Source organism: Meles meles, chromosome 1, assembly GCF_922984935.1.
Source record: "Meles meles chromosome 1, mMelMel3.1 paternal haplotype, whole genome shotgun sequence".
NCBI classification, from domain to species: Eukaryota; Metazoa; Chordata; class Mammalia; order Carnivora; family Mustelidae; genus Meles; species Meles meles.
Window position 1 is genome coordinate 204,903,950 of NC_060066.1, and position 119,545 is coordinate 205,023,494.

General features: G+C 53.6%; 3 protein-coding genes across 5 annotated transcripts; 1 reads left to right on the forward strand and 2 right to left on the reverse strand.

Annotated features, from left to right (window-relative positions):
• Positions 1 to 14,679: 14,679 nt before the first annotated feature.
• On the forward strand, positions 14,680 to 39,628 carry RCC2 (regulator of chromosome condensation 2). 3 transcript variants are annotated; one of them, XM_046007844.1, is made up of 13 exons: positions 14,680 to 14,752; positions 15,919 to 16,207; positions 21,323 to 21,416; positions 24,744 to 24,887; positions 27,604 to 27,735; positions 28,087 to 28,175; positions 29,393 to 29,507; positions 31,437 to 31,603; positions 33,487 to 33,667; positions 33,914 to 34,019; positions 34,850 to 34,922; positions 36,449 to 36,526; positions 37,240 to 39,628. In XM_046007844.1, exons 2-13 carry the CDS (start codon positions 15,926 to 15,928, stop codon positions 37,342 to 37,344), a joined length of 1,566 nt encoding a protein of 521 aa, XP_045863800.1. In that variant the 5' UTR covers positions 14,680 to 14,752; positions 15,919 to 15,925; the 3' UTR covers positions 37,345 to 39,628. The 3 variants fall into 3 exon arrangements, with proteins under 3 accessions (XP_045863800.1, XP_045863796.1, XP_045863804.1); XM_046007840.1 differs by having other exon boundaries at positions 14,713 to 14,869; XM_046007848.1 differs by lacking the exon at positions 14,680 to 14,752 and adding an exon at positions 15,215 to 15,361.
• A 1,437-nt stretch (positions 39,629 to 41,065) lies between these two features.
• On the reverse strand, positions 41,066 to 61,121 carry PADI6 (peptidyl arginine deiminase 6). Its single transcript, XM_046027077.1, has 16 exons — positions 61,012 to 61,121; positions 60,081 to 60,264; positions 58,756 to 58,828; positions 56,603 to 56,670; positions 55,607 to 55,721; positions 54,695 to 54,820; positions 50,712 to 50,890; positions 50,354 to 50,457; positions 47,160 to 47,271; positions 45,766 to 45,873; positions 45,400 to 45,554; positions 44,576 to 44,732; positions 44,342 to 44,465; positions 43,340 to 43,410; positions 42,124 to 42,285; positions 41,066 to 41,311 (listed from the first exon to the last, which is right to left on the reverse strand). The coding sequence occupies exons 1-16, from the start codon at positions 61,101 to 61,103 to the stop codon at positions 41,066 to 41,068; spliced, it is 2,076 nt and encodes a 691-aa protein (XP_045883033.1). The 5' UTR covers positions 61,104 to 61,121.
• A 4,872-nt stretch (positions 61,122 to 65,993) lies between these two features.
• Positions 65,994 to 102,903, reverse strand: PADI4 (peptidyl arginine deiminase 4). The gene is made up of 16 exons (XM_046015815.1): positions 102,810 to 102,903; positions 88,362 to 88,542; positions 86,162 to 86,228; positions 84,355 to 84,422; positions 83,049 to 83,166; positions 81,528 to 81,653; positions 79,802 to 79,980; positions 79,554 to 79,657; positions 78,497 to 78,608; positions 77,070 to 77,177; positions 71,739 to 71,893; positions 70,364 to 70,505; positions 70,036 to 70,138; positions 69,073 to 69,140; positions 68,316 to 68,456; positions 65,994 to 66,447 (listed from the first exon to the last, which is right to left on the reverse strand). Exons 1-16 carry the CDS (start codon positions 102,899 to 102,901, stop codon positions 66,214 to 66,216), a joined length of 1,998 nt encoding a protein of 665 aa, XP_045871771.1. The 5' UTR covers positions 102,902 to 102,903; the 3' UTR covers positions 65,994 to 66,213.
• Between the last annotated feature and the right edge of the window lie 16,642 nt (positions 102,904 to 119,545).

The following is a 119,545-nucleotide window of genomic DNA, read 5'->3' on the forward strand; positions in this document are numbered from 1 at the left end:
TTCTTTACTCAGTTTACCTACTCAAATGCTAATCTTCCCCAGAACTGTGCTCACAGAAATCTCTGGAAATAATGTTTTACCAGCCATCTGCATGCCTCCGCCCAGTTTAAGTGGACACATGAAATTAACCATTTTATGTTAGAGTTCTATGCAGTTTATGTAGACTTCTAGCTCCGTCTCCTACTGGCCGAGAGAACTTTCTCGGGCCTCAGTTTCTTCATGGGAAAGCAGGGTACAAACGACACTTGCATCGCCTGGCAGGTGTCTGTAGAAAGCCCCTGGCCTGTGGCGGGTGCTTTGTAAATGTCAGTCACCATGTACGGTCTTTGGGAATGTGGCAATGTCTTCCCTCCTGCCACTGCTGCCTACCTCCTCCTGGCCACGCCATCCTCCCCTGCCCAGGGACACAAGACCTGCCACCCGCGTCTTTACCGCTTTGTCCGGATGCCCTCCCGTCACCCCAACGCTTGCAGTGAGTTCCGATGTCCCTCCCTCTAGAGCTGGGGACCGCAAACCTCTGTGAAGGCCCAGACAGTAAATCTTCCAGGCGGGGCGAGCCAAGAGCCCCACTTGCAGGCACCATGTGGCTGCTTACATAACAAGGGATAAAATGAATTTTCATAAATGCTTCCATTTGTTGTCAAACCCTACATTTATCATCGAGGAGAATTTGTTTGTACCGCGAGTCTACGAGAAAGCAGAGTGAAGTTCCTCGGGGAGGGCATACCATTTTTGCTTAACTGAGGTTTTCAAGTATAAAAACCATCCTTTTTGTTTTTAAGATTATATTTATTTGAAAGAGAGAAAGAGACAGAATGAGTAGGGGGAGGGAGAAGCAAGCTCCCCACTGAGCAAGCAGCCAGACGCGAGGCACGACCTCCCTGGACTCCAGGATCATGACCTGAGCCAAGGCAGATGCTTAATGGACTGAGCCACCCAGGCATCCCTAAAGGTCATTCTTTTTTTTTTTTTTTAATATTTTATTTATTTGACAGAGAGAAACCACAACTAGGCAGAGAGGCAGGCAGAGAGAGAGGAGGAAGCAGGCTCCCCGCGGAGCAGAGAGCCCAATGTGGGGCTCGATCCCAGGACCCTGGGATCATGACCTGAGCCAAAGGCAGAGGCTTTAACCCACTGAGCCACCAAGGCGCCCCCCTAAAGTTCATTCTTAATTCACGGGTTAGATCTGGACTCTCAGTGCCTCTTTTTTTTCTTTTTTCTTTTTTTTCCCTAAGCTCTTGGTCCATTCATTGATCACACACTGCTTCCTGTCATTGCTGCGATTTAGATCTTGTTGCAAAAAAGAGAATTGCCAGGGCACCTGGGTGGCTCAGTGGGTTAAAGCCTCTGCCTGCGGCTCAGGTCATGATCCCAGGGTCCTGGGATTGAGCCCTCTTTGCTCCGCAGGGAGACTGCTTCCTCCTCTCTCTCTGCCTGCCTCTCTGCCTACTTGTGATCTCTGCCTGTCAAATAAATAAATAAAATCTTAAAAAAAAAAAAAAAGAGAGAGAGAGAGAGAGAACTGTCAGGAAGGTTTGCCTAAGCCCTGCGGCCGTTACTCTGTTTACCTGCAGAGCACTTACTGAGCAACTACTAGGTTCTGGAAGCTGTGCAGAGAGCTGGGGAGGCAGCGGTAAACAAGCCAAGCCTAGGGCATCCCTCTAAGCTTTCGGCCCTGGTGGAGAGAGACAGAAGAGTGAACAGGCGAGTCCTCGAATTTCCTGAGCCTCAGGCTTCCCTGATGTACTAGAGACATCATCATCGGTGACACCCCCCCACCCCCCCCCACCCCCCCCCCCCCCCCGGTGGCCTCAGCAGGTGGTTGGGAAGCCCAAGACAGAAACAAACATGCCTTGCTCACATAGAGCCCCACACTGAGGACAGAAGGGACCTCGGGCGTGCTACTATCTTTAGCTGCTTTTTCTTGTCTGAAACAGGAGATTTTGACAAGTGACCTTCAGGTCTCATTGCAGTGGGTGGGGATGGCAGACAGTGGAGCGGTGAGTTCATCACGGAGGCTGGGGGGGTCGTTGATGGGCGGTTGATCCTGGAGTGGAGACGCGCTGGGGGGTGGGGGTGCAGGAGGCGCGTTCCTTGTCCCCCCTGCAACCCTCCGCAGCTTCTCCTGCAGCATCTGGGGGAATTCTCTCCTGGCATCAGAGCATCCAGTGGGTAGAAGCAAGTATTTAAATTTGCCTGGTAAAGCTGCCCCCCAAGTCCTCAAGGCGGGTCTGCCCTTGTGTATTCTTCCCCCTGACATTCACCCCCTTATCCCCATTGCCAGCTCGTAATTGCTCCTCACAAGGGGGCTGCCTGCCTCCCCGCAGGCCCATGCTCCCTGGACAGGGATGTCATTTGTCCCACTAATGAGCCTCCAGACAGAGGATCACTCCTTCTGTGGTTAAGAGGCCCCATCTGGGGAGGAGAGCCCAGATGGTGAGAGCGGCCCAGCACCCGGGAGTCCCTTCTGGGGGGGGGGGGGGCTTTCCAGCCCGCTGCTGAGCTCCATGCCTCCCCCCAGGGTTTAGAACTAACAGGATATTAGAGCCTGGAAAGCGTCTGTATCTTCTCGTTCCACAGTTTTCAAACTATTTTAGCCACGACATTTTTTTCTTCCAACAAAATCCTGCAGGGAACACGATACAGAAAGCCTTGAGGTGGCCAAGTGTCCTGGTTACAAGTCCCTGTTTGAAAGAGGAAGGAAGATTGGATATCCACAGGCCTAGCGTGAACTTGACTTAAGCCTCCCAGCGTGAACTTGACTTAAGCCTCCCAGGTCACATAAAAATTAACTCCAAATGGATCAAAGACTTAAAGTAAAACACAAAACTATCAAACATTTAGAAGAAAATGGAGAAGAATGTCTTTGGGCCCCAGGGCTAGGGATGTTTTCTTCCCTCCCCCCCTTCTCTCCCCCTCCTCCTCCTTCTCCTTCCCCTCCCCTTTCTTCTTCCCCTCCTGCTCCTCCTCGCTTTCCTATTCTTCCTCTTCCTCTTCTCCTTCCCCTTTTCCTCCTCTCCCTCCTCCTGCTTCTTTTTTCTCTTCTTCCCAGATCTCTGGTTGATTATAAAAGGATAGAACTCAGGGGGGAAAAGGCCATAACTCAGAAACAGCCAGATGGAAGAGATACACAGGGCAGGGGATGTGAGCAGCACGGGGGCTTCCCCGCCCTTTCTAAGATCTCACATTCTCCCCAAATCTCCACGTTTTCACCCACCCCGGAGCTCCATCCAAAGCACAATCCACAAAAGAAAAAAAAAATCGATAAACTGGACTTCATCAAAATTAGGAAATTTCATCCTATGAAAAAACCCTGTTAGGATGGAAAGATGAGATACAAACCAGGAGAAAAGATTTACAACCCACACACCTGATGAAGGACTCGTATCTAAAATATATAAGGAGGGGCACCTGGGTGGCTCAGTGGGTTAAAGCCTCTGCCTTCCGCTCAGGTCATGATCTCAGGGTCCTGTGATGGAACCCTGCATTGGGCTCTCTGCTCAGCAGGGAGGCTGCTTCCCTCTCTCTCTCTCTCTCTGCCTGCCTCCCTGCCTACATGTGATCTTTGTCTGTCAAGTAAATAAATAAAGTCTTAAAAAAAAATAAAATATATAAGGAACTCTCCAACCTCAACAGAAAGAAAGAGAGAGAGAAAGAAAAAAAGAAAATGCAATTAGAAAAAATGGGTCAAAGACATGAGCCATTTCAGGGAAGAGGACCTACAGATGCCAGACAGGTACATGGAAAGATGGTCAGCATCACCAGTCATAAGGGAAATGCAAATCAAGACCCCAGTGAGACATCATGACATACCTGTTAGAACAGGTAATATAAAAAAGAAAAGGACAGTGGCCAGATGCCGGCGAGCGTGCGGAGAAACAGGCTGTCTTGTACACAGCTGGCGGGAATATAAACGCTACAGCCACTGTTGAAATAGTTTGGCAGTTTCTTTAACAAAACTAAATATACACTTACCCTTTGACCCAGCGATGACACACTTGGGCTTTTATCCCAGAGAAACAAAAACTTACATCCACACAAACACCGGTCTACGAATATTCATAGCAACTTTCCTTGTAATAGCCCAAACGTGGGAACAACCAGAATGTCTTCTCATCTGACGGACGAATGGTTGAGGGAGCTGTGACAGGTCACACTACATGAAACATGATGCAAGAAGAGGGAACAAACCACCAAACTTCTAAGGTTGACTTTTTCTATCCCCCCCTTTTTTTTAAGATTTTATTTATTTATTTGACAGAGAGAGAGAGAGCAAGCCAGAGAAGGAGCACAAAGCAGGGGGAGTGGGAGAGGGAGAAACAGGCTTCCTCCTGAGTAAGGAGCCTGATGCGGGGGTCTATCCCAGGACCCTGGGACCACGACCCAGACGCCTAACAACTGAGCCACCAGCCGCCCCTAAGGTTGACTTTTTCATTCAGCCTAATCCTTGTGATATCAGCACCCCACTTACTACATGCTGGGCACCATTCTAAGACCAGCCCCCTTGGGCCACAGAATGAAGCTGGCTCTAAGGTAGATTTTATTGTTAAAATTCCCACTTTCAGGGATGCCTGGGTGGTTCAGTCATTAAGCGTCTGCCTTCAGCTTGGGTCATGATCCCAGAGTCCTGGGATCGAGCCCCACATCAGGCTCCCTGCTCGGCGGGAAGCCTGCTTCTCCCTCTTCCACTCCTCCTGCTTGTGTTCCCTCTCTCACTATGTCTCTCTCTGTCAAATAAATAAATAAAATCTTTTAAAAAAATAAAATAAAATTCCCACTTTCAGAGGAGGGAAGTGAAGCCCAGAGAGGCTCTTTAACTGGTCTAAGATCACACAGCAAACAACAAAGCAGGCATCCAAACCTGGGCAGGCCAGTTCCAGAGTCTGTGCTCCCCAAATCCCTCCCTCACTGTCTCTCCCTGGGGTCCACCCTTTTCTGCCTCCCCAGAAGGGCCCTTCCTGCATTCCTGGGGTCACCTGTGTTTACCACTGCCCCATGAGTCATCTGGAAACTCCGTCCCTGTCAGACTGGTTGCCCAGAAAACCCTAGCACCCTGTTTTGGACACAGACCATTAGGGATGGTGTGGGAGGAGAACGCTTCTGGGTCCAGCCAAATTCCTTCCTTCCCTCCAAGGGAAGGAAGACACAGGCAATTTAATGAGGTTTGGTAATAAACACGCTCTTTTGAAGGAAAAAAAAATAGTGTGCATAATAATAGTTATTCAAACCATCCAGAAGATAAAAAATAATGAGTGGTTTAGTTGTCAAGGTGGGTCCTGGCCTCCTGGTGGGGAGGAGGGCCTTGCTTCTTTCGGCTCCGACCAGGAGACAGAGGACCTTCTCCTGCTTTCTGTTCTCTCGTCCCTCGAAGGAGGGGACTGGGTTCCAGCTAGAAAATGATACTTTCCAGAGCAACCTAATAGACATAGACATAGACATAGCGTCGCAGCGAGACGCTAGACACGACGTGCCAAGATCAGGTTCCCACCTGCAAGGCTCATCCTCCTCGGGGGGCCAGCTTCCTGCTGCCTAAGCCCCATAATCAGGCTGGTGTTTGATGACGGGTTGCACACCTGGTCACACATGCAAAGGCAAGAAGGCTCCCATGGATCAGGTCCAGACCTGCGTGATTCAGCGTGTGCCTTTAAATAGGCTTGCTTTCTCCACTATGAACCCATCTTTCCCGGCCCTCGGAGTCCGTGGTTCATCACAGATGGAAGAATCCCGGAGGTGGGAGAGAAAAGATTCCTGATCTCTCCGGACAAAGGTGTTTGTGGACCACTTGGCTCAAGATCTACACAGCACCTGCCTGAGTATCTCGCCTTAAATCAACACCTATTTTAAACTGAGATGGGTAATATTTAAAGGAGAACGGCGTAGCATTCATTATTGAAAGCATGGATTTAATTTCCCATTACCACACACATACAGGTAGTTTTAACTTGCACTGAAATAAATTTGTAGCAATTGGAATTTTAAAAATGTTCATCTGTGTACCAGTCCAAGCCACTCCAGGTACATTGCCACAGTGCCTGCCCATGAAGCCTGTATATAGTGTATATCCCCAGAGCACATCCATGAAGCTTGCCAGTGGTGCGTGTCCACAGTGCACAACCGTGGTACCCGTCTATGGCGTGCATCCACGGAACGTGCCCATGGGGCATGCCAACAGCGTGTGTCTCCAGAGCATACCTGCAGGGCCTGTCTCTGGTTGGCATCCACAGAGCACGTTCAAGGGCCTGTCTGAGGGGCACATCCGTGGAGTACAGACCCGTCCCCTTCATGTTGCAGTGAGGATGCCCAGGGTCCAAGCTTCCAGGCTCAGCCTGATGTCGTTGAGGCATATTCTGAGAAGGGATCCAGGTCTCAGGGTGGAGGAGCAGTGACGTGTGGCAAAAAGAGTGTGGGTTTCCAAATCACAGAGTCCCAGTCATCACCTTGGAACTTACCGGTTGAACAACCTTGACCCTCAGAACCTCTCCAAGCCACTGCTTCCCCCTGTTCATTACAAAATTAACTGCTCTACCCACACAGAACACAGCTCACTGGGCTGGCCCCTTCCCAGCACTTGGGTCTATAGTCATCCTCTTCCTCCTTCTCCACTTGGCCCAAAAGAACAGAAGGCATTCGCACCTCAGGGTCTTTGCACATGCTATTCCTAAGGCCTGATCTGCTGAACGAAGAGAGGAAGCTGAGGCTTGTCGACATTGTGCCTCTGTGTTGACTGGGTCAAGGGGCCTAATCTAAGGCCATGATATGGTGGTTGAAGGGCCTGGCCTTGGGGAGGGTTCTGCACACAGCGGGGGCTCAGCCCACAGCTCAGACTTACCCACCCACACGGTCCACACCCAGAATAGCACGGACATGGAGTAGATGCTGGACCCCGGCACTATCTGGCTCCACTCCCAGCACCGCCATGACCCATAGCAGAGGCTCTATTTTCAGGTGATGCTTCTTTTTGAGACTCCCAGCCTGAAGGACCACACGCACCATTGCTGCTGTCCACCTGCTGTTTCCAGCTGCGGAACTGAACTGAGACTCCAGCAGGGATAGTGACATAAGGTAGAAAAAAGAAGAGGAAGAGGGGGGATTTAAGAAAATTAAGGCATGTCTCCCCAGAGAGGGTCGAGCAGGAGACACATTGACTTAAAGCCACATTGTCCCCCCCCCCCCCGCCGCCCATTTCCAAGACTCTCCCTCTCTTGGGAACAGTGCTTTTTCACTGGAGAGGGCATTCAAGGTGGGGAGCTAAAATGAACCCCACTTGCATGCTTTATGCGCGGCCTGCTGGGCCACAGTCCCATGTGGAGCCCCCTTTCCTTCTGCCGGGTGGCTGTGCCCGCCTCCACACATTTGTGGGACCTTGGGTTCACAGAGGTTGCCCCTGCCTGAGGCCCCATGCTGGGTCTGTCCCACACACAAGAGGGAACAGGGTCAGCAGCTTAGGGGGAAATCTTGACTTCATCACATCCCCCTGTGAGACCTTGCCCAACTCCCTGAACCTCTTTTTGTCTGAGTTTCTCCATCTGTAAAATGGGACCATTGCAGGATGAACGGTATCTCCCCTCCCCTCCCAATCAAATTCTGTTGTCCTAACCCCAAGTGCCTCAGACTGCGTCTTTAGGGTCTTTGAGGAAAGAAGCAACTTAGAACGGGATCACGAAGCTGGACAATATCCAACAGGACCGTTGTCCCTAGTAAGAGATCAGCACACAGACACATACAGAGGGAAACCCAAGCAACAGCAAAGTGAGCAGACAGCCATCCGACAGCACCAACCTGAGGAAGAAACCAACCCTGCTGACACCTTGATTTTGGACTTCCAGCCTCCGGAACTGGGAGAAAATAAATGTATGCTTTTTTTTTTTTTAAGATTTTATTTGTTTACTTGACAGAGAGAGATCACAAATAGGCAGAGATGCAGGCAGAGAGAGACGGGGGGAGGGGGAAGCAGGCTCCCTGCCGAGCAGAGAGCCCGATGCGGGACTCGATTCCAGGACCCTGAGACCATGACCCGAGCCAAAGGCAGAGGCTTAACCCACTGAGCCACCCAGGCACCCAAATGTCTGTTTTTTAAGTCACACGCCCCCCACCCTCCGCCAGTCTGTGGTACCTTGTCACGCAGCCCCAAGCAGACTAAAGCCAGGACCAAGGACGGTATCCACGTTGTATGGTTGTTCTAAAGATTAAATCGGCGTTTCCGTGAGAGCATAGGGCCCGAGGCCCGGCACACAGTAAGTGTTCAGTAGACGCCAAAGCATCTTGGTTCAGTTTAAGAGTTCCTTTGCTTCCCGTGGCTGACTCTGTTCCTCGAGGGATGGTGACTCTCAGGAAGTCTGGGATTTGGGGCTACAGCTGCTCACGCCAGTTTGCTTTGTTCACGTTCCCAAGACTTGTAGTTTTGCACGACTCGATGTGGCCTGAAACGCAGGGGTCCCCAGCCACCAGTGCTGCCGGACCCACGGAACAAGCTCCTCTCCTTGCCTTCTCGCTAGCCACCTGGGCAAATGACCCATTCTGTCCCTGAGCCCAAAGCCAGGGCTTTTCTTGTCCGTTCAGACTCTGTTCAGAAAGCTCCCGGCTTCTTGGCTCTCTTACTCAGTTAATGCTGGCGAACGTCTCCAAGACCTGCCTTCATTTGTCCTTCTAGCTCTTTTTCTACCTCGAAACCGTACATCTGGACTGCCCACTGCCAGGCGGAATGGTATGTCTGCAGAATGTGGCTTTCCTTGGTAAGCTCGGACAAGGGACAGTCTTCAAAAAAAAAAAAAAAAAAAAAAAAGACTGGAGAGCTGTTGATTAGAGACCAGTTCTGTAAAGCGTGGTTCTATCATGAAGGCAAGCTCCCGGCTGGGGATGGAGGGACTGGTGGCTACAGACACACACGTAGACGTTCACAAAACCCATCTCTATCCTGTTTGTCCTGGATCTGAAAAGCCAAACTCCCAAGGCATGCCTGTTTCCATTTCTCATTTCTCCTGGACTCCTGTATGTAAGTAGGAACACGAACCCGTGGGGTGGGGAGGGGATGGTGAAGGGGCTGCTTTTTGCTTGATGTGCCGGTGACTGGGGCTACAAAGCATAAGCCCCTCAAACCCTCAGGAGGAAAAGCAGGGGCATCGGCTCCAGGTGCTGGGCAAAGCAGAGGTTCAGTAAACATTTGTTGAATTTCCGGAAATCTTGGTCTTCATCCGCCAGCACGTGGGGCTTGGGGTCCAGCATCTTATGTCTTCTCTCCCTGGAAAAGGGCTGAGAATAACTCCCACGGGGCACAGACAGTGAAGCTTCCCTTGAGAAAAGGGGTAGGACTTTTCATACTTTAAGACACATAAGGGGCGCCTGGGAGGCTCAGCCGGTGAAGCATCTGCCTTCGGCTCAGGTCATGCATGATCTTGGGATCCTGGGATGGAGACCGGCATCAGGCTTCCTGCTCAGCACTCTCTCTCTCTCTCTTTCTCTCATAAGTAAATAAATAAGTACAGGCATAAAAATAAGATACATGAAAATCACCTTTGGGATCTTGATAAAAATGCAGATTTCAGATTCAGTCTGCTCTGGGGCCCAGCCCGAGATTCTGTATTTTTAAAAATATTTTATTTATTTGACAGAGATCACAAGTAGGCAGAGAGGCAGGCAGAGAGGGGGAAGCAGGCTCCCCGCGAGAGCAGAGAGCCCGATGCGGGGCTCGATCCCAGGACCCTGAGATCATGACCTGAGCTAAAGGCAGAGGTTTTTGTTTTTTTTTTTTTAATATTTTTATTTATTTATTTGACAGAGAGAGAGGTCACAAGTAGGCAGAGAGGCAGGCAGAGAGAGAGGGAGAAACAGGCTCCCCACTGAGCAGAGAGCCTGATGCGGGGCTCGATCCCAGGACCCTGAGATCATGACCTGAGCTAAAGGCAGAGGTTTTTGTTTTTTTTGTTTTTTTTTTTTTAAATATTTTTATTTATTTATTTGACAGAGAGAGAGGTCACAAGTAGGCAGAGAGGCAGGCAGAGAGAGAGGGAGAAACAGGCTCCCCACTGAGCAGAGAGCCTGATGCGGGGCTCGATCCCAGGACCCTGGGATCATGACCTGAGCCGAAGGCAGAGGCTTAAACCACTGAGCCACCCAGGCGCCCCTAAAGGCAGAGGTTTAACCCACTGAGCCACCCAGGTGCCCTGAGATTCTGTATTTTTTTTTTTTAAGATTTTATTTATTTATTTGACACAGGTCACAAGTAGGCAGAGAGGCAAGCAGAGAGAGAGAGGGAAGCAGGCTCCCCACTGAGCAGAGAGCCCAATGTGGGGCTCAATCCCAGGACCCTGGGACCATGACCTGAGCCAAAAGCAGAGGCTTTAACCCACTGAGCCACCCACGCACCCCGAGATTCTGTATCTTTAACAAACACCAAAATGAAGCAGCTGCCCAGGGACCCAGGGACCACACCAAGGGTTTCGAGGAGGAGCTTATCTCACAGCCACTGTGTGGCCTTAGGTGGTCTCAGAGCCTCTCTGGGCTTCAATTCTTCACCGGGGTATTACATAGATCAACAAACACAAATTGACAGCATAGTCCTGTCAGGCTGCCCCTGGTACAAGCAGAGGAAAAGCAAAAGTGAATAAGACACAAGCCTGGCAGGGCCCGGCAGCCTGGGTGACTTGAAAGTCCAATGATGATATTTAAAGATCCTTAGGATTCTAGTATATGTGCTGCCGAAGCGAGTACGATCCTTAGGATTCTAAAGCTTCATGGCTCATGGGCAGAAAGAGAGTTTGAAGAATTTCCTCTCCCAGGAAACAGCTTTCCAGACACTATGGCAAGCATCCCTCCCCCCTCCAATTACTGTTCTCAGAATCAGGGAATATTCTTCCAGAAGGAACCCCAAAAGAAATTTAGTACAAACTCTATCTTGCCGTTTAACAGGTGGGAACGCTCGAGAACAGAGGCAGAAAGTGTTGGGTCCAGAGCAAATCCCCCATTTTCCACGTACACTTCCAAAGGCAGTGCCGTCTGATGGAAATAAAATGGGAACCACCAAACTTTAAGTTTTAAGTCATTTAAAATGTTGTGGTAATCACACTGGAAAGAGTAGAAAGAAGTAGGTGATGTTAATTTTAGTACTCCATTGACCTAATACCAAAAATATGATCATTTCAACATGTGATCAGGATGATAAAATGATTAACGAATATTTCAGATTCTTTTTTATGGTACTAAGATGTTGAAATTCGGTGTGGGCACGCCTTCAGCACAGCAGCACACCGCAGGATAGCCCATAGCCACCATGCTGGACAGGGAAGGTGGAGATCCAAGTTAGAGCACCCTAGCCTAACCCGACTCACAAATACAGACCATCGGGACTAATTTTGGTCATTAGCATCCTTCTCATGATCTGTAATCTTTTTTTTTTTTTTTTTTTTTTATAGACCGCGGAGTTGCTACTTTCTGTGGCCAAGGTGAATGGCATTCCACTTCTGGGAGGGACTTTCAAGGCTGCCTAATCTCACCTGACCTGTGACTTCACCAAACACCAGAGTAGCGGGTGGGGCTGGGTGACGGCAGGCTGGCGGCTGGAACCCACATTTCCACAGTTCCTCATTCGAAGTACTTGTAACACGGGGCCAGCCCCTAGGAAGTGCCCCAGAAATCCCGGCCACCTTCGTTTCTCCTCTTCCAGTTTTGCGGTGAAACGGTCTGTCCCGGAGACGCGTGGCTGCTCTGAGGCTGCTTGAGGAAAGCGAGGTACAATTCAGAGCGCGTTTCAGAGGAGGAAGTGTCATTTCCAGCCTGCCTGGTGGGTGCGCCTCCCTAGGTAACGGGGATTACATAAGCAGCTGTGGACGCGCCTATCTGATGAGTGTCTCCCGCACACCCCCTTTTAGCCAGGAAAGCCACACCGCCTTTCCCAAGGAGCACAGTGGTGGGGACCCCAGGCATGTACATGCAAAAAAATACCATCTGACGAGTAGGACCAGTTCTCGGGTGTTATCCCCAAAGTGCTTTTCTCCCGCAGCACCACCCCAAGAAAAACCAGTTTCAGGAGCACCACACCTAGGATCACATGATGCAATCTGATATTAGCGTCTCATTGCATCAGTGTTCCTGACGCATGTGTTTTCTGCGCTGGCAAAAAGCCTTATAATGGGGAAGGAGAAAAAAAAAAAAAAGGAAAAAGCTCACAGGCTGAAATCGAGAAGTACTACCAGTACTTCTCCTAATTGGCCACACAGGGTGTTCGGAGGATCAACACCCAACCAAACGCGGAGGCCCGGCAGGCATCAGCATGCTGCTTCCTGAAGGGGACTTGATGGCATATTTAAGAAAAATTCTTTTCTGTTTGGTTAGGTTTTATATGAAAGCATCAAGGTTTAATCTCCTAAACCTTTTTTAATGCAGGTCTATTAAGAAGAGGCTTTCAAAGTGTTTTTCTATTCTCTGTTTTGACCTATCTGAAAATCTCTGGAAAGTTCCAGTTGATTTCTCATTTCTAAAGTTCTCTTACATAAGCGCTCTTGACTCCCTGGACACAGACTTGGGACTGATCAAATACCTTTGAGTCAGGACCCCTGGTGTCTGTCTTCCTTTAGACATTTGTTGCCTCCTGAATTCTGCTTCTTGCCATACTGATTAAGGAATGAATGAATTGCAAAAAGCCTAGAACCCTACCCAACTTCGGAAAGTTGTCTAAAGAAGGAACACCCTCTGGCAGTCTAAGATAAAAGGGAGCAGGTAAAAATCTTTGGTAGGAGACCAGTAATTCATCTACCTCCCAGGATGAGCAAACAGATTTTCTAAGAAAAATCCATCTTTAATGTGGTTCACTAGGCACTACGTGATCTTGCTCTTGCCTGATTCCCCAGTTTAGGGTGCATTGTGCTTCTCCCTCAGCCCCATGGGACACTTTATCCTCAACATGGTATGTCTCTAAAGGACCTGGGACTTTTGTATGTACTGTCCCTCCATGTGCCCTGGAATAGTCTTATCACTCTTTTTTTTTTTTTTTTTAAGGATTTTATTTATTTATTTGACAGAGACCACAAGTAGGCAGGAAGGCAGGCAGAGAGAGCAGAAGGGAAGCAGGCTCCCTGCTGAGCAGAGAGCCCAACTCGACTTGATCCCAGGACTCAATCCCAGGACCCTGGGATCATGCATGACCTGAGCGGAAGGCAGAGGCTTTAACCCACTGAGCCACCCAGACGCCACTAGTCTTATCACTCTTCACCTGGTGGGTCTTATCCATCCTGAAAGTCACTGAGTTTAACTTTCCACAGGAGGCCTTCCCTGAACCCAGAACAGGATGAGTGCCATTGCCATAAAGGTCCCACACAGGTATTACTTGGCAACGTTTTTGCAGGACAGGAGAAAGCTTTCCTCCTCAATCCTCTTTAGGGTCCCTGGCTGAGTCTGAAAATCATCCTGTTACAACAGGATCTGAAAATCCTGTTACAAAGAGTAACAGGAGAAAAACATAGGAGTTTATTTTAATATAAGTTTTATGTGACATGGGAGCCCTCATAAGGGAATGGAGACCAAAAAGAACGTTCCCGTGTCTTTTTTGATTATGTTTGTTGGAGGGTGGAGGGTGCTTGAGTACTAACGTAGGCGAAAGAGTAAGAGGTAGGTATAGGACACTGGGGGCAGGTAGCAAAGTTCGTTTATTAGGATTCTTCTTGGTGTTCCTTTGTCTTCCGAGAGAAGGATGATCCTTACCTCCTGAGATTAGGCGGGCACCTCTCACCTGAGGGTTTTATGAGCTGTTTTAGGGAAGAAGGGTTGGAAGGGAAGGGGTGTAGGTAGGTGGTGTTGGGGGAGGTTAGGAGATGGCGGGGTGGGGGTGGGGTGGTGGTGGTGATCAATGACCTTAAACCCGTTTCTGTAGGTTTTCTGGAAACTCCTTCAGTTTATAATATTCAGTACACCAAGGTGCCATGTTTTGGGGTAGCATGTCCTGAACCCCATCACTTATCGCGCTTGTGATTACTTACTTGCTTAATGACCTGTCTACTGTTAGTGTGTTTCGCTAGGACAGGAATCTCATCCTCTAGCTTCGGATCCTCAGCCCATAGCAGCGTGCATCTCGCAGGTACTGGGGGCTCAGTAAATACTTATGAAAAGTTTCCATCAAAACTATCTTCGTGCATCCTAGGCCTGCATATCCATCGGTAGGCAGTTCACTAACCGAGCAAATCTTTATGTAACTCTACCATGTAACAGTACCTTGCTACATTCTGGGGACACAGAGGCAAATAAAAACGCTCCCTCGGCACAAGAGAAAATTTTATTCAAACTGTATTCATCTTTCATTCCAATCACTCAATTAGGGCACGTCCCTTGTTGGCGGATGCGTGAGCAAAGTAACTATTTTCCGACGAGTGTCCTCAGGTGACCTGTCTAGACGTGCCCGGGGAAAAACAATCCAACATTCTCCCAAACCCCAAAGAAATCCCTGGCGCGGGACGCGCTGCGCAGAGTACCCGGGGCGCGTGGCGCAGCGGGGGGACCGCGCAGGACCCGGACGCGTGGAGTCTGGCCGCGTGGCGCCCAGCGCTAGCTCGGGTGGGCCGGCGGTCCCGCGGGCTCCGGCGCGGGCGGGGGCGGGGTCGGGGCCGGGCCGCCGCGGGGTCCGCCAGCCGGAAGGGGGCGCGCGCTCCCCGGGCCCCCAGCCGCCCGCTCCGTCGCGCGCTCGCTTGCCGCCCGGCAGCACATGTGTTTCTGTTTTGTGTTGTAGCATTTGTTCTGGAAGCTCGTATTTACATTTTAAGTGTATCTGGTGAGTGGGCTGGAGCCCTGGTCTGGGCCGGGGGTGGGAGGGTGAAAAAAGCCCTCCGGTTCATCTCTTAGCTGCTCCTCTTCCGTTTTCTCTCCGGTTTCTCATCACTCCAACCAGGTAGGGACTGAAAATCAAAATCGACAATGTTCAGTTTGCGGGATCTGGGAAAGTTTTGTTTTTTTTTTTAACCCCCCCCTCTTTTTTTTTTTTTTTTAAAGCAGAAAAGGTAAAAAAAACACAAAACAACAACAACCTTAAGGAAGGGGGGTTGGGGGATTGAATGAATAAAAAGGGGAAGGAAGGCGGATCCACGTGGTTTAATCGGAGACAGACAGAGATCCCATTGTTCAAAATCAATAAAAAAAAAAAGACAGGGCGAAAAGCGCAGGGACGGTAGGGGAAAGTAGCGGCGGAGCGGGGCACTTCGCAGCCGGGATCCGAGGAGCTGGGCCACACGTTCGGAGAGGGGGCGGGGAGAGTTGGGCACCATTAAAGTTTTTATTTTTCGTGTCTGTGCGAGCAGGTGTTTGGGGCTGGGGGCCGGCTTCATTCGCCCCTCTTTCGACGGGGGCAGCCCACCCCGAGGGATTAGGCTAATTAGAGCCAGAGGTCGGAACCCCCAGGCTGGCGCGGAATTCGGGGCTCGGGGAGGGGAGGGGGGCGGATGAGAGAATTGCATTTAATTGAGGGGGCTCGGGGAGGGGGGCGCGGAGACAAAAGCAGCAGGTGGGGCGGCCGGGGCGGGGGGAGCCCTTTCAGAGGGCCATCTTTTAAATGTCCCGGAGCCTTCTCTAATTAGAAGCTAGGGGATCAGAGGCTCCTTTTTCTTTCCCTTTACTTTTTTGGGGAACAGGCTGCAATAGTGATGCGATGTAGGCAAACCTAACTTGAGGATGGGCCGGGAGGGGGGGGTCTCCATTTTTTTTATTTCCCTAAGCGGATTGCAGTCAGACGTGGGCTCCCGTGCGGGATTCCCCGGAGGAGGCGCGCCGAGGCCCGGGAGGGGCGCGATTTCCTCCCGGCTCGCCCCCTCTCCGCCCACCCCGCGGCCGCCACTTTGGGGAGGGCAGGGGAGGAAGTGGAGGCCGGTGGCTCGGCTGCGCTCCCCTCCCCCCGCGCAGTTTATAACCCGTCCATTGTGCGCCGCTGCCCCGTGTCTCCTCCAGCGCGACCATGCCCAGGAAGAAGGCGGCGGCGGCGGCCTGGGAGGAGCCGAGCTCGGGCAACGGCACGGCCCGCGCCGGGCCCAGGAAGCGCGGCGGCCCGGCCGGCAGGAAGCGCGAGCGGCCCGAGCGCTGCAGCAGCAGCAGCGGCGGCGGCAGCAGCGGCGATGAGGACGGCCTGGAGCTCGACGGGGCCCCCGGTGGGGGCAAGCGCGCGGCGCGGCCGGCGGCGGCCAAGGCGGGCGGCGCAGCAGTGATCATCACCGAGCCTGAGCACACCAAGGAGCGCGTCGTGAGTGCGGGGCCGGGTGGGGGGGTCGGGGAGGGGGGGGCCGGGGCTGCGGCGCGTCACTGCGCGTCCTGGCCGGGGGCGGCAGGGCCGGCGCAGGCCGCGGGCTGAATCATCGCAGCAGCCGCACAACAAAAGGGCGCGGGCCGGGGGCGGGGGCGGGCCGCGGCCTATCCGACCCCGTCGCCCCCGCCCGCGCGGCCGTTGGCCGTTGGGGCGCGCGCCCCGGGCCCCCCGCCGGAGGAGGGGCGGCCGGAGCCCGCGCCCGCCCGCCCGCGCGAGGGGGTCATGGCCCCGCCCCCGGCGCCGAGCGAGACGACTCCCTCCGCCTCCCCTCCCCCTCCCGCCCCGGGAAGGGAGACTTTTGCAAGTTGTCTCCGGCCGGAGGAGGGGACGCGCGCGCGCGCCGGGTGCTGGCCTCGTCGCCTGGTGCCTGCGCCGCCTCCGGGCCCTTTCTCCCTCCCCACGGCCATTGCGCCGCCCGGGCGCCGCCAGGGGAGGGGGCCGCCGGGGCGCTGCGGGGAGCGGCGGTTTGCGCCGAGGCTTTGAGGTTCCCGCCGCCTCGGCTCCGGCGCTCTGGGGGGGCGGGGCCTGGCGGCCGCCGCGCATGCCCCATGCGGCCCTGCGCAGTCTCGCGCCGCCGGGGAGGCGGGGGCGGCCGGCGCCGGGGCGGGGTGCGAGGGCGCATGCTCCGGAGAGCCCTCCCCCTGAGGTCGGGAAGCCCCCGGGGCGGCGAGGTGTTGGGGCTTTGTTCACCGCTGGCGGTGCGAGGGCGCGGGTGCTCCGTGCGGGCTCCGTGTACCCCTCTCCGCAACCCCCGCCGGGGAAGAAGCATCTCCTGTCCCCTGTGCGGGCTTCAGTTCACTCGTTAGAGTTAGGCCTGCAGAATTTAATTGAGGTCGTGACCATCTCAACTCCTGGTGTCTGCGGAACCCAGCGTAGAGCCAGACATCTGAGGCTGGGGTCCGTGATCCTCCAAACCCACGGGCTTTGTGTGAGACATGTGTCGAGGATAGATTTCAGATGGCCCCAAAAGAGTAAGAATGTCCATTTAGGGTGTAGGCTCTCCAGAGAGGCCCCTTTCTGTCCCCAAAGGGTGTGTGAGGCTCAGCAGTACCAGAGTGCTTTCCCCAAGAGGTGTTCAGTGTTTAAATGGTTAAAAAGAACGCGTTTCTTCATCCGCTTTACGGATGAGGAAACTGAGGCACGGAGCTTAAGGGCCTGTCTCCACATGACTTCCACATGGGCTCAGGTGTCTTCTGATGACGTCGGTAATCCCTGTGCAAAGCGTTCATGTGATGATGCTTCATAATTGCTCTCCTGTTGAAAGGGTCAGTGTGTCAGATGGTGGAGGAAAGCCCGTGTCACTGAAAAGGCTTAACCTAGGGTCTGAGAGCAGGACAGTGCCACGAACTGGCTGGAGTGGAGAAACTGGAGCACAGCAACAGTTCTCCTTCAACAGAGGTAATTCTCCGTGCGGGACTCCAGCCGGTTGCCCTGCCAGTCCTTCTCTGTTAGGAGGGAAGCTGAGCAGAGCGGCCAGTGGGGCTCTATTTACCTCTGCCGTGTTCTCCTGTGCATGCGCGCCTGTCCGCGGCAGGGCTCTCTCTCATCAGTGTATTGGAGCAGCACGTTTTCTTTCCCCGAAGTGAGGGAAGAGATCCTTACTCTCCCAAGCACGCAGTCCCAGAGAGAGGGAGGGACACCCGGCTCTCCAGCAGCACTGCCTGTGGCCGGCTTGTCTGATGGGAAGGCACTGTCTTAGTCTTTCCTAGAGATTTCTCTGCTTCCCAGGAGTAGACAGGCCCAGCCCTGCCTTTCAGTTTGCATTTGCCTTGTATTTATGACTCGTGTACTTTGTCCATTTTGGATACGCGTAGACAAATCTGTATGAACCTTCCTTAAAACACAAGCAGTAGCGTGGTTTCCTTTGGACTAGCGAGCACATCCAGGAGACTGAGCATCCAGATGCCTTGTGCCCAGTGCACAGTGCACAGCCGACGTTTTCAGTTCTTCATTAGCGTCTTTTGAGTTTGGTCCAGAGTCAAGACCAGACCCGTGCTGCCCCACTGCTTTCCCACAGGTCTGGGTCCCGGGTGGGTCCCCTGCCTGACCCCAGGTTCCCGGCTTCCGAGGGCAGCATCAGTCCTGCTCTTGCCAAGCAGGGCCGCCCCAGACAGCTGTCTGTCTCTAGCTTGTTTCTGGAGAGGCTTTTGAGGGAGGATTTTGCAAGACTCCTCTCCATGGAGGGCCGCCTGAAGGAGGTGCGTGTATGAGAGCAGCTGCCAGGAGCGGTCTGGAACTCTGAGCTGAAGTCGGGGCTTGTTAAAGGTGAACCCAGATACCTGAGGTTGAGGAGCAGGGTTGCCTTGAGTAAACGTGTATTTTTGTAGAACATTCTTGGGATTTCAGTCTTGGGAAATGCTCTCTCCCGGACTTGTGTGTGGTGGTGTCAGATGACCATTTTGCTGTTGTCTGGGGTGGGTGACGGACGAGCTCCGTGACCCCGGAGGTGACCACGGCTGCCTTGGCAGAATTCTGGAAAACTGGAGTGTCGCTGCCTGTGCGGGTCTTCGTGGTTTCTTCAGTGTTGGGGTGCCGAGGTCGTGTGGGCTCCAGACAAGTCTGTCCCATTTGCAAGGGCCAGACACATCGGACCCAAAAGCGAGCTTGAAGTCTGTTCGAGCTGATGATAGCCTGTGAAGGGATTTGTCGCTGACATTTCTCTGAGCGGCCTTCCCGCAGCGGAGAGTAGCGGTTTTCTGAAAGGGTATACGTTAAAAGGTGGGCTCACAGCCTCATTAACGTGCTCTTTGCACTTGGGCAATAATTCAGAAATTGCTTTGGACCAGAAAGCCTATTTTGTTGATTGAAGAAGCTCAGTGCATTTTTTTTGCTGCGGCCGTTCATCTGGGACCAGCTTTTGTGACCGGGGTGTCGGGAGCAGCAGGTGGAATGACATCACTCCTCCTCTTGGGGAGACTGTAGACCCTGCTTCCCCACCACAGAGCCTCCAGCCCTCAGCCCCGACAGCCGTCCTTGGGGGTTCCTCTGGGTGGAGGCAGCAGATGTCCGGGTGTTCGCACTTGGCAGGCCAGCTCAGGTCTGTGACCAAAAGGAGCACGGGCTGTCATTTAAGGGTGTTGGGAGTTCTGTTCCTTACTTAAATTTTTTTTTTCCTAGAAGGTAAAGGGAAGAATTCCACTAGGGAGAAATAGAGTAGGTGACCTAGGGCAAACAGCTGTGCAGATCACTGCAGAAGTCTAGTCCATTAGTTTCATCGGATGGGTGAGGACGTAAGGCCCAGGGCATGAAAACCTGAGAAAGAGAACAGTCTCTTTGGAGGAATCGGACCGCGGTGCCTGGAGGGACTCCATGCTCGAGGGCTCGCCACAAGCCTTGTATCAGGAAGGTTTTGGAGAAGTGCACAGCTGGCTTGGGAGCCAGTATCCACAGGCCCTCGCTGCCTCGGGTCACAGGGGACACCCGCTCCTGCCGGGGCCGTTGCAGAAGCTCTCGCAGTCCAAGGGACCTGCAGGCCTGCGAGCTGCTGGTCTGGCAGGTGCCCCTCCGTGTCCTGGTTTCATGGTCACCTCATGCCCCCAGGGGTCGTCTCCTGCACTCACCATGCAGACCGGAGGAGCCATGGAGGGCCGGCTGGGGGCCTGGGCGGATTCCCAGGGCCGCTGCTTCCTTGGGGAACTTGACAGAACCCACTGGCTGCTGTTTGTCCTCTGTGGTAGATCTGTAGAATGTTCCAGCCAGGCTGCCAGCTAAACAAAGAAGGGGAGATAACTGAGGGAAACTAGGCTCCCATTCAAGTAATCCGAGTCGGTGGGTGCCGTGGGGTGGGAACTGCCCTCCGATTAAGGTCTTTCTCTAAATAACTTATGCGTGGCGAGGTCCTTCTCCGTTCCTGGCTGTTGGCTTCCCCTTCACAGGCTGTCTGCAGGACGTGCCCTGTATAGGGACCGTCTTCCAGCCACGTAAACGTGGGTGCGTGTGGCGGGACCTGTTCCGTGGGGTGCTGGTGACCTCGGGTCTGGGTCATGCAGCGTCCCCCTGGAGATGTGTTCCTCTTCAGAACGCACGCACTGTGTCGCCGAGCATCCCGCCAGGGCAGGCACCGCCTAGACGTGGAAGGACGGGGGCCAGGTGGCTTTCTTTCATTGAGAGCAGTTCTGTAAGCAGAAGGAAACCATTCTTTTCCGTGTCCTGGGCTGGTGAGGTCAAGGCTGACAGAGGAGGTGGGTGCGTGGTTCAGAAGCGAGTCTCTGCCTGCTGGTCGACTTTACAAAGTGTGTTTGGACGTTTCAGAAACGCAGCACATGAGAATACCCTCATGAGTCCCAGCCCGAACGGGACAGTGACACGTCCTCCCTTGACTGGCCCGCGGTGTGTGGTCCTAGCGCTGCTCTGTGGAGAGGCTGAGGGGCTGGACTCCAGAGTCCTGGGGCTGTGAACACGGCCTCTCCCCCGGAGCCTCCCTGTCCCCACTCACCGCTGCTCCCCCGGCTCCCAGGCCGCAGCCAGGACAGGCCTGAGGACGGGCCCGGCTGGGGTCTCCCCTGTCACACGGCGCTCTGATGATGTGTTGTCACCCCTTCCCCGCCGCCCCGGACTGGAAAGGTGCCAGGCACAGTAGGCCCCACGCGGAGGAGGGATGGTCTGAAGTCGGGTGACGCAGGGCTCCTGAGGCTTGTAGTTCACGTGCAGCGCCCTGCTGGCCCCAGGGTCAGCTGCCTTAAGATCCCCTCTGCACCCCGCCAGGCCTCTTGGAAACAGCGCTATAGGCAGTTTGCAGGGTGGAGGGAAACATACGTGTAGCCGATTTTTTTTTAGTGTTTTGCAAAAGGTACTTCCAAGAGATCAGCGGGTAGAGAGATCAGCCTGGGCCTCAAAAATGAGCTGCGGCGGGCGGGTTTGGGGTTCCACACCCTGATGAGGTGGTGACCCCCTCGGGCCTCCATCCACCCTGCGGCACGCAGCAGGGGGGGCGCGAGTAATGAATGACGATCTTTCTTTTGTTTCTGGCTTTCGGGAGACGAGACCCCGCAGCTGGAAGCAGCATCGCGAGCTAATCTTTTCCTTCCTTCCCTCCCTGTCTTCTGTCTGTAGAGACTTGAAGGGCCTAAGTGCAAAGGCCAGCTTTTGATTTTTGGGGCGACCAACTGGGACCTGATCGGTCGGAAAGAAGTGCCTAAACAGCAAGGTATGAGACCCGGTTTCCACAACTGTGCGAAGCTGTCTGTCGGGTGCTTCCCTGTGTGCTAGGTGTCCCGCGTGGTTCCCGTGAGTCCTCACCAGGTAGGTGCGCTCCGCATTGGCAGTGTTCAGAGAGGCCAAGCCACTTGCCTAAGGCCACACAGCCCCTCTGGTGAGAGGGCAGGACTTGAACCCAGGTCTCATGCCAATGTCTCATTTCGCTGTTCTCTGGTGGTGGTGGTGTTTTAAGATTTTATTTGTTTGAGAGAGAGAGTGCGCGCACACGCAGGAGGGAGAGGGGGAGACTCCGAAGCAGACTCCATGCTGAGCACAGAGCTGGACACAAGTTTCAGTCCCACGACTGTGAGATCATGACCTGAGCGGAAACCAAGGGTCCGACACTGAACCGACTGAGCCACCCAGGCGCCCCTCCCAGTTCTGTGTTTTAAAAACCCAGTTCCGTTCAGGATTAAATGGGAAAAGTATAAACCGTCAAAAAGAACACGGACGCCTTCTTCCCATCCTCCTCCTCCTCACATCGGTTACTTTCATGATCACGAAGAGGCTGGTCCCGTGGGATGTCCGAGGTGTCCAAGACGTTCGGCACATGTCACACGTCCAGCTTGTTAGACGCCACGGAAGAGTCCACGGTCCTTCGCACACTGCCAGTTTGTTGCAGGAGCTGCTCAGACAGAGCAGATGGCAGTGTGTGGAGTGGAGAGAGCAGAGAAGCCCCAAGAAGTAGCTTTTGGTGCCCAGTAGCTTTTAGAAAACCGGTATCTCTCCTCAGGAGGATATGGGCCAACCAAGAGAAGTGAAGTTGGCCCGTTGCCACGTTTTATGGCTTCTTGATTTCATTTGGAAGGATTCCCAAAGTACTTTCCAACATTGCCCAGCGAACAAATATTTGCACATGGGCACTCCCTGGTGCCTCACGCCGGGCTGAGAACATCATCGTATTCCATGAAGGCAGCAGGACTTCCAGAAGCACCAGGGGTCCGGCTGGAGACGAACGGGGTCTGCCCCGGGGCTGGTGTCCGGGAAGCCCCTCCGGGGGTGTGACAGCTGCTGTCTCCCTGCCAGCCCCGTGTGGGCGCCGCATGGGGTCTCCGAGCTGCTTTTCCAGTGAGTGGCCTGCTCACAGTTACACTCGGGCCCGGAGCGGGGAAGTAAATTCCAGAGGAAAGCAAGCGGCAGAGTATTGGCCGTCTCCTGTGGACAGAGGGTGGGGTGCACTGAGGCCAGGCCGAGCTCCCCACACCCTAGGGAGGTCCAGAAGGAGGGAAACTGCCCTGTGGTTTAAAAAATCCACTCTCATGCCCTAGTTATAGGCGTGCTGGGTGCATTTCAAGAGTGCCTTTTTGTCTTCTCCCGTTCCGACCTTTGCTTCTTCCCTGGTTGGTCTCCCTTCAAGTGAAGTTTTACGCAATTAACAAACATTCTTCCTAAGTACTTTAAAGTATCTTTGGGTCCTCCCTGACCTTGCCAGGAGACTCTAGGGAGAGGGGGCGTATTTATTGTCCCACTGGTGCAAGCCGAGAGTCCTCCCGCGCTGGCCCTTTCCAGTCTCCTCATACTCTGGCCGGGGAGTCGGCCAGCCCCCCAGGGCCCACTGTGGCGAAGCCTCCAGTATCGGCATGATGGCCACGTCGTTGACTGTGACACGGTGGCTCGTGCTCTGTCCCCAGACGGCCAGGCTGGCCGAGGAGCCGCCGCTGCTGCTGGGCACTGGATTTGACTTGGATCACTCGAACGGGTCCTCGAAGGTGGGGACAAATCCTACCCCTTGGGCCCTCAGCATCTTGGGCATTGATCTTCCTGGAGCTGCCGTAGGGAAGAGGCTTCGGCAAACCAGGGCATCCAGCCACCTGTGAGACGGGTCCACTCCAAGCTGGGTCCGCCGTGGTACACCTGTTCCCTCCACGGTGTCCCCGTGTTGTGGTGCGTTGTTCCCAGAGATGACACGTGTCCGCCCTGCCACCGTCCTTTCACCTTCGTGATCAACAGACTACAGCAGATCCTGCGAAGGCTGTCATGTTGGGTGTGCCCTTTCCCAGGACGTGTCGGGTCATCTTCCACCTTTGGGGAGAGCTCGGGCTGGGGGCGTTGTCGCGGGTCTGGGATTCTGACTGCACTCGCTGTTCCCGGCCTGGGGGCCCCTGTAACTGAAGGAAGATGCGCCTGGCGCCCTCTGCTGGTGCGGCACGGGCAGGGCAGGACTGGCCTCGAGTCTCACCGGTGCTTTTCCCCTGGAGTCCGATTAAGCATCCTCTTCATCAGCTCTGATATCCACATTAACGTGACATGGCCGTTGTGGCAGCCACTAGCATTTCATAACGGTCACTACAGGCCTACACATGCGGCTCGTGTCTCTGTCCTCAAGAGCCCCAAGTTGAAAATACTACACGAAACGCTGGCCATGCCCTGTCCGTGAATGGGGAGGAGGGGGAGTTTTGAAGGCGGCAGCTCTGTTTTTCCTGCCCATACACACTCCATTGTTTTGATTGCGTCCTTGGGGGCCAGGCATTAGTGAGGCCCTGGGCTTGCTAGGCCCCGGAAGGCACATGAGTTCAGTAGGTTTGCATGCCGGGATCGGCCTCATAGTGAGCAGGGAGCCATGAGCTGGAAGAGGGGGATGGGGGCGTGGAGGGCTTCCCAGAGGAGGGGGTGCTTGTCATGAGATTTGAAGAACAAGGGTACAGGGAAGGGTGTTCTGTGGGAAGGAGTACATGACAGAGTACGGGGCCATGACTTGGCCACTACAGTGGGACCCCTGGGAAAGGAGGAAACTGCGTGGCAGGGGAGGGGTGTCAGCTGGGCCCCCTGCCCGGGACCTGGTAGATGTGCCAGGCAGGGCAGGTGGTTCTGGGGAGGATGGGGACCCTCAGACTCCACTTGGAAAGGAGCCTCTGGCTGCAAGGGCAAGGCCAAGGTCGGGGAAAGGCAGGCAGGGGAAGGTGGGAAGGGTGTGGGGAAGGAGATACTGAGCCCCCCGCCAGCTTTCCTGGGTTGGGCTCCCAGCAGGAGGGAGAGGGCCCTGCCTTTTCCGCTGCTTGCATGTGGGTGTGCTCAGCAGCCTGTGCCTGAGGGTCTGTGGTTCCCGTGGATTGGGGACAGAGATGGGCATGGGGGGGTGGAGGCAGTCATTCTATTGCAGTTGCAGACTTTCTCCTTGGGCAGCACCCCCGGCCGAGGCTAGGCTGATGCAGCACTCCAGGGGTCCTGTGGGGTCCTGTCGTAGGAGAGCGGACGCTTTGTGGCTAGAACCCTTTCTTGGGGTGCTTTCCGCCCCCCTGGTCACTGTGGGGTTTGATTTGCGTTCTTCCCTTTGCAGCTGCCTACCGCAATCTCGGTCAGAACTTGTGGGGGCCCCATCGATACGGCTGCCTGTCGGGGGTCCGGGTGCGGACCGTGGTCTCGGGTTCGTGCGCTGCCCACAGCCTCCTCATCACCACGGAAGGGAAGCTGTGGAGCTGGGGTAAGTCTGGGGTCCGGTGGGATGGGGTGCCTCATGGGGGTGGGGTGGGCTCCCGCTGGGGCTGACTTCCTCGAACTCTGTCTGCCTGGAAGGGCGGCTTTTTTGCAGCGGTATTTCTCCCTGATTTCCAGCTGGTCTCGCCTGTTCCTGAAAGTACGTCCCCTTCCTCCACCCTTCTGCCATTTGCTTGTACATAGCTACCGAACTTTCTGAATCCTATTTTGGGGGGGGGGAGATTTTTTTTATTATATTAGCGCACAAGAGGGGGCGGGGTGGAGGGAGAGGGAGAACCGTGCTCCCCCCCAAGCAGGGCTCGATCCCAGGATCCTGGGATCATGACCCGAGCTGAGGGCAGATGTTTAACTAACAGAGCCACCCCCCAGGCGCCCCTGAGTCTTCTCTTTTGGTCCTCCTTTTTCCTGAATGTTCCGACGGAATCTGGATCTTTGTGATCCCGAGGCACCTAGAATTGAATTCCTATTTTAGACACGCTGTCCCCAGGGCGGACAGTCCCCCCTTCTTGCTTCGTGGCACAGTGTTGACGTAAGACCTCTGTTCTTGCCACTTTAAATGCCACCGGCCACGTCATGGCATCAGCCGCCGTGTCACTGCGATCCTGTCCCTCTGATTCCGGGGATCTCACCCGTCTGCAGGTTTGGTTGCTTGGTTCCTCTTTCCTTTCAGATTTCTTGACAATTGAGTTTACTTTTCTGAGTGGAGTTGGTCTCCTACTGCTGGACCCCCTGGCCTGGGTCCCTGGGAGGCGGCGTCCTTGCCCGTGGTCACCTCCTGCTCCAGCATCCCCTTCTCGGGGCCCCCACGCACTGTTGCCTGTTTTTTTTTCCTTCCAGATTGTTGATGCAGGTCCTGGGTGAGGCTCAGTTTAGCCCCACGCCCTCTGGTAGCCCCTGGCCTCTTCCTCCAGCTGGCTGGGTTGGCAGTTGTCCCCGCCCTTTGTTTCTGGTCCTTTGGCTAGTTTTTAGTCCATATGACTGCTTTTTTATTTCCGTCTGTTTGAACCGTTTCTTGCGATTTCATGAGCTGCTGTACCAAAGTCCAAATATATTAACATCTGTTGTCTTCACTGCACTCTGCTAATTTTGTAACGCTGTTGGAAAAAAAAAAAAAAAACTAACAAGTGTGTCTGGCCCAAATTTAAACTTTATAGTCTCTTGATGACATGCTGACATTGCCACGGTTTTCATTCTCCCCGACTGGCGCGGAGGTGTGTCCTTCCCCCTAAGCACACCCCTCCTGCCTAGTGTTCCAGCGCCGAACACAGCAGTCTGTCAGAGCTCCCAACTTGAAATACCTTCTCTCTGATCTCTTTACTGAATTGCACTTACATGGTGCTTCTAAAAATGGGCCCTGTGCTGGCCCTGTGGGCAAGGAGTGGTGCAGGGGTCCGTGCCCTTGGCCGAGCGCCCGAGCCAAGACCTGTGCCCCGCCCCCAGCAGATGTGGGGGTGGGGCAGGGAGAGGACACGTCCCGGTGCCATGGCTAGCCGCTTGAAACGGGCTGGTGCTTGGAAGCTTTAGTGCTACAACATGTCACTCTCAAGGGGTCCACACCTGTCAGCCACTCCGGCCTCTCGAGGGCCCGAGAAACCATGCCTTTGCCGGTGAATTTGGACAGCTCCCGGTGGAAGCTGGTGTCTGCCTCTCCAGCCCTCAGGGTGCTTGGTCCTTGTCCTTGCGGCTCTGCCCTCCGTTTTTCTCCTGGTGGAAGGTTAGAAGGCCGTTGTCAGGGAGGGGTGGGAGCTGCTTCCTCCCCCTGCCCCCAGGTGCCATGACTTACTGGCCCTGTGAAAGCTCCCAGGTAAGTTTGCTTCCTGCTGTGTGGCGGTTCTCTTGGCTGGGGGGACCTGTGTGGGGCCCTTTGAGCTCTTTGGTTTGAGGACTGTGGTAGTGGGTGTTGAAAACCAGGGGGATGCAGGGGCTCCTCCCCGCACACCCTGCTTGCCCTGTCTGCTGTGGGGTGCAAGGGCCTTGCCAGAAGGCCTGGGTCTCGGCGGCTCACGGCCTGTGTGGCTCCACAAGGGCTGGTGGTCTGCGCCGTCCTGCCCTCTGTCCCTGGCTGCGGGTCCTGTTGGAGGTCAGTCCGCAGGCGGTGGGCTTGGCTCTGCTCTGTGGGCATCGTTTCCAGGGCAGGTAAAAGGAAAGAAATGACAAGTAGAAATAACCACGTGGTCCATGGAAGACACGCAGGGCACTGAGGTGACGAAACTGGGGCAGGTGTCGAAAATGGTTCCCCTTTTAAAGTCCATCTCGGGAGGGGAGCGAGGGAATTCTCGTCTGACAGGTGGAGTGAGAGCTGGGACTTTCCCCGTGCTCCCCTGCTCGTGCAGGACCCCCAGGGCCGACCGAGCCGCGTCCCTCTCTCCCTTGGGGGTAGAGCCACGGGTAGTGCTCCCGGCTGGGTTCCAGCTGCTGTCCCAGAAAAGCAGGTCGGAGCAGGTGAAGGAGGTGGCCGCGGCCTACAGAACCGTCTCTGGGGACGATACTGTGTACTTTGCCCTGGTCACCGGGCGCCTCTCCAGGTGCTCGGGATGTTGGCTGTGGACAGGGAACGGGGCGCTCTCCGCCGCCTCCTCGGCTGTTGCTTGTGGAGGGCGCCTTCAGGGGGACCCAGGTGTGTCGTCTGCCTTTCCCGGGACGCTGCTTTCCGGCCCGGCCACCCTCTCTCCTTCCTACTTTATCTTGCTCTTGATCTGCAGGTCGCAACGAGAAGGGGCAGCTGGGACACGGTGACACCAAGAGGGTAGAAGCCCCCAAACTCATTGAGGGTCTGAGCCATGAAGTGATCGTGTCTGCGGCATGTGGACGGAACCACACCTTGGCGTTGACGGGTGAGGAACGGCTGGTTTCTTCCGCATCTGGGCAGGCGGTCACACAGTCCACCTGGGCGAGGGGGTGGAGTCGCCTCTGTGGCCGTCGGTCAGAATGGGAACGGTGCCCGGAGAGCCCTGGTGGGTGCTTCTCAGAGCCGCTGATGGCCTCTCCCACCTGTTGGCATCCGACGGCGGGCCCAGGCCAGGGCCACGAGGGGCTTCTCCTCCGAGCTGCCGCCCCACGTCCACCGCCTGGTCTCTCTCGCGCTCTTCCTGCCACTTGTGATGGTCTGGGAGCCTTTGATCCCAAATCGGGTTTAGAGCCCTCAGTGTTCTTTTCCCTTTTGTGATACTGTTCTTTCCTTCCAGAGACGGGCTCCGTGCTTGCGTTTGGAGAGAACAAGATGGGGCAGCTCGGCCTCGGCAACCAGACAGACGCTGTCCCGAGCCCTGCGCAGGTGCTGCTCCCTCTCCTGACGCCAGGGCCTCTGTTTCTCTCTGCTTTTGCGCTTGACTGTCCAAGCGAGGACAAGCACCACTCCCTGCAGTTCAGTCATGCCTTGCGGAGATGGTCTAGATTCTCGGAGTGGAATTCACATGCTGTAGTCTTTAAAGCGCACCTTCTGGGTGCCCATGGTCAGAAAGCCTCCCGAAAACCGTTCTCCTTGAATGAATTAGCTCCAGGGGCCTTGTTTTAAGTTTCTGTTCCAAAGAAAGTGAGAACTGTTGGACGCATGTGATGCGTCTTTCTCTGCAAATACTCCCTTGAGTTCTGACCTCGTGTGGGGCTACCCGCCAGGGGCTTACAGCACCCAGACAGGAGTTGGGCGGTCTTTTATTCCTGAGGAACACGTGCTCCCGTCAGAGAGGTGGGGATCCCACCTAACAGTGACTGCTGATGTCGGGCAAGACCATGTGCTAGTGAGTGACGAGTGGTTGGAGGGTGAAGGCGGGGGTCCCATTCCCTGGTCTGAGAAAGAGACCGTGGGCAAGGCTACCTGTGGTTTGAAGGATTTTTGAAATGTCCCCATTGTATCTGTCATTTGCACTGAGGAAGTGACGGTTTCTAGAGGAAGGTGGGAACGAGGGGCTGGGCCCAGGGCTCAGGGCTTGTCGGGTGCGATAAGGCTTCCACGTCCTGTCTGACCTGTGTCTCCAGAGCCCACGCCGAGTTCCTTGGGGGCCTTGGCTGCCTTACTTCCTAGTTTTGAATGGTTTTATTTCTTGTCCACACCTTCTGTGAGGGCTAGTTGGGCTAGTGTTTCTAGAGGGCAAGGAGCACGGGAGAAAGCTGCCCTCTTCCAGGTTGAGGCTGAACTGCTTGCTAGTGACCGGGTAAGCTTTGGGGGTTATGTGTGGGCTAGTCTCTGCACCCCCGCCCCCCCAACCTTGGGCTGCTCAGCCAAGGTCCATGCTGCTTGGGCGCAGTGTTGGGCATTTTGGGGAACGCGGGGCTGGGCCCACCATGTGCCTACCTTGGGATTCGACTCTGCCAGGAAGGTGGGCGTCCCAAGAGTATTTATTCATGGACGCTCTGGGTTTTAGCCTTCAGAATTCCTAGGTTCCTTCAGTTTCCTTGGCAATCTGATTGTTTCACACCGACCTGCAGAGAGGGGGAAGCTTTTTTCCTGTCTTTTAAAACAAAGTCTGAGAGTCTGCTGTCTTGTCTTTTCAGATCATGTACAACGGTCAACCAATTACCAAAATGGCCTGTGGGGCCGAATTCAGTATGATAATGGACTGCAAAGGGAACCTCTATTCCTTTGGGTGCCCTGAATATGGTCAGCTGGGTATGGAAACGTTTTTTAAAAGCTCTGTAATCTAACTGCCTATCTGGAACCAGAAGTCAGTGTGGGCCTGCACACACATGTTGGAAATGTGGGTAATTGATCGCAGATAATAGCCTTGATCCGTTAAGTGGGTCTCGTTTACTGGGACGGCCCGTCCTAAGTCACAGGGTGGTGGAGCGTCTCCAACGGCTTGGCCTTAATGAGCAAATCGGGCTGGGATTCTGACAAAGGATTCTTTTTTCTGGGAGGGGGAATTCATTTATATGTAGAAGGATCTCAGAGTTTTTAAGAAAGAAAAATCAAACCACTGTTTAAGAGTTCGCCTTTCTTGGAAGCGAGAATGTTACACGAGGTGAAGGTTGTCCTGTGGATGCGGGGCTGGGCGACTACCCCCCGCCCACCTGAGTCCCCTTCCCCATGTCCGTCCCTGAACAGAGCCTACGCCTTCAGAAAAACATTCATGTCTGTCTCGTTGAGTAGAAAGAGAAAGCTCAGAAAGCAGTTCCTAGTAAGTAGAAAACGTCTCTCGATCCTGATTTTACAAGGTCTCCATTTTCTTTCCCATCTGACACCAAAGTGTGTTTTTTTTTTTGTTGTTGTTTCCCCGCTCCCCCCTTCTGGCGTCTTCCCACAGCCCAGCCCCTGGCGAGTAGGAGGTGAGGAGTGGGCGCCCTCTGCTGGCGCCTCAGCTGCATGCCACTCCGGATCCCCGCGGCCCCCGTATCTGGGTTGCCGGGTCCCCACGTCATTAAGAGCAGGCAGATGGAAGATGGTATAAATAGAACAAGGAGCATCGCGCTGGCCTTAGACTTCAGGGAACAGTGACTTTGTGAAACTAAATATACCTCGAGTCAGAAGTGAATAAGAACGAACAGCCCCTTACGCACATGCGGTGCTGGTTGCCAGGGAGCTGCCAGAGACTGTTGGAGAAACCGTTTCCATGGCCACAGGCCCTGGTGCCATCCCTAAGCCCGGGCAGAACACCGGAAGCGTGTTTCCGGTCTCCTTCTGGAAGTGCGTGTGGCTCCCCTGCGGCCTCTGGCTGCCCCGGATTTGCAGACGGGCAAGTGGATTTTCCTAGGGGGAAAACTCCGTGACCTTGGCAGTGATGACCGTGGCTGGTCCTGGAGCAGGGACTGTGTGCCACGCACTCCCAAGTGCTGAATCCAGACTTTGGGGTGCCCGGTCTATGCTTTCTTAACAGTAGTTTGAGATACGGGCTTTACGTGTGTCTGTGGAATCAGCCCTACTTGTCAGCCTTCTTTGAAACCCACTTTGAATCTCATTGTCCAAATCCAAAGAGGTTCCCTTCCTTTTAGAATTAGAACATACAAACGTAACCTTGGAGAAGTGCGTCCGCAGCCCACGTGCCTGCGTCTGCCTCCCCTCCCTGCCATGACGCGTTTTACTGGGTCAGGCAAGGCAGAGATGGGCGTATGCCATTAACTGTATTTTAACAACCCCGTAATGATATATTTAGGTTATTAGGAAGTCCCAAAAACTCAAGTCTAGGGATCGTGTGTTGAACTTTTTCTGTTCGTTCTTGGAGTATGCAGGGGCCGAGTGAGACCACACTTGGTAGGCCATTCCTTTGCATCTGTGGTCTCTGGCTTCTCTGACCACGGCTGGTGGGTAGACGTGTGGTCGGTGTTACGGACTGATGCAAACGCTAGAGGCGCATTTGATGACATCTTAACAAAGCAACATCCTTTTTGGGGAGAGTATCCTTGGGTGTTTGCTGTTCTGTCCCGTTCATTTCTTAAAAACAAGTGGCTTCAGCGCCCACAGTCGATTTCATGGTGCTGATTGGGTTGTGCCCCAGGTGGGAAGGCATCACGTTGGTTGACAGAAATGTCCTGTGAGGCCCTAATGGGCCAGGCTGGGGCCCGTGCTCTCGGCCGTCGCTGACTGCCGGCTCTGTCGCCCCAGGACACAACTCGGACGGCAAGTTCATCGCCAGGGCGCAGCGGATAGAGTATGACTGCGAGCTGGTACCCCGGCGAGTGGCCATCTTCATCGAGAAGACGAAAGACGGGCAGATTTTGCCAGTCCCCAATGTGGTCGTACGGGATGTGGCCTGTGGCGCTAACCACACGGTGAGGCTTGAGGGTTTCTGGCTTTTCCTCTGCTTCCCGACTGCCACCTTTGCGGGGAAGGATGTGTGTATGTTCCAGTGTCCCAACACTCGGCTCTAGCCAGGAACTGATCCCGGAGGCCCACGACGGCCCGTCCTACTTCCACGGCTCCGTGCCACTCACTCGGCCGCAGGTTGTGATACTTGGGTTCGTAGTTTCTCTAACAGTTTCTGGAGATGCAGTTGAAACACAGACGTTTGGGGTCAGAATCCTCTTGCAAGTGTCTCTCCGGGGTGGCTTTTGTCTACCAGAGCACCACAAGACCTCTCTCTAGGTCTGTAGTCGATCTAAATGGCTTGTAGCTGTGAAGGCTGTTTCCTTAAAGATCACTTTGGACAGATGGCCGTCCTGTTTTCTGTGTGTGTCCTGTCTCGTTTTGTTTTGTTTTTAAGATTTTATTTATTTGACAGACAGTGAGAGACAAGAACTCAGGCAGGGGGAATAGATGAGGGAGAAGCAGGCTTCCCGCTGAGCAGGGAGCCCGGTGCTGGGCTCGATCGCAGAACCCTGGGATCATGACCCGAGCCGAAGGCAGAGGCTCAGTGACTGAGCCACCCAGGCGCCCCTGATATTTGTTGTTGTTGTTGTTGTTTTTAAAGATTTTATTTATTTATTTGACAGGCAGAGATCACAAGTAGGCAGAGAGGCAGGCAGAGAGAGAGAGAGGAGGAAGCAGGCTTTCTGCTGAGCAGAGAGCCCGATGCGGGGCTCGATCCCAGGACCCTGAGATCATGACCCGAGCCGAAGGCAGAGGCTTTAACCCACTGAGCCACCCAGGTGCCCCCTGATTTTGTTTTTATAAGATTTTATTTTGAAGTTGTCTCCACACCCAACATGGGGCTTGAACTCGCCACTCCAAGATCAAGAGTCACATGCTCCACAGACTGACCCAACTGGGCGCCCCCGTATTTGTGTCTGTTTATCTTTATTGCCTTTTTGCAGTTACTCTGCCCAAGCATGCCTGTGAGTCAAAGTTGGCTTTCTTCCCTTGAAAGAGCACTGGGCTGGGAGTCCAGAGACCACGCTGGTCTGCTGGGGTACAGCTGACTCACGAGTGACCTCAGACACGGCTTCATGCCTGGAATCCTCCCCGTCTAGCGCTCAGTGATGTGGGTGAGGAGGTTTTGGTCCTCTGGAGTCTGAAATCTGTGGTTCTCTTCTGTCCAGTGCGGTCTTGGGAAGCAAAGGTCGATCTTGTACGGGCCTCCTGACGTCACGTGGTTGTACTTGGTTGTACAGTCACACCGTTCAAACGCTGGACAGTGAAGAGGCTGTCATGGACAAGTTTGTTTTGTTTTGTTTTGTTCTATTTAAATAGGGCTCCACACCCAGCGTGGGGCTTGAACTCAGAACCCTGAGATCCAGACCTGAGCTGAGACCAAGAGTCTGATGCTCACCTGAGCCACGCGGGTGCCCCGAAGATCAGTTTGAAATTGTTTTCGGTCCTCGTGGCCAGACGGAGGTCCCCTGTGCATGGGTGGGTTGGGGGGGTGTCTGCGGAGAAGGCCCAGGCAGGCCTTCTGTCCGTCCTTCCTGCGGCGCCGTCTGCGCTGTGATGGGGGGACCAGAGCACTGTCCTGCCCTCTGGGGACTCAGGCTCTTGCTTCTGATGAGGAACCAGGGGGACTTGTGACTTCAGGGAGTACTTGGGGACAGAAAGTAGGGCCCGCAGCAGAGGAAAAGAGGAAGCGCCCTTTCGTCCCCTGCCCTGGGGAGGCTCAGCTTAGCTGCAGCATTTCTGCCTTTTACGTTGTCCTCTGCTGTCCTCTGCAACAGCGCGATGGCGCCTCCTGTCCCCTCCTGTGGGGGCCCCGTCCCACACTTTGTGTTCTCTCCGCCCGCAGCTGGTCTTGGACTCTCAGAAGCGCGTCTTCTCCTGGGGCTTTGGTGGCTACGGCCGCCTGGGCCATGCCGAGCAGAAGGACGAGATGGTCCCTCGCTTGGTGAAGCTGTTCGACTTCCCCGGGCGCGGGGCGTCCCAGATCTACGCTGGCTACACCTGCTCCTTTGCCGTCAGTGAAGTGGGTTAGTGACTTCCCCATCGGAGCCTCAGGCCAGGGGGGGGGCGGCGTGAGCCTCCCCAGCAGACGCGTACTCCGTGGGTGGGGAGCCACGGAGTCCTTCCGCGTTCCCAGACCGAAACCCCAGCGTTCTGTCGGACAGAATGTTCCTCTGCTGTCCCCAGCGTGCGGCATCTTGCCTTTCCTGTTGAGGAGAATTCAGATCTTGGCACGTGTGGTCACAGTGGGAATGTGTTTGTCTTTCCCCCAGGTGGGCTGTTCTTCTGGGGGGCCACCAACACGTCCCGCGAATCCACCATGTACCCAAAGGCTGTGCAGGACCTCTGTGGCTGGCGAATCCGGAGCCTGGCTTGTGGGTATGTGGCCAAGGCTGCTGGGGAGCGGGACATCTGTCCCCTTCCTGGGCCCAGTGGACACCCCGGAGAGGGCGCCTCTTCCCTTGAGAGGCTTTTCTCTTCCACCTGCCCCTGCTCCCTCCTTCGGGGCATCGGAAGCAGCAGAATTCAGTAGGGGAGGTGCTGTTCGGGGCAAGAGGAGTTGGTAGGTCCTGGGACAGATGGCTGCTTATCTTCCTGCCTTCGCAGAAAGAACGGCGTCTTGACAGTTTCCGTTCTCCAGAGGCTTGGTGGGCTCTGCTCATCTTGCAGGTTAAAATGATTTTAACTCCACATGATGGTAGGATTTTAGTAACTCTGATTCGCTGGGAAGGAGAGATTGTCCTGAAACCGGTGCTTTTCACTTTATTTTAAGGACACCTGTTGAGCTTTCTAGCATGTCTTGGTGAGGAGTTTGTTAATGTTAATCAGCTGCCAGGTTGCTGGGAGGGGGTGGAGCAGGATGGGGTCGTTGGGGGAGGGGAGCTGTGGCTTTAATCCCCCAAACGTCCAGGCCCGAACATGTTATTTTTTTGTTGCATTCCACCCTCTTTGGAATGAGCTCTCCGTCCTGACTTGACCTCTCCTCTTGCTGGGAAGGTCTGGGGGTCGGGGGCTTGCACAGGACACGGGTGAGGGGTTCAGAGAAGCCCGTTGGCCAGGCGCGTGTTGTGGCAAGTGCGTCCCGCGCAGGGTTCAGAGTGGGATGGACTTGATCTTGGTGCTGGCAAGTCCCAGCCTATAGGAGGTGTCGGCGGGGGCTGGGGCTGTGGCTGCGCTTTTGACGCCCCCCCTCCCACCTCCGCTTGCAGGAAGAGCAGCATCATCGTGGCCGCCGACGAGAGCACCATCAGCTGGGGCCCATCGCCCACCTTTGGGGAGCTGGTAAGCGGGGGGCCTGTGTGGCCGGGGCGGGACCCAGTCCGGGATCTCTGCGGCTGCCTCCTGAAAACGGGCAGGAGGAAAACGGGAGTCTGCCGGAAGGGGAGACGCTCCCTAGTCTTTGGGTCTCGTTGGCTTTCAGGGGTGTGTGCCCGTGTGGTCACGGTGACAGGGAGGTTGCAGATCGCCGTTCGCCGTGGTCTTGTCAGCACAGCTGAGGTGTGCCGGGGCACGGAAGGGGGTGCTTTCCCGGCTCCCCTCCAGGAGGGGTCATGTCCGCGGGGGGCGGTGGGCACTGAGTAGTTACGTCTGCTGCTGCCCAGAGCAGAGCGTCACGGGGCTGGTCTCTTGGGTCACTTGGGGACACGGTGCCCTCGCTCTTCCTAACTGAAAGTCTGCGTTGCCTGCTTTGCATCTCCGGTGCCTGACTGATGAGAACCCGTGGCCCTCGATTTCTCACCCATACTTGGCCTTCCCCAACCAACCGTCTGATTCTTCAGTTCTGGTGCCTGATGAGTCTTTAACTTTCAGTTTCTTCGTCGGGAACAGCTTGGTCGCGGAGCCCGGCTGGCGCTCTGCCCGTTCTAGCTGCGATGATCCTCAGCCTCTTTGTTACTTCCTGTGGGGAAGGCGGTCTGTTTCCCTTCCCGCCTCGCTCGTGGGTGGGAGCTGAGGGGCGATGGAGAGGAGGGGAGGGAGGGCGTCTTGGTCCCTTGAGCCATCTCCGGCACTTGGTGGCCTTGTCCTCAGTGTTCTGTGCAGACTTGGGGGGTCCACGGGGACCCCGGGGCAGCAGACATTCCAGCCCTCCGAGGTGGCCCTGGCTGCATCCTTGAAATCAGGAGACAGAACCTGGCCCGGATTTTATGGATCCTTCTCAGAGAGAGGAAGGTGTTTCTAGGGCCTGTCAGAGATTCCAAATACCAATTTAGAAACGAGGGGAGCGAGGGGGACTTCGGGGCAGCGTCCCAGGGGCAAGGAGGAGGTGGCAGGGCGTCTGGGAGGAAGCACTCCCTGCACGGGAAGGGGTGAGGAGGCATCTGGTGGCAGATGGAGCTGGGAAGGGTGGGGTCTGCCAGCTGGAAAAGCCCCCATCCCCACCCTGTCAGCGCCAGGCTCGGGGAGCAGTCTTCGAGCCGGGCCCGCTGGCTCTGGTGTCCTGGAGTCTGGGGCTGGGGCCCAGAGGGGGGGGGCTCTTCGGAGTCTGGCCTGCCAGGGAGTGTGGGGACCACCAGTGTTTCTTCGTGATGACGCTGTCTCCCCAGTCCCCCCCGCCAGAAGGTGCCCGTTACCGCACAGACCCCCACAGGTGACAGCTCAGCATCAGTCCCCCGTTGGCAGCACTTGTGTGGGTCGGTGTCGCTCGCCAGGCCAGCCGTGGTGTCAGGCGCAGCGGGCCTCTGGCTCCAGGCCAGCCAGCGTTGGCTCAGGCTCCCGGACAGCGGGGTCGCCGCACACGTCGCCGTGGTTCCCTTTCCTGGACCGTACTGCAGTGACCCCCAGTTGTGCATCTCTGTTCGCTTTGCCAGGGCTACGGGGACCACAAGCCCAAGTCCTCCACCGCGGCTCAGGAGGTGAAGACGCTGGATGGCATTTTCACCGAGCAGGTGAGCGGGGGCCTCCAGGCCGGCGAGAAGCCGAGGGCGCCGGCAGCCGGGCGAAGCGAGGCCGTGCCACACCAGGCCTCGCTTGGGCGGCTCCTGGGCTTGTGCACCTGTTCGAGGCTGGTCTCGGCTCCCTGAGCAACTTCTCAGCTGCCTTGTGCTAGCTAGAGGATTTGGTGGGTAACGGGCATCCGTAGGACGTGGCACGGGCAGGCCGGCCAGGCTCGGTAGCCGCTCTCACCCCAATCACACCGGCCACAGTCCAGCCACGGTGGATTTGTTCTGGGGACAAGGGTACCACTCACATCTGCTTTGTACTTTGAGCTGAGACTACACATGTTTGGCCGTGGGGCAGATGGTGGCGGGAGGGGCTTCCTTTTTTGTCCACCAGGCCGCCCTGCCCGCCCTTACCCATCAACCCACAGGCAGGGCGTGTGACCCCCACAGTGTGGGATTGTGGTCCAGGGAGGCAGAGGGAATGGGGCAGGACCCCCACGGTCCTGCTGGTGTGTGCTGACGGCATCAAAGCCCTTCTTGGTGGCAGCCCAGAATGGGGCATTGGTAACGGGTCAGCTCCTGTGGACGCTGGTGTCGTGGAGCCAGGGGCATGGAGGCGGTCCCGGCCCAGGCCGTCAGGCCAGCTGAGCGGTGGCCCGTTGTCTGCTCTGCTCTCCACGACGGGCCCACGCACATCCAACCAAGATTTGTTCCCCCAGGTGGCCATGGGCTACGCACACTCCCTGGTGATCGCTCGAGACGAAAGCGAGACCGAGAAAGAGAAGATCAAAAAACTGCCAGAGTACAACCCCCGGACCCTCTGATTCTCCCAGAGCCCCCGCAGCCCCACACCTCCCGCGGCAGCTGTCAGTTCCACGTGCACTGGGACCGGACGTCGAACGAGGAATTGAAAGAAAGCAAGAGTTGACCGAAGGTGCATTTTTGTTAGACTCCCTGAGGTTCCGTTTTATAACTGATTTCAACGTCAACTACCTTTTCTGTATGCTTTCCAAAGTGTTTTTTTTTTCTTTTAATGTTTAATTAAAATATTTGCTCATAGTTGACTTACCATTCCTACAAAAGAGGCAGAAACTCTGAGCAACCTAGGTTTTTTGCCTTTTTTTTTTTTTTTTTTCTCCAAGTGGTTTTTCTTTTTCTTCCTGCTCCTAAACACACTTCTCAGAATGCCCCTTTCCAGTCGTAACTAGCTTGTGATCCGAGCGGGTGCTCCCTGGGAGAGGAGTCCCCGTTGACGCAGAAAGAAAGGTCCCTTCCGGGAGGCAGCAGCGGCTGGACGGAGACCGTGCTGGTGGTGGCCCTCCATTCCCAAATCACGCCCGCCTGCTTCGGAAGCATCTGGGTCACTTTCCCGCTTTTTCCTGTAGACCAGCCGAGGCTGGCCTTCTGTTTCTCTCCTTGGCTGCTTGTAAGCCCCAGCGCCTTTCGGCTGCAACATTACCAGAATCTGCCATTTCCCCCCTGGTGGGGGCTCTGGGGTCTGTGTTTAGCCATTTTTTATCTACTTTAGCTGTAAAAGAAGTCCAGATGAAAATCAGGTGATTGTGGACCCAGTGGGGACTTGGGGGGTGGGCAGACAAAGGGACAGCGTGTCTAGTTCACGGGCGGCTCTGAGGTTTCTCCGGACGAGCTGGAGCCGTCTGGCCAGCACTCGCCGTTAAAGATTGATCAGCCAGCAGTTTAAAAAAAAAGTGCATTCAGGAGTCCTTGCAAGGAAGGATCAGCCCTTTCTGTACCAGCCTTGATCACCTCTGTGCTTCTGTCTCTATCCTCCGCCGGATCCTGCTGGAACGGGCCCTGTCTCAGACGTGGGGTCCTGTTCTGCTAACCCAGCTCTCTGGTCGCCTTGCTTGGCTGTGGTACCAAATAGTTGGGATTCCTGAAAAGTCCCCCTTCCCCGCGTGTCAGCGCAGATCTGTGACTGCCACCCCGCTTCCCGCCACGCGCCCTCTGCCCGAGCTCGTCACCGGCGGTGCGCTGCTCTGCGTGAGTTACGAGGTGCCTTTCCCGGACCCCTCCGCTCACTTGGACCCAGGAGAGGCGACAGCTCTGGCTGGGGCTCTTGGTTTCGAGAGGGTCTGGACGGGTTTGGGTGCTTTAAAATAGATTTTTTAGTTCCGTGGTGCTTCTGGGGGAGAGGGGGTTAGGACTGCGGTGGGACACGTGGGTGGATGGGAGAGTTGAATATGGGTCTTTTTATTCTTTGCTTTGCTGTTGTTACCACTTGTCATTGTCTTGATGTTAAAATGCCAAAAATGATCGAGTCTCGTTGCTTTCTTCCCCTGCCCATCCCCCTGTGGCGCCTCACGGCGTCTGCCTTTCCAGGGCATGTGACAGGACAGGATCTGCCCCGCCAGTCCCGAGGCCTTGTGCCAGGAGAGCGGGTCTGCGTCTTCCTAAGGTTTAGTCTGACTTCACGCTCATCTTTGCTGTCCTGTGTCAGTCCGTAGTCCAGGGGAGAAGCTTCTGCTAAACTAACCTAATTTGTCCAAATCACCCTTAGAGCCACCATCTCGGGCTCTCACTTCCGTGCGGGGCACCTGCCCTTTTTCCTGGACACGAGTCTGTCTCCTGGAGTGGGGCTTCGGCACATGTGCCCCTTGGACCCGCACAGCCGCCCCAGGGTCCCCTCTGCGGGAGCTGCCCTGGGGCAGGCAGGGCTCTGATCTTCTGGGGGACCAGTCTGAAACCCGCCACCAGCCTATTTTAGGGCCCCTTGCCAGGGACCAGAGCAGCATAGGCCTGGAACTTCCAGGTGAAGACGGCCCTGTTCTCCGCCACAATCACTCCTTTTGGCTTAGAATTTTAAGATGAACTTCCTAAGGGGGGGGGGGGGGGAATCCTTCATGACAAGGAATTAGGGGGTTGTCCTGCACTCCAAGAGAAAGAGTGGCCTTGCGCCGACCCCCCGGGCCTCTGACCCGCCTCCCATCTCTGGAGGGTGGGTTCAGGGCTAAGGGGAGAGAACACCTGAAGAAGTTGTGATTTGGTCGAAGGTGCCTGGTTTAGTGCTGTATTTGTCTTATCTTTTTTTATATATATATTTCTTGGAGTAAACATTTTAAATAAACGACATCATTGTTTACTCTGTTTTGGCTTTTGTGCTTCTTTTTCAGTAGAACCAGCATAAGACCTTAAGAACGCAGAGCCACTGGGTTTCCCTCTGCTCCCCGCAGGGGCCCCTGCCTGCTGCCCATGCCGAGGCTCCCCCGAGAAAGATAGGCTTTCGGGGGAGCTCTGTTCAGTGTCTAGGCTTAAACCTGGGGTTGAAGGTGAGTGGAGCTCCCAACTCTCCCTGGAAGCCTGTGACCCTCAGGGAGGTGTCCCCCTTCACTGGCCCAACTAAAAAAGGGGGTTTGGGTTTGCCCACTGGGGCTCTGAGGGCAGACTTGGTTCAGGCACGGAAAAGCACGGGAACAATGGTAGGTCTTGTGTGCCCAGAAAGGTCTGTCCTCATTCCCCACCAACACTTCCAAGGGGATCCCTGAGCCGTCCTGTCACTTAAGCACTGGTCGCAAAGATGCTCCAGGTCAGGGCCACCCCCCTGCCGGTTGTGCAGCGCACTGTCCACCAGGTGGCACCAAGGAGCCAGTCGGGTGCTCAGAAGCCCCAGGCACGCACTTAGCTGTGTCCACCTTGACAGCCTTTGCCTTTGCTCCCAGGCTGCTCCTCCCCCGCTGAGTTCTTACCCTGCGGCTACTGGCCACCTGCACTCCCCAGTCTCCCAACACCCATCACTGCGGAACCTCTGAGATGCTGGCTGCTCTCAGTCCTCACACTGGCCTCCTCTCCCCGCCTCCCAGTCTTTGCCCCTGCCCCCCCGCCCCCCACCAGCAGGAGGGGCAGAATGGGAGCGGCCCCTCAGAAGCACTTAATAGCATCTTCGTGCCATCTGCTCGGGCTGGCAGACAGGTGGAAAGAAGCAGCTTTGGGTCGCAGGGTGGGCGTTTCTTCTCTCCTGGACACTTGAGGTTAACAAGGTACCCCTCCCCCACCCTGGCCCGCCCCGCGCCTGCTGTATCTTGTCCCTCTGACCCCAGAGGAGGCCAGTTGCCTACAGGGGGTGATTTCTTGCTCCCCCTTCCTCAAGCCTGGAGGCTGTCCCCGTGCTCAAGCGTGTAGACCCGGCACATCAGAAGGGCTTAAACTAGAAAAGAATTGAAGGAATCTGAGTCCGGCCTTGTCCCTGCCCAGGTGGGGCAGCCTGACCCCAGGAGTCCCAGGGGCTCCACTTTCCATTCTCAGCTGTCCTCCCCGTCCTCAAAACAAGGCAGCTGCGAGCAAAATGCATTCGGAACATCTAGGACTTTAATGGATACTTAGTAACCACTTCTCAGCTGAGGACCATTTTCCAAGGAGGGTTCCAGAGCAATTGAGCCACTTTTGTCTGCCGCCCCCTCGGAATACCTTGAGGGACGAGCATGGCTTGAGGGAGGGACGAGCATGGCTTGAGGGAGGGACAGGCAGGCCATCGGAGTGCTGCAGAATGTGATGATGCCTGTTCGCGCTGGGCCAGGGCTGGCGGGGCTAGGCTTGGGGCTCGGGCACCATGCTCCACCATTTGAAGGCAAAGGGCACCCGGCGTATGTTGGCACAGGCGCAGAAGTCCCCGATTTCGGTCAGGTAGCCGTCGAAGTCGTTGATGAAGGTGCACTGGAAGCCCAGGGGCTCTAGCAGCTGGCGGATCTTTTCTTCCAGGCAGCAGATGCCCTTGATCAGGGGCCCAAAAGGCTTGGGGATGCCCAGATTCTTGTCCATCACGATCATCTGCAGCTGCCAGAGAGGACGGGCCAGGCCAGGCCGGGGTGGGGTCAGAGCCGTGGAAGAAAGCCCCTCGGTGGTCAGGCTCGACCACACGCAGCAAACACAAGGCAGCTTCTCGAGCTCTGCCCCCTTGTGGACACCAGCCGACCTCAGCAAAATCCAACTCACTTTTCCTCAACCTTCCCTGACGCGCTTCAGCAAAACCGAAATCCCGTATGGCCACGGTCTGGCTCTGCAGATCTCCCCAGTTCCTTCCCCTACTGCGTTCCTCTTGCTCTGGACAGGAAGCTAACTTCACACTGTAATCCAGGCACCTCTTCTGGAACGCCTTCCCCCCCCCAGCTCTGGCAGTTGACTTGTGGCCATTTCTCATTTCTTAATTCTAGCCTCTCTCTTCCTCAAACACACTCTCCCCCCGCCGCTGCTCCCCACCCCTGCTCCCAGGGCCACGTCTCTGCAGAGGGGCCCCTGGGTCTTCTAGAATTAAAAGCTACCCCTGTGTGACTAATGAATGCAGGGCCTGTGTCCCTGGGACTCAGAAGAGGGTAAAGTGACCCCATCGGTGAGGGGGACATGTAGCATCGCTCCCTCAGGGTTGAGGCTGAGCCCAGGGGCTCGTCTGTGGCCACTGCTTGGCCTGGGACTGGCTGGTCTCCTCCCCGAGGCAGTGGTCCCTGAGGGGGGAAGGGAGGACTTCTACCTCCCTTCCGCAGCCACTGCTGTCTGCTGTGCCTGAGGCTCTAGTCCAGCATCAGGGAGGTCAGGAGAGCACAGAGTGAGCAGGACAGCTCCCCTCCCAGCCCAGCCCTTGCGTGCCTCACCAGATTAGGGAAGTAGGGCCTTGCGAACAATTTCGCGGTCTGCTCGTTGGAGGGGACATTGGTCAGCTGCTCCAAGCAGAAGAGCTGCGGGATGTCGATGATGTCCTTCTCCACCAGACCCAGCTCCTTCTTCAGGATGTCACGGTTCAGGTTAATGCACTTCTGTGGGGCAGGAAGGAGACGGGAGTTGGTGGGGAGTGGAGAAGCCCAGGGTCATGGCCTGAATGGCCCCCCATCTTCATTCCGCTGGCAGGCATGCCCTCTCATAGGGGGCACACAGGTCCCTTTGGGGTTGGGGAAGCAGGGAGGGGAGGGCTCAGAGAAACGGCCAGGATCCCACAGCTGGCCTGATTCTACTGTAGCATGGGGCGTTTGTGTGGCCCTCAGTCCTGGCCAGAGTGGAGGAGCCGGGCTGGGCCAGGCCAAGGCAAGAGGAAGTCCTCCGTGGGCGCACTACTGCCTTCCTTAGGAAGGGACCTGAGCAGCTGCCCCCACACTTACAGCACGTTCTTGCCCTGACCACCTGTTTCCTGGATCTTGATAATAAGGCTCATGACCTCCACCCCCAGGACAGGAGTCATTGGAGCCGAGATGCTGTTTGACCCCATACCTGGCCAGTACCACCCTGCTGTCCCCGGAGGCATTCCCTGTTCAGCGAAGGTCAGCACCGCTGCCCAGAATGCCCCTGGGTGGGCATACGCTGGGAGCCACAAGGCTCCAGGGAGTGAAGTGGTTTGTGCCATGTGACATTGGACAGGTCCTTGCCCTTTTCCAGACTTGTGTTCCCCGCTGGAATCTGGATAAACTCTTTCTGGGAACTCCTAGCCAGTGATTCACACCGAGGCCTGAGGTGCTGAGTGGCCTAGAACACAGCTCCCGGGCCACTCCCGGAAGCATGGAGAGGACCCTGGTCCAAGTCTCTGGAACTTAGAGCTTCCTAGGGGAGTTGGCGGGAGGGGGTATCCAATATTTTCTGGTCAGACGCCAGACAACTTGAGTGGCCCAGAGCCTGTCTTTGGGGGTCAGACTTGGAATCAGACCTGGTTCCCCCACCTGGGCTCTAAGGCTTGGTATCCCCCTATGCTTCAGGGGGTGATCGAGGATTATAGTCCCTTTCATGATGCTTGGGCTAAGTAGCTGCTCATTTAGGGCCTTCTGAATTATCCATCCCTCCCCCCACTTTTTGGAGATGATCCCTCACGCTGTTGGCCCGTACCTCTACATAGTTGTTCTGCTTCCTCAGGTTTCCGTCAGCTAGAAGTTGGTCGATGGTGTTGGCCTCCCGTCCTGTAGGCAGAAGGCAAGCACCGGGCCTCCTGGTGTATTGTTGCCCCTGGTGACCCTGACAGGTGACCTGGCCAGTCTCCAGAGACTACCTAGGTTACCTATCACCTCTGGGAACTGACGTCAGGGTCATTAAAGCCCAGGGAGGACCTTTGCTGCCCCCCAGTCTCTCTGGCCCTGGCAGGAGGGAAGGCAGCTTGGAACAGGTTAGCGGGCGACTCCAGCCGGCACTCCCCTCACCCTGGGCGGCTCTGTAAACCACGTGACCCGGACCCCCCCGGACCCTCCTACCTGGGGCCTTCACTAGATTATTTAACTGTGTGCCTCAGTTGCTTTTTCTTTAAGACAGGGATGGCCCACTCAGGCCCCAGCTAAGGTAACAGGGTCTTTGGCTTGTGGGGGGTGAAACGTGGCTCGTGCTGTCTCCTTCTAGAAGAGCTCCTAGAACCCCGTGACTCACCAAGTCCAGCATGGGTCACCCGGTGACCGTGAAGCTGCCTTGTAGGCTAGAGAGCTTCCCAGCCACCCCTCCCTGGCTTCCCACACTTTCGAACAGGACGAGTGTGCCCCAGACACACCGTCTCTGCCTATCCCTGTAGGTTTTCTGCAACATGCCCAGGGCACCCGGGAAGTCCCAAAGGGCAGGTACTTGACTCCACGTTCCCCAAGTAGGTAGACGTGAGTGTTGGTGACACCTGGCTTTGCCGCCTCATCCCCCCAGAGTCCCCTTCTCATACACTTGGCCACCTCCCCCCTCCGGAACCCCTAGCATCTCCAGAATAGCTCTGGAACAAGATGGTCTCAGGGGCTCCGCATTAGGCTTTCGTGCTGCCCTGGGACCCTGCACCAGGAGGAACAATGGCCAACCGGCGCTCTAGAAGGGACATCTGGGAAAGGAGCTGGTGTCTGCTCTGGTGCTGGGGGCTTTGCTCACCGTTAGAAAGGAGCTGGTCCTCCCCGACCTCTTCTAACAGAGTCATGTCTCCGTAGCCCTCCTTCTTTTTCTCCTCAAACAGTCTGTAGCAGGAGCTGGGGCTGGCCAGGAGCAGCCGGAAGCCCTGAGAAACAACTAGGGTCAGATGCTCGCTTTCCTTCCAGAAGCTGCTAAGGGGCTTTAAAAGGGAGGGGAGACCCCTCACTCTCTAGGCTACCCCCCGCCCCCACCAACCTTGTCTCCCTCACTCTTCTCCTGTGTGGGGATGAAGCACAGGAACTCATCCACGTGGCCGGCCATCAGCCAGTCTGAGAAGAGCTCCACCGGGGCCTGGACTCTCTGGGCATAGAGAAAGTCCCGCAGAGCCTTCCCCATGTCTCGGCCCTCCTTGCTAAGGGAGACATGGAATGACCAGCCCTTGAGTTAGCATGGTGTGGGTTGGCCAGCTCAAGATCGGTCTCCCTTGAGCTAACTGGCTGTTCTAACCACTGGGCTCAAGGGACTGGTCCATAAAGGATGGGCTGGCTAAGAATCCCTTCCTCTGGCCCAACTCCAAATGGAGCCAAGGGATTCCAGCTAGATCAGTTCTGAACCCTTGGGCACAAGTAGCTCTTGGATTTAGGTGAACTAATTGAGCATCCTTCCAAATCTGAAGCCAGGAGTCACCACTCGAAAGGATGAATAGTTCATCTGCTTTTTCTACCTGTCGTCTCCTGTGACAGTCCAAGACTTAAAAGTCCCTTCTTGCCAATTTAAATAGTCCAGAGCAGGGGCGCCTGGGTGGCTCAGTGGGTTAAAGCCTCTGCTTTCAGCTCAGGTCATGATCCTAGGCTCATCCCAGGATGGAGCCCTGCATCGGGTTCTCCGCTCAGCGGGGAGCCTGCCCCTCCCCCCTCCCCCACCTCTCTGCCTACTTGTGATCTCCATCTGTCAAATAAATAAAATCTTAAAAAATAAATAGTCCAGTACAGATGACCTGCAGAGTCACGCGGGAGTCGGGGAGGGGACAGTCCTTTCGGTTTGAAGGCAGCTGGCCCCCGCCTGGCCTCTTGCCTCACCTGGGGTAAAAGGAGCTGCCGATGAGGATCCTGCCTAGGGGGTACTCTTTGCCTTTCACCTTCAAAGGTGGGGATACCATCAGGTTCCCAATGGAGTCCATGCTGGCCACCCTGTGGTCCTTGGTGCATTGGATCATGTAGCCAACCCCTGGGCTCTAGAAGGAGACCCAGTGGGGCAGGGCTGTTAGGAAGGATGGGCTTTAAGCCCCAGCCTTAGCCCTGATCCAGACCGCCCGGTAGATCCCCACACCCCCTGCCCCCGGAGGCCACTGGGGCCCTCTCCCCCTTGGCACCCCATCCCTCCTGGGCAGCCGCGGGGCCTGACAGGTTGGATGGGGTTTAGATCAGCCAAACCGAGCCCCACACCAGGGAGTATTTCATGGGGAAGTCGTCCAGCGTGAGGACCCGAGGGGTGTCGAGGACCAAGGAAACCGTCTTGTGGGGAGCCTGGGTATAACAGAAGGCCATCTCGTCCTGGAGGGGATAGGAAAAGGAGTCGAGTCACCTGGCACCATCATCTGCTTTCCTGTGTCTGGCTTGCCGGTCACACTTTGCACACAGGCCACCTCCAAGGGGCGGGGCGGGGGGACTAGGCAACAGGAACCCCCTTCTGCCAACTCCTGCTCAGCCCATGAAACTCCTCTGCTCAGGCATCCCCTTCTTTGGGGCTTTTCCAGACCCGTTCTATGTGTTGTGCTTAAAAGCTGGGTCACCGAGATCCTTCTTTCTCTTCCCTCCCTGTCCGTGAACAAGCCTTGGTGGTCTACGGTGCAGGTGGACTGCTCTCCCGCACCATTTGGAGGAAGCCACTGTGCTTGCCTCCCCAGGTGACCGCAGTCCCTCGCGGCCAGTGCACTTTCATCCTTGCCCTTGCCTAGGACCGGTTCTCTAGTTCTCAGCCAGAGGGGGCTTTTTAAAACCTAAATCAGAACATTTACGTCTCACTTCACACCTTTTGACATCATCCCACCTTGTTGTGAACTCGTTTCTCTCCCTTACCTTGGCTTAAAAGATCCCGAGTCTACAGTCTGGCTCTTTCCTCCCTCTGGCCTTTCTGCTCTCATCTGGCCACACCAGCCCTGCTGCTCTTCCGATCCTCCAAGGATACACCCCCCCATTAGGCTCCTCACATCAGCTGTGCCTCCCCCTAAAGAGCTTTAATGTCCAATGTAGCACCAACCCCCCTCTCCAGATCTTGTATGGCCAGCTCGGTTCCCTGAATTTGAAGCTTTTCCTCATCACCCAAAACGGCCTCGTTTGGGCAAGAGACTCACTACAGCGTCTTGCTGTCCCAGCACTTAGAGCCCCGTGTCCTGCTAGCTAGCCCGGGAGCACAACCCATCCCATTGTCCTGTGGCTGTAGCATGTAGACTGGTGGTCAGTGTGTGGTCTTTGGGGAGAGGAGAGCCGCAGACTGCAAGGCCCTGCCGTGTTGGGCTGGACGCTGCAGGAGGAGCCCTGCCCCAGCAGCCAGGAGGCGAAGGTGCCGGACCGTTCGCACCTGGGCGCTCTGTGGTCTTGAACCCGCACATTCTGGAACAGGAGGGGAAGGAAGCTGGACTCTAAGCTCTCTCCTAGTGGCTAGGACTTGGGCAAGCCCTTCCATCTGAGCCTCTACTAAAGTTCTAGAAACAGACACCTCTGGTTCATCTGAGCTTTCCTGGGCAGGTTGAACAGACACGTGAAGCTGGGCACGTGTACCACCTGCAAGGCTCCTTGCCCCTCCCCCAACAGGTGGGTCTTCCCAGGCGGGGCGTTACCTGGAGCCACCTGCCCAGGCGGTTGGGGTCCTCGTAGACAGATGCCACCTGGATGTTGCTCTTCTCGCTCAGCTCCATCACCGTGTTTGCAAAGCCTTCGACCTGCAGCTCTCTGCCGCGGGAGAAAAGCCAGCCCTGGGGAGGCCTGTGGGGCTCCCTCCACCCGAATCATGGCCTCGCCCTTCCGGTCAGGAGAGCTCATGCCCCTAGCCCCGAGGTAGGCAGAGCTGCTGTGCCCCGCTTCTTGGAGCACGAGCTGGTACTTAGAGTGGGTCTCGCTCACTCAGCAGCACTCGGCTCGCAGCAGAGTCGAGAACTGCCAGAGTCAGCCCCGGCTCTGCTTCCCCAGGACCCTGTTCTGTCCCCAGCCTGCGGTCAGACCCCATGTGTGCCTTCCACCCCCGCCCCAGGCTCTCCCATCTCAGCCTACCTAGACGGGCTCTTTTTCTCCTAAGAAGCCAAGCAGCCAAGTGTCCCCCACCAGCCCTTGGGATGGCCAACAAGGTTGCCATATTGGTATGGTTGGCAGGGGACAGGGGCAGGTCTCAGACCCTGGGGATCTTCGTGTCGTCGGGCATAATAGCAGGCTTATGGGACCACAATGGACGTCTGTTCCATGTTGGGGATGAACAGATGTGTTTGAGGCAGGCACTAAGACCACTCATTTTATACACAGATCCTCGGGAGTCAAATGCAAGCAAGGTCACACTATTGGGAAGGGTCAAAGTTAAGGTTCTAGTCTGGTTCCAGGTCCAAGACTCCCTTTGTTATTCTGGGCTCCTAAAGAACCTTCTTTCTCCAGTCAACACAGACGAGGCTGCAGCTAGCTGACCAGCCTGACAAAGTCTGGAACCGTCCAAGGATGTGTGCTGGTGGAAGGCTTGAAGCTGGGTCAAGCTGTGCCTGCATACCACCTCTATGGGGGAGTCCTAGGAGACCAGGCATTTAATAGATGCCTCTTATGAGTGAAGAGGAATCTTCAGATATAAAAGACAAGGTAGACGGATCTGGTGTATGGATTATCTGTTCTCGGCAGTCCCTCAAGCTCTTTCCCTTCTTATACTGAAACCTGGTATTCCTCTGGGGACACTTCTCCCTGGAAGCCCTCCCATGGAAAGGCTATCTTTCTTCTATCCCCCAGTGGGCCTGGAAGAGGTTAGAGTTCCCCCTTCTTGCACTACCTCCAAGATCCCCGTCTGGCAGCCAGTTCTGAAACCTCCAGCTCTGGCTCCAACTCCCCCTTGCTGGGACCCCTGGTCCTCGGCTGCTGTCAATCCCATCTTTCTGGTTCTTGGCCTTTCTCATTTGGCTTCGTAATTTTCCCCTTGCCCCTTTGCTTGACCGAACCCCAGCCCTGGTTAGCCCAGTTCTACATTTCTTCTTCGCCTGAACTCAAGTTACCAGAAATAGTGGAGAGAAAAGCCCCTGGGGACGAGCTGAACTTGTTCTTAGCACCGGACAGCTGTCCTTCTCGCCCGTCCCTCATCCCCTTGCTCTGCTCTCCCTCGTGGAGCTGTGATTGAGCAGTCCTCACGCCTATCAGCAGGACCTGTGGACGCAGCCTACCAGCTTGGCTCCTGGAGTGGCCTTTCCCCTCCTCGGATTCGACCTGCTCTGCTGGATCATTAAATCAGTCTCATTCACAGCTTCCCACTTTGAAAAACAGCCTGCCCTTGGCCACACACCCCCTTCTTGCTTCCCATCTCTGTAGAGTTTTGCAAGGTACTCCCCCTTCCCGTTCGTCCTTCTGTGCTTCCGAACCCATCAGGCAGGATTTCTCGCTGCACAGTGAGTGGCCTCCATCTTGCCAAACCCAAGGGGCATTTCTTTCTCCTCTTGGTTTCACACAGGTAGCCCCTCACCTGGTCTCCCCCTACCCTTAACCTCTGGGTCTCCACTCTTCTGGTTTATTAATCAAACCTCCTCTCCCTTCCCAGTTGCCTTGCCATATTCTGGTCCAGAGCTGAGTATTGGATCAACCCAGAGCTCACCGCTCAGTTACCTTTCCTGTGTTCATCACTCCTTAGAGGAGCATGGCTAGGCCTGGGCTTTGAACGTGCTCCACCTGCCAGGGGCACCCAGCCTCGTCTTGAGCTTCCCAATGGTCCATGGAGCTCCAGAAGATAAGAGACCCAGTGGATCTCCCCAGCTCTAAGTCTCTGGGACCAAGGCAATGACTCTATCCCAAGTCAGCAACGGCATCCCCATTCACCTTGCTGCAGACCCCAGACCCAGGGGACAGTCTTGTCTCCTTATAGCCCATGCATCGGCTCCCCGGCCCAGGGGGAGGAGGTCTGCCTTCAACGCACCCCTGAACCCAACTGGGCTCCCCACCCCTGCCCTGGGCCACTGCTGCCTCCGGCTTGCACCATGGCAACAGCTAAAGTGGGTCCTGCCTTCTGCTTGTGCCCCTGATTTTCCAAGTGGCCGGAGTGACGGGTTTTACCAGCCAGGGTCCTTTGTCTCCTCCTCTGTAGGTATCTGCCCACCTAGCTAGGACACTATGCCTGGCTTCCCTGCAGCCAGGGTGGCCCTCTGCAGGCCATGAACACATGAGAAGTAGTTCAGAGACTTCCAGACCTCAGTGGCGGCACAGGACAGCTCTTCCCGACTTTGACTCTCCTGCCTTCCGGCTTGGGACATGGACATGCCTGGGCCCAGCCTCCATCACAGAGATGGAGATGCCGCCCCAGGGAAGGCGTCAGCACAAGACTAAAAGGAGCCGGGGCCGCTCCGTGACTGAAAAGTACAGCTCTCCGACCTGTGGGCATCTGGGCGGGAAACGGGGTCTGTTCCAGCCCCCGAGGCCTTTCTGCCTTGGTCTTGCCCTCCTCCTCCTGCTCCTGCCTGCCCTTTCCTGGCTCTCTGAGCCTCCCAGGAGCACGGGCCAGTCCTTACCTTTCCATCCTTCACCCCGCTTTCCAGCACTGGCCGCTGCTTGAAGCCGTGCTGTCGTCCACCTCCCCACGAGAGCCGGGGAGGGATGCTCACAGTCACGGCTCTGTCCCCGGCACTGTTCGTGTTTAAACAGGACTCCCGCAAGGACTACCTTGAGGATAGGACTAGACAGCTGGGGCAGGAGGAGCTCACTCGGCATGGGGAGAAGTCTAGCGATCTCGACCGCCCACCTCCCACCCTGCAGACGGACAGAATACCAAGAAGGGCCTGGCACAGGCCGCCCGAGGGTCTCTTACCTGCACAGGTAGACCTCTAGAGGCATCTGGGTGCTGGGAGTAAAGACGCAAGGGGCCACCCGGAACACCACCGTGTCTTTGTACACCAGGGTCTCTGGAATTGACTGCAAAGCCACACAGGGTCCCGTTGGCGAGCTGGTTCCACGTCGCCCCTTCCCCCCAGCCGTGCTGCTCTTCCCACCTCTGGACCCTCCCCTGTCCTCTGCCGACTGTCCTCCCACAGGAGGCACTAGACCGCAGCTCTGCCTGCACCAAGCCTGGTCTCCCCCATTGCTGTGCCGCATGAGAAAGGCGTCCTTCCCACGCGGCCCCTGGCCCCAGGGCCGCTGGTCTACCTGGGTGGGGGCGGGGAACATACCGGGTCTTCTGACTCTTCCAGCAGGGAGACAGAGTAGGAGACGAGGCCCGAGAAGCTGGCAGACGGGAACTCCACAGCCTCAACATAGAAGGTTTCCTTCAGGGGGTTCTCAAGGGGAGTGAGCGTGTAAGTCGGCTGGCCAGGCCCCAGCAGTAACTCAAAGGTGCTCGAGCTGTCTCCTGAGGACAGAAGGGATGGGCCAGCTGCTGATATAGCCCGGTGCCCATCTCCCCCTCTGACGGTCGGGGTGCCAGCTCGTTCCTCCGGACGGAAGCCAGGCTGGGAGCTTTGGCTGAGGAGGAACCAAGCTGGCTTTTCTGTCCCCGCGTTTCTGGTGTGTGTGGGGCTCAGGGGGCAATCAAGTGTTTGTTCACGGACAAGAGCCAGAGCTCAGCAGCGCTGTTCAAAGACCCAGCACACGTATCACAGAGCCTGGGCTCAGATGAAGATGCTGGCCTTCGAGGCTCTGGGTCCAGGGTGAAGGCCAGAGGCAGCTGGCTCTATCCTCAGACAGCTTTGGGAAGGAAACCCTAAAAAGCCTCAAAGGAGAGAAACAGCCAAGGTGGGCTTGGCAGCCTCATCTGAAACAGCAGACCCTCCTTGAGTAAGCAGCAGGGAAGCGTCCATGGGAACGGCCTGTCGACAGGGTAGGCCTCGGTTCATTTCCGGAGAAGCTCAGGAAAGTTCCTATCCGCTGTGTGGAGCCCAGCACCCTCGGGCTTCTTGGGGGTGTGAAACAGAAAACCACACACAGAAGAGAGAAGTTGACCACACCCTGCGGTTGTCTCTACTGAACTCAATCCCAGATCTGTTCGCTGTCCACTAGCAGAGATCGTCCTGACCCAAAGCCACCAAACTTCCCCACCTGACCTTCCTGCCACTCTCCTTGTCCTTCCGACCCGTTCCCAGCATGGCCACCCTGCCCTGATGGCCTCTAGACTCCAACTCCAGGAAATCCCAGTCTCGGTTTCCCTGGGTCACCAAAACCCATCTGGGCACCACGTGCCTCTGCACAGCGGGGGCCAGCTGCCTTGACCTCGGACTCCAACACGCCACAGATGGCTGCTGAGGTCACTACTGTCCCCAGGACAGAGGCACAGCTCTGGTTCACTGACCTCTTACTCTGGGTGACAGCACTGCAGTGGCCTGTGTGGTGGCCGTGCCCCAGACACTAGCTATGGGGCACTCAGCAAGAAAGCCTTACAGGCATGGGGGTGCCAGCTGCGGGGGACCCTGGCTTCTGGCTGGCCATGTTTGGGACGGTTCCAGCTAGGACTGCCCCTGGGGACTCCTGGCCTCTAGTCGGCCTGAAGGCTGCCCTTGCTGGCCCAGAGCCAGGCCTCAAAGGGGCACACCTGGACAAGATAGAGCCTGCCACCAGGACCCCCGAAGCTGCCCAGCACAGGGAGGCAGCCCTGTCAACAGGCTGCAGAGGTTCACAGCTGGTACGCTTGGAGCATCGCCGGGTTCCCAGCCGCCCCGACTAGACTGTGCCAGACACCACTCAGTGCCCCAAGAACGTCCAGCAGCTTCAACTGAGCAGGGCCCTGGGCTCCCCATGGCCCAGGCACACGAAGGTGATTCTCCATGGAGTTGGTGGGGCTCAACAGGGGCCCAGGTCTGCCTGCTGTGGTCCCTTCCCAGCCACTTCAGTCCTTCTGTGGCTGGCTGGGGGCTGGAAGGTCTCTCTTCCAGCTGCTGGTCTTTAAGCATAGCGGACGTTTGGTTGTGGCCGTCCTATAGGCCAGGAAGCACGGCGGAGGCCCACGGACTCCTACGCACCCTCCCCAGCTCTGATGCAGGTGCTATGACGGCCAGCCCCCTTCTCCGGGTAAGGAGGGAGAAAAGTACCTGAGGACCCAGACAGGCTCTTCCTGCCCGCATTCCTGTTCCCACTCAGCTCTCAGCTCCCCTACCCTTGAACTCAAGCCACACCCCAGCCCCTGCTCGGTCCCTGGCTGTCCATCCCTAGCAGGCTTGGAGAGCAGGGAGTGAACTTACCCTTCTAGAGCTGGGACCCCAGAACCCAGTCAACGTGGATCTGAGCTGTGCTTTCTCCCTACCTTCTAGGTACCATGGGGGTCTGTCCTCAACACTTCTAGACCATGTCCTCATCCTTCAAGAACCCTAATCCTTTTGAAGGTCATGCTAGCAGATCATGCCACCTGCCCCTCTCCTCGCCACACTGTCCTCCACAGACTGCTCTAGCCCTGCTCCATCTCCCCCACGATTGTGGTCATTGTGGGTCACACCATAGCCCAGCCCAGCCGAGCCAGTCCGTGCTGTTCCTTGACCTCATTGCCATGAGACAGAGCCCTGCACCACCTCAGACGTGCCTCCCCATGCTCACGGCCCGGACGTCACCTCCACGCAGACCATCTGCACACTCCTGCCTTTTTAGCTCACCTACACTCCTACCTCCGAGATTCTTCACCCCAGCCCCCACCCTGCCAACTCCTCCCTCTCCTTGCCCCTCCCTCCCTTCCCTTCCATTCCGAGAGCCACAGCTACGCCTGCTCTCTTGCACACACGCCGGGTCCGCTCCCACCCCGAGACCTCAACTCCGGGTAAGCCAAGTCTGCGGAGCACTTTTGTACCTGAGCAGCCAGAGGAACCACAACGCTGAGAGACCACACTTAGGAGGGGACCAAGCCTCAGAGCTGCCGTCACGGCTGCTCAGGAACACTACTGTCACTTCTGTTAGTGATCCCGATTCCAGGGTCCTCCGAGGGGGATGTTCTCCTCCCTAGTTTCCTCCTCTGAGTTGCTTCCTCACCCCCAGCCCTGCTGGACCACGCCCCCCACACAGACGTGCTGAGTTCCTCCATCTCCAGTCACTCCCTGCTCCCTCCCAGTCGCCACCTCCCCACGGTTCCCTTCACGGCACAGTCATCCCACGTGCACATCCACGGTCTGCCCGCTTCACTTCCAGCCCCACGTTCTTACCAAATTCATGAACGACGGGCATGTTGAGAACTGCGACCTCACCACGGATTTGATTAGCCTGGCAACGGCATCAGCCACGGCCCATCGCGGCCCTCATGAAAGGCTTCCTTTCCATGGTTTCTAGAACTTTCTCTGGCTTTCTATTTCTCTGGAACTCTCCCCTCAGACTCCTTTGCTAGATCTTGCAAAGCAGCGTTCTCAAACTTCAGCCTGCTTCACAATCGGCCGGAGGGCTCTCCCAATCGGCCGGAGGGCTCTCCCAATCGGCCGGAGGGCTCTCCCAATCGGCCGGAGGGCTCTCCCAATCGGCCGGAGGGCTCTCCCAATCGGCTCGTGAACACACCGTGTGCTATGTGTCCCTGCCCTGTATTTGTAGAACTTAAAAAAATTTTTTTAAATTAAACTCTAACCCCGATATGGGACTCGATCCCACAACCCTGCAATTAGGGGTCACATGATTCACAGATGGAGCCAGGGTACCGGGTAACAAGGGCAACAGCTCTTGGGCCTTTATAGAATAGGAACGTGCACCTGCCTTCCAGGTTGGTAGGGCTACAGACGGGCAGGGTGCGGTGTGATGCCTGGGACGGATATGCGGGCACAGCTGCCGCGTAGCTTTTGGCCTCCAAGTTCTGGAACCTCAATCTAGTGGGGCCTTGTAGAGGAGTGAAGACGGCCCCTCCCAGCAGGAGTAATTGGAGAAGAGCTTAGCAGGTCTGCGTAAGGCATAGCTTTCAGCCAGTATGCATTTCTTCTCTCCCAGCCATGAAGCCTTGCAGGACAGGTACCGCTTTCATCCCTGCTGGGGAAGTGGCTTGGAGGGACACTGACTCGCCCACACGTACAGGCTTAGTAGATGGAGGTGGCAGGTGGAGGGTCCCAGGGACACAAGCGTGGCCCCACCAGGCCCCGACCTGCAGCCCCAGGTCCCTGAAGGCCTCCGACAAGGTCCCTGATGGGAACAACCTGTCCTCGGCTCCCCCCCGGTGCGTTGGAAGAGAAGCCAGAGCTGGATGTGGTTCAGTCAAGAAACTCACTTTGGGGCCGGTAGACTCTGGCCTTCTCTGCCTCTTCCTCGGAGGTGTGGAGAAGCAGTCGGTATTTCTTTAAAGCACAGCAGGGCCCTTGAAGGTTCAGGGTCATCGGGGACAGACTCTGTATTTCTGGGCAAAAGACAAGATAAAGCCAGTGCTGCAGGGGTAGAGGGAGGAGGGGAGGGGCTGTCCGGCCAGGGGTGGGGCTCCTATATCAGGGTCCTGGGGACCCTCCGCCTTCCGCTTTGGCCCAGACCTGCAACAGGTCTCTGCTCCCTGCTTCCTCACACGGCCACGGGCAACTTGTCATCCCAGGGTCTGCTGGGAGTTAGGATGGCCGTGACCCCAGCTGGGGCCAGTACACAGCCCCTACAAACTGAGAAGAGGGCCTGGCACGGTCTGCTCAGAGAGGGTCCCCCACCAGCCTGGGTGTGAACCAGGGTATCCCTTTATACTGCTAACACTCAGAACCTTGGTGCCAACCACAAGTGAGGGCCAGATCCAAGACTGCTCTTGCCTAAGACAGTTGGGGCTCCTGGTCCAGGTCACAGGAGGGTTTTTAGGAAGATGCTTGCAACCCTGTGTTTGGCCTTCTCATCTAATTTGTGAAGCTAGCTAGATCATCCCCATTTTACAGATGGGTAAACGAGACCAGGGAAGTTAACACACTCAAGTCCATAGCCAGGAAATGAGGTTGCTATCCCACAGCAGGACCCATGCTGCCCCCCAGCCAGAGCCATGTGGCCTCTTTCTTCCTAGTTATAAGCGTCAAGCCTCTGACAGCCTTTAGGCTCAGAGTGGGGACACCTCGGCCTGGCATCCATGTTTGCTGGGGGTGTGGCAACAAAGCCCCAGGGAGAGGGGGGTCCCAGGGAGAAAAGCGGTAGCAGTCCCAGGACAGCAGCCAGTCCTTACCCTCGGGAAGGAACACCTTCGTGGTCTTCTTGTCTACAATCTGGCCCTTGTCAGCAGGGCTGCAGTTCACCAGCAGGATGGCACCCCAGCCGCTGGGACCCCAGACCCAGTTTTTCTGCAAAGACGACAGGAATGTTGACTCAGGAAGAAGCCAGGGAAATCCTGCTTTCCAGATGCTACCCCACAGCAGGAGTGGACCTGAGGCTTTACAGGGGGACTGGGACCTCTTGGGGAACTCAGGCACTTAGAAGCAGCAGGCAGTATCAGGGGGGTGGGTGGAGAGGCAGGGAGCAGCTGGGTGCAGGTCACGGCTCCCCACCTGAGCCGTGCTGCAGCTGCGCCGCCTGGACGGAGACAAAGGGGAGGAGGCCAGTCCCACACAGGAGGCCTGTTCTGGTTGACCGTACAACCAAGCTAGGATGGGGACTTAGCGTCACCAGACATTCTAGCTTTTTTTTTTTTTTTGAAAGAGCTAACATGGACTTCTGTTTTGTTTTTGTTTTTGTTTTTTTAAAGATTTTATTTTTTAAAGATTTTATTTATTTATTTCACAGAGAGATCACAGTAGGCAGAGAAGCAGGCAGAGAGAGAGGGAAGCAGGCTCCCTGCTGAGCAGAGAGCCCGATGCGGGACTCGATCCCAGGACCCCGAGATCATGACCTGAGCCGAAGGCAGCGGCTTAAACCACTGAGCCACCCAGGCGCCCCCTGTTTTGTTTTTAAAGATTTTATTTGACAGAGAGGGCTCGAGCACAAGCAGGAGTGGCAGGCAGAGTGAGAGGGAGAAAAGGTTCCCTGCTGTGCAAGGAGCCCCATGTGGGGCTCGATCCCGGGACCCTGGGATCATGACCTGAGCCGAAGGCAGACACTTAACTGACTGAGCCCTGCAGGCGCCCTGGACTTCATCAGCTCAGATTGTGTTGGAGCCATTGGACTTCGAAGACACTGTGTGACCTAGACAGTGTGTGGGCCCGTGTCCTTCCCTGGGCCACCTCACCTTAGCCTGCTTGTCACTGGTCATCTGGACCTGCCCAGTACGGTAGACGTCCACATCCAGAGAGACCACTGAAACAAGAGAGAAAGTTTCCACCACCCAGATCTGCTGCACGGAGCCTCGGAGCGCCAGGTAATCCCAGCAGTGCCCAAAGCTGGGATCAGGGATGCCCAGCCTTTCAGGCATGCTGTCAGCTTACAAGAAAGCTCCTCTGAGGCCACCTGCTTCTCTGAGCGAGCCTGCAGAGAACCAAGTATCTGCGTGTCTCCCCCAACCAACCCCCTGGGGAGTCACAAACCCCACCCGCTGTGGTCCTAATCCATCTTGTGCCTCTTGGACTACCCAGGTGATGCCCCCCAGGAGGAACAACATTCCTGGCGCTCTGGAAAGCTCCTGGTGCTCTAAGACTTCGGAAGGACCCAATTGCAGCAACTCCAAGCCTCTGAGAGCAGAGGGATCCAGGCTGGGCCCGAGTATCATCACCGAGGCTCCTCCTACAGTCTCCACACTCCACCTTCCACTCCTCCCCACCGCACGCTGACCACCGTGCAGCTTTGCCCTGGTTTTATTTTCGTTCATAGAGCGGATCACCTGATGTGCTCTACCCCAGCTGGAATGCCAGGGCCAGGAGAACAGACCACAGTCGCCGCGTGTACTTAGCCCCTGGTACGGGGATGCTCAGGGACCAGATCCCTGCTAGGAACCAGGTACAGTTCTGGGTCCTAGGGACACGGCAGCGTGCGAGACAGGCTCCGTCTTCAGTCTTGGGGATGGGAGTGTGAGCGCGCGCGCAGTGCGCGCACACACACACACACAGAGAGCGGTAAGGGGTCAAGAAATGAGTAAAATGCACATTATGTCTGATGGCAAAGTGTTGTGGAAACAAGGAGGGGGTAAGGGGGGAGGTTGTTCTGGTTTTAGACAATCCGAAGTCTTCTAAAGAGTTGAAATATAAACAGAGGCCAGAAAGAGGAAAAAAAAAAAAAAAGAATTGCTTTTACCAAAAATAACACCAATTAGAACAGGAAGTGCGAAGTGGTAAGGTCAAGAGCCCATGGCAGAATGAGCATGGGAAGAGAAACAGGCCAGAGTGCAGAGGTAGGTTTTGTGAGTAAAAGGGACGCCAACTCTAGTCCGGCTATGCAGAAGCACCCGAAGGCTCTGATCTGAGGAGACATCATCAGATAGCTTTCCAAAGACGTGCTGCTCTGGGAGCCAGGTCAGGAGTGGACAGTAGAACAGGAAGGACAGGGTTCCCACCCGGGGAACCTGTGCAGTGACCCAGGTAGGAGAGGATGGTGGCTCAGACCAGCCAAGAGCAGCCAAGGTGGCTTGTGGTTGGATTCCAGCGAACTCTGAGGAAGCAGCAACAAGACATAAGGACTGACGGGGGTGGAGGGAGAGGGAAGATTGACCCCCAGGGTTTAGGCCTGACCGGCTAGAAGGGTGGACCACAGTCCACGGCGACGGGAAGACCACCGGGAAGGTAGGTGCTGGAAGAAAAGGAAACCGAGCTGGGTCCTCCTACTCTGCCGCCATCTTCCCGGAAGTAGAACCAGTTCCATTCGGGATACAGTAAAGATGGAGACGTTGGTTAAATGTCCAAGAAGTTATGCCGGGTCAGCGGATACCCGTGTCAAGTTTGTGGGAGATGCCTGGCTGGAAAAGTTTGGGGGATCTCCTTCAAAAAGTTGGAAGACGATCCAGAATCAGGTTTAAGAGAGCAAGGTTCTCTCTTGTTCCTTAAGACAGTAGACAGCATAGTTTGCTCCTACTAAAGGAAAGAGGTTCTGGCTTGTTCTGGAATGATCCAGAAAAGGAGTGAGGAGAGGAGTAGAGGCTTCCTCCATCATTAAGTTGATGAAGGAAGGTTCTGAATGAGAGGGGAAAGGACCAGATGTGAGAAAGTGAACTTTGCACCAGACACACCATGGGCAACAACACGGGAGGCAGAATGCTGGTGGGGCCCAGGGTAGGCGGGTCAGACAGTAGAAGCTCAGGGAATTTCCCATGCCTGTTCTCAGGGAACGAAGTCAGCGGTGAGTGAGGGTGGCTGGAGGGGGCTGTGTGAATGGGCACGTCGGGGGTGTCCATCCAGGACCCACAGGAGGGGTCTTATTGCCAGGAGAGCCCCTCCCCACCCCGCAGGCACTCACCGATGCCAGTAAGGCAGAGCACAGCTGTGGCCACGGGGACGTCCTCGTCAGACAGATAGTACAAGACAGAAACCTGTGGAGACAGCACCCAGCACCCATGGCGGGGATGGCGGGGGAGCAGGAACGGGACCTTGGGCTAAGCACCCACGGCCAGCCATTGGACTTCAGCCTCCGTTACAGCTTCTGAGCTTCTGATGTGAACCAGTGAGCTGGAGGGCAGGGTCCTCCATGTGCTGGCTGGCTGGCTCCGGGGCGGAGAGCACTTCTCAGGTCCTCTAGGCTCAGCCAGGATGCGTCACAGCTGTGAGTTTTCCCTGGGAGCTGTATCGTGCTTAAGGGTGCCCTGTGCCTCCTAAGGAGGGGCCTGCTCTGGGCAGAGGGCAGCGGGGGACGTGTACTGCCCATCGGTCTCCTGCCAGTCACCAGCAGACCATTCCAGCAAGTTTTGCCGGCTGAGTGCCCTGGTCCTGAACGGGCCTTCCTAGTTCTCATCTCTACTGCACACGGGAGTCAGCTGGAGAGCTGAGCCGCAGAAGCTGGGGCTCCCCCGGGGGCTGACTTAATTGGCAGAGGGTGTGGTCTGGGAGGTGAGTGTTAGAGTCCCAGGTGGTTCCAATGACCCTGTAGGAGCCATCAGCGGCGGCCTCAGAACCACCCCCAACAGCAAACCCAGGAGCCGGCTTTGCAAGGACGTCACCATCCTGCCACCAGCGGCGCCCCACTAGGGGGACAGCTTGCCCAGGAGAAAGAACACAGCCTTGGGCTCAAACCCTAGATCTGCCCCCACTCTAGTCATGTCATTCGGGCTGAGAAAGGCCATCCTGTGACTCAGTTTCCACATATGGAAGATGGGGGGAGGGCTGACCTCTTGGAACAGAATCCCAGATACCCAGGACACAGCATATGCATTTATTACACGTTAGTTCCTCTGTTTCCTTAAGCTCTCCACACCCCCGAAGACCAGCTTTGGCCAAACAAGCCCATCTGAGTTTTGCTGCTAAAACCTTTGAGGCAGACTTGCAAAGCAGCTTGTTGGGAAGCTGGCCCGGGGTCGTGGTCAGGAGCACGGGGAGAGACAGACGTGCTGGAGCTGGAGTCCTGGCTGGGCCGATCACACCCTCCCTCCCCGCTTGTCTGCATCCTGGGGTCACGGAGCGCCCCCCTCACAGTTCTGACGCAAGCACTGAATGTCAGGCAAAACACCTGCATGGTGCACAGACTCAGGGCCCCATGGAAACACCAGCTCCCAGGAGGGAGCTCCTAGGGGTTGGGTTGACCCCTCTCCCAGCTAGGGGGTTCCCCCTCACCCCCACGTCCAGGCTTACCTTGTCACCATCGATGGCAGAGCTGGGGGCGGTCATCTTCACCAGCACGTCTATGGGATGTGACAGAGTCCACCGGGTCGGGGTAGCCTCCTCCCCACTCCCTGCCTGGACTGTGTTGGGGACATCCACCAAGATCCCGGGAGAGCCACTGACCGTGAACGACTTGCACTTCTCCGGGGCACACCTGGTTGGCCCGGTGAGGAGACAGACCTTAGGGCACAGGAGTCTCCATCCTTGGACCACAGGGCAGCCGGCTTGGTGGGGGATGGGCCCTGACCACGGCTCCCCTTGGGGTGTTGAGCCAGAGGCCAGCTGGCCAGGACAGGTTTGTGGTCCTCCAACTTCAGCCTGTTCCTGCCTTCACCCCCTCCAAGGAGCCCGTGTCCTTCACCTGCCAGCTTTAGCCCAGACCCCGCCCCCCAGTGAGTCTCCAGATATCACCAAATCTACATCTTATTTGTAAGCCCGTGGAGGAAGCAGCCATTTGTGTGAGCCAGAAGGGATCCCCATGGGGGAGAAACAGGACCTGGGCCTCGGGAGGTCCACGTGGTGACTCTGGGAAAGACTCAGCCTCCAGAACAAGTTACACCCCTCCCCCTCCACTAAGGCTCCAATTTACAGGCGCCCCCCCCCTTAATTAATCCTCATGGCCTCTTGGAGAGTCAACCTCACCCCTGCTTCACCGGTAAGAGCACAGGATCGGCAAGGCACTTGTTCCTCTAAGGTCCCGCAGCCCATAAGGGGCTGAGGCAGGATTTAGGTCAGAATCCTGCAGTCAGGATCACAAAGCCCTTAGAGACCCAAACCAGGCTCCTGGAGATGAGGCAGGAGCCAAAGGTGCAGAGAAGGGCAGTGACCCCCGCCTAGCCTAGGAGTACCCCCGTACGTGAGGCAGGCACGTACCCCCCCAGCCAGAGCCCCAGCTCCTCACCCATTGATATCCAAGCAGATTTCCGTGCCCAGCACACACAGGGCATGCACTGGGCTGTCCAAGGACAAGCGGACAATGCTCTGGAAAGACATGGCGCCGCCCTCCAAGCCGTCAACCCTCAGACCTGCGAGACGACCCTGACTCAACCCAGCAGCCTCACATAAACCCCAGGGCTCAGCTGCGCTCTCCTCTCTTATGGGCTCAGGGCCTCCCCAGGCCACTCCCTTGTTAAGGAGGCTTCAGCAGCTGCCCAGGTGTGGCTGATTTTCTCCATTGAGACTTGCTGGGTTGGGGGTGGGGGCTGCCATGGAGGAGCAGGTGGGGTCCAAGCCCCGTGGTCCCTAATCAATCAGGCAGCTAGTTCCTACAGATCCAGAGCCTCTGAGGCCAGCTGCTTAGGTCTCTGGCCTTGAACAGGGAGCAAGAGGGGCTCTCGGGAGCTAGGGCTGGGGCTGGGGCTGGGGGGGCAGGGGGCTAGGCAACCTGGCCATGACACCACAGGACTGACTTGGCTGCAAGCTGCTGTCAGGAGCACATATCCACAGAGGGCACATGGGGTTCATGCAGGAGGGCAACACGCAGCAGCATCGCCGGGCACCGGGGCCTCTGCCCTTCCAGAAAATTCCCGAGGTGAGCCGGGCGAAGTAGCTAGATCAGCAGTCCTCGATGCATGGTGGTTGCGGAAAGGATCAGGAAGCTGGTTAACATTATAGACTCCTGGGCCTGGCCGGTCTGGGGTGTGGTCCAGGTGATGGGGTTGCTCCTTGTCTGCAGGGGTGGCAACAACTCCCAGAGGGGGCGTGGCAAGTGCTACTGGAATGAATGAGCGGAGGAGCCCCTGCTGAGCCCGGTTCAGCAGCTGCCTCCCATCATCCCTGAGCTCACGGAGCAAAGGACAGAGAAAGGCTCCGGCACCAGGGACCCGCCAGCTAACTTTAAAGCAGTGTTCATGACATGGTTTAAGTGAGGGTCTGTGGTTGTTCTTGAACGGGTACCACATTCACAGGGTCCCAAGTTCAAAGGGGGCTTGCAACAGTGTCCCTCCTGCTCTCTCACCCACCCAGTTCCTTCTGGAGGCAGTCAGGGGCATGGGTTTCTTCTGTGTCTTTCCAAATGAACGTGATGCATGAGCAAGCAAACACGATGCTTATCCTCCCTCCTTATCTGCATGTAAGTGGCAGCAAATGCTACATAGTATCTATATCTTGCTGTTTGCCTTTCATAGTACAACTTGGAGAGAAGTTCATCCTGGCAGCGTGTGAAAAGCATCCTTATCCTTTTTTATGGCTGCCGGAGCCTCCCAGCAGAGCCACACTGGGCTGGGTAGAAACATTCATTTTCGGTCTTTGACAGTGACGCACGACGAGGTGGTGTGTAACCAGTGTGTAACGGCACAGGGGGCGTAAGCTGGGTCCTGCGTGAAGTCTGCTCGGCCAGCCAGACTTGTTAAATTCAGGGCTAAAAGTAGAAGTATCCCTCCCCGGAAGCATTAAGCATACAACGTAACTGTCGGGGTGGCTTTACTTAGGAAGCTCTTGGAGATAATGGGGCCAGCAGGGAAGACTCGAAAAGCCCTTCTGTTTGGGCTGAAAGTGGCAAATATTGAACGGGTGGGCGGCGCTCAGCACGTGTGTGTGCTCCTGCCTACACCCGCCGGCCTGCCCACCCTGCTGCTCACACCCACGCCAGCAGGAGGTGGGCCAGAGGGAGAGGATAGTCGGGCTGGGGAAGGGTTGCTGAGGTCTGCGTTCTGGCTTCTGGAGCCAAACAGTCTGGGAACTCTGTCCCCCTTGAGCTCAGACAGCCCTGCCTTGTGCAGGGTTCTGAGCGCACAGGGGGAGGACGCTCTCAACCTGGGGGACGGAGACCCCTCTGGGCATGGATGGGATCTGGAAGGATCTAGAGTGGGTCTTGCTCCCTCTCCAGGGGGTGTCCTGTTCACCACTGAATCCCCAGCACCCATAAAAGGATCCTGAACATAATAGATGCTCAATAAATTCTTGGGGTGCACATGATGACATGACCCCATGCCCCTCAAAAAAATACCTCAGTGGGCTTCCATCAGGCCCTCCAACCAAACTAAGGGCTTTGTGACCATGAGACAAGTTTACTTAGGCTCCCACAGGCCCCGCATGTTTGCTCATTGTAGATGGTGCGCCTCAGCTCTTCAGTAAATTTTCCTCAGTTTTTGCACAATCAACTCTGTGTACCTTAGCCCTATGCAATGTTATCTGTCCCTACATCTCAGTCTTTACTGATGGATTGATTTGAAGATTTATTTAAAGATTATTTTATGGGATGTCTGGGTGCCTCAGTCAGTTAAGCGACTGCCTTCGGCTCAGGTCATGATCCCAGGGTCCTGGGATCGAGCCCCACATCAGGCTCCCTGCTCAGCGGGGAGTCTGCTCCTTCCTCTGTCTCCTGCTCCCTCTGCTTGCGCTCTCTCTCTGGCAAATAAAAGACTAAAATCTTAAAAAAAAAAAAAAAGATTATTTGTTTTCAAGAGAGAGCAGGGGGAGGGTCAGAGGGATAGGGAGAGAGAGTCACAAGCGGACTCTGCCCTGAGCGCGGAGCCTGACCCGGGGCCCGATCTCATGACCCCAAGACCAAGACCTGAGCCGAAACTAAGAACTGGTACTCAACCGACTGCACCACCCAGGGGTCCCTTTATCTCAATTTTGTAAAAGGTTGAGTCTCGTCCCTTTCCTGCTAGGGTTTAGTGCAGGTGCAGCTCTTCAAGCTGTGGCCAAGGGATGCTCTGTTTCTCTCTGCCTCTTCTGCCTACCGTGGCTGGACACGGTGGTTCCTGACCTGTGGGAGGTGGACTAACAGCCCCTAAAAGACATCAGGTTCCAACCCTGGGAACCTGTAACATCTTGCACAGGAAGTCTTTGCACAGGGGACCACGAATCTTTGAGGTGGGGAGATCATACCAGCTTTTCTGAGTGGACCCTAGAAGCAGTGACAAGTGTCTTTATAAGAGAAGCAAAGGGAGCTTTGCCACACACAGAAAAGAGAGCAAGGTGACCCCAGCAAGTCCTGGAGGTTGCTGGTGGCCACCAGGAGCTGGGAGAGGTGAGGAGTGGACTCCTCCCGGAGCCCCCGGAGGGGACACAGCCCTGCCCGCCCCTTGATTTCAGCCCCCTTGAATCTGATTTTGGACCTCTCCCGAGAAGGGAGAGCACAAATTTTGGATGTTTGAAGACACCCGGTTTGCGGTAACTTGTTATGTACGGCAGCCGCAGGCAAGTAAACGGTGACTGCCGGGGAGGGGAGGAGAGGCAGCTAGAAAGTTCTGGTTTCCCGGGCACTGTCCTAGGATGGATTCTGTGCTCCGCTCTGTGGGGCTGCAGGACTTCCAGAAGGGGATTCCTCGCACTTGGGCTTCCCCGGTCCTTTGCAGAAGCTCCTGCCCTGTGTGTGGGGAGTGGGTCCATGAGGGGCCTGGGGCAGGCTCCCCTGCATCTGTCTTGATGCCAACCAAGGCTGCTTCAGTCACCAGCTTGTCCCTCGGTCCGTCTGCAGCTCCTGCAATCAAGCAAAACCTCTGGCTTCTGTGTGTTGAGCCAGGTAGCTGTCCTGTCGGTCACATTTGGGGACAACCTCATACCAACGCCCCTCTGGGCACAGTCCACTTTCTGGTCCACAAAAACCGCTCCTGCATCTTTTGCCGCAGCAGTTGTGAAGGGGAAGCAGCTGACTGTCTTCGGAGAAGCACGGTTTGACCCAGGTTTTTTGGATCCTTTTCTCTGTGGTCTGAGGACAGAGGCTTTGGAAGTCCAGCCTTTCCACCATCACATGTTGTCCACGACCACGTGGAAACAGTATGTCTGGGTGTTTTCTGAGCATCGCAGACTCTATGGAGTCGAGGTCTGGTCTTCATTTTTAAAATCTGAAGGCAGGGGCGCCTGGGTGGCTCAGTGGGTTAAGCCTCTGCCTTCGGCTCAGGTCATGATCCCAGGGTTCTGGGATCGAGCCCCGAATTGGGCTCTCTGCTCGGCGGGGGGCCTGCCTCTCTGCCTACTTGTGGTCTCTGTCTGTCAAATAAGTAAATAAAAAAAAATCTAAAAAAATAAAGTCTAAAAGCATCAGATTTCATTTTCTATAGAGGAACCTAAATCCCTGTGTCAGGGCCGTAAAAGAAACCAGACACAAGGCACACAGAGGGAGACGAGTGACTTCATCCCATAAACTCCCCTGGCTCCTGCTATGGGCCACACCTGGCTCTAGGTAGTCTGGGGACAGCATCAAACAAGCCCCTTCACGGGGCTTGGAATGGGAACCACACATGTGAGGGACACGGAGAATTCACTGGCGTCTGGATGGATCTCACGGAGCAGTCAAATCCTTACGCTCACGCCCCCCACCCCCAGGTTCTAGCACTGGCCGTCTGTTGCCTTTTCCTCAAAGGGCAGCACGAATGCAATTCCTGGCCTCACCTTGGCCCTTGGAATTTTATACGTATCCCTTTGGGGTCTCCAGAGACATCCCAGGCTGACGTGACTGTTCTGTCGCACTTCCTGCCGACGTGCTCGGAATCCGGTGTGCTTCCTGTATTTTTCTTTATCATGAAGCACAGAGCTGAGGTGTGTCGTTCACACATGCATGTGATCGTGAATCATCAGACGGGCCACTGTATGTCCCGGGATGCTCTCCCGGCTGGCTGCTGGGGAGCCGACTTCAGGGCAGCTCAGAGGAGAGATGGGCCGTATCCTCGGGGCTCAGCCCTCCTCCTGCCCCCCCAACCCCCAAAGGCTCCGTGGGAACTTAGAATGAGCTGGACTCAGATCACAGAAGATTTCATAGACCACGTATAGACCTGGGAGGAAAAGCCACACGTTGTAACACTGACGTCCAACACGTCCTGCGGCACCTTCCCGTTGGGAACATTCAGTCTGACCATGACAATGAGGGAACGTATGAAAGACAGCAATGACAGCGTGACCTCCCTGACAAAGAGATTATAAAACTTTATTGCAGCGTCTCACAGCAGAAATGAGTTTGCAAGGACAGGACTTTCTTGGGATCTTCAGAGGGGGTGCCCAGGGGCTCCAGGGCACAGCGGAAGGGAGCAAGCCGCCGCCGGGAGGGTAGCCACGCCCAGGGAGCTGACCTGTCCCCCAGAGCTCTTGCAACACCACACTGCAGGGTCCCAGCGCCTCTGGCTGGACCTGGGGACAGGAGGGGGTGCAGGGGACGGGCTCAGGGCACCATGTGCCACCACTTGAAGGAGAAGGGCTGCCGGCGCACGTTGGTGCCGCAGTGCACCTCCCCGTGTCGCACGTGGTAGGCGTAGAAGTCGTCGATGAAGGTGCAGTGCAGGCCCAGCGGCTCGAGCAGGGCGCGCACCTTCTCCTCCAGGCAGCAGCGGCCGTTGATGATGGGTCCGAAGGGCTTGGGGATGCCCAGGTGTTTGCCCAGCACCAGCATGTTCACCTGCAAAGGAGCGGGGTCCCAGCGCAGGGCCGACGGCGTGCAGCCCGCATCCCCGCCCGTGGGTCCCCTTTTCCTTCTGACCTTCCCCACTGGCAGCCCACTTCACAGATGGGGAAACAGAGGCCCAGACAGGTGAAGTGGGCCACCTCCAGCCGCCCTGCTGGTCTGGGCCTTATACCCAATTCTGTCGGACGATCAGATCTCACCGCTACACTCTCCTTCCCTCTCTGCCACCTTCTGGCAAATTCTCCATCACTCCAGGCCCAGCTCAAGCGGTATGGCCTCTGCGAAGCCGCCCTTGAGTCCCCAGTCAGTGCTCCTCCTCTGGGCTCCTCCCGCAGCTGCCAGCCCGATGCCTGGCCCATCGCAGGCTCTCAGTAAGTATCCGTTGACTGGATGAATAAAGGACTACCTTTTTGGTGTCGCTCTGCGTGTATTATCGTGTAAGGTAATGACTGTTTCCTCCCTTATACCGGGGGTGAGCGGAGGAGGATTCTGGCTCTAGGCCCACATGGGTTTGCATCCCAGCCCTGCTCCTCAATGGCTGTGTGACCTCAGGCAGGTCCCTTCACCTCTCTGAGCCTCATCAGCCCGACGAGCCCAAGTGGGTTTCCGTTGCTGTGACGCTCAGACGTCAGGCTCACGGAACGGGGGCGGGGTCCGTCTCTGGGGCTCGGGAGTCGGGGACGGGCCTCTCATTCTCTGTTATGGTCCAGACCCAGCCCCTGCTGAGTGTCTTGTACCCTGAATTTCTCAGCCTGTTCCAAGCCCACTCCCCAACCTCCCACTGCGGGCTCCTGGGGTGAGTCACGGCTCATGCTCAGGTTCCTTCCAGAGCTTCCAGCAGCCAAGGTAAGAGTGGGGCCGATGACTTCATTCACCCTGCCTCATCCCCTGCCCCGCATCAGCCTTCTTTCCTGCCTGGGAAACCCGGCGGGGCTGACACCAAGAAACAAAATGCCTGGGGCCAAGGAATTTTAGCCAAGGTGCCCCCTCCTGCCTTGTTTTAGCCACAGAACCTCTTCCAAATAAAATCCTGTGTGGTACCTTGATGCCTAAAACAGAACAAAGCCAAAATACCAGCTTTGAGGCAATGTCTTGGAACCCCAGTGACCTGGAGAAGCAGTTTGACGTCCCTGTGCCGGGGGCTCCTGGCTCCTCCCTGAATGTGACCTCCAGCCCCCAGCAGGAGAGGGCGGCTGCGGGGTCCCAGCAGAACTGCGTGAGGTTTCTGCCTGGCCCTCGCGTATACTTTGGAGAGATAGGGTCAGGGCACAGGGACGGTAAAAATACAATAGATGTGGCTTTGAGATGGTGCTTGGCAGGGAGTGGAGCAGTCACGGTGAAAAGTTCTTGCCAAAGGCGGGATCTCCCTCAAATCCCCCCTTCAGAGGACAGAATCCACCCAGCCTGGGCCATGCTAGCCTCGTGGCCTCAGAGAGGCCTTCCCGGACCACCCCATCTGAAATGGTGTCTCCCCACTCTATCCCTTCCAAATGCGACCCGAGAGCCGGGCTCAGCCCCTTGTTCTGCCCACCGCCCACCCATGACACCCGCACAGGGAAACCCACAGCGGGCAGTGCCATGTGGTAAGGGCATGGGCTCTGCAGCCAGACCCCCAGCTTCGAACCCTAGCCCCGAATCCCACGCCACCAGAGACCCGACATCTCTGTGCCTCCTCTTTGAGTAGGGAGCCTTGAGAGTCTTGGGCTCCCAGAGTGGTTGTGAGATGCCCAGAGCCACCCTGGGAGCTATCTGCGGCCACACAGACCCCAAGTCGACAGCCAAGTCCCCTGGATCTGCGCTCAGGGTCCCTGACTTCAGGCCATTGGCAAAAGTGGGCTGACCCCAAAGACCACCTTCCTCACCATGTTTGGAAAATAGGCTTCAGCCTTGAGGGTCCCTTTGGCCTCCTCCTGGAGCTTGAAGAGCTGGGGGATGTCGATGATGTCCCGCTCAGTCAGGCCCAGCTCCCGCTTCAGCACCTCCCGGTTCCAGTCGATGCAGCTCTAGGGGCGTGGGGGGAGGGGCAGAGGGCATGGTGGAACCAACTGGCATGGGGGTCAGGTGGGGGGAGACCGTGAGAAGGTGGAGGGCCTGGATGGCGGTGATGGGGCATGACAGGGCTGCCACGGGGAAGGGGTGGGGACAGCTGTGGGGGAGGGCGGTCTGGCCAAGGGAAGGACCAAGGACAGGGTCTGGAAGACAGTGATGGGCACCTCCTTCTCTTCCCTCCTTCCCTCCCTCTGTTCTGCTCAGTCCCTCTGCCTCTCTGGCTTCTGCCTGGGTGTCCCCGTCTTTACGGTCACTCTGTGTCTTTCTAGCACTTGGCCTCTCTCCTGCCAGTCCCTCTGTCTCTGAGAGTGTCCCCTGTCTTGCTGTGGCTCCAGCTTTCCCGACTTCTCTTTCTCTCTTTTCCTCACATCACCACTGTGCGTTCCCACAGTGGTGACTGAGGTCCGTCTGTCCCACACATTGACCCAAATCTCAAAGCCATTCACTAAGCCGACCCGCAGCCGGTGGGAGGCTCTGCTTTATGGCTCCCAGGGAAGGGACGGCAGTGGGGTGGGTGGCTCAGTCACCCCGGGCTGAGGCGTCCCCTGGGCCGGGCACCCAGGCTAGTACCTCTACGTATGAATTATGTTCTTTCAGCTTCTTGTCTTTCAGAATGTCCTTTATTTTCTGGTTTTTTCCTGTCATGGAGAAAAAGGAAAAAGAATGAAGATGAATTCAGAGGCTGATGTCCCTCTTCCCAGTAGGCACAGTGAGGACTCAGTTTTTCCATCTAGAAAATGGGGGCAGTTATGATTTCTAAGGCACAGGTTTGTGGTGAGCTTCGAGGAGGCAAAGGCCCTTAATAAAGTATTTCATCAGTGTAAGTTCTCCTTAAAAGTGTTTCTCTCACTCCTTTAAAGTATTTCCAGAGGGATCCCAGCTACCAAGAGGCAAACAGAGGTCTAACCATTGTCTGATGCCATGCAACGTACTACAGATATTAGGTAAAAACTCTCATCCACGTGGAGTTATCAACACTGACCCAGCTCACGTCTGCGAACTTGAGGATTTCCTTCTGTGCTCCAGCGAGAAGGCTCTTTCTTTCCCTCCCTCCCTTCCTTCCATTCATTCATCATTTGAGCCAGACTGAACTTTCCTCAAGTCCTCAAACACATTTCGCTTTCTCCTGCCTCTGCGCCTTTGCATTCGCTGTTCCCTCTGTCTGAGAGCTCTCTCTTCCTCTCATCCCACCGCCTGCCCCACTGGGCGAACTCCCGCTCCTTCCTCGTGATCCTGTTTGGTCTTGGCCTCCTCTAGGAAGCCTCTCTTGAACTCCTCCCAGACGCTCCCAAAGCGCCTGCGCCACCATTGTTTCCTTGACTCACTTCCCCAGGACCGTGAATGACCCCCCGCCTCCCCCCACCCCTGTGACAGGGGGAGCTACTCCGCCTGTTCACACAGCATCCCTGGAGCTCAGGGCACGGGAGGTGCTCAGAGGAGAGCCGTTGCCCAGAGGCCCCCATCTGGCCATGGGCGACCACATGAAGGCAGAGAAAGGACCCTGGATGGAAGAACGAGGCGGAGCCAACTTACTTTTGACGCCTTCAAATAGCGCAGCTTCCCCGTGGCCCTCCTTCAGCAGCTCCTCAAACAGTCTGTAGCAGGACCTGGGGCTGGCCAGGAGCAGCCTGAAGCCCTGGGGGCAGAAACACTGGGCTCAGAGGTCAGCTTTGCCCCTGGGGCTCCCAGAAGTGCCGGCGCAGACCCAGGCCGCCCGTCTCCTTTGTGCCCCCTCCAGGGGTTGAGGGGGAGCTGGTCAGGCTTGTAAGGCCGGGCTTCCCAAGCAGAGAGCAGACCGATGCTTGGGAGCCCAGGGAGCAGGCGTGTGGCTTCCTTCAGGCATCCCCCCCAGACTGCGCACCTTCTTGTGTGCTGGGACGAAGCTCAGGAACTCATCCACGTGGCCCACGTACAGCCAGTCGGAGTACAGCCTCACCGGGGCCTGCACCCGCTGGGCGCTGAGGAAGTCCTGCACGGCCTGGTGCATCTCGTGGTTCTCGGTGCTGCCGACACAGGATGAAGGGAGCGTTGTGGGGTGCGAGGGGCAACAGGGGGCCTCTGAGGGCATGGAGGCTTGCCAAGGGGGTCGAGGTTCTCCTTCAGCTAGGGAAGGGACTCAGAAGCCTGGATAACTTTATTCTATCTTCAAACATCAGAGGAGTTTACAATTTGCCATTCCAGTTTTTTTGGGGGGGAAACTGAGGCAACAAGTCAGTACAGTGGGTAAGACCAGAGCTCAGCCTCAGAGAGCACTGCCCACTGACTCAGTCCAGATGCTGGGGTTGTAGGTAAACATGGGGCTAACCCATATTATCCACAGCGACGTGGAGAGCCAATCCGACCTCAGTGGGTAATCCCTTGTTAGCCATGTAGCCCTGGGGACATTCCTTTGCCTCTGTGGCCTTCAGTTTTCCTCCTGCTCTGGCCTCCAGGGGCCTTCCTGATCTAGCCCTTTGCTCTTTCTCACTCCGGCTCCTCCAGCCACTCTGGCCTTCTTGAACACACCTGGTTCAGTCCTGTCACAGGGCCTTTGCACATGCTCTTTGATATTCCGGGAACCCTCTACCCCACCTCTCCCCACGGCCATGTCCTTATTGTCATTGGGCCTTAGCTCACGAGCTGCCTTCTCAGCGAGGCCCTCGGTAGTCTCCCTATCAGTTCCCATTCCTCCTCTGTCCCTATCTTTTCTCTTGGCTCTTTGAAATTATCTTATTTGTTTACCTTTGTGTCTCCCCTACTAGAATAGCGGCAAGGCCTTGCCTGTTAGGCTCATGACTGCCTTCCTTCCTAGCACAGGCACACAGTAAGTGCTCAATAAATGTTCACTGACGGAGAGATTGTAAGTGGCAGAGCTGGCATTTGAGCTTGGTTCGCCGGACTCCTAAGCTGTATTCTTTGCTCTGTGTTTGATTCCTGTCTAAGTCCCTAAAGTTTGTCGAGGCTCTTGTGTTGGGAGCACGCAGGGAAAGCTTCTGTTGTAGCCTCTGCTTTTCCATGACATCCCTGGGTCTCCCCCTCCCCCCCCTTTTTTAAGATTTTATTTATTTGACAGAGAGAGGCACAGCAAGAAAGGAAACACAAACAGGGGGAGGGGGAAGAGGGAGAAACAGGCCCCCCCGTGGAGCAGGGAGCCCGATGTGGGGCTTGATCCCAGGATCCTGGGATCATGACCTGAGCCGAAGGCAGACGCCCAACGACTGAGCCTCCCGGGTGCACCCCGCCCCTTCCCTTCTCACCTGGGGTAGCTGCTGCCCCCAAAGAGGATCCTGCCCAGAGGGTATTTCTTCTTCCCAACCGTGACCGGGGGGCTCACTTCCAGGTTTCCAAAGGAGTCGAAGGTAGAAGCCTTTTCGGTTTCGGTTTCGCGAGTCACGTAGCCAAAATCCGGACCCTGAGATGGGAGAAGCCCCGGCCAAGCGTTAGAGAGCACGATCCCTGCGTGAGGACAGGGTGGGGGCCAGGTCGCAGGCAGGATCCGGTAGCGGTCAGAGCCGGCACCGAGCGGGCACTGCTATGATCTGCAGGACACCGCAGGAGCGCTGACGCGGGTGGTAAGAAAAGGGGCGAGCACTTATGGGGTGGCCCATGCGTGCCTGCTGCTTTGTAAACCTTAACTCCGGCATTATAACAAATCTACAAAGCATCATTTTTGTTCTCATTCTGCAGAGAAGAACGAAGGTCAGAGTGGCGGGTGGTGGAAGGATCTGAACTGTGTCTCCAGCAAGCCCTCTAGGACCGCACTGTGCTCCATCCTGACTGGGCTGGAACCGGCCTCACCGAGGGGCTGTGATGTCCCTGCGTGGATCTTCACGGGAAGAATGGGTGGGCGACACATCTCACCCCCTCTGTGCGTTTCCTGTGGCTGGGGGGACGCAGCTAGTGGCTTAGAACAACACGTATGGATTCTCTTTTGGCTCCGGAGGTCAGAAGTCTGAAAGCACACTCACGGGGTTTACCCCACGGTGTGGTGGGGCCGGCTCCCTCTGGAGGCTCTGAGTCTGTCTCCTTGCTCTTTTAGCTTCTAGCGGCCAGTGGCCTCTTCCCTCAACTTCACGTCCTGTGTCTCCACCATCACGTGCCTTCTCCCACTCTGTCTTCCCTCTTCCAAGGAGCACCATGATGGTACAGAGCCCGCCAGATAACTCAGGGGCGCCTCCCCATCTTGGGGTCCCTGACTTAATCACATCTGCCAAGTCTTTTTGCCGCAAGAAAGCATCAGGTCCTGGGGATTAGGGCAAGGCCATGTTTGAGGCCACCATTCTGTCTACTGCACTAGCCCTAGCTTTCTACAAAAGGGGAACCGTTCCCAATCCCTCTTCTCCCTTTCTCTCTAACAGAGATGCCAGCCTGACTCCCATGCTCACTGTGCCCTAGAAACTTCATGACCGCAAAGCTGAGCCCAAAAGGCAGTGCCCACCAGCATCGGGGAGTCAGTTGGTCACACCCTTGTCCTGTGCTTGGCCTTCCCGACACTGCACGCTCTTGGGTCCTCTCAGTCTCCTGTGTATGGGACAGGGTGTCCCCAGCCTAGTCCCTAGTCTTTGATTCCCTACAAGTCTCTTCCTCTTGGTGCTGTCACCCAGTCTCACAGAACACCGACCATGTGCTGACAACCCCGGGTGTCTCCCTCCTGTCTGCACATCCCCACTGACCCCAGACGGCCATCCGCTGCTTGCTTGACTTCCCACTCGGGCGTCCACCAAAAATCTCACACTCGCCCCAGATGAAACGGTCGGCCCCTCTTCCCTCATCCCCCATCCCTCCTACAGTCCTCCCCACTTCAGGGCAGGATGGCTGCTGGTCACAAATGTTAAAGCCTGCCGTCAACTTTGGCTTCCTTCTCTCTCACAGGGGTCAGGGAATCCTGTCGGCCGGGCCCTCAAAGCATGTCCAGAATGTGGCTACTTTTCATGCCCAAACCTGCAGGCACATCGCCTCTCACTGGGTTACTTGCCTGATCCCTCCCTGCACCACCTGCCCCCACCCTGTCATCCACTCTCAACAAAGAACCAAAGCTTCCCTTTTATCACACCATCAGGTCATAATCCTCCTGCAACAACCCCAGTTTCCCAGAGTTTAAACAAAGAGCCTTGCAGTGGCCCACAGGACCTGCCCCTCACTCAGTCCCCTCCAACTCTCTGACGGTCTCTCCTTCTCCCTTTCCCTCACTTTTTCCTCCAAATCAATCCAGCTTTTATTGTATCTTTCAAACATCGCAAATGAGCCTGGAAAATCATCCGGCATCTTGCTAGTTCTCTAGCTGGACAACTTAGATCTTACTCGTCGGCCCACCGAACCGTTCCTTTTTCAGAAACATAGACACCGTCCCCCCAATTTCCCAATATCCTTATTTTTAACTCCTGTGGCTTGCTGAATCAAAGCTGCTGAGTTTGATACAAGTTCAATGTCGCTTCCTTTAAGAATTAACTCATCTTTCTGGGCTCAACACCTGGCCTCATCTGAACCCTGCAGATGTATTTCTCACCCAAGAAATTTTGGATTTCAACAGGAGAACCATTCTCCTGAACGACGACATTGATGGGGAAGTGAGTGTACCCAGACCTCGTTCCGGAAAGGAAGCCCAGGGGCCACGCCCTTGACCGTGCTCTGTACCCAACTGCAGACAGTACAGACAGGGCAAACGGTAGCCAGTTCTGGTCTAGTGCCCACCATTTGTCCACGCAGAGCCTTCTTCTTTGCAAGGAGACGGACTCCTACACTGATGTGATTGATGTCCCTCTGCAGGGCTCCCCTGGGGCCCTTCACAATAACAGTGAGTCCCTACCCGAGTGATGTCAACATTTTCTGGAACATCCACGGTCCAAGGCTGAGAACGGTCTTCGTCCTCAGTAGATGAGGCACAGAGACCTCACCCTTCCTCCGGCTTACTCTGCTCCGCCCCTTCTGGCCTCCTGGCTCTTCACTCAACATGCGAGTCTTGCAGCTGTCTCAGGACCTTTGCACTGGCTGTTTCTTCTGTCTCGTATACTCTCCACCCAGACGTCCATATAGCCAAATCCTTCCCCTCTTTGGAGTTTTTGCTTCAGTGTCAGCTTCCCAAAGGGGCCCTACCCTGACCATCCTATTTAGAATTGCTCTGTAATCCCCCACCCCACCACTTCGGCACCTGGGAGCCCCTTGATTCTGGGTTTTTTCTTCCTACAGCGCTAGATTCCACTTTCCAACACGCAATATAATTTACTCATTCACCATACTGCTTGTTTATCGTCTTTCTGGGCTAGAATGTCACCTCTGTGAGGGAGGGATCTTCGGCACTGCTCACGGATAGATTCCAAGTGCCTGGAGCAAGGCTGGGCACAGAGAATGGGCTCCAGGGATATATGATGAATGAACGATAAGTTCATGTGCGTCACTGCCTTGGCCGTTGCCACGAGAGGGGCTCAGTTCCACAGGCTGCAGGCTTGGATTTCTGAAGGTGAATGAAGGTGCGCCCTTTGCAGAAGTGCCCCCCGCCCCCAGGAGTGGGAGGGGCAGGGGACACCCCCACATGCTACCTGATACCGTTTCTGGCCCAGACTTAGACACCTGTCACCCTGTCCACTCTCCTCGAGTCTCTGTCCACTGAAGCCCCAGAGTGTGCAAATCCATTCTTGAAACCTGCTGATCTCCGTTTTCACAACCCGAGAGCACACCTGGGCTCACCTCTCGCACTCACTTGCACTGAGCTGGCTTTCATCGCGTTATTGTGTTTTAACTGTTTACCTTCCCAGCTGCCTTCTACTTACAGTAAGCGCCGCTGGTTTTCCACTTATAGGTGGGGTAACGTTTACCGACACGGTCTAATGGGGAGAATACCCACTGTGCGTCAAGCTGTGCGCTAAGCGGCCCCTGAGTGGTGAAAAGGGAGATGACAGGGCAGTGATTTATAGCAAAACAGTCCCGAAGAAACCAACGAGGTACCGCAGCCCAGAATGCCAGGGACCATGGCGGGGCATCCTTCAGCGCCAGGGATGGTCTCACAGTGGAGAGCACTGCAGCCGAGACCTGGAGGCGGGGACACCGGCAGACGTGGGAAGCAGGAAGAGCATTGTGAGCAGAGGGAACAGCACATGCAAAAGCTATGAGGTGAGGAGCAGTTGGGCACATTTGAAGAACGGGAAGGCAGCCTGTGGGATTTGGAGCTGGGTCAGGGACGGGGAGAGTGGCCCGCAATGGGTTTGGAAAAGCCGATGAGGATGCTGTCTGGTGACAAGTTTGCCTTTGAGCCCAATTCTCTTCCTGAGTGATGGGCGTCGGAAAACCACAGCCATGCTTGCCTAAGAACGCGTCGCAGCCTCTCATTCAAACCTGGGTGTGAGAGAGGCGGGGACCCCTGTGTTGAAGTGTCCGTCTGCCGGGAAGGACTCGGGAGATGTGGCTGGTGACGTCAGAACATCTGGCCTCTGTCGCCCTGGGAACATGGCAGTGGGAGACCGGCCACTGAGCAAAGCAGGGCTGAAAGCAGGGGGAGGGACTAGGGGCCCCACGGGCCAGCGGGATTATTTATCCCAGTGGTGGTCCTGAAACAGGGGTAACCTGGTTCCAGTCAGAGAGACGCCATGGATCCAAAGAAGTCTCTCTGTCATCACCACCCAGGGCAGGGGAGTGGGCGAGACTCAGATGAGTTGCTGAGTTGAACTCAGATTTCCTTTCAAAGCCTCCTGTGTGGGCAGGGCTGCCTCGTCTTCCCTGGGGCTCAGGGTGCTCCCCGGCAAGCAAACCTTGCACCCCACACCCCACACTCCTTCCTCCGTGCTTCCCCGGTGCCTGGAGTCAGGGGCTCTCAGCGCCCGGGGTGTGCGCCTGGCGGTGCACGGAGGACAGAACTCCCCAGGGCCAGACCCGCCCAGTTTCAGTACCAGCTTCTCCTCTCTTCGTGTGACCTTGGAAAAGCGGTTGCCCCTCTCTCAGCCTCGGTTTCTTAATCTATAAAATGGGCCTAGTGATAATATCTAGATTAAAGGTTGCCGGACAATTTAAATGAGTCAGGGCATGTAAAGAATTTGGCATCATGTCTGACACAGGACGCATGCTCGATGAACGTAACTGTTCCTATCATCAGCGTTCTGCGCTGAGCTTACGCGATCCTGCCGGGCTAGTCCTGCTTGATTCACCGACATGTCACCCCACCCCCAAACACCTGCAGAGTCACACCTGGGAAATGACCACTCTGATCCCCACACCCACCCCATAACCCCCACAAAGGCCAGACTCCCCTCCCCCAAAAGACAGAGCCTCTAGCCAGACACTGAAGAAGGTTCCAGTCCTGGCCCAACCCACACCTTGCAGCAAGAACATCTTCAGTGGAACAAGGAAGCCACAGCCGCACCTGATATCCTTGGCAGGGTTATTTTGAGGACAGGCCAAACTCATGGCTGGAAAGAGCTTTGGGAAAGGGAGAGCCAGATCTCATCTCAGCGGTGACAAAAAGGCCATGGCCCGCCTGCATGATCGCTGCCCCAGCAGGAAGGGCTCGGGCTATGGAGCCGGGGTGCTCGGCCACATGTGGTGAGGAAGGGGGCCTTGGGCAGGGGGATCTCAGCAGCCGCGGCCCCACCAGCACGTACCAGCAGGCATTTGATGGGGAACTCCTTCAGGCCCCTGTTCCTCGGAGAGTCAAAGACCACAGGCATGGTCTTGTGTGGGGCTTGGATGTAGCCGATTTCTATTTCGTCCTGTGCAGAGCAAGGGGAAGGAGGGCTGATGGGCATGGTCGTGACACCCAGTGCAAGGAGGGGCCTATGGACGCATTCACTCTCCCTCTGTGGTCAAGGGCAAATTCCTGTGCAGTGATCGAGGAGGGAACAGAGCTTATCATCCCGTGTGTGCACAAAAGGTCTCACCCCCACTGCTGGTGAGTGCTGGGGCTGAGTTCTGTAAGTGCTGGGGACCTGGTAAGCGAGCCTCAGGCCCTGTCCTTGGGGAGTTGGTCTCCTAGCACCCAGTGTGAGGAGGTGGTGGGTCCGGAAGGAGGGGCTCCTGATGGGGTTGAGACAGGCAGAGAAGCGGGGGGCAGTTCAGACCCAGCCTTGCCCACAGGGCAGAAGCGGGGAGGGCTCCGAAGTGCACCTGGTGCAAACCCTGCCTGCATTCTGATAGATGTGATGTTGGACGGGACCCCCTCTTTGACCCCCTGAAACGGCCACTCTTGTAGGTCAAAGATGGAACTCACAGCACTTTTATACTGTTCCATCCAACTTAGTCCAGACAGGACTTCGAGAAAGGAAGAGGTATTCTCTGTGGGTTTAGGAGAGGGATGGGAGATTTTTGGGGGGGAGGCTTTCGAGTTGGGATTGTACAAGTGGGACCTGGATGTGGGGGATGGGAATGGGGAGGACAGCGGAGAGAGGGAACCAACAGCAGAGGCACGGAGGAGGTGGGAGCAGGGGGAATGCCATGGGAGGGCAAAGAGCCCGAGAAAGCAAGGGAGTGGCAAGAAGGCTCGGGTCGGTCTGCCAGCTGCCTGCAGCCACTGCCCCGTGCCAGGTGCTGGGGTGCTGAGCTGAGTGAGACTCAGCTCCTCGGGGAGCTCATGGCCTGAACAGGGAGACAGTGTGGCCACCAGGTTGGCCAAAGGTGAGGGATAGCCAGGTTGGAGTGGGGTGGGGCTGGAGGCAGGCTGAGAGGGAGGAGATGGAAAGTGCTGGAGCAGGGGTGTGGCCTGGTGTGGGGGCTGGGAGGGAGGGTCCCTGGAGGGATGGGTTGAGCTCCAACCCTCTGAGCTTTGCGTCATTTCCTCGGCTTCTGAGAGCTTCCAGGCAGGAAGGTGTCCTGTATCTTGGTGACCCTGCCAGACAGGCCGTGGCCGGCTGTAACGGTCGCTTTACTCACCAGCCTGAGCCCCCACATGCCTGGGCCCTCAGAAGCGTCTCACTTCCTGCCCATCTGAGGAAGGGTGGGTCCCAGCCCCAGGAGCCTGGGGCCCCCCGTGTCCTCTGACCTTCAGGGAGATCCACCCTCTGTGTCTCACCCCCCTGCCCCCCGGGGCGCAGACCTGCATCCACCGGTCATCGTTGCTCTGCTGCTTGGAGGGGACAGTGACCTTGCACTTGGCTTCCTTGGCTAGAGCTATCACTGACTTCAGGAAGTTCTCGTTTTCAAACACCCTAGAAAGGGCAAGAAAGAAGCTTCTCAGTGCTCTGGATTCAGCGGACAGTGGCCTTGGCCAGGCTCTGAGGGGGCAAGCTGGACCCCTGCAGGGTCCCTAGGGGTGGAGTAGGAGCTCAAGCCTGGACGGACGGGGGGAGGGGCACGGTGGTCGCTCAGGAGATGCTCGTGGCCTGGATGGCAATGCGGGCTCACCCTTTCTCTCTGCTCTCAGCAAACATCTCACTGAACTCTTACAGCAATCCCTGAGGGGACCAGCAGTCTCCCCTTCCATCTGGGAGAAGCCACAATGAGGATGTCAATGCTCAAGGTCATGCCACATGGGGAGACCGCACCAGGCTTTGAACCCAGGCCTTGCTGGCTTCCAGCTGCGTCCTGACCGCCTGGCAACCACCAGCTCACCCCTCACCCCTTCTGCCAGGAAGCAGCTGCAAGAGAAGAGGGGAGGGGCCCTCCGAGACCCCAGCGTACTCAACAGGTGCTCTCAGATGGTGAGATGGATGCCAAGGCTCCCCAGGGCAGCTCATTAAAGGGCAGCTGGGCCCCATCCGCAGACCCCAGACCCCACAGTTCTGGGGTTGGCTGGGAACATGCATTTGAAATGGTTTCTGGTGCGGGAGGTCCACAGGCCACCCACTGAGCCCGGGCAGGCTGGCTCAGAGACTAAGGGCTTTCATCTGTCCGGTCTAGAAAACTCTCTGGGCCTTTGGGAGAGAAAGCTGTCCCCTCCCCCACCTGCATTAGGGTAGGAGAGCAAGGACAAAACAGCAGCAACAGGCACTTCCCTGCCTTTTTATTCCAAACTGGCCAGAAGCCTTCGGCCTGTTGCTGTAGGAGTCATTTTCCCCCATTTAAACAGCAGATATTTGGGGGGCGGGGGTGGGGGCTATGGCCAGAAGCCAGGGCTCCTCCTGGTGCGTCTGTGCCCCACACGGGACCCTCACCTGCACACGTACACCTCCTCTGGGGGCTGAGTGTTCGGGGTCATGATCCAGGGGGCCACACGAAAGACCACGCTGTCTTGGAAAAGCAGGGCGGCGGGAAGATCCTGAAGGCGTGGGTGAGGCCAGAGCGGTCACCACGGCCGGGCCCTGACACCTGCCGCTTCCCGGCAAGGCTCTGGACCCCCACCCACGAGCTGGGCCAAGGCCCGGGAGCTCGGGTCCCCCCTCGGGCTGCCACCTTGGCCTACCGGGTTGGACGTGTCCAGCAGAGAGATGGTGAGGGAAATGAGCCCCGGGAAGTTGACGTCTGGGAAAGCGAGGCCCTCCACATAGAAGTCCACGCTGTGCTGGCCGCCCGGGAGCTCCAGGGGGTGACTGGGCCGCTGGGGCCCCAGGACCACCCTGTACCTGGAGATGTGTTTGCCGCCTGGTGGAGAAAGGAGACTCAGGTCTTCATTTCCCCGGGGCCGTGATGCCTTCCTGAGGCCACCACACTCAGGACGACATGTCACAGCTAAATGGGCCCACCGTAGGACAAAGAAACTGAGGCATCAGGTAGGACATCGCCCCCTGGCTGGGGCTCCAGGGGTGGAGTGATGGGGGAGGGGGAGTCTGAGCCATTCCCAACCATATACACACCAGTTCAAAGAGCATTACAGTTCATTCATTCATTCACCGTTCATCATTCATTCATTCCTGAGCACCTGCCCTCAGCGGATGCCTGGGGAGATCAGGGAGGTAGTCCCTGTCCTAGTCCCCAAGGAGTACACAGCCTCCTGGGTAAGGAAGGAGGACCAGAGATGGTCAAAATCACAGATGGTAATGAGTGCTGTGATGGAGGGAACCCCGAAGGGTCACGGAAGGCTTCCTGGAGGAGGGGATGCCTCAGCCGAGGTTGTCACTAAATCAATGTCAGTCTAATCAAGTTGATCTGGGATGGAAGTAAGTCAGATCAAGTCGTGCCTCTACACAAAGCCCTCAGCTGGCCGCCTCCACGTGGCTCGGACTAGAAGGCAGAGTCACCCCATGCCTCCCCGAGCTGGCCCCTCCCCTTTCTTCTCCACCCTCCTCGACCACCTGAACGCCTCATCCTGCACTCCAGCCACACCGGCCTCCCTGCCTGCCTTCCTCAACCCCATCGGAACGAGTGCACCTCAGGGCCTTGGTACTTGAGCTTCCCTCTGCTCTGAATGCCCTTCCCCTGGGTGTCTGCATGACTGTTCCCACACCTCCTTCTGCTCAAATGACACCGTAGGGGGGAGGCTTCCTCCAGCCCCCCCCCCCCCCCCCCCCCCCCCCCGTCTCCTGCAGGCCCCCAGGCTCCACCCCCCCACCACACCCCCTTCCCTGCTGGCATTCTTCTGCGCAGGATTTAACCCTATCAGACACACTAGACGCTTTACTTAGTTATTTTGTACATGGTCTCTCTCAACCCAGCAAGAGGAAAGTGACACGTGGACAGGAGCTTTGTTCTGTTCTTTGCTCTATGCCCTGAGCCTCGAGCAAGCCCGGCACTCAGCAGCGGGGGCTCGTGAGCCGCTGAGAAGTTCATGCTGTCTTTGATGAGCAGGATGCTGGAGACCACACTATTACCTAACACCGCGGTCAGCTCGGCTCGGATGCAACACTCTCTTAAACAAGAGTCCTGTGTGTGTGTGTGTGTGTGTGTGTGTGTGTGTGTGTGTGTGTGTGTGTGGCAGAGAGGAAGAGACAGACACCGTAACAGCAGTCCTGGGGAGGGATCTCCTCTGGCCTCACCGGCACCAGACACCAGCTTCTTGTTTCTTTGCATTTCGCCCGCCTGCCTTTTCTAGAAGGGAGAGGCAGGGTTGTCCACCTTGCTCACTGCTGTGTCTCTGGTTCTTAGAACATGCTACTGAGCAGGGGCTCAGGAATTATTTGCTGAAGGGGGGTGCGAAGGGGCTGTGCCGGGGCGGGAAGGGGACCCCAAGGTGAGGGCCGAGGGTGACTCACGGCTGGCTTGAAACACCCTGACTTTGTCCATCTCCGACTTGGACACGTGGAGGAGCAGCCGGTGCTTGGTGAAGAAGTCCCTGGGGGTGTTGGTGTTCAGGGTCACCGGGGACATGTCCTGCAGGTCTGGAACGAGAAGACCCTCTCCTCTCTCACGGCTCCCCTCAGACCCCTACCCCCCTCAACCCTGTCGCCTGGTTTTATCTTCATCACGCCCTTGCCAGGATTTAAATGATGATTTTCATTTTGGAATGAGCTTAGGAGGCAAGCTCAGTGAAGTAGGGCCCACGGCTGACTTGTTGATTGCTCTGTCCCCAGCCCCTGGAGCCTAGAAGCATCCAGAAGCACCTCGAACAAGGACTAGGGCATGGCAGTGTGCTGGGTAACTATTTGAGTCAATGGGTTTTTCCTCTGGGCCTGAGTGGGAAGTGAACCAACCCAAATGATGGCCAAAAAACGTGTGCGGAGAGTGAAGCTGGACAGGGGTCTCCACTGGGCATTAGCTCCCGGGTGAAGGAATCGGAGGTGGTGGGTTCAAGCCCTGGATCTGTGGGAGCCTGGGAGGTATTTCCTCTCTCCGTGTCTCTGCTTCCTCGTCGGTAAACAGAGCTAAGGATAGTGCCCACGCACAGGGGAGAGTGAGGTCATGTGTATGAAGGGCTTACTGCGGCAGCCCGCGTCCCGGGAGCGCCCATGAAGGGTACTGGCTATTTTGATTAGGGCCGGGCACTGCGTGGGGGCTGCCCCTTGGCATCAGGCAGAGACAATTGCATGCAACTTCCAAATGCATCCATTTCTATGCTGCCCTAGCAGCTCCCCGGGACGGCCAGCGTTGCCGCCATGGCTGGCCGACGTCACTCCCCCAGAGCCCTCTTCCGTCCCAGCCACCCTTCAGAGGGTGCTGCTGGAGGAGACCCTGCGCCCACCGCCTTCCTTGTGTCCCCTCCAACCCCGTGGTGTCAGGATGCCTGGTTCCACATCCTGAGCCTGTGACTTACTGGCTGTGTGACCCTAAGCAAATTGCTTCACTTCCCCATACCTGAGGACAGTACATACACCCAAGCCTTGTACTGAAGGATCAGAGGAGTTAATTCTGAAGAGGTCAGAGCAGTGTCCGGCATAGGGCAGCGGCTCGGGGCTGCGCTGACAGGACTTTGGGGCGGAGTTTGGCTTTCATTTTGAATGATTTCGGGTCCCAGGTTTGACCCAAGAGCAGAAATTTAGGTTGGGCCATGGACCGGAGCATGGGACCTGGAGGAGGCATTGGGAGACTCAGTCCTGGTTCTGGCTCTTCTCTGGCTGCTGTGTGACCTTGGGTGAGTCACTTACCCTCTTCGGGACCTTGTCCATTCTTCTTCTTATGCAATGGACAAGCTAACAAGAACATGCTTCCGTTAAACCCCGTCTCTGAGGGCTGTTACCAAACTCAGGCTGCATAGACAAAAGGGCTTTACACAAAGACCAAGCTCTATTTCCATGAGCTCTCTGGGCAGGGGGACGCTGGGGGGCGGGGGCCCTCACCTTGGCTGTCCAGCACGTCATCGTCCCTGCAGTCCATGGTGGAAGATTTGGGATTGTCTTTGTCACAGTTCACCAGCAGGATGGCGCCTTGCCCGCGCGGGCCCCAGGTCCAGGTCCTCTGTGGACACCCAGCAGAAACGAGCCACATCTAGAAACCTGCGTATGTCCCTCCAGCTCTTGGGGGAAGCATAACCGTTCTCCCCAGTCCCTCATGAGCCTTGTGTGGTTTACAGATCTCACTCCCACATCAGTGAATTCTTTAGTCCCAAGAGGGGATTGTTTGCCTGCTCCAAAAATCCTAAACACGGTCACCAAAAATCCTAAACACAGTCACCGAAAATGCAATTCAACCATTTCAAAAAACGACCCCCAAGATAGTAAAATTTATTTTAACAGCTTAAAAAAAAAAACCGTCAGGTTGGCAAACTGGACTGAGCTAAATATTTATGCCAAGATCCTAATCTAAATTGTTACTCTTACGTGAACTCTTCATTACTCATTCGCCAAAGTGTGGGTACTATTCTTAGCAGCCAGTTGCTGTCTGTCCAAAGATTAAAGCAAATTCAGCAGCCCCTCCCAGCAGGGATCTAATAGGGATGACGTCTTCTATTTGCAGGACAGCGTTGGCCCCCAGGAATGACTGCATTCTGGGTGGGACAGCAAGATGGATTCCACTCCCAGAGTTGTAATCCCTCCCTCCACTTTTAGCTGACCCCATGGAGGGATCTTCATCTTTTGACAGGACATATCCTCCTAAAGGGCACACCAGCATTAAGCTGTACAGGCAGCTTGGGGATTTCAGGAACACCCTGGGCTTTGTCCTCAGACCCATGTAAGGCTACCTGTACGCCGCACCTCTTAACACTCCATTGTCTTTCAGCAACAGATTCGCTGTCCCAGCGCAGCTACTTCCCTCTTCTGCCCCCTGCCAGTTCTCCCTTTCTCTGCTCTTCACTCCCTGTGGGCAACACCGTGGGGACCTCTCCCCCTAGCCAGGGAGAGGGATCTTTTTGCCCTCCAGAGTTAAGAACTGTCGGCAAATTTTTTCTCTGCTGGGCATTAATTAACCTGATGACTCTGTAGTTTCTAATTTGCACAACACGTTCTATGAGCTCACAACTGGTGAAAATCTAGTTTTGCAAAAGAGATGGGAAATACACAAATCAAAATGGTAAGTGTGGTTTTTTGTTTTCTTCTTTGCCTTGTTCTCCTGGGACAGACGGCCATTCATGCCATCACCACCAGAGGGCGCAAGAGGAGAGCCCAGCAGATGTAGCACCTGGAGCGTCAGGAGGCTTGAGCGTACCTGGCCCTTCTTGGCACCGATGGGCTTCACTTTGCCAGTGCGGGTGATGTCCGTGCTCAAGGAGATTTCTGCAATCCCACCGAGTAAGAGGAGAGGGTTGGTGAAGGTACAAGTCAAGGCACTCAGTGTGGTCCCTGGGAGATTGTCTGCCCCACGGCTTCTCTCCCTCCCCTTCCGTGACACAAAATCAAAGACACCCTCACGTCTCCAAAGAAGATGTTTAATGGCAACCCAGAGAGCAGAGCTGGAGCTTCTTACCACACCCATTCTCCTTGGCAGGGTTTTGGGGGGCCTTGCCACAGCTGTGATGCCAACCAGATCCTACACATCTGGCCACCTTCTGGGGTTCAGAAAGAATTCAGAAAGATTTCCCGGCCACCCCAATGGGATGCTTGGAGCCAAACTCCTGGAAGGACACCTAACCAGGCTCTCAAAGGCCTCTGGCCCCAATGTTAGCCCCCAGTGACCTTGGAGCCAGGGATACAGTGTTTACTTCAGCCCCACCTGGCTTTTCCTGGTGTGCATTATGGCTGCACATCATGGCCCCAAACCTACCCCACTCTGTCCAGATGTCAAGGCTGAGAAAGCATACGTCTGTTTCTAAGTCCTTCCCAGCCTCATCAGAACACGTGATCACAGTCTTCCCAGTGATAAAGATCTGTGTGCCCATATCGTAGGTAGTGACCTTGTGAGCTCACAGTGTGAGACTGACCTGGATGAACTTTTAAACACACCCACAGCCATATTTTAGTGTCAGACCAGAGCGGCATAGAGTTTCGTGCTCTGGATTACTAGCTCCTTCACTAGCCAGCAGCATGAACTTAGGGAGATCTGTCTACCTCTTGTGCCTCAGTTTCCTCATCTGTAAAATGAGATATCATAGTACCAACTTCATGGGATTGTTGTAAGGTTGTGGGTTTTTTTTTAAGATTTTATTTATTTATTTGAGAGATAGGGAGAGAGAGAGAGCACAAGCAGGGCCAGGGGCAGAGGGAGAAGCTGACTCCCCAGTGAGTGAGGGGCTGGATATGGGCCTCGGTCCGGGGACACTGGGATCATGACCTGAGCCAAAGGTAGATGCTTAACCACTGAGCCACCCAGGGATCCCAGGATTGTTGTAAGGTTCAAAGGTAAAGTCTTAGCAGAGTTCCTGGTACAGAATTAGTGCTATATGATTCGTATTATTTAAATGTGCACTAATGAAATGAATGTATATTTATGAATAAAACTCATTAATGAAATGAAAGCTGAAATTTTCACATGCTATTCTGATACTTAATGCACATTTAAATGGTAATGATAATCATATAATATTATTGTTCAAGATGAGTTCAAGTTAGAAAATTCCTTTATTTAAAGAAGAATGTTAAATAAATATGAGTCTAGCCAGATAATTGATACGGCAGAATGGTGGAGACATGGCATTTGGGGAGCATCAGTCTATATATTATTGTATAAGACAGTGTCGTCATCTACTTTTCTTATAAATATTTGAAGTGTCAAAAAGGTATAGAGACTCATATGTGGAAAACCCATATACGACCACTTATGTTGAGAAAATATAAACATACGATGGAACTCCCCATAAATGCTCTCTCTCTCTCCCCAGTTGAATTACTTTATGGTCCGCCAACTGGGGAGGGAATATTTATGAACCACAATATGTATAACTAGCTAGAAATTGTCCCTTTTCTCTGCTCAGTCTAAAGTAAGCTCCAGAATGTAGTTTCTCCTGGAGAGACACCTTGAAACGGTGTGTGTATGTGGAGAGGGGCAGTGGCATCCCAAGAACCGGGTCATCACTTACCAACACCGGTGACATAGAGCAGGGCTTGGACGGGGTTGGTCTTGGGTCCATAATATGAAATCTGAACCTAAAAAACAGAGCAAACCATGAAGGTCTTCATTTAGTCATTCAACAAACGCTAACTGGACTCCTGCTCTGTGCCAGTCCGGGTGAGATGCTGAGGAGACAAGGATGAGCAAGAACTGGTGCCAGCCTATAGAAACACCCCAACTGGTGGGCACTGGGGGGGGGGCAAAGAACTCAAATACCTATGATACTTAGATGAGGGTCCTGTGGGAGCCCAGAAATGGAAGGGCTGAGCCAGCCTGGGTGGTATCAGGGAGATACACTTTGAGGGACAAGTAGGAGCTCTGCAGCTGGAGACATGGTGGAGGGGGCATCAGTGGGAGGGCACTGGCTGCAAGCCACAGGAACTGGCTTCAGCAAGCAGAAGGGGTGGAGAGGACCTGCAGAACCAAATCTTGGAAAGGCTGGAGCCCGAGCCCTCTGGGAGCTTTGGGAGGGAGCTGGTCTCTTCAGCGCTGGTGAAGATCAAAAAAAACACCAACCCTTATTGCCCAGGGTTCAAAATCCAGGAAGAGTGGATCTGACTGACCCACCCTGGCCAGAGGAGGGCAGAGCACCAGGATGGACACTTTGAAGGGAAAATGGCAGAGGGGAGTTCCCCAATGCAAAACCAAAGAGCCAGAAGACGAGGCTCTCCTGAGGGGATGGACTGAGGGGTTTGGGTCTGCCCTGCAGGGAGTGGGGATCCAGGGACATGTTACAGCCACCATCACCTCATGTCTAGACCACGGCACCAGCCTCTAGTCGACTGCCTGGATCCAGTCTACTCAGGACACTGCGGCCAGCGGGGTCTTTCTAAGACAAATGTAGACTTGTTACTCCCTGGATCCAGGTTTTCACTGGCTTCCTGTTGCCCTTACAAAGTGAGGTCCCTGATGCCAAACTCTCTAATACTGGCTACCTCTGTCCCCAGTGCCGTCTTCACCCTCTTTTCTTGCCCTACATCTCTTCCTCGGTTTCCCCAGCACGTGCCTGACCATCTCCTCCTCTAGAGCGTGCACAGAGGCCACATACCCCATATGGAGTTCTCACTCTGCTTTCCCTCTCTTAGGCAGATCATTCCTACCTCCTTCAGCTTGCCACTTCTTCCAGGAAGTCTTCTTTAGTTGCATAGACCACTTATGTTGAGAAAATATGAATATATGTGTCTATGTTACATAATACTTTGAGGCTCAAGTCCTATGCTCCTATAGTAGGCAAGAACTCTCCGTCCCAAGGGAAGACCGAATGGCCTGTCCTGCTGGAAACAACTGCTCATCGGCCCAGATCTCTGTGGGAACCCCAGAGGATCCTGTTGAGCTTATCTACAGTCAGAGGGTGTGCAGCGGGCTGAGTGATGGTCCCCAAAAACACATGTCCCCATCCGAATCCCTGAAACCTGTGAATGTGACCCATTTGGAAAAAAAAAGGTCTTTGCAGATGTAGTTAAGGGTCTTGAGATGAGATCATCATGGATTATCCAGGGAGGCCTTAAATCCAGTGACTAGGGTCCTTATACGAGTGAAGCAGAGGGAGATTTCACAGCGTGGGGAGGGGGAACAAGACCACAGAAGCAGAGACTGGGGTCTAGGAAGCTGAAGGAGGCCAAGAACTCGTTCTTCCCCGAGCCTCCAGAAGGAGTACTGCTCTGAAGACACTTTGATTTTGAACTTCTGTCCTCCAGAGAGAATACATTTCTGCTGATTTAAGCCAGTAGCTTCTGGTCATTTGTCCAGCAGCCACAGGACGTGGGCATGGACCAGAGCTTCCCAGGGCTGCCTTAGCATTCACCAGCACTTATAACGACTTACCTGTATTTTATCCATAGGTTGTAAGCCCCATGCAGCCTGCAACCTCACCTGTCCCGTGCCCTTCTCTATCCCCAGTGCCTGGCAGTGCCTGGCATGTAGGAGGTGAATACTGAAGATTTGCTGAATGGATGAATTTAGTAAAAACCCAGCTTCCATAACCCTCCAACATCCCTATATTTTCTGCCAGGATTCCATGGCTGGAACGGTCTCCATAGTATCCAGAAAAGAGGACGCTCTGCCAGGGTTGGGGCTGTGGGTCAGTGCCGGGCGGACCGTGAGCAGCTGACCTGCTGCCACCTGCTGACGTCCTCCCACACATCCCAACCCACGGCTGCCACACTCACCTTCTGGTCACCTGTGCTGCTGCTGGCAGCTTTCATCCTCAAGCTCACTTCCAGGCTAGGGTCCAGGGACCACTTGTAGGAACCTGTGGCATTCTTCTTGGCTGGAGGACTGTGGGCAACATCCACGACCACTCCTGGGGACGCATTGATGCTGAAGGACGTGTAGCCCGTGGGCGCAGAGCTGTGGAAGAGACAATAGGGAGGAAAGAGGGGCTCCGTGAGGGAGGCATGGCCCTCCACTGCTCTCCCCGCATTCTTCCCTTTCCCCCCAGCAACTGGAAACCCCACATGGCAGCCAGTCGACTCTGACCATGGAAATGAAGTGCTGTGAGGTTGTTGGTACGGAGCGAGAAACAAAAAAAGGAATTTTCCTGACTTGAAGAGGTTACACTTGGGCTAGGAGAATTGCAGAGGGATGGGCACACAGAGCAGAGCAGCGCAAACTACTGCTTCTGGCATATGGCACACCGGTACTCTGAAGGACCTTCCTCTTGCAAAACAACTAGATCGTGATTAAAATATACTTTTTAGAGCACTGTTGAGATCATGAGACATAAGAGAGATCTCCAAGGACTCCCTTCTCTATGTGTGCATCCACACACACATACACACCATGGAGGTTAAATTGAGGAACACCGAAAACAAAGAGGAGATAGTAAAGATATCCAGAAAGAAGAGTCAGGTCACCTATGAAGGAATTACCATTAGATTAAAAGCAGGTTTCCCAATAGCAACAACAAAATCCAGAAGAAATTGAATAACAGTTGCAAAGTATTTTGGAAAAAGTATTTTGAAAAAATAACTGTTTACTTTGAATTGTGTACCCCACAAAATTTATACACATATTTATATATATAAAGGTTTTTAAAAAATTTATTTGAGAGAGTGAGAGAGAGAGCATGAGTGATGGGGAGGGGCAGACAGAGAGGGAGAAGCAAACTCCTTGCTGAGCAGGGAGCCTAATGTGGGGCTTAATCCCAGAACCCCAAGATCCTGACCTGAGCTGATGACAGATGCTTAACTGACTGAACCACCCAGGTGCCCCCCCAAAACTGTGCAAATAAAAATACCAAAAAGGTAAAAACAAGTCCAAATATATGTAGAATCAAAATAAATGTCAATGTATCAATGTTACCAGTTAAAAGAGAGTTTTGACTTAGATAAAGAAACAAAACTTAGCTATATAAAATTTGTAAGAGGCATACCTAAAATATAAAGATCCAGAAAAGATGAAATTTAAAGGAAAGGAAAAACATACATTAGGCCAATACTGACCAAAAGAGGGTTGGGGTGGGTATATTAATATCAGATACGTTAATTTTTAGATGAAAAACACACTATTAGCAATAGAGAGGAACACAACCTAATAATTTAAGGTTCAATTCACCCAGAAGATATTCTAAACTTGTATGCACCTAATAACATAGCCCCAATATACATATAAGGCAAAACTGATAGAAATGCAGGGAGAAATTGACAAACCCATCATCACAGTTGAAGACCGCAAGTCTTCTTTCTCAATCAACAATAGATTAAGCAGACAAAAAAATTAGTAACACAATTAACAAGCTTGATTTGTTACACATATACAGAATTCCTTGCTATATAAATATATAGTGCACATGGATCAATAAAAAAAACATTGATCACATAGTTAACCATCAAAGCAAGTTGCAGCAAATGTTAAAGGATAGGTCATATACAGTATAGGTAGCACAATCTTTGATCAGAATGTGACTAAGTTAGGAGTCACTAACAGAAAGTCCATCTTTAAGCCCCATACATTTGGAAATTTTAAAACCAGACATAGATAATTTACAAGTCAACGGACAATTAATGGAAATTAAATAATAATACTCAGGACTGTGCAACATTTAAAATACTACATTTCAAAACTTTGGGGGGAGTTAAAGGTGTTGCTTTGTGCCTTAAATGCTTAGAGCTTCAAAAAGAAAAGTTAAAAAATAAGTATATCAGAAAAACCAAATAGAATGTAATCTCCCAAGACACAGAAAACAAAGATGGTAGAAATCCGTGAAATAGAAAACAAGTAAATCAACAAAGCCAAAATAGACTAACATAACTGGTAAACTTCTGGCAAGATTGATCAAGGGAAAAAATAAGAAAAATGAAAAAAAATCCCTACAGGAAAGGCAGATTATTTTGTAGATAGTTGATAAAAGGTAACAAAACCCCAGAGCATGATTATCTGTAAACTCCCCCCCCCCCAAATTTTAAACCTTAAATTTAAAAGAAATACTAAGAATTCAATAAGGTAGATAGTAAGGTGGAGAGGCAAAAATCAGTTGCATTTCTTTTTTTTTTTTTTTTTAAATTTTATTTATTTGACAGATAGAGATCACAAGTAGGGAGAGAAGCAGGCAGAGAGAGAGAGGAGGAAGCAGGCTCCCCGCCAAGCAGAGAGCCCGACGCGGGACTCGATCCCAGGACCCCGAGATCATGACCTGAGCTGAAGGCAGCAGCTTAAACCACTGAGCCACCCAGGCGCCCCTCAGTTGCATTTCTGTACAGCAGCAGTAAATAGTTCGAAAAATAATTTTTACAAACCAATATATAATTTACATTAGGAAAAAAACACTGTAAAGTACCTAGGATAAATCTAACAAAAGATATGAAAGGATTTTATGGAGAAAACCAAACCTATTGAAAACATTGAGAAGACCCAAATTAATAGAAGGAAATAACATCGAATTCCAGGACATTTCATGGACCTTGACAAGTTGATTCCAGGAGTGACATGACAAACCAAGGGACTAACACAAAGTGCTCCTTAAGGAAAAGAAGCAAAAGGTAAGGGACTTGCTCTACCAGGTATGAGTTACCAGGAAGCTATGGATGGTGCTATAATGGCTCAGGCAGGGACAAATGACAGATGTAACTTAAGAGAGATTCTCCCTGAAAGGTGAAACCTCCTACACTGTTGGTGGGAATGCAAGCTGGGGCAGTCGCTCTGGAAAACAGTATGGAGTTTCCTCAAAAATTGAAAATAGAGCTACCCTATGACCAGCAATTGTGCTATACTGGGTATTTACCCCAAAGATACAAATGTAGTGATCTGAAGGGGCACCTGCACCCCAATGTTTATAGCAGCAATATCCACAGTAACCAAACTATGGAAAGAGCCTAGATATCCATCAACAGATGAATGGATAGATATAGTATATACATACATACATACAACATACACAACGGAATATTATGCAGCCATCAAAAATGAAATCTTGCCATTTGCAATGACACAGATAGAACTAGAGGGTATTGTGCTAAGTGAAATAAGTCAACCAGAGAAAGACAAGTATCATATGATCTCACTGATATGAGGAATTTGAGAAACAAGAGAGAGGATCATAGAGGAGGGGAGGGAAAAATGAAACAAGGTGAAACCAGAGAGGGAGACAAACCATAAGAGATTCTTTTTTTTTTTTTAAAGATTTTATTTATTTATTTGAAAGACAGAAATCACAAGCAGGCAGAGAGGCAGGCAGAGAGAGAGAGGAGGAGGAAGCAGGCTCCCTGCTGAGCAGAGAGCCCGATGCGGGGCTCGATCCCAGGACCCTGGGATCATGACCTGAGCCGAAGGCAGAGGCTTTAACCCACTGAGCCACCCAGGCGCCCCACCATAAGAGATTCTTTTTTTTTTTTTTTTTAAGATTTTATTTATTTATTTGACAGAGAGAGAGAGATCACAAGTAGGCAGAGAGGCAGCCAGAGAGAGAGGAGGAAGCAGGCTCCCTGTGGAGCAGAGAGCCCGACGCGGGGCTCGATCCCAGGACCCTGAGATCATGACCTGAGCCGAAGGCAGCGGCTTAATCCACTGAGCCACCCAGGCGCCCCACCATAAGAGATTCTTAATCTCAGGAAACAAACTGAGGGTTGCTAGAGTGGAGGAGGGCTGGAGAAATGGGGTGGCTGGGTGATGGGCCTTGGGGAGGGTATGTGTTATGGTGAGTGCTGTGAATCGTTTAAGACCTGTACCCCTGAAACAAATAATACATTGTGTGTTAATTAAAAAGAGAAAGAGAGAGAGATTCTCCTTGACCTGTGACTGAAGTAATCTTGTAAATTAGCAGGCAAAAGGAAGATTATGTAACAAATGGTGCTGGAACAATTGCTTGCTCATAGGGAAAATAGTTAAATTGGATAAATAATTAAATCGATCCCATCCTCACACCATATACAAAAATAAGCTCCAGGTGGATTTAAGGCTTAAAAATGAAAGGTAAATTGTAAATTTTTTAAAAAATAGATTTTATTTTTTAGAGAAGCATTAGGTTTACAGCAAAACTGAGTGGAAGGTCCAAAGATTTTCCATATATCTCCTGCCCTCCACCCCCATGCACAGCCTCTCCCATTATCAGCATCATCCACTGGAGTGGTACACTCACTAAAATTGATAGGTCTACATCAAAACATCATAATCATCCAAAGTCCACAGTTTACATTATGTTTTGCTCTTGGTGTTGTACAGTCTATGAATTTAAACAAATGTATGCATGATGACATGTATCCACCATTATGGTATCATACAGAGTAGTATCATTGACCTGAAAATCCTCTGTACTTGTGGTTGAGTTCCAGTTTCAAAGCATTATGGTCCGAGAATATGCAGGGAATAATCTCAATATTTTTGTATCGGTTGAGACCTGATTTGTGACCCGGTATGTGGTCTATTCTAGAGAAAGTTCCATGTATGTTCGAGAAGAATGAGTATTCTGCTGTTTTAGGGTGGAATGTTCTGTATGTATGTATGTATGAACTCCATCTGGTTCTGTGTGTCATTCAAAGCTCTTATTTCTTTGTTGATTTTCTGCTTAGAGGATCTGTCCGTTGCTGAGAGTGGAGTGTTGAGGTCTTCTACTGTTAGCGTCTTATTATCAATATGTCTCTTTATTTTGGTTAATAGTTGGCATATGTAGTTGGCTGCTCCCATGTTGGGGGCATAGATATTGACAATCATAAGATCCTCTTTTCGATAGCCCATTTTAGCGTGATATAGCGTCCTTCTGTATCTCTAACTACAGTCTTTAGCCTTAAAATCTAATTTGTCTGATATGAGAATTGCTACCCCAGCTTTCTTTTGAGGTCCATTGGCATGAAAAATGGTTCTCCATTCCTTCACTTTCAGTCTGGATGTATCTTTAAGTTCAAAATGTGTCTTTTATAGACAGCATATGCATGGGCCCTGTCTTTTTATCCAATCTGCAACCCTGTGCCATTTCATGAGAGCATTTAGGCCATTCACGTTGAGAGTGATTATCGATAGACAGGATTTTATTGTCATCATGTTTCCTGTGAAGTCTTTGTTTCTATAGGTAGTCTCTGTAAATTTCTGCTCTATGTCACTCTTGGGGGTCTTTCTCCTTTTATAGAAACCCCCTTAATATTTCTTACAGGGCTGGCTTTGTGGTCACATATTCTTTCAGTTTCTGCTGGTCTTGGAAGCTCCTGGTCTCTCTGTCCATCTGAATGACAGCCTTGCTGGATAAAGTATCCTTCAAAATCCTAGAGGAGAACATAGGCAGTAACCTTTTGACATAGGTCACAGCAACTTCTTTCAAAACACATCTCCAAAGGCAAGGGAAACAAAAGTGAAAATGAACTTTTGGGACTTCATCAATATAAAAAGTTTCTGCACAGCAAAAGAAACAGTCAACAAAAGAAAGAGACAACCCACAGAACGGGAGAAGATATTTGCAAATGACACTACAGATAAAGGGCTAGTATCCAAGATCTATAAAGAACTTCCCAAACCAAACACCCAAAAAACAAATAATCAAGTCAAATAATGGGCAGAAGACATGAACAGACACTTCTCCAAAGAAGACGTATAAATGGCTAGCAGACACATGAAAAAATGTTCATCATCATTAGCAATCGGGGCGATTCAAATCAAACCCACATTGAGATACCACCTTACACTAGTTAGAATGGCAAAAAATTGATAAGACAAGAAACAACAAATGTTGGAGAGGTTGTGGAGAAAGGGGAACCCTCTTACACTGTTGGTGGGAATGCAAGTTGGTGCAGCCACTTTAGAAAACCACGTGGAGGTCCCTCAAAAAGTTAAAAATAGGACCAGGCTCTCTGCTCAGCAGGGAGTCTTCTCCCCCCACCCCTTGCCTGCTTTTTTGCCTGCTTGTGCTTTCTCTCTCTCTGTTTCAAAAAAATAAAAAAATCTTTAAAAAAAAGCTTAAAATAGGGCAATTGCACTACTGGGTATTTACCCCAAAGATACAGATGTAGTGAAAAGAAGGGTCATATGCACCCCAATGTTTATAGCAGCAATGTCCACAATAGCCTACTGTGGAAAGAGCTGAGATGCCCTTCAACAGGTGAATGGATAAAGATGGTGTGGTCCATATATACAATGGAATATTACTTAGTCATCAGAAAAGATGAATACCCAACACTTGCATCAACATGGGTGGGACTGGAGAAAATTATGCTGAGTGAAATAAGTCAAGCAGAGAAAGTCAATTATCATATGGTTTCACTTATTTAGTGGCACATAAGGAATAACATGGAGGACATTAGGAGAAGTAAGTGGAAGATGAAGTGGGTAGAATCAGAGGAGGAGATGAACAATGAAAGACTATGGACTCTGGGAATCAAACTGATTGTTTTAGAGGGGAGGGGGTTGTATGGGATGGGTGAGTCTGGTGATGGGTATTAAGGAGGGCATGTGCTGCATGGAGTACTTGGTGTTATATGCAAACAATGAATCATGGAACACTACATCAAAAACTCTTAATGTACTTGTATGGTGACTAACATAATTTTAAAAGTTATACCAAAAAAAAAATCCTCTGTGTTCTGCCTATTTATCCCTGGTTCCCTGAATCCCTGGCAACCACTGATCTTTTACTGTTGCCATGGTTTTGTCTTTTCCAGAATGTCATACAGTCAGGATCACATGGTATGTAACCTTTTTACAAATTATTATTATGTTATGTTAGTCACCACACAGTACATCATTAGTTTTTTATGTAGTGTTCCATGATTCATTTTTTGCATATAAACCCAGTGCTCTATGCAATCTGTGTCTTCCTTAATACCCGTCACTGGGCTCACCCAACCCCCTACACTGCTCCCTTCTAAAACTCCCAGTTGTTTCCATAGTCCATAGTCACTTATGGTTCATCTCCCCCTCTGATTTCCCCCTCCTTCATTTTCCCCTTCCTTCTAATATCTTGTTTCCATAGTCCATAGTCACTTATGGTTCATCTCCCCCTCTGATTTCCCCCTCTTTCATTTTCCCCTTCCTTCTCCTAATATCTTCCGTGTTATTCCTTATGTTCCACAAATAAGTGAAACCATATGATAACTGACTTTCTCTGCTTGACTTATTTCACTCAGCATAATCTTCTCCAGTCCCATCTATGTTGATGCAAAAGTTGTTCATCCTTTCTGATGACAGAGTAATATTCCATTGTATATATGGACCGCAACTGCTTTATCCATTCGTCTGCTGAAGGGCATCTCAGCTCTTTCCACAGTTTGGTTATTGTGGACATTGCTGCTATGAACATTGGGGTGCATATGGCCCTTCTTTTTACTATATCTGAATCTTTGGGATAAATACCCAGTAGTGCAATCACTGGGTTATAGGGTAGCTATGTAGCCTTTTCAGTTTGGCTTCTTTCTTAGTAATATCCATTTTAAGTTTCCTCCATGCCTTTTTATGGCTTGATAGCTCATTTCTTTTTAGCACTGAATAACATTCCATTGCCTGGATGGACCACAATTTTTTTTTAAAGATTTCATTTATTTATTTGACAGAGATCACAAGTAGGCAGAGAGAGAGAGGAGGAAGCAGGCTCCCCGCTGAGCAGAGAGCCCGATGTGGGGCTCGATCCCAGGATGCTGGGATCATGACCTGAGCCAAAGGCAGAGGCCCCAACCCACTGAGTCACCCAGGCGCCCCGGACCACAATTTCTTTATCCATTCACCTACTGAGAGACTTCTTGGTTGCTTCCAAGTTTTGGCAATTATGAACAAAGCTTCTTTAAATAACTGTGTGCAAATTTTGTGTGGACATAAGTTTCCAACCTCTTTGGGTAAATACCAAGGAAGGCAATTACTGGACTGTATGGTAAGATTATGTTTAATTTTGTAGGAAACCACCAAATTGTCTTCCAAAGTGGCTGTACCATCTTCCATGATCACCAGTGGTGAAATGAGAATTCGTGTTCTTCCACATCCTCTCCAGAATTTGGTGCTCTCAGTGTTCTGGATCTTGGCCATTCTAATAGGTGTGAAGTGGCATCTTATGGTTGTCTTAATTTGCATTTCCTGGATGACATATCACGTGGGGCGTCTTCCCCATATGCCTACCTGCCACCCGTGTATCTTCTTTGGTGAGGTGTCTGTTAAGATCTTGAGCCCATTTTTCAACCAGGTGGTTTGTTATTGTTGTTTTAAAGTTCTTTGTATGTTTTGGATAACAATCCTTTATTAGATATATCTTTTGTTAATATTTTCTCCCAGTCTGTGGTTTGTCTTTCTTACTCACTTGACAGTCTTTTTTAGAGCAGAACTTTTAAATTTTAATAAAGTCCAACTTATCAGTTCTTTCTTTTCTTTTCTGGATTATGCCTTTTGTATTTTACCTAAAGAGTCATTGCCACGGTCGTCTAGAGTTTCTCCTATGTTACCTTGAGAATTTTATAGTTTTCTCTTTTACATTTAGGTCTATGGCCTATTCTCAGTTAATTTCTGTGAAGGATGTAAGGTCTGTGTCTAGATTCCTTTTTTGAATGTAGATGTTCCTGCACCATTTGTTGAAAAAACTACTTTTTCCCCACTGTATTGTCTGCTTTTTGATGAAGGTCAGTTGATTATATTTACGTGGATCCATTTCTGGTTCCCTATTCTGTTCTATTTATTTATTTCTCTATTCCTTTGCCAATACCACACTCTCTTGATTATAGCTTTATAATAAGTCTTTATAATATAGTTTCAGCCCTCCAATATTATTCTTCTCCTTCAAAACTGTTAGCTATTCTGAGTTTTTTCCCTCTCCATAGAAACTTTAGAATCAGTTTGTCAATATCCACAAAATGGGATTGCACTGAAAGCTGGGAAGAACATCTTGGCAATGCTGAATCTTCCTATCCATGAACATGGAATATCTCTTCAATTATTTACTTCTTTGATTTCTTTCATCAGGGTCTTGCCATTTCCTCATATAGATATTATACATATTTTATAGATTTATACCTAAGTATTTAATTTGGAGGAGTAATTAAATATTTAATTTGGGGGAGTACAAATGTAAATGGTACTGTGTTTTTAATTTTCAAACTCCACTTGTTTGTTTCTGGTGGGTAGGAAAATGATGGACTTTTCTACGTTAACACTGTATTCTATAGCCTTGCCATAATTGCTTGTTAGTGTTTTTTGGGGGGAGGGTTAGGAGGTTTTTTTGTTGTTATTAATTCATTTGGAGTTTCTACATAGATGATTTTGTCATCTGTGAAGAAAGATAGGTTTATTTCTTTCTTTCCAAAATTAGTATCTCTTCTTTCCTTTTCTAGTCTCATTGCATTTGCTAGGAATTTTAGTATGATGTTGAAAAGCAGTAGTGAGTGGGGACATCTTTGCCTTTCTCCTCATTGTAGTGGGAAAGCTGCAAGTTTCTCACCATTAGGTTGATGTTATCTGTAGGGTTTTTTTTGTTGGTAGACTATCAGGTTGAGGAAATTCCCCTCTAAGTTTACTGAGAGTTTTATCATAAACAGGTATTTGCATCTTTTAAAAGAAGATGACACAAGCATCTTTATGTCCTTTCTTAAACAAGGCATAAAACCAATAAACATTAAAGAAAAGATTTTAAGTTCAGCTAGAGGAGAATAAATAACTTCTGTTCATCAAAAGACACTATAAAGAGAAAAGACTTAGCATAATCTACAGAGAAGATATTCACGACGTCAAACCAAAAAGGCTTAGCACCTAGAATATGTAAAGAACTTTGGTGAATCAATATGAAAAAGATAACTCAATAGAAAAAAAAATGCTAACGATATGAACAGGTATTCAGAGAGGCTGCAACAGAAAAAGATGACAAACATGTGAAGAGTCACTCCATCCCACTCATGAGTAAGGAAACAAAAATACCCAGGCCATAGCGGGACAGGGGTACTACCCTGACTGGACTGGTGAAAAATAACACTGTGGACAGTTCAAAGGCAACCCTAACACACTGCTCAGAGGAGTGTGAACTTTACCACTCTGTAAAACAACTTGGTGTTCTGTTTGAAGTCAAACATCGGCCCGCCCCAAACCCAGCAATCCACTGCAAGGTAGACACCCCAGAGCATCCCTGGCACGTGTCCACCAGGAGACATGTCCGGGATCGTTCAGAGCAGCATTTTCTGTAACAGTGAGTGACCCACAGACAGTGGAAGGACTAGAGCGTCATAGCAGATTCAGACCACGATTCAGACCAGGCTCCCTGGAAAGGCAGAGCTTGCTCCCCAAGGACGCAAAGATGTGTGTTAGGATTGTGTTTTCTGTTTTTATTCTTGCCATAAAGTTCTTAATCTCTGTATCAAAAGCTACATGTATTCCTTCTAGAGAAGTAGGAAAACACAGGAAAAGTCTGTGGGAGGGAGACCTCCAAGATGGTCTCCAGTAATCCCCACCTCTGGTGCTCATGCCCTTGTGTAAATCCCTCCTCGGGGAGGGTGGAAAGGGCCTCGCGATGGCCTTCTGGCCAATGGGAAAAGCCAAAGGGATGGGTTGTCATGTCTGTGATAAGGTTACAAAAGACCCCTTCTCTCTCCCCCCATTTCTCTTCCTCTCTCCTCTCCTCCTTAGCTTCCTCACCTTGACAGAGCAAGCCACCAACAACCATAAGGGAGGACCTAAAAGCAGAGCTTGCCTCAGCCAAGCCTCAACATGGCTATAACCACCCTGGCACCTTGACCCTGACCGCTGAGGCCCGAGGCGGAGGACCCAGCTAAACCACGGAGGAGTCCTGCTCCACAGAAACAGTAAGATAATAGCCACTACTGTTCAAGCCACTGGGTTTGTGGACTATTTGTCCCACAGTGATCCTTAGCTAACAGAGGACTAACAAGGAAGACATGAGGAGAGAGACAGACAGGGAGGAAGGAAGAGAGGGAATGGAGAAAGGGAGGGAGGGAATGAGGAGGAGGGAAGAACTGCCTAGAAGAAAATGGAATACTACCACTTAGGGACCATCATGGATGGACATTTTGATTATTTTCTTTCAGGAGACAAATTTCTAAAGTCTGTTTTGAAGGACCAAGAAGTAGATGAAAAAAGAAACATATTTCCCCTGACACTCTCCCAGTCTCTGTTCCCAGATTTCTTTTCATGTGTTACCCAGTCGCCCCCTCCCCGGCCCTCACGCCATCCACACAAAGTCAAGCTCAGGTTCTTAGCCTTCAAGGACAGCGAGCATTTACAGAGCATTCACTCTGCTCCAGGCCCCGAACACGTTCTTTCCACACATCAGCTCACTGAGTTTTCACCACAAACCTTCTCTCCATCTCACAAGTGCGGGAACTGAGGCAGAGGGCTGAAGACACCTTGCCAGGGTCAGCTTTAGGCATTGCGCGTCTCTGCTCTGTCACAGAGTTGGGATGGTGCCAGTGCCCTTCATTCATTCATCCCACCTCTACCTTCTCTCCATACTGCAGTCACACTGAGCCCCCTCATGGCACCCCTCACCTCCCCAGATGTGTGTGTCTGTGCTGTGTACCAGACCTTGAGCTGGGGGAACAGAGGATGGGGTGGGGACAAGCTCCACGGTCCCAGGGGCTCCTGGCTAGGAGGAGGGCGATTTCCTCAGCCAGAGGATCTGAGCTCCCCCAAGTCTTCCTTGACAAGGTCACCATGCCACATCTACTAAACTCCACTAGTGGGTGTCCCTGCCACTGGGATTGGACCTGGAATGTATGTTCTTTCCTTTGGCTGTTTTCCAGACCCTCTCAGGTCCCCAAACAAGGGACTTTCAAAAACATAAGGGGGGTTTCACTGTGAGTCGGGGGAGCAGCCATGTGTGCTGTTGTGAGACAATCCGGAGCTGGTCTTCCAGTGATTTCTAGTAGCCTCTGCAGAGCCAGCGCTGAGAGCTTGAGCCCCAGACAAGTGACCACATCCCTCCAACTCCTGAATCCGGCATCTCCTTCCCTATGACCCCAAGCTGGACAGCACTTAGCATCTGCGACTCTCTCATTCAGTGGCTCACACAGTCCTTACAGGAAGGGGGACTGCTCTGAGGACACTCAGCGTGCCTTATATGGTTTCATCCCCACCACAACCCAACAGCACGGATGTTAATGTTCCCATTTTACAGGTGGGTAAACTGAGGCTCAGGGACATCCATGCTCCCCACTGTCACACTGAGTAACTGTCTGCTGAGAAGGAGACACTGGGAGGAAGAGGACAAGCCCCCTGACTGCAGCATCAGAACGCCCACCATCTTCCACGGTTGGCGACTCCAGAACCTCCCCACCCACAACACTCCGGGTCTTCCAAGCCCTCTGGAAGCTGCGTGAACTCCACCAACCAGGTAGCGGGGCCCTGCAAGGTCAGTGCCAAAGCACTCAGAGGCCAAGTGTGCTAGGGAAGCAAGTGAATTTGGGGTCAGACAGTCCTGGATTTGAATTTCCTGGCTTGGTCACCTTAAATTTGCATGATCTTGAAACCTCAGTTTACTCATCTCTAAAACAGGCTCATTAGAAATCATGGACCCAAGGACCAGGCACATAGTAGCCAGGGTCACACTACCTCCCTGACTCCAGCCACGAGCATCACAGAAAGCCCTCGACGGGCTTCAATATTTGTCTCAGGTCAGTGGGATTTTGTCCGAGTATAATCAACATGCTTCTCATACGGGAAAAGTACTTCCCAAACGTAAACTGAAAATCACAAGCGGCAGCTCTGAGAGGTTCCCACACCCCTGGGTCTGCTCCTGCCTCTGCAGCACTGTCTTTCTACCCACCCACCCCCAGGGGCTCTGAGCCCGGCGGCAGAGGACACGGCTCCAGCAGGGGCGTGGAGCGCACGTGTGCTGGGAGGAGGTCAGGGGAGCGGAGCTGGGGAGGAGGCAGTGCCAACCCCATCTGTGTTTCCAGAAGGGAATTCAGGCCACCATCAGGGTGGTGGCGGCTGGCCCGGGGCTGCTGTTAAGAGGGGGTGGGAAGTGAGGGGGTGAGGTCCCAGAGCCTGGTTTGAATCCTGGCTCCCTCACCTACGAGCCGTGTGGCTTTACGTGGTTACTGGACCTCTCAGAGCCTCAGCTTCCCCTTCTGTAAAATGGGAATAATAGCACTGCCTGCCTCCTAAGGCTGATGACTGAGTCCTGTGTAGGCAGTGGGGGTGGAACCGGCAGCCATTGTCATGGGGGATGGGCAGGGCGTGGAATGTCTCACTGAAGGAGGAGCTCACTCTCAGAAGAGTCAGCGGCCTCAGATGACATCGGTCTCTCTTTATTCTTCACCACTTGATCTCTCCGTCCCCTGCCTCCTCTCCACAGCTCCAGACAGTCCCCTAGAACTTTACTGCTGCTCTACCATGGCCCAGGGTCAGGCAGTCAGTGACACTTGCAGGAGATGTCCCAGACACTCCTGTGGGCACATATTAGGACCACTGACGTCCTGCCTGGGTGGGAGGAAGCCTGGGGCGGCCACTACGATGATCGATAACGACACTGACCATGCACACTTGCTGAGCAACCCTGGACCATTTTGTGTCACTGGAGCCTGGCGCAGGCCGGGCACATAGTAGGCGTGCAGCTGGTATTTGTTGGGTGCATGGATGCATGGGTGGATGAAAATCCACCAGCAATAAGTCCAGCTCTGCGCTAAGTCCTTCCACACTCCCACGGTCTTTCACATTCAATCCCTCTAACCATGCTATGGAGTGGGTATCATCCCCATTTCACAGATGAGGGACCTGAGGCTCAGTTGGCCAAGGCCAGCCAGCTGGCCAACAGCAGGGACAAGTTTCCTGCCCCAGCCTGTCCCACCACACATAGGTTATTCCCCACCCGTGGAGGGAGGCTTGGCTGAGAGATCTGTGTGTGGGGTGACGAACGGCACCGTGAGCCAGGTGTGGGTCATGAAGTCCAGGGTCTCGCCTTCCTTCCAGGGCACACCTGCTGTGTGACCTTTGGCAAGTCACAGACCCTCTCTGAGCTCCACTGCCTCAATGGTGAAAGGAGAAGGTCCTGCTTGCCCTGTGATAGTTCACCTGTGGTGAGGCCCTGGGGAACCCTCGCCTGGAGTCCAGCACATCCCAGGACCACTCGAGCCTCACCCCTCCAGCATCTCCCCTGGCAGCAGCTACAGAGGCTGCGGCCCGAAGCCTGAGCCAACCCCACATCCTGCGTCTGCAGAACCTGCTCATCCAGCATCGGTGGGCCTGTCCCCCGCCCCCAGAATGTCCCTGCTCACCCGTAGACATCCAGCTGAGTCTCGGTGCCCAGCACACACACGGCATGGGTGGGCTGCTCCGGGGTCACGTGGATCACCGCACCCTGGGCCATAATCCCGCCAGCCCGTCCCTCCAGCTGCAGGAAACCCCTTGGCTGGTTCCTTTATAGGGCCCAGCAGAGCCATGAGTCAGCACCTGTGGTTTACAGGCTACTTAGCCCCTCCCCACTCAGATCCCGGGGCGTATACTCTTGCTGCTCTTCCTGCCCAGGAGCTGCCCCTCCGACCCGCGTGAGTGTCAATGTCAGAATCACACCAGGCTGGCTCTGTTAGTCTCCTGGGAAGGGTCAGGGGCTCAAGAAGCCGCGAGTGCAGGTCTGGGTCCTCACGCCACAGCCCCCTGCATGCCTGGGGCCCTGAACACCGGGTCCATGCAACATGGGTGTCAGAGAGGAAGAGGTGAGAAAAGCAAGGAGCTCGGAGGATGGTGGCAAGGAGGTCACCCCTGGGCTAGCACTCGAGGACCGAGCTGGCTCGGGACCAGTCTCCCCAGGCCGGACCACCCACATGACCGCTCACCTTCTTGGGTCTGTTCTGTGCACCAGGCAGCTCTCCCTGCCCCTCACGTGGACTCACCCACTGAGGCAGGCCCTGTGGGGTAAACACTATCATTATTCTCCACCTGGTCCTCGCGGCAGCTCTTGGAGATCGGAATCACTATGAGTCCCATGTTACAGAAGAAACTGAGGCACAGAGAAGCCAAGTAATGCTTCCAAGGCTCCACAATGGGTAGAGTGGGCGTCCGGGCCCCAGACCGCCTCCTGGAGGCTCAAAGCCCGTCTGCTGTGCAGACAGGTAATGTGGCCATGTGACCCGCCGGCGTGTCCACACAGCTGGCCTTAATAAACCCACTTTCTCCAGCTGGGCCCAGTGTTAGGACTCCTCTGAGCTTTGGTTGGAAGCCAGGTGAGGGGCTTGTCCACTGCCAGGCTTGAGAAGGTCCTCACCACCAGATCCGGTCATCCTGGGGATGGGAGACTGAGGCCCAGACGGCCATGGTGAGCCCAGTGTCAAACAGCAAATCAGTGGCAGGGCCGGGCTCTACCCCAAGCCTTAAGTCTCCTGGTGTGATTTTCTGTTTTTCCTTTTCCTCCCATTTTTCTTCAGCATTTTGGGGTTTATACTGGCTATGAATAAGCCACAGAGAGAACAAGCCCAAAGCAGTTTTATTAATTCAACAAATGTTTCTTGACTGCCTAATGTTTGCCAGGCCCTGTTTGGGGCACTGAGGATGCAAAGTGAATAAAGCAGACAAATAATTCTGTCTTCGTGGAACGTTTTTTTCTTTTCATAGAAAGAAACAACCAATAGGCAATAAATATAATAAATGAATTACATAGTGTATTAGCATTGTGGAAAAATGAAACAAGAGGGCCTGGGGTAGATTGCCATTTCAAACAGTGTGGTCAGAAGAGAGGACACCTGAGCAGACTTGAGGGAGGTGGCAATGTGGCTATTTAGGGGGAGAATATTCCAGGTTGAGGAAAGAGCACATCTCGTGCAAAGGCCCTGAGGCAGAAACATGCCTGGAGCATGGCTGGATCCAGTGGAAGAGGGAGTGGGGAGGGAGGGCAATTCTAGGAGGTGGGGGGGTCAGTCACAAATGGCCTTGCTGGTGTTATGAGGACTTTGGCATCTACCCTAAGTGATGAGGGGAGACATGGGGACATTTTGGGCAGAGGAGGCCCGCGGTCTGATCTCTCTGGCGGCTGAGGGTGAATCAGCCGTGGGGAGATTGCAGAGGGACCGGATGCGAGGGGACATCAGCAAAAGTGAGGAATCAAGGAGTTCTCCAAGGTCCAGGGAGGCCTGAGCCGGAGGAGGGATGGAGCTGGCTCCAGGTGAGGGGGAGGGCTGGGGAGGGAATGGCTGCAGGCGGCCGTGTGGCTGTCTATGTGAGTCTGTTGAGGACGCCCTGTAGGCCCTTGGTTGGACACATGGTTCTGGAGTTGGAGAGGATCAGGCTGGGAATGATAAATCCGTGGGTGGTCAACATCTAGAGCTTCCTGGGTGGACAGAGAAGCCCCGGGACCTTTGACCAGAGACTGAGAAGAGCCACCTGCAGGAAGGGAACATTTCACAGGGTCGCGTCTACACCCGCACACAGGGAACAGCCGGAAGCAAAGCCTTTTTGCAGACTCACGTGCTTTGGCGTGGCAGGGCAGAGAAGAAAGGCAGGGGGCCCGGAGGCAGACAGACCCGTGGGGAGCCCGGGCACCACCCATACCCGCATCTCCAGCTGCGTCCTTGTCCCCGCTCCCTGTCTTAGATCAGCTGCATAACAAAACAGCCTCGGCTGTGGCCTTCAACATCAGAAATGGATTTTCTCACAGTTCTGCAGGCTGATCATGGTGCCGGCGCAGTGGAGTTCCGGTGGGGGGTGGACCGTCCCCCTGGCTTGCAGGTGGCCGTCTGTGCCTTGCATGGTGGGAGTGGGGCGGAGAGGAGAGAGAGAAACAGACAGAATTAGTTCTCTGGTTTCTTTTTAGGGGAGCCCACTGTCACGACAGATTGCCTATGGCCCCCTCTCCAAAAACTGCATGGGAGGGGTCAGGGCTTCAACTTGGGAATTTGGGGGGGGGGGATTCAGTCTGTAGCACTGTTGGATGCAAAGGCTGTTTGCAGGTTTCTGGGATAGAAACCACATTGTGACGCACAAATTGCATCTAAATCCGGGCCCCCGGCTGGCTGTTGGGCATCTGACTCTTGGTTTTAGCTCAGGTCATGATCTCAGGGTTGTGGGTTCGAACCCCATGTTGGGCTCCGTGCTCAGCACAGCGTCCGCCTGGGATTCTTTCTCCGCTTCCCTCTGCCCCTCCCCCTGCTCACTCAATCGCCCTCGCTCACTCTCTCTCTCTTTATTTATTAAATAAATAAACTTCTTTTTTTTTTTTTTAAAGAAAACAACACCAGCAACAACAACAAATTGTGTCCCTGATTGTGGCTATTTTGCAGAAACTTCACTGGTTGATCTTTGCTCCTCTTTATTTCCTTATAGGGCATTTTGGTTTTTTCCTGAAATTTGTTACAGCTTATCACTACGTGTGTGTGTGTGTGTTTAACTGTCTGTCCCCCACATCAGCCATGATGGCAGGGCTTCCACAGGTCTCAACTGCGTTTCCGGTGCCTTAGAATAGCTCCTGACTCCTAGTAGGTGCTCACTAAACACTATGACTGACGACCAGAGTGTTCTCTGGCACCCAGCCCGGCCCTGAACCCCAGGACGGGGCCCCTGAGGACAGCTCCCTGCAAGGATCCCTCAGAACCCAGCCTGGTCATTACCTCTTGGAAGGCATTGACCTTGGGAAGTTTGGGAAGCAAACTGTCTGGTACAAGGGCAGCTGGCCCAAGGCTCAGGCCAGAAACACTGCAGGAAGGGGCCCCTCTCCCCTCCGGAAAGGCAGAATCACCGGTAGGGCTGCTCCGTGGAGGAAGCGAGGCTGGGTTGGGGTTGCCCAACTGCCCTCTAGCTCCTGAGCAGATGCCCCAGCCACTGGCCTGGATGTATGCGCTTCCTCCAGGACATTGTCATGACATCATTTCGGGAAGTGGCGCTGGCATCGGGGACTCTCCCTGAGCCCCCGAGACTGGGTGTAGGGCTGCACAGTGTTTGGAGTGGAGAGCTGAGCTGTTCTTTCACGGACAGCGCTCAGATCCATTTACAGATCTCTTCACTCAACAAATTGCTTATCAGAGCCTCCTAAGTGCCTGGCATTCTCTTAGAAGCTAGGTTGGGCTTTATTTAAATAGATTCACAAGGACCCAGGGTGATGACAGAGACCATAGTCTATTACTACGTGCCAAACTTGTCACCAGGTCCTTGGCGATATTATTTCCAGTTATCAAGATAACCCAGTGGGCAGGACTTATGATCTTGTTTCTAAATAGGAGTCAGGCACCATGTTCAAGGTCACCTGGCTCCTGAACAGGTTTCAAACCCAGCTTTCCCTAACATGTTCTGTTCCTTGCAGCAATGTGGCTGTCTGAATTACGCTCTCCCCACTTTCCAGGTGAGGAAATCGAGTCTTGAAAGGCTTACATAACTTGCCCAAGGTTATACAGACCAGAAGTGGCAACACTTGGGTCTAACTTTGTCCCTTTGTCCCACTCTGCCTGCCACGCGGCTGCCTCCTGGTCAGGTCCCTTGGCTGATGAGTTCTGAAACCCGTTCCAGCACAACCGCCACCCCCCACCCCAACTTCTCCATAACTTCAAGCAGAAAACTGGGCGTGTGTCTAGATCATCCAGATTGGGAGAAACTGGCAAATCTGCTCCTACTAAGGTTTGTCTAAGTACACCGTGCAGGTAGTGAGGGGGGTCCTTGCTCCCTCTCTCTCTGCTCCCCCAGCTCTGTCTGGCCCAGTACCTCTCTGCTTTCCTTCACAGAACCCTTGTAGGCTCTGGAAAGATTCATGGGCATACAAGGCAACATCATGACTGGTACGTGCCAGGCCCCACCCTGCACCACTGTTACTGTGCCCGTTCAGGCAGACCCCACAGCAGCTTGATGAAGGGAGGACACCTGCTAGTCGTCGATGGTTGAGCACTATGCCAGGGGGCAGAGACGGGAGGTGGGACACAGGTCTGTCCACATAGATCGCCTGCAAATGTCCACGACGCCATCTTTCAGGAAAGGAAGGGGATCCAGCCAGATGAAGATCAGAGCATCCTAATTCCTTTTCTGGACCTGGTTTCTACCCTGTCTTTGATCCCAGGTGCCCACATTGCTTCTCCAGCACCCAGAATTTCTCTTGGGGACCATGAAAATGTCAGCACCCCAAAATAGGGACTTTCTTTTGTGTTCCTTGCTATGCCCCTCGTACTAGAACTAATGTCTGGGGCAGAGGATGGGCACAGGAAATACTATATTGAATTGAAAACTTTATTTTAAGGTACATCCTTTGCTCCATCAACCATTTGTTGAAAGGACTTTCCTTCCTCCTGTGAATTGCCTTTGCAGCTTCGTCAAAAAATCAGTCGGCCATACTTGGGTGAGCTGTTTCTGGGTTCTCACTTCTGTGCTATTGATCTAGGTGTCTATCCCCAAACCAAGCACAGCCTTGATTATCATGGTTGCATCTTGAAATTGGGTGAACTAATTGCTCCCACTTTATTCTATTTCAAAAGCATTTTATCTATGACAGTTTTTTTGTCTTTCTACATAATTTTATTTTTATTTATTTTTTAAAAAGATTTTATTTATTTATTTGACAGACAGAGATCACAAGTAGGCAGAGAGGCAGGCAGAGGGGGGTGGGGAAGCAGGCTCCCCACTGAGTCCAATGTGGGGCTCTATCCCAGGACCCTGGGATCATGACCTGAGCCGAAGGCAGAGGCTTAACCCACTGAGCCACCCAGGTGCCCCTCTACATAATTTTAGAATAATCTTGCATGTATCTGCAGAAAATCTCACTGGGATTCTGACAGTCACTGCATTAAAGCCTGGATAGTGATTTGTAGAGGACTGACACCCCACTACACTGTGTTTTCCAACCCAATGACACAGCACCCCCACGTATCTTGAGTTTCCAGCATATATTCCAAGTCTTGTAAGTGTTTTGTTAGATTTCTACCTAAGTGTTTCATTTTAGTGGAGAGACTGTAGATGGTCTTGTATTTTTATGTATTGTTAAGTTTTATTTATTTACTTTAGAGAGAGAAAGAAAGTGCATCCATGTGGTGGGGAGGGGCAGAGGGAGCGGAAGAGAGAGAATCTTAAGCAGACTCCCCACTGAGTACGGAGCCCAGTGCAGGGCTCAGTCTGATGACCTGAGATCATGACCCGAGCAGAAAGCAGGGGCTTAACTCACTGAGCCACCCAAGCGCCCCTTAACAACTGAGACACCCAGGGACCCTTTCATTTGCAGAGAGTTTTAATCATGAATGACTGTTACTTTTTTTTTTTTTTTTAATTCTCTTTTGGCTTCCATTGATACGAGGGTATGATTTTTCTTCTTTAGTATATTACGTGGTGGATTACATTGGTTTTGGTTGAGCAGAACACCGGACACCAATAATCAATGCTGGAGGACAACGTCCCCTACACAGAGGAGAGAACAAGATCATCAATGCCAGCCTCCAAGAACAGAAGTCTGAACACTTCCGCCCATGCATCTTGGGATCGGAATTATGAAGGGAAACACATACAGTCAAGCACCTTTTTTCACGTTAGAGGTCTCAGACAACTTTCTCTACTGTACGTATATATCTGGTTTTCTTCTTCCATTCCTACACTTAAATTGTAAGAGATGTATGCAAAGCAAATCATGCTTCATTTAACCCCTTTCCGTGGGTTTGATCACTATGACCACCCGCATTTATTGATTTTGCCATTTCACAGATCATGTCCTTTGGTAGCAGATTTTTTTTTTTTTTTGCTTAATACAAGAGGTATTTGTCACAAATGGAGGTACCTTCATTTTCCTATCCGTTCCCAAATGCTTTCACATTTTGATCGACCATGACTCTCATTTTTGGCTATTATGAATCCTGAGTAAGCTTTTGTCTTTGAGTAAGACTACTTTATTATTTATTTTCCTAGAGGTAGAATTCCTAATACTTGGGTGCGTGGGTGGCTCAGTGGGTTAAGCCTCTGCCTTCGGCTCAGGTCATGATCTTAGGGTCCTGGAATCAAGGCCCTCATCGGGCTCTCTGCTCAGCAGAGAACCTGCTTCTTCCTCTCTTTCTGCCTGCCTCTCTGCCTACTTGGGATCTCTCTCTGTGTCAAATAAATAAATAAAATATTTTAAGAAAAAAGAATTCCCAATACTTGAAACTGCTTTCTAGAGGACTGTGTGATCACATCGCATCTGTATAAGCACCCACGCAATCTGTATGAACGATCCCTTCTGTCTGAGGGATTTAATTGCTCACCTCACTCACCTTCCCGACAATCTTTTAGGGGGATTTTTTTTCCTGCTGTTCTGTTGGTGGTGTTTTGAGTTTATTTAGCGCCTCGTGGGGATGATACACATTCCAGAATTTTGTCATCCAGTTGCTGATGGTGCTGAGCAATTCTGATCAAGAGAGATGTTAGGGAAGGAATGAGCCAGAGCCCGGAGCTGGAGCCCTGCAGGCAGCGTGTGTCCCCACAGATTCGTTGCTTTGCTTTTTTCCGGTTGAGCCATGATTGCATCTCTCCAGCAGAGACTTGGAGGTTGAACCTGGAGCTATATTAAAATAACATTGCTATATAAACTTGAACCTAGCCCCGGTATAAAATAACACTGACACCTCACATTCTTCTCAGCCAGGCTTGGGTGACGATCGTCTCCGGAATTTGTTTGCTCAGTGGATTCACACCCAACCAGGAAGCCAAAAGGCGGGGCTGGGCGGCTCTGCCACAGAGGGCTCGGCAGGGCCTGACCGCTTGGTGGCCGACCCTTCTGGTGCTCTTCTTCCTGGCTCTGTGGCATGCCTCTCGGTCCTATGGCGTCCAGAGCCCAGCAGCCATCATGGAGCAGGGTGAGGGCAGGTGGTTGTCATATGCCCTCGTCCCCATATTTTAGCACTTTCCTCCTGTTTCTCATTACTTGGGACCTCAGAAGACTGCAACACACTATTTGCATGCCATCTCTCCATTCAGTTTCTTGCACACTCACTGTGTGCCAGGTTCTCTTCCCAGGTCTTAAGGAATCCCGGCCTGGATTGTTCTGGGACATTCTGATTGCCAGGATGCTATCCCAACACAGAGCTTCCTTAAGTACCACAATGCAAAGAATGTTACTGTCCTGCTCACTGTGTCTCTGGCCACCAACGTAGATGACAGGGGGGACTGAGCTCTGGGCAGACTCTGGGCTAAGCCACCGACATGCAGCACCTCATGGGATCCTCGGGGCAGCCCCAGGAGGAAGGGAATTTGCAGGCAAGGAAATTGAGGCTCAAAGAACGTGAATGGCTAGAACAAGATCACACAGCTGTTAGTAAGAGAAGTCAGGATTTGAATCCAGATCGAGAGGATTGCAAAGCCTTAACCACCAGGCTTTACTGGCCGGTGGTGGGGAGGAACAAAAGCTCCCAGCCTCTCGGGTCGTCCGATGTACGTTTATTCAGCGGACATCTGCTGGACACCCCTCTGTGCCAGGTGTTGGGTCAGGTATTAGGGACCCCAAAGGTAGAAGGGTCCTTGCCTTCAAGGAACATGAACGAAGAAGAGCTCGCGCACTTTCTCTCTTTCTCCGAATATGTATATTCTGGGACAAGGACTTGAGCAAAGTCGTTGATCTGGGAGGAGCAGGATACACTCGGGTGGAATGGGAAAGCAGCCAGGGAAGGTGTGTTAGTGAGCTGCTTACCACCTGAGGGTGGTAAAGCTTAAGCCACTGGGGAGTGCTAGGAAGTGTGGAGCCCATGCCCCAAAGCTAGCCCACCCCAGCAGCCGGCAGCTGGGGCACTCATACACGCATCCCATCACTTGCTGGGTGAGGGCTGCTCCTGGGGGCGTCAGTGCTCCAGCCTCTGGTCAGCAGGCTCTGATGGGCAGGGTGCTTGTGCTGGTGCCCGGAGACCAGGTCTCTGTGAATTGAAGAGGGAGGGGATGGTGTGGGTGGGGAGGGCACTGAGAGCATCTGCCACAAGAAGACAGGGGCATTCCAACCCCTTCAAGGAGCAAGAGACAGCTGGGGACACATTCTCCCTGAAAAATGCACATGGAACATGTTGCATATAGTTTGATGGGTTCGTGGACCCCTGGAGCCCCCACGTGGAGACGCTGATTTAAGACCTCTACCTCCTGTGACTCATCCTTCCTCTTTCCCCCATGCCCACTCATGTGCCCCCAGCAGGAGATGGTCAAGGCTTTCCAGACACAGCTGCCCTCCTCCCACATACACTCAGGGACTCTTCCGGAGGGAGGCGGCTCAGCCATGGCACTGTGGTTCCGGTCACCAGGGTGCAGGCGCCCTCCGCTTCTCTGACCTTTGGGACGTCAGGGCAGCTGGCTCCCTGGCAGGCACCCCCGGGGGGCCCCCTCTTCGAGGGACGGCAAATCCTCTGCTAGCTGCCTGCTGGAGGTGGGGATCTGCTCTCTTTCCAGCCAGTGGGAGCTGCGTTTTTGAACTGGACCCACTCACGCAGACATTCTGAGGCTGCCTTTCCGTCTGCGTGCATTTCTTCAAACTGTGTAACATACTATGCATATGGAGGAGGGCAAACGCTCAGCCACTTTAAGGAATAATAAAGTGAACACCGGGGAAACACCACTTAGGTTAAGAAATAGAAACTCCTGGGCACCTGGGTGGCTCAGAGGGTTAATTAAGCCTCTGCCTTCGTCTCAGGTCATGGTCTCAGGGTCCTGGGATCGAGCCCCCCCCCCACCCCGCCCGCCTGCCTCTCTGCCTACTTGTGATCTCTCTCTCTGTGTCAAATAAATAAATAAAATCTTTAAAAAAATAAAAAGAAATAGAAACTCCTCTGTACCTTCAAAGCTACTCAGGGACCCCTCCCTCACTACAGCCCCCTTCCAACCCTGAACTAACAATTAGACAAATTTTTTGGTCATCATCCCTTGGCTTTTCTTTACAGTTTTTACTGTATTGGTTAGTTCTGTCTGGTTGGCCTTGGTGTCAGTGGAAGCACGTGCCATTCCTCCACAACTTGCTTCCTTCACTCAACATGACCTTGAGTGAATGACCTTGAGTGAAATGCATCCACATGGCTGTGTGAGCCCTAAATGGCTCTTCTTCATTGCTTTCTAATGTTCTGAAATATGGATGTCCAACAATTTAGCTAGCCATCCCACTGGTGACGGGCATCCTTTCCAGTCTGGGGATAAACCGACCACGGTTACCATGAATATTTGTGTCTCTCGGGGCGCAGTGCGAGAGTTTCTGCAGGCATGTACTCCGGAGTTGAATTTCTGGCAGAGGGCGGCATTTTTAATTCACTGGGTAGTAACCAACTGTTTTTTCCAAGTGGTTGTGCCAGTTTCATTCCCAACAGCGATTTGTGAGTGTTCCAATTGTTCCACATCCTTGCTCACAGCCCCTCCCCTTTTTTTAAAAGATATTATTTATTGATTTGACAGAAAGAGACACAGCGAGAGAGGGAACACAAGCAGGGGGAGTGGGCGAGGGAGAAGCAGGCTTCCCACTGAGCAGGGAGCCTGATTCGGGGCTCGATCCCAGGACCCGGGGATCATGACCTGAGCCGAAGGCAGACGCTCCACCGACTGAGCACCCCAGGTCCCCCTAAGAGTTCTCCTTTATATACTTATTTATTTTGGTCTATCTGGTGAGCATGTGATGGTCTATCATTGTGGTTTGCTTCTGAGTTTCCCCCACTAAGAACGAGGCTGAATACCTTTCCATCTCTTCATTGGAGACCTGTGTTTTCTGTTTTGTGAAGGGCCTATCCGCCGCTTTATCCTTTTTTTCTGTGGGATTGTTTCTCTTTTTCTTATTTTTGTTGAATGGTAGGACTTCTTTATATATTCTAGAAGAATGGTCCGCAAAGAACAAAATAATACGGGAAAGGAATGATTAACTATATTAAAATGGAGAAATTCTATTTGTGAAAGACAGATTAAGTGAATAAAACAATAAACCACAAACTGGGAGAAAGTAGATCTATAATACAGGTAAATGGTGACAGACCAGTATACGGAGTTTATAAGCAATCGCTGCCATGTGATAATAAGATGTCTGACCCTCTGATCTGGGTAGCTGGGCTGTCTGTCCAACTGCACATGAATTCCACATCGCCTTCATGACTACAGCTTTTTAACGAGTCTTAATACCTGGGAGAACTCATTCTCTCATCTTGTCATCTTGATGACTCACTTAGCTATTCTTGGCTCTTTGCACTTCTACATAAATTTTAGAATTGGCCTTTAAGTTCTACACACACACACACACACACACACACACACACCCTGCAATGGTTTTGATTGGGTTTGCATTAATTTATAGATCTCAGGGAGGAGATTTTATTTATTTATTTGAGAGAGAGCATGAATGCACAAGCAGGAGGAGTGGCAGAGGGACAGGGAGAAGCAGGCTCCCCGCTTACCAAGGAGACCAAAGGAGGGCTTGATCCCAGGACCCCGGGATCATGACCTGAGCCGAAGGCAGGTGCTTAACCGACTGAGCCACCCAGGTGCCCCTGTGGACGTCTTTTCAATATGGAGCTTTCCATCCATGAGCATGGCATTTCTCTGCATTCATTCAGACCTTCTCCAATGTTTATAGTTCAGTCCTGTAGCATAACCCATAGAGGTTTTTGCACATCTTTGGTTAGATCTGGTTTTTGGAGTTTTGTTTTATTTTTTACTTTTTTATTGCTATTATAACTGGCAACTTTAACTTTTTAAATTTTCTATTTGCCATCGGTATACAGAAATTCAATTTATCTCTGTGTATTTGTTTTATAGCAATGGTCTGTCTAAACCCTCTTTTCAGTTTTTATAGCCTATAGCTTCTTTTGGATTTTCTGTGCATATAATCATTCCTTTCCAGTCCTTAAAACTTGCATTTCTTTCTTTCTTTTTTTTCTTTTAAGATTTTTATTTATTTATTTGACAGAGATCACCTGTAGGCAGAGAGGCAGGCAAAGAGAGAGAGAGGAGGAAGCAGGTTCCCCGCCGAGCAGAGAGCCCCATTCGGGGCTGGATCCCACATGACCTGAGTAAAAGGCAGAGGCTTTAACCCACTGAGCCACCGAGGCGCCCCCCCCCCCCTTTTTTTTTTAACTTGCGTTTTTCTCTTGCCTAATGTACTGCATGAACTTTTGGTTCCAGGCTGAATAGAAGTGATGACAATAGTGTTCTTGTCTCGCCCTGGTCCTCTGATCCTACGAGAGTAGTTTCAACACTCCCTCATTAAGTGTAATTGTTGATGTGGGTTTCCTGTGGAACCGTGGTTCTCGAAGTCCAGCCTCACTGGGGTTACCCAGAGGGCTCATTAAAATGCAGCCTGCCGCCCCCCTCCACGCCCTGATCCCAGAGTTTCAGATTCAGCAGGTCTGGGAGAGGCCTGAGGCCTTCATTTTGGACCAGTTTCCTGGCTGCTGCTGCTCTGGGGACCACGCTGTGAGAAGCGCTGTTGTAGATGTTTATCAGATTAGAGGAGTTCCTTCTGATGCTTTAATTTTATTTTAAAGTCATGGGTGGAAATTTTGTCAACCGTTTTTTTCCTGATTTATTGAGATCATTGTATCAATTGTTCCTGATTTATTAATCTATTGAATTAATTTTCTTTTTTTAAAAGAATTCTATTTATTTTTTGACAGAGAGAGAGTACCAGTAGGCAGAATAGCAGGCAGAGGGAGAAGGAGAAGCAGGTTCCCCAGGGAGCAGGAAGCCTGACAAGGGGCTCAATCCCGGGACCCTGGGATCATGACCTGAGCCGAAGGCAACCCCTTAACCGACTGAGCCACCCAGGAGCCCCTGTTGAATTGATTTTCTAAGGTGAAACTTGGCATTCCTGGAATCCATTTCATTTGATCCGACAGGGTATCCCTTTTGAATTTTCTTTGCTAAGGTTTTGCTTATAATTTTTGTATCTATGAACGCGCGGCTCTGTCTACAGGTGTCCTTTCTCCTGCCGTCCTCGTCAAGTGCGGTATCGCGCTCAGATTAAGCGCAAAAATGCGGACGTTATTATTCTGCCTGGATCATCGTATTTATGCCATGCTGCGCTGTCCGTCTGCCTTGCTTCACTACTAATCCTCAGGCTTCAAGAAGGTGGGGTCCACACTGGCTACTTCAGAGTCTGCCACAGCGCTGGACACGGAGCCGGGATGATCCTGTCCCTATAAAACAGGAGCAAGGATCAAGTAGCCGCTGTTGGGAGGATGAATAAGGTATGAATCGTGCAGGGGGTGGAGAATGGAAAGCAAAGAAATGAACATTTGCAGGGTGCTCCCGGTCTGCCAAGCATGGCTCTAGTCCAGACGATCTGGGAAGATAAGCATTATGTTGGCATTTTACTGATAAGAAATGGAGGCTCGGACTTAGGAGAACTCTCATCAGTTTCGCTGCTACAGGGGGTTGAGGGCTTTGGCCTCTTCACATCCTCTCATAAAGGCCCGCATGAGGGGGAATCACTTGACATGCTGCCTTCCTTGAGAAGGAGCTGGCTGGCTCTGCTTCCCTTCTTGCATGAGCTGCTGGGAAGCTCAGATCCCAACTCTGAGCTTAACCGTGTGCACAAGCTTGGTCCCCATTGTCATATGTGTGTTCCTCCTTTCCATGGCCTTTATTCCTTAAAATCTTCCTGCTTTGGTGTCTCCATTTTTCTCTATTTTTTAAACCATCAGTTTGCTGACTCCTTCCTTATAATAAAAGGCCTCAAATCCCTTGAGGAATAATTCCCGTCAAGGGAATAAAAACTGAAAAGGCAAAGAAGTAACAATCGTGAATGAGCTGTCCAATACCCTCTTGGGTAGTGTCACTCACATAAAAACTCATTAGTGAATCACGCCCCGCCCAGCCCTGCTCAGGTCCCTGCTTGCCAGAGCCCTGGGAAGTCCCTGGGGCGGCTATAATTTCTGCGATTGAGATGTTTCAGGTTAAGATAATTAACAATGAGATGTAGTTTCTCAGGAAGCTGAGACACGGACAGACCCAAGGAGAGTTCAAAAACGAAACTACGGAGTGAACTTTAAAGCTGGTCTTAAACTCTTTAAAGACAGCATTGCTTCAGAGAGCCGGCTTAACGGTGGTTTCTTTTCATCTGCTGGAAATGATCACACACACACACACACACACACACGTCTGTTGAGCCCTCATACCAACGCCACTCACCCTGGATTTTTCAAGTCTGCATTCCTTTCTAGGAACTCCAAGGGTGACTCCTACCCCCTGATAGGCCATCAAAAACCATCTCGAATCCTCCCCACCAACATAGCAAGAAAATGCTGAGAAGCAGAGGCCCTGGTTGCATGCCCAGGCGGGGGCGGCGCACTTGGAGGAACAGGGAGCCAGCCCCCTGCCGCCTGCCCCGACCTCATGAAAACTTGCCCACTGCTTATTCAGCCTCAAGTCATTCGGGGGGTGGCTGCTGGCATATCGCAGCGGGCAAAGGGGAGACACCACAGCCCACCTGCCTCCCCCGGTGGGTGGAGGGTGCTAGGATCTGCCATGTTCATCAAAGCTTTGCTGTAGCAAGAATTCTTACGTGCCCAGTTTAATCGTAAAAAAAAAAAAAAAAAAGCTTATTATTAGAAAAGGTTGGTAAAAGGACTCCTTAGGGACAGCGCAGAAAATTCAAGGCTTTAGAGCCAAAACCCCTCTGTGTTTTAAGTTCTTCCAAGTTCTGGGTCCCCATCACAAAGCTGCTGTTTACTGAGGGCTATAGGCACGTTGCCAAGCACTTTAGACAATCTCTTATGTCGCCCACACCACCAGCTTGAGGGAGAAGGACTGTCCCTGTCTTACCAATGAGGAAAGTCAGGTTCAGAGAGGTTAAGACGCCTGCCCAAGGCCACAGGAAGCACACCCTGGCAGCCCGCCTCCCCAGCCCCCACTCTTAGCTATGCGACCACCACTTCTGCTCATTGCCTGGGGACATAGTATGTGCTCAGTAAACACCTAACAGGTTCAAGGACAGTGTCCATCCACGGAGCTCTCACCCCTGAGCGACGGGCAGGGAGAGGTTGGCAGGGACACCTCGGCCCACTTCTGTGTTGGCGCACCAGATGCTTCAACAAAGAGGGAACCGGAGGGACAGAAAGAGGCACTGCCCCACAGCCCTTCGTCTGTCACCAGGTCCTCCGTGCGGGGCTTTTATCTGCTTGCACCAAAGGAACCTTTGACTCACTAATCTCTGTCTGGGAAGCTGCTGACTGCGCTCTCCTTCAGTGGGCGAGATCCGGAGCCATAGCGCAGCTGGCCCCGGGGGGGATGGAGGGAAGGGGCTTGAAGCTCAGTGCTGGGACCTGGGAGCTCTCTTCGGGGAAAGATTTTTCTCCCTGCCTACTCTCTTCTTCCTCTGGCTCTGAGGAGGCTAGCAAACAGCAAGGAATTCCTTTTCCCTCATCTGTCATGCAGTCATGACTTGGCAGGCAGCTGCCCCAGCAAGGACCGTGTCCCCAGAGTCCCTAGTACTCACATGCAGGCGCTACGTTTCCACGGTGATAAGGGTCCCTGAGTGCCTGTGGGCAGCAGAACTCCCCCACTCCGCCCCAACACACACACCTGCACACCTTAGACGGTTGGCGCGAGAAGAAATAAACAGGGGCTGTGTCCGAGCCCTTACACACATTAGATCCCATTCGCTGGGACAGCTCGCCTCCCTGAACAAATGCTTCCCCCGCAGGCCAGTCCTTTCCCTTTCTCCTCCATGGCATCACCATTCCCCCAGTTAATGAGGCTAGAAACCTTCTAGATATATATTCTAGAGAGACTCATGAATGCGCACCCCGGGAGACACCTGCAGGAACGGTGATAGCCGTTTATGGCAGCACAGCCTGGGAAGCATCCAACACCCACCGACAGAAAATCGTAAATTCCATCCACAAAGTGGAATCCTACACAGCCACGGAAAGGAACGCACACCGGGGACGCACAGCCGGAGCCCATCTCGCCAGCACGGTGTTGGACGAAAAGAGCACGTCACAGAATAATGCCGGGGATGTGGTCGTGTGCTCTCAACTCTAGAAACAGGCGGCGCTACCCGGGAGGCCGTCCAGAGACGCTGCTGTACGAGGTATGATTACAAGGAGGGGAAAGTGATGATAAACCCAAGTTTCAAGTTAGTGAGACGTCCTGGGTGCGGGAGAGGGGTGGGAAGGGTCACCCCGCAGGACGGCAGGGGGTTTGGAATGCCCTCTTTTTAGAAAATGGTGCTGACTACACAGGTTTTCACTCTGTAACCCGTGCTTCAAGTCCTATAGAGATTCAAAGACTCTGTTGTACCTGTGATCTACAGCATTGTAGATCAATAAGCAGGAAGCCCGGAAATCTGCAGTCACTCCGTTCCCGGCGCTGTTCGCATCAGCAGTCTTGTTCTTCTGGTTGCCACACAAATGCTGAGCCCAGAGCAGGCCTTGCTCTCTGGCTGAGAAAGTGCAGCCTTCCGATCTGTGTCTTTGTTCCCCACCACGTTTCTTACCCCAAAACCCACTCCCCATCTAGAACATTCTCTCCAAGAATGTAGACCAAATCACGTCACACTCAGCTGAGGGAGTTCCCCCTACCCTGCCTCAGAGCCACAGCCAAGCTCATCCCTGGGGCAGAGATGGGGCCCTGCGGTCTATCCCAGCACCCTCCCACGGTAGCTCGCTCCCTCCATTCCCACCTGGAGGCCTTGGGCCGGGTTCTAGAACACGCACAGCCAGCTCCCACTCAAGTGCCTCGTGGAAATCCCTCCAAGTCCGTTGGGATCGTTGCCATTCATTTTTGTTAAACAGCAGTATAATGGTCCAAGGTGTGAACCACACCAGAATTCAAAGACAGCCTCTTGGTAAATGTTCACGCTAGGTCTAGGTGTTGCCATGATGAACAGGAAATAGTCGGAATTTTAACTCAGAACCAGGAGAACCATGAGAACCATCAGGGAAGCTTTATAGCATCCAGACAGCTGGGCCCAGGGAGTTGGCTCAGGAGGCCTGGCGGGACGGGTGGGGTGCCCAGACGTCTGTATTTTCAATGACTCTCCCAGGGAATCTTGTGTGCACCCTAAGAACCACTGGCCTTGCAAGAAAACTCGCACATAGCAACAACTGTCTGGTTGTTGGAAATGCCCCCGCTGCCCGGGTGG

What these genes read in the sequence shown, in the direction of transcription:
- RCC2 (XM_046007844.1), top strand. Translation starts at nt 15,926, where the DNA reads ATGCCCAGGAAGAAGGCGGCGGCGGCGGCCTGGGAGGAGCCGAGCTCG. An exon ending in CTGTCCCGAGCCCTGCGCAG is followed by an intron (nt 28,176 to 29,392) that starts GTGCTGCTCCCT and finishes TTGTCTTTTCAG; the next exon opens with ATCATGTACAACGGTCAACC. An exon ending in CCTGTGGCGCTAACCACACG is followed by an intron (nt 31,604 to 33,486) that starts GTGAGGCTTGAG and finishes CTCCGCCCGCAG; the next exon opens with CTGGTCTTGGACTCTCAGAA.
- PADI4 (XM_046015815.1), bottom strand. Translation starts at nt 102,901, where the DNA reads ATGGCCCAGGGTGCGGTGATCCACGTGACCCCGGAGCAGCCCACCCAT. An exon ending in GAGGAGGTGTACGTGTGCAG is followed by an intron (nt 78,609 to 79,553) that starts GTGAGGGTCCCG and finishes TGCCCTTTCTAG; the next exon opens with GGTGTTTGAAAACGAGAACT. An exon ending in GGGGGCAGCAGCTACCCCAG is followed by an intron (nt 70,506 to 71,738) that starts GTGAGAAGGGAA and finishes CTGTGTCGGCAG; the next exon opens with CACCGAGAACCACGAGATGC.
- PADI6 (XM_046027077.1), bottom strand. Translation starts at nt 61,103, where the DNA reads ATGTCTTTCCAGAGCATTGTCCGCTTGTCCTTGGACAGCCCAGTGCAT. An exon ending in ATCTGCTTGGATATCAATGG is followed by an intron (nt 60,265 to 61,011) that starts GTGAGGAGCTGG and finishes CGGGCCAACCAG; the next exon opens with GTGTGCCCCGGAGAAGTGCA. An exon ending in GGCAGCTCCTTTTACCCCAG is followed by an intron (nt 44,733 to 45,399) that starts GTGAGGCAAGAG and finishes TGTCTCCCTTAG; the next exon opens with CAAGGAGGGCCGAGACATGG.